At 46.6% G+C, this 121739-nt stretch overlaps 5 protein-coding genes, 1 long non-coding RNA gene and 2 pseudogenes across 23 annotated transcripts; all 8 read right to left on the bottom strand.

The window, feature by feature from the left end:
* Window positions 1-4377: 4377 nt before the first annotated feature.
* LOC130684673 (uncharacterized) lies at window positions 4378-82164 on the bottom strand. The gene is made up of 2 exons (XR_008999064.1): window positions 81994-82164; window positions 4378-4841 (listed from the first exon to the last, which is right to left on the bottom strand). It is a non-coding gene; the product is annotated as an uncharacterized LOC130684673 (long non-coding RNA).
* LOC118923230 (olfactory receptor 13A1-like) lies at window positions 4378-87690 on the bottom strand. Of its 3 annotated transcripts, none has more exons than XM_057506553.1 (5): window positions 87636-87690; window positions 41371-41445; window positions 40863-41051; window positions 36469-38205; window positions 4378-4474 (listed from the first exon to the last, which is right to left on the bottom strand). In XM_057506553.1, the coding sequence occupies exon 4, from the start codon at window positions 38164-38166 to the stop codon at window positions 37237-37239; it is 930 nt and encodes a 309-aa protein (XP_057362536.1). In that variant the 5' UTR covers window positions 38167-38205; window positions 40863-41051; window positions 41371-41445; window positions 87636-87690; the 3' UTR covers window positions 4378-4474; window positions 36469-37236. The 3 variants fall into 3 exon arrangements, with proteins under 3 accessions (XP_057362536.1, XP_057362537.1, XP_057362535.1); XM_057506554.1 differs by lacking the exon at window positions 87636-87690 and adding an exon at window positions 41620-41661; XM_057506552.1 differs by lacking the exons at window positions 40863-41051; window positions 41371-41445; window positions 87636-87690 and adding an exon at window positions 39349-40403 and having other exon boundaries at window positions 36469-38244.
* Window positions 4976-6197, bottom strand: LOC118934296 (olfactory receptor 13A1-like). Its single transcript, XM_036929679.2, has one exon. The coding sequence runs from the start codon at window positions 6162-6164 to the stop codon at window positions 5235-5237; it is 930 nt and encodes a 309-aa protein (XP_036785574.2). The 5' UTR covers window positions 6165-6197; the 3' UTR covers window positions 4976-5234.
* Window positions 14854-15977, bottom strand: LOC130678869 (olfactory receptor 13A1-like; annotated as a pseudogene).
* Window positions 53167-55101, bottom strand: LOC118923229 (olfactory receptor 13A1-like; annotated as a pseudogene).
* On the bottom strand, window positions 82303-87036 carry LOC118934297 (olfactory receptor 13A1-like). Of its 8 annotated transcripts, none has more exons than XM_036929681.2 (2): window positions 86857-87036; window positions 82303-83369 (listed from the first exon to the last, which is right to left on the bottom strand). In XM_036929681.2, the coding sequence occupies exon 2, from the start codon at window positions 83328-83330 to the stop codon at window positions 82401-82403; it is 930 nt and encodes a 309-aa protein (XP_036785576.2). In that variant the 5' UTR covers window positions 83331-83369; window positions 86857-87036; the 3' UTR covers window positions 82303-82400. The 8 variants fall into 8 exon arrangements, with proteins under 8 accessions (XP_036785576.2, XP_057362532.1, XP_057362533.1 ...); XM_057506549.1 differs by lacking the exon at window positions 86857-87036 and adding an exon at window positions 85708-86434 and having other exon boundaries at window positions 82303-83365; XM_057506550.1 differs by lacking the exon at window positions 86857-87036 and adding an exon at window positions 85759-86434 and having other exon boundaries at window positions 82303-83365.
* A 4640-nt stretch (window positions 87691-92330) lies between the features above and the next one.
* LOC118934291 (olfactory receptor 13A1-like) lies at window positions 92331-96070 on the bottom strand. Its single transcript, XM_057505413.1, has 2 exons — window positions 95261-96070; window positions 92331-95178 (listed from the first exon to the last, which is right to left on the bottom strand). The coding sequence occupies exon 2, from the start codon at window positions 93693-93695 to the stop codon at window positions 92847-92849; it is 849 nt and encodes a 282-aa protein (XP_057361396.1). The 5' UTR covers window positions 93696-95178; window positions 95261-96070; the 3' UTR covers window positions 92331-92846.
* Window positions 96071-101673: 5603 nt separating this feature from the next.
* SCART1 (scavenger receptor family member expressed on T cells 1) lies at window positions 101674-117252 on the bottom strand. 9 transcript variants are annotated; one of them, XR_005033422.2, is made up of 17 exons: window positions 116393-116488; window positions 116091-116201; window positions 115127-115358; window positions 113286-113603; window positions 112092-112388; window positions 110885-111193; window positions 110208-110513; window positions 109752-110069; window positions 109366-109680; window positions 107513-107827; window positions 107270-107341; window positions 106882-107196; window positions 106572-106607; window positions 105832-105969; window positions 105134-105324; window positions 104554-104657; window positions 101674-104235 (listed from the first exon to the last, which is right to left on the bottom strand). XR_005033422.2 is itself a non-coding variant. In XM_036929661.2 (17 exons), exons 3-16 carry the CDS (start codon window positions 115191-115193, stop codon window positions 105143-105145), a joined length of 2859 nt encoding a protein of 952 aa, XP_036785556.2. In that variant the 5' UTR covers window positions 115194-115358; window positions 116091-116201; window positions 116393-116488; the 3' UTR covers window positions 104454-104657; window positions 105134-105142. The 9 variants fall into 9 exon arrangements, 8 of the variants coding, with proteins under 8 accessions (XP_036785556.2, XP_036785552.2, XP_057362525.1 ...); XM_036929661.2 differs by lacking the exon at window positions 101674-104235 and having other exon boundaries at window positions 104454-104657; window positions 110885-111008; window positions 111138-111193; XM_036929657.2 differs by lacking the exons at window positions 101674-104235; window positions 116393-116488 and adding an exon at window positions 117181-117252 and having other exon boundaries at window positions 104454-104657.
* Window positions 117253-121739: the final 4487 nt, after the last annotated feature.

The raw sequence follows: 121739 nt of genomic DNA, 5'->3' as shown, positions 1-121739 counted from the left end.
ATAATAGCCCCCACAGGAGATATTCATCTACTATTAACTGGAGCAAAAAAATCCAAACATTCTAATGTGGACTAGTAATAAGTCTTCAATGTCTAGAAAGACAGTCTCTAAGGAGAGGCTTGAATAAAAGAGAAAAGAAATTTCAGTGCAGATAAAGAAAAACCATCCTAGTGGGTTGACATGATACAGAGGACATTATAACCCAACTTTCCAGTATTAATTTAAAAATAAACAACAAAGAATTTGCAACTCTCAAGAAATACCTAAGAGGACAATAAAATAACATAGTAGAAATGTATGAACAGCCTGGGGAGGTGACTGGTAGAGTTTAGAGTTAAATAGAAAAATAAGACAACTTGGCAAATTAAATAAAACTTAATTGACACAAGACAGAAACATAAGAGATAAAAGAGACAAGACAGAACTCAGCGAGAGACACAGAGGAAACAATAAGAAAAGTGAAAACATTAAACACAAATAAATACAGAGATAAAAATGATTAGACGGAAAGACATAGGTCTGGAAGAAAGGCACTGGCTATCTGACAGACAACAGACACATCCCTGGAACTCTCAGAGGAAAAAGTGAAAACAATAAACCAAAATACTTTAAAATGTAATCTAGCACCTCTGCTTATGTTAGGATGAAGTAGCTTGTGGCAGACCAGTATTTATCCCAATGACATCATATAAAATATATGAATTTTACATAGAAAATTCATATAAAATATAAAATACAAGAATGACTTATCTAAGGGCATCCAGTTCCCTCTGAAGCAATGAAGACCAGAGAAGTTAAAATGCCAGGGAAAGGAACTTTGGAGGAATTCACAGCCAAGAACTTTAAAATAATTTTAATAAGTGTATTAAAGAAAATAGAGACACCATGGACAGAATAAATGCATTAAAAAGATGAGGATTTTCATAAGAGAAATAAAATATTTAAAAAATCAAATGGAAATTCCAGAACTGTAAAATACAGTATATCTGAAGTCAATGACTGTACATGAATCTCCTTGCAGATCGGACACAGCAGAGCATAAGATCAGAGAACTAAAGATGAGCAGACAGAAGATACTCCCATGGAACCGAGGAGAGAAAAAATAGAAAATTCATCAAAGAGTGAGGGGGGCATAGTGAACATGTCTGATGCATGTGTGATTGGAATCCCACAGTAAGAGAGGAGCGGGGGAGAGGAGAGAGAAGCCATGACTAAACAGGCAATGAAGAGCTTCTTAAAACAAAGGAAAACATCAGTTCAAGAAATTTCACCTTTCTCTTGAGGGTGAGACTTCTGGAATGGTGGCGTGAGGAGCATTTAATTGGTGAAAATTATAATAACAAACAATTAAGTTATCCGGAAATTGTCTTAAGGTTACAGAGCAAATGGAAAAACATCTATGCAAGAAAATCTGTTGTGTCATGGCAGAAACAGTGAAAGCATGTTGAGTCGTGACCGTCCCCGCTCCCGACCCAGCCCGGTGTGAGGAAGCTCTGCTCTAGGTGAGAACGGTCCAGAGTGTGGGCCCCTCTGCCCTGCCCCCAGTGCACAGTCTGCAGCCATGGCTTCATCTCAGGAGGGAAAGCCTGTGACGTTTCTCGCCATCCTCCAGCTCCATGTTGCACAGTCTATATCAGCAGCAGCTGAGCAGACTGAGAGCAACCCCTACACAGGACGGAAGCTCTAGCCAAGACAGAGCAGGACAGAAATGCTAGTCCCCAGTTCCTTCCAGAGCAGCTCACTCAGAGGGTAGAAGTTCCATGTTGGAAGGAGCAAGCCAAGAAGACTAGGGGCTCCCAACCCCACCAGGGCCCCACTTGAAGAGAAGGAGTGTCCCTTGGGAAGAAGTGGGCTGCTGACCCCACTGAGCCCGCTCCCAGCTCCAGCACAGTGGTGCAGAGACTCTACCCGGGACATAAGAACAGAGAGCTCCACAGCTCTCCCTAAGGGGACTGGTTTAATTTGGAAAAGAGTGTGGTTAAGTTCATACCTAGGGATGTTGTCAAAAACAATGGACATTTTAAGGGTAAGCAATTAACAGCAGCTGTTACATCCATGACACTAGTGGCAGAAAGCAAAATGGTAGATCAGCTAGAAATTTAATAGCCAAACCAGGCAAAAAGACAGTAAGAGCTTTCCTGGGGTTAGAGCAACCCTCAAAGACTGGCAACAGCCCGCCCTTGCAAAGAAGTGAGCACGACTTTAATTGGATTAAGCTGCTGTTGACAAAAACAGTAGAGCATAACAGGTATAGAGTTTCAGCTCAGGAAAATGAAAAAGTTCTAGACACAGAGTGGTGATGGTTGCACAACAATATGAATGTACTCAATGCCACTGAATTGTACCCAAAAATGGTTAAAATAGTAAATTGTACATTATGTTACGTTTCTCTTACCACAGTAAGAAATAGCAATAGAGCAGTCATCCAGCAGTTGGTGGAGGCCGGCAGCTGGGCTTGATGTCAGCAGAGGCAGGCCAGCCAAAAGCTTATGAAAGAGAGTGCGGCTAAAGCCAAACTCACCCTTAGTAGTAAGTGAGACTACGCATACGCCCGAGACCTCTGTCCCCGAGCAGTGACATCACAGGCCATGCACCGTGGGTGACAAAGACCCCAATGAACTGCTGCAGGCAAGTCATCAAACCAGAAAGCAAAACAAAAGCAATGCCAAGCCTCAGGGAAGGGGTCAATATCCAGAGTTGCCACAGTACACAGCTGACCTTCAGCAACATGGGACTGAACCATACAGGTACACTTACACATGGATTTTTTTCAATAACTATATTGGAGAATTTTTTGGAGATTTGCAACAATTCTTAAGAAGTCAAAAATGAACCCCGAGTAGCCTAGAAATACCAAAAAAGATAGGTAGGCCAATAATGCATACAACATATGTAGATTTAGTCTGTGTTATCATTAACCAAAAAATCAACAATGGTCTATTATTGGTTAAGCTTTGGGGAAATCACCACTTATATACAGATTTTTGACTGTGTGGGGTTCCAGCACACCTAACCATCTCATTGTTCAGTGGTCAACTGTATTATCTAAAATGTTGCTTTCAACAAAAAATGTTTGAGACCTGCAAAGAAACAGGAAAATGTGACCCATGCCAAAAAAACAACAACACATGCCAGACACTGACTGTGGGGTCCAGCTGTTTGGCTTAGCAGACAAAGGCTTCATAGCAGCTACATGCGTATTGTTCAAAGAATTACAGAAAAACACCACGTAGGAAGAATTAAAGGCATGACAAGGTCACATTAGATACAGAAGATCAAAGACAAATTATTTTTGAAATAACTAAATGGAACTATTGTAGTTAGAAATACGCTAACTGAAATGTGAAATGCACTAGAAGGACTGAACCATATAAATGAACCAGAGGAGAAACAACTAGTGAACTTGCAGACAGATTGATAGAAATTATGCAATCTGGAGAACAAAGAGAAAAAGAATGACAAAAAATGAACAGAGCCTCAGAGACATATGGAACAGCATTAAACGTATCAGTGTATGCACAATGGGAAACTAGAAGAGGAGAGGAAGAACGGACAGAAGAAAGAGGTCCCAGCCTTCAGCTTTGTGGGCATGTACCTCACAAGGTTCGATGGAAAAGCCTGTTCTAGCCCAGAATGTGGTGCCCACCTGCACCTCAGCCTCACTGGGTGCAGCCCCCTCCAGAACGGCTCTCCTCAGACACCTACATAGACGCCAGGACCAGCAACTCGGACATGACTGGGGCAGGATGGGGGTGTTAAGGCAACACCTGTGTCTGAGCTGCTCTTTGCCACTAGGAGCCTCTCATGGTCTGCTCTTCATGAAGCATTTGACATCCTCAGTAGATCTTGAAATCATGTTTTTTTATGTATATTGTCTATTTGAGTTGTTTAAGGCTGTGGGGTAAATGTATACCCTAGTACTCCATTTTAACTAGAAGCCAGCATGGCTTCTTTTTTAATACAGAAAAAGTGAATGATTGAATGCCTAATAGCAGTATTGTGAGACACTGAGTATACTAGTATATTTTCATCTTGATTCTGTATTTTTTCTTACATTTTTGAGACAGTGAACCTGAGATCTGGCAGAGAATAAGACATGAGCCCCTTGGTCTCTCTGGCTAAATGCCTGGGAAGCTTTTTGGGAGAAACTGACAAGTGATTCTAAAACTCACGTGGCAGTTCCCACTGTAGTGCTGGACTTGCTGGCCAAACCGCGACCATTTGAATATCAGAGACAATCTCAACTTTAGTGTGTTGGGACAAATGCAGTCTATGGAAATTCTTTCATATTCATAATGAGACTCAAGAAACAAAATGTTATATTCGGCAAGCAAAAGATAGTTATAGTATAAAAGGGTGGCAGAAACGAGACACATGTGACTTTTGAAGTAGCTTTATTTCATAGGGATTTAGATATACAAGAGTTTTCCACAGCCAGATGTGCCAGAGAGAGACCCGGAAAGATAACGTGACCCTCACTATGTCTACGTGTCTGCAGTGAGGCCAAGGCGTCCAGACCTGATGGGGGCAGGAGTTGTGCTGACACCACATATCACATGTAACTTGTTACACAGGACAGTCATGGGGCACAAAACCTCCTGCCAGAGCCAGGAAGACAGTGAGCCCCTGGCAAGAAGCAGCCCTAGGAAGAGGCTGGGTGCTTGGGCCTGAGCGTCTTGGGCACTGCCATCAGACCTGGGTCCGAAAAATCAGAGGGTGGGTACCTCAGACTGGCGACACTTCTGGTTGCTAAGGGTAGTTTTCCTTTTCAGGACTACTCAATGAATGAAGCCCTAGATAAATATGAAATAAAAATGGAAAAGATGAAAAGGCAACCACACCTATGACACAAGAATCTTACACCAGGTTCAAGTGTGTGTCATCACTTTGACAATTTGGCCATGTTTTATTGCTTGTGTGGCCTGAGACATTTAAAGAACTTACATTTAAAAGCACCTGTATTTATGCTTTAGTAAACAATGGGATTTGATTAAATGAGTCTAAGAAATATTTTAATGGTGAAGAGAACTGAATGTGCAAATGGTTATTAAATTATTGTGCAAGCATTGCCTCAAGGCTTAGCAAACGTTTAAGGTTAATGAATCACTTTTAAATAAAGTACAAAGAGTGACCACTTTCTACATATGGAGCCCTTTGGACAAACTTGAGTGGGATTTCTCAGGCTGTGGTCCCATTGCTTCTGAAGTTCAGACCTTTTGCATCCTCTTCACGAGTCACTTGGTGAAGAACAGCAAGAGTTTTCTAAGGGATGCTTTGAATTCCTTGTTTCTCAGGGTGTAAATAAGGGGGTTGAGAGTGGGAGTCACAATGGTATACAGAACGGCAACAGCCTTGTCCAGGAGCCCAGCAGACCCCAGGCCCGGGCGGATGTAGGTGTAGAGCACGGTGGAGTAGTACACAGAGACCACCACGAGGTGGGAGGAGCAGGTGGAGAAGGCCCTCCTCTTGCCCTCCGCTGAGCGGATACGCAGGATGCTGGCGATGATGAAGCCGTAAGAAGACATGGTGAGCAGGAAGTTCATCCCGGAGAGGAACATGTCAGCAATGATGGTCATCACATCGTTAATGAAAGTCGGGCTGCAGGAGAGCAGCAGCACCGGTGGGATCTCACAGAAGAAGTGTGCAATTAGCTGGGGGCCGCAGAAGGACAGACGCAGCACCAGGCCTGTGAGCACGAAGGCAGTGAGTGTCCCTGTGGACCACACAAAGACGGCCAGGGTGAGGCAGACCCTCATGCTCATCAGGGCGCCATAATGCAGAGGGCGGCAGATGGCCAGGTAGCGGTCGTAGGCCATGGCGGTGAAGAGAAGCAGCTCTGAGCTCAGCAACCAGGTGAAGAAGAACATCTGGCTGAAGCAGCCCCAGAAGGTGATGGTGCTCTCACCGACCAGGCTCTGCAGGACCTTGGGGAGGATGGACAGGGTGCAGATCATGTCCAGCATGGCCAGGTTGACCAGGAAGAAGTACATGGGGGTGTGGAGGTTGGGGCTGCAGTGGATGGCAGCAATAATCAGCCCATTGCCAGCTAGGGCCACAGCAAACAGGGCCAAGAAGAGGCAGAAGAGGGCAGCCCGGAGCCAGGGGTCGTCGGTGAAGCTCTGCAGGATGAAGAGGGTCACAGCGGTCTGGTTACCAGATGCCATGGGGAACAGCTGATTACGTCTGCTTGGGTTCCCTTCTTCCTTGTAAGGAATGGGTGGATTGTATTTATAACTGAAAAACTAAAAAGAATTGATTACATTTAACGAGCATTCACTCTGGAAAGGAAAACAATGATGTTAGTGTTTTAATTTACAGTAAAATATTCTTGGCTCATTGACTTAAAGAAACAACAACCTCCAGTTTCTCCAAAGTGGCTGCACTGTTTTACATGCCCACCAGCAGCGCACGAGGGCCCCGTATCCTCCACATGCTCGCCGACATGTATGACCTCTTGTCCTTTTGATGACGGCCGTTCTAACAGGCGTGAGGCGGTATCTCCTTGTGGCTTTGATCTCTGAGAAAATGTATTTTCAGGTCTTTTGCCCATTTTTAAATTGGAACATTTGAGGGGTTTTGCTATTGAATTATATGAGTTCATTATATATTTTATATATTATCCCCTTGTCAGATATATGATGGCTAATTACTCTCCCACCCCACAGGCTTCCTTTTCGTTTTGGTGATGGTGTCCGTTCCTGTGCAGAGGCTTCAGTGAAAGGAATCACACCCTGCCCACAAGGCATACAGGGAAGCATCTTAGAACACTGATAATATTGATGTTTCTAATAACCTCCCCCATAAAAAAAACACAAGAATAGGGCAGGAAAGTAAGGAGATGCCATTGAGGGGTTCACACTCCTGAGCCCTGTAAGGTATTTGATTTTAACCCCAGGTTACAGCCTCTGGACCAGAAGGGTCTCTAGGTAAGTCCAGGCTCCAAGGTGAACAGGGCCAGGTCGGGAGCCACAATCTGCCCTACACAAGGGGCAGAGAAAGGCGATGCCCGGCTTGTTTGTGTCAGGAAGATTGTCCTGCAATGGGCACAGCCTGAAGGGGACACTGAGAGAGATGGGACCATGGTGGCAAGACGAACTCAGAGGAGAGTCAGGCCCAGGCCCTAGAAAGACATGGCTAGACGCACTTCCAGGACCAGCAGAGGTTTAGGAGGAATTTCCATCCTAAAGGAAAGAGGTGCTGAGCTCGTTTGCAGACTGGGGTCTCCTTGGACTGTTGGGACACGGAGCTGGCACAGACCCCAGAGCCATACGAGCTCCCTGGGCTCTGCTATCACCATTCTCAACCCCACCAAGGACAAGCCCTTTTCAGGAGCTGGCCCAGGGCATGTAGGCAGACATCCAGACCAGAATGCCAGGCACTGTCCACAGTGCCTCCAGGGCATATGGCCCTGCATGCTGGGAGAGGGTCCCTGGCTAGCTGAGCGCCCTGTCCTGCAGGGCCCAGCCTCAGGGAGCCTCTTCCCAGAATGAATGCATTCAGCACAGGCCACTTAAATAGACAGGTGAGTCCCAGCAGCCTGCCTCGAGGATTGCAGCTGCAGCCAAGCGGGTGTGCACGCCTGGTGGGAAGTCCTCTGACTTAGTAAGAGGGGCCAGGTGGGTGACGCCCACCCTCAGTATGAGAGCAGCGAGGTCCTCACCTGTCACACGGGATGCACAACAGAAGTTGGTGAATGTGAATTCACTCATCACCGGGTGACCATGACAGCAGTGGCCGCGTAGAGAAAGCAGTCACTGGTTGCTTCCTACAGGGTTGCTCCCAGATGCCAGAGAGTGGCAGAACGGTTCACTGCCCTGGGGCAGGGGGCATTTGGAACACACGCATGAGCTCCCAGCAGCCTTCCCACATTCACCCCATCAAGACAGGGACATCCTGGGTCGGTACATGTGGAACAAGAAATGATCCCAAAATAAACAGGCTTCAGAGGCCACTTCAACCTCCTCTGTTGCTCCCTCTCCATAAGAGCTGCGAATAAATAATTGTGCAACTGTAACCTCAGCGTGCCATTCTGCATCTCTCCTCTCTCATCTCAAAGCACAAAGCAAAGTGTGACAGAAGAAACAAGCAGCCAGGTCCAGCCCACACCGGCGCCTCTTCCAGGAATGGCTCCTTCATTCAGTTGTTTTCCACCTGCCAAGCCCGCTGGGGCCGCAGGCCAGTTGCCTCCTGCTCCCACAGAGGCCGTGCAGACTGCCCGCAACAAACAGGCAATTTGTCCCCACACAGATCTCAGCTAGGTTACTGGTCAGAGGCCAAGTCATTTATTTGCAGCCCCTGAACCCCATGTGTGCCCAGATCAGGTTAGCCAAGTAGCAGACAAAAATACTGAGCACTCACTTAAATTTGAATTTTAAGCAAACAGTGAGTTAATTATTAGTGTACGAATGAAGTACTGCATGGGAAATTCTTATAGTGAACGTTATTTATTGATCCAAAATTCAAATTTAACTGGGCACCCATATTTCCTCTGGCAGCCCTAGCCCAGATTCAACCAGGGCCAGAAGCAACCGGAGGAATGCCTAGCTCAGAGGTTCAGTGTGGGGCAGAGACCCGCCCCTGGAGGCCGACTTGAGACCCGTGTCCCGTCCAGAGCCCAGGCTCACACCCAGTGCCCCGGCTACCAGCACCCACCTGCAGGGACCCAGACAGAGTGACCTGGGCCACAGGAGTGCCTCACACCCCCAAAGCAGCAGCCTAGGGTCTAACGGGGGCAGCAGCTGTGAGCAGCAAGAGGGTGCCTCCCGCAAGGTCAGCAGGGATGTGCAGGGTCTGCCTTCCCAGACTCACGTGCCATCCGCAGGGCAGAGATGGATGCAGGCACAGGTGACTCAGTAAGAGGGCCAGAGAGATTGGTCAGGCGCCAGGGCATGGGGGGGTGGGGGGTCAGCCTCCAAGAAGCAGCTGGAAGGTGATCCCTCCCTTACTCTGCTCTGGATTGCGTGGCTGGAATGGGAGTGACTTCTGCAATCTGTCAATGCTGTTTCTGTGCAATCGTGAGAAAGACTTTACACTCACTCTTATCACAAACAAAATACCCATTTTCTAAAAGATTAGGAAAAACAATACAAACATAACGCCCCTACGTGTGCCTCCCTAGGCACTGCAGGCTGGCTTCCTGCAGAGATCCTGGGAAGGAACCTGACACAGAGAGATGGAGCCTGTGGCCCTGTCCCCCATGCCCCGGGCCTGAGCTGCAGACCGTGCTGCACAGAAGGGCCAGGCCTCCCTCTTGCGTGGGGTGCACACACTGTGAGAGCCAAGTGAGCCCCTCTCCGACCTCAGAAGTGCTCGCAGACACTCACCGACGTCCCTCCGACACAGGAGGGTCCCAGGGTCTCAGGGCTCCACAGACTTCGGGAAATGAGTGTCTTCTTTAACAACTGGAAATGTAGAAACAAAGGTTCACCATCATTTTAAAATTAGTTAACATTTCAAAGGCTTTTTTTTAACTACTGAAACATTCCAGGTACATCCCTAAACAGATGGACTTTGACACCCAGACGGCAGTTGCCTGAGTGGTGCCCAAGCATCCAGCCATTAGCAGGGGGCAGAGGCATCCCGGGACTCTCACCACACCATGCAGGCTCCAGCGTGGCCACGGGCTTGCTGCTCAGGGTCCAGAAGTGGCTGCTGGCATCAGTAACCCCAGTTTAAATGGGGACAGCCTGAACTGTATGACATAACTGAAGAAAGCTGCTGCCCCTTGGGAGTCCAGCTCCAAGTCCCTTGGCTGACATGGCGCCAGCACTTGGCTGTGACTGGTTGCCAAAGATAATGTTCCCAAACGTCCTCTGCAAGCAGTTCCTCAGGGCCCTTATCAGAGCAGGGTAGGTGGGCTTCTCTCCACGGCAGCGTGGAAGGCCCAGACTGACTTGTCCAGCGTCTGCACATGCTGGCAGCCAGGCACCCAGGCCTGACCCTTCTCAGCACCCAAGTTCCACTGGAGACGCACCCAGGGGAGGGTTGGGACAATGGCGCTCTTCCTGGTGCAGTTCAGGGGTTAGGGATCCAACTTCCTCCAGCCTCACGTCCTTTCAAAGGAAGGATAGCCATGTTTGGTGGCAAACCCTGAGGGCAAGGGAACAGGCTAGCTGAGGTGTTGTGCCTGGTGAAGGAGCTGAGATTGCTCCTCTCCAGACCCTGCAGGTAGGAGAGCCTGGCCAGGCAGCCCTGGACTCAGGCTTCTGTGCTTTGTGCCAGGACTGCCCGCAGGGCTCTGGGGTCCTGGTGGTAGTAGTCTAGGCTGCCTTTCCCAAGGCTGGACCACAGGGGCCCCAGGAAACTGACACCTCATGTTTTCTAGAGTGGACTTGATGGATCCAGCAAGTTCTGGCCTTGTAATTCCTCCCCCAAGACAAAGATTTCAGGTTGTGCAAATGCTGTTAGCAAAGCAAAACTGTTGGGAGTGGAAACAAAATAGTGAGAGTGGCATCATGGGACTGGGAAGGATCATTTTTAATTTTGAGATGATTTTAGATTTACAGAAGAGGTGAAAAAACAGAGTTACCTTCTGCTACATTCCTGTTTTGCTAAGCTCTTACATTACCTTGTAACATCTGGATGTGTATCAGCATTAGGATACTAACCTCGCTACGAGATTATCTAACTATTTCACAGAACTTATCTGAACCTCACCCCTTTCCTATAAAGGCCCCTTTGCAGTCCAGGGCCCCTCTTCCCATCTGCCATCACGCCTCCTTGGGCTCCCTGCCCTTCCTTTCCTTTCATGAGTTTGAGACATTTAGTGTTAACTTATTTTGCAGAATGATTCTGGCTGGTTTGCCTGATGCCTTCTTGTGCTTGGGTGGAGGTTCTGCATCACTGGGAAGGGCTCCCCAGGCCACGTGCCCTTCTCCCTGCTTTGCGATGGGTCATGACGTCCATGTGTCTCCTCCGATGATCTTGGCCTTGACCACGGCAGCACATTCCCCACTGGGAAGCTAATATTTTAGCTTTGAGATAACGAAAGTCTTGCAGGAGAGACTGGAAGACTGTGCCCACATGCTCTGCATCCTTCAACTGCCTCTCACAAATCTCAACACCACTGGTGGGTCTCACGTGGCCATCACTCTCTAGTGGCGATGTTCTGTTTCCCTCATTCCTCCTGCATGCATCGATTGGAATTCTTCTGTGAGGATGTGTTGCCTCTTCGCCCACTTATTTGTGCCTCTACATCAGCGTGGACTGGCAATGTGTGTTTTATTCTTTGGGATATGATTCAACATGATCATTATTTATTCTTTGCTCAAAACTTTCCTGTGTTCTCAGTCAGAAACTCTTTCAGGCCAGCTTCTCTAACCTTGACTCATCCTTCCCATCTTCCTCTGAGCTTGTGTTCTGGGATACGAGTTGCTCCAGGCTCGTCAGCATTTTCCCTGCCCAGCCCTGGGGTCAGGCACTCCCCAAGGAGCCCTGAGCCTGGATCCTCTCAGTGGGGGTGGGAGACCTGAGACACCCTGTCACTGTGCCACCCCCAGGGCCTCCCCACCTTCACCCTCCTCAGAGAGCATCCACGAACCCGAGTAACTGCTAAGTATTTCGCTGGAAACCTATACTTCATCATCCCCTATTTGGATTCTTAAAATTAATTAGTAGGGAGATAAATATGTTATTCGCTTATAAATGACCAATTAGCTGTGTAAGTGCTAAGATATTTCCTAAGTGGAAAAGTGGAACCTACAGCAGACAATGAATTGCAATTCCTTGAAATATCCAGGATAGAAACTTGGTTTTGCCCATTGTTAGGAATCATAAGCTAGGCTGACGAGTCGCCCAAGCTTCCTTCCTAGGTCACCCAGACATGGTCCCCTTGGCACAGCAGGTGCTTCTGTTAATGCACTGAGAACACACCAGGCCGTGTATGAAAGTTTTAGTCTCGGCTCACATCTTAAACCAAGTGTGATCCCGTGGCCCTGAAGGCTCCTTTTCCCTCACCCCATTGATCCATTGTTGGCTAAGCTGTGATGGGCGCTGTGCCAAATCCTGGGGCCATGTCCTCTGGAGCCCTCAGCCCAGGATAGGAGTGGCCATGCCACCCAGGACTGGCTGCACAGTGTCACTGAAGAGACATCTACGGAATGAATGAAGGACATGAGTGTTTGGGGGGGACTGGCATCTGCACAGCAGTTCATGCACAAGTGTCACACACAGTCATGCTGACGACACCTTGCTTCTGTGGCGTGGAGGCACTTGCGTCTGTGCTTTGATGGGAATGTCGGGTCATGGGCAGCCGCAGGCTGATGGGTGGAAGCCTGCAGACTCTCAGAGAATGGGGAGAGGTGCCATCCCACGAACCTGCTCCTCTCCTTGTCTAAAATGTGGCTGTCAGGGCCCTTCCTGTGCTTTGGAGAAGTGGGGTCCCGGTGATGGCCCACGGCTGTTTTGGGGTGTGGGCCTCCTGGTGTGAATGAGTGCTTCCTCCCTCACGGTGTTGGGCACACTCAGGTGCTGGCACACTTGTGTCCTTGCTGCATGTGCTGGTGATGGAAAAGGCTGAGACCAGGGCAGGAGGGAGGAGGCGTGGGTGCCCAGGGCTGGAGGCCACAGTCAGGACGGGGGCACACGGCCAGGTGTGGAGGCTCCTGTCTGCCTGGGAACAGGTCTCCTCTGTCCTTGCCCCCTTTGCTGTTTTCCTCCCCACTGACCAATGCTGCACATTTTAAAAGTCTAGTACCTAGTTCTCTTTGAAACATCAGGTGAAAGAGGGTGCGTGGAGACTATAGGGAGTGAATCCAAAGGAAGAAGGACCGCAGATCAGAGAAAAGCCATCATGCAGACCAGAGGTGACACTCAGGGGACTCCAGGCGGGCACTTCAACACCACCTGCAAAAGTATATTGTGGGGATTTGGGCCACGTGGCTGCCTGGATGCCTCCAGTCCTCCGATATCTCTTTCTAGTCCTTCTCCTCTGCTTTAGATTCTATCAGTGCTCCGGGGCTCTTGACAAGAGGTGACTCATGTGAGTCTGATGTGTGCCTGGAGGTCTGAGCACGTGTACGTGTTGTGGAGTTAAGGGCTGGTGAGCGGGATCCTCACAACCTTTGGACAAAACGTGGGAGAGGAAAGCTCAGGACACACAGGTCGAGTCTGCCCTGTCTCTGAACGCACAGCCAATGCCATGCTGGCGGCACCTCAGAAAGAGGCAGCTGACTGTGGTTCTTCTACACGGCCACAGGAAGTCCATCTTCAAAATTTCATCAGAACCTGCAAGAACATGCTTAAGCTTCTGTGAACACCATACTGACAATTGACAATTGCTTCTGTGCTCAACTTCCAGCCCATCACAAATGGTTCATTGTGGCAAGAACTGGCAATGTGATGGGTATCTTCTCTTCGAGAGAGTGGTTTGTGTTCTGGGAAGTGGTACACACTCAAGTATTCAGCCACTCTGTGAATGCCTCCATCTGTCCTACCACCTTCCCTTAGCCCACCCACCGTCCACCAGCCCTCCCACATACTTTCCTGTTCCATTCCATTCATTCACCCCTCATCCATCTGTTTACCCACCCACCCACCCATCCATCCATCCCTCCATCCATCCTTCCCTCCATCCAACCATCCATATGGCCATCCATCTACCTACCCATCCATCCATCCACCCATCTGTCCATCCATTTGTCTGTCCATCCCTCCATCCATCCATCTCTCCAACTACCCACCCATCCATCCACCCCTCCATCCATCCATTCATATGTCCATCCCTCCATCCATCCACTCATCTCTCCATCCATCCATCCATCCATCCACTCATCCTTTCGTCAAGTGCCTACAATACACATCGGGGTGAGTTCCTTGCTCCAGGCAACTAAGACTTAACTGTTTTAGCAAGGGATTTTTAATTTGGAATGTCACTATGCCCACCAAATGATGACTTGTAATTATCCACATGGTGAACTGTGAACATAAAGTGAATTCAGAGTCACTGAACTCTGAGTGATCCCAAAAGTGCTGCACACACGCAGACACAGACACACTGATAAGCACTGAGAATTCCCACCATGGAACTGACACTAATTCCTTTTCTGTAAATAACTGGGCAAGACCTCTGGCCAAGGGGGAGTCCTTCCACTCCTGTGTGGCGCTGTTTGTCCCCTGCCCCTCACTGGCCTCGCCTTGCAGCAACTCCTCACAGTGTTTCCTGCAGGACCACAGGGAAAGAGGCCGCGCTCCTCAGCTGCCACATGTGGCATGGCACCTTGCCCAGGTCCCTCTGCTCCATCCACTGCAGAGGGGGCCCCTGCACTGTGAGTGGCTGCCTTGTGTGCTCCATGCTATGGAGCAGGGAGAGGCCAGGGGCTGCTCTGACTTTTGGTGGAAACAATTCCTGCGGAAGGCATCTGTACAGGGCTGCACATCCTGCAGGGCACATTAAAATCCCTGGTGGTCCTTCAGGTCACCACTGCTCTCCTATTGGCAGGAGCATTGGCTGGGCCCCTTCGTAGGGGACACAGCTAGTTCCCTGTGTCACCTGCAACCCACAGGTGCATCTGCCCCCATTTCTAATGCCCAGCCCCTTCTCTGCCCTCCCCTGATGACCACCATGGCCCCTTCATCCTCCATGTTTCTGTTCACCTCAACCTGCATCCATGAACTTGTGGACACGGCCACTGTCTCCCAAGAGCCTCACAGACTGGCAGGGGCATCTGGGAAAGTGTTACAGCAAAGTGCTGTGTGCAGAAGCTTTGATGATGCTGGGGAATCGGGAGCCTGTCCCCACAGTCGGATCATGTTTGTGCCATGTTTTCCTCTTTGACTCAAAGTGCACATCTTATTACCAGTAGTTCCTGCAAACATCCATTTATTTAAGCTCTACACTTGTTAGATATCAAGCAGACTTCCAGGGGCTCTATCTGTATTGGCGTAGATTCAAGAATGTCTAGAGCCTATATTTGTAACAGGAGACACTGCGTGTCAATCTAGTTTGGGTTCCCAATACAGGATGGGACCTAATGAACACATTCTGCTTGTGAGGACTTGGAACTTTCAGCTTCCCTGAGCCAGCCCTTACCTGTAAACAAAATAATTGCAGTTTTTCTGCTAAAAGTGTAAAAACTTTCTTGAGAGCTGCCTCGACATCCTTGTTCCTCAGAGTGTCCATGAGAGGGTTCAGGGTGGGGCTCACAGTGGAATAAAGCACAGCCACCACCTTGCCCATCCCAGGGGAGTATCTGGAGCCGGGGCTCAGGTGGGTGTAGATGATGGTGGAGTAGTACATGCTGACCGCGATGAGGGGGGAGGAGCAGGTGGAAAAGGCTCGCCTCTTCCCCTCGGCTGTACGCATCTTCAGCATGGTGGAGATGATGAAGCCACAGGACACCGTGGTAAGTAGGAAATACAGCACAGCAAAGAAGATGTCAGGCCATAACTGCCGTGATGTCATTCACGTACGTGCAGGAACAGGACAGCAGCAGCAGAAGGGGGATCTCACAGAAGAAGTGATCGATCACGTTGGACCCACAGAAGGTCAACCGTAAAATCAGGCAGGCATTGACTCCAGCACCGAGCATGCTGATGCCCCACACAGCCCCAGCCAGCACCACACACACCCTGGGGCTCATCATGGATCCATAGTGCAGAGGCTGGCAGATGGCCAGGTAGCAGTCATAAGCCACGGTGGTGAAGAGCAGTAATTCTGCTGCTAGAGACCACGTCAGGAAGTACACCTGGGCCACGCAGCCCCAGTAAGAGATGCCTCTCTTCTCTGCCACCAGGATCTCAAGCAGCTTGGGCACTACAGTGCAGGCACAGACGACATCAAAAACAGCCAAGTCGACCAAGAACAAGTACATGAGGGTGTGGAGCCTGGAGGTAAAGGCGATGGCTGCCACAGTGAGGGAATTTCCAGAGAGCGCCATGGTGTAGAGGGAGAGAAAATGGACAAAGAAGAGGACCTGGAGCTGTGGCGCTGCTGAAAAACCACGCAGGATGAATTCTGTCACCAGTGTCTGGTTACTCATGGCTGTGTGCATGATCTTTCAATCAGTTCACAGAGATTGAAGTTTCTTTCTTACTCCATAGTTTGACTAGAAAGAAAGGGTTTGTTAATATTGGTCAGTACAATTGATGCAAGGATTATCATCACCTTATTTTCATTTTCCATTTTCTCTAGGTCCTTATAATCTCTCTGCTTAAACAGCCATCACTCTGGACCCAATAGCCTCTGCTCAGCCCTGGAGGCCATCAGAAGCTACACATATTATTTGTCTTCAATAATGCTCTTCTCTTCATTTTATTCCTCCCAAATGAACATAGCTTTAAGTTTTTCTGCCTATTTCTTTTAAAATCCAAGCAGCATAGACTTCTGTAATGAGGAAGTAAAATACTCACCATCCTCCAAGGGCATGAGCATCTTTTCTGGGATTATGTCCTTTACTTCTTTTGACTCACTGGCTCTTCCCGCAAAGATATTTGGTAGTGATCTCTCCATGTCACTGACAGAATCACCTACCCTCTTTCGCATATGCATGGTCTTCCAACAGAAATGGGCATGAGGTATTCAGTCCTGAAAGCCTCAGTAATTTATTTCTGGCTAGGGACCTGGCTGGAGCCCACCACAGGTTTCCTGTGGTGCTCAGGATCCTGTCTCCATGTGGACCTCAACCTTGTCAGTCCCTCTGCTTGGACATGACTTTGATCCTTTCACCTTGGGTTGGGTGCGGGTCTCTGCTTTGCTGACTCTGCACTTCTCAGCCGTGGTCAAGCACATGCACTGCTCTTTCGGACCCTACAGTTGTTTTTCTCACTCATTTTTCTGACTTTACTCTGGAGAGACTATACTCTGGGAGATAAAATCAGATATCCCTGGGCCAACCAGAAATGTGCATGCATTTCTTAAGGAGGTACTCCTCACCCCTTGATGAGTCCAGTATCTAAGCCATGCCTGGAGTCACCCTCCCGTGAACCTCTCAGGTCCTTTTTCATTAGTTCCCTTCTCTTTTCTTTTATTCCTAGAGTTGAAATCGTGTAAGTGGCATGAACTCCTTTCCTCATATTATGCACCTCTCTTCTTCTCCGCAAAAAATAATACACCATCCTTCACATTGTCGTCTTAACCTCATTTCCTCTGGGAAGTGAGCTCACACAAGTTCAGCGCAGGTGTGCCCCGGTCATGATTCACAGACAAGCGTCACTCCATTTATGCTCTTGTACTTGTGTCTCCCGTTATGTGTCACCGTCAGGTCGCCAGCCAGCAACTGCACCGCAAACCCTACGGAGCATGGAAGCATTCATCACAGAGCCTGAACGCGTTCAGCACCACGGCCAGCGCCACGCCTCACCGCCTGCTATTCAGCACCACGGCCAGTACCCAAAACTCAGCCCCCTGCGCAGGGGCTTTTGTGTCAACGATGCGTCCCCTTGACAGAACGACGCCTGCAGCATCCTGTGTTGTGCTTGGCCCTCTTGCCTCTTCAGCTCCGTCCAGATACCCCTTCAGGGGATTGCTTCGGTGACTGAGCAGGGGTTCTCCTGTGTTGTAGCTGTAACTCCTGTATGTAGATTTAGGGAGCCTGCATCTAGGGGAAGCATTCCTCTTCATATGTTAGGTTTTTCCTCGCCTCCTTCATCTGATCTCTTTATCCGACAGTTAATCTCCATAACTTGGCAGCAGTTAAAATATTTACCCTCTTATATAGGCATATCTCAAGGGCAGAGAAATCTGAGCACATGTTCTAGGGTGGAGAATTGTCTTCTCTGGCCTTTAAGATGTCTGTTTGTCTTCTTTCTGATACCTCCCCAGGCTCCTAACCAGCACTTCTAAAGCAAAGTCTTTGTGGAGCACAGTTCTCAGCAAACAACTTCCCATATATACCTGGAGCTCAGGTGCAATTAAGTCAGAGTAAAGAGTGGAGCAGTGGAAACCATCAACACAATGAAAGGCAATCTACTGAGTGGGACAGGTTATTTGTAAATCATATATCAGGTAAGGGGTTAATATCCAAAATATATAGAGAGCTCACACAACTCAGTAGCAAAAAAAAACACATCTCTTTAAAAATGGGCTAAGGATCTGAATAGACGTTTCCCCAAAGACATATAGGTGGAAAACAGGTATATGAAAAGATGCTCTAAACATCAGGAAATGAAAATCAAACCACAATGACATATCACTTCACACCTGTTAGAATAGCCAATAATAAAAAGGGAGGAAATAAGTGTTGGTGAGAATACAGAGAAAAGGAAAGACTCGTGCACCAATGGTGGGAATTCAAATTGATGCAGTCACTATGGAAAGCAGTATGGAGGTTCCTCAAAATATTACAGATACAACTACCATATAATCCAGGAATTCCACTTTTCAGTGTGGGTATTTATCTGAAGCAAATGAAAACACTTACTCACAAGGTATGTGCACCCCCGTGATCAGCAATAGCCAAAATATGGATACAACCTACATTTGCATTGACAGATACCTGTATAAACAGTCAGCTGCCATATGATCTCATTTACATGTAAAATCTGAAAAGAACACAAGAAAGGAAATCCAAGCTCATAGATGAAGAGAACATATTGCTGGTTGTCAGATGTGGGGGATAGAAAATGGGCAAAATGTGTGAAGGGAGTCAGGAGGTACAGACATCCAGTTATACAATAAATATCACGGGGATATAATATACGGCATGGTGACTATGGTGAATAATACTCTACTGCATATTTGGAAGTTGCTAAAAGAGGAGACCTTTTAAGTCCTCATCACAAGAAACAAATCTGCAACTCTTTTTAGTGATGGATGTTAACCAGGTTTATGGTGGTCATTTTGCCATAAATACAAATATTGAATCATTATGTTGCATACTTGAAACTAATATAATGTTGTATGGTAATTAAACTTCACTAAAATAAATGGAATAGAGGCTGGAAAATTCATAACCCTGTAAGTGACAAGTAGTCCATACTTTGGCTTGGAGGCCTGTGGTTTTTCTGCCCTAACTACAGAGCTCTCCCACAGCAGTGTGAAAATAGCCACAGACTATTCTCAAATGAATGGGTGTAACTCTGTCCCAATCAAATTTTTTTTTTTTACAAAAACATGGGTGACCTGATTTGGGTGGTAGTTTGCAGACTCTTTATGTAGAAGAGGTGCCATACTCAAAATATAGAAAATACAATTCATTGTACAGAATACCCTGTGTGGAACTCAAGGTTTAATCATAGCAAGCCACAAATAACTACTAAGCATATTCGATATCCAAATTCAGTGCTAGGTGCCCTGAAGGCACAGCAACAATGTAAGACCACGTATCCCCAAGAAGCTCAGTGCTTCCCTAGGAAGCCAAGACTTGAACAGAATAAAGTGACAGAAATACTATACATCATACAAAGAAATGTTACAAGGATAGGCTTACATTAAGCGAGGGTCATTTAGGACTCTACTAGGGGAAAAAGTCAGATTATAGAACAGAATCAGGGTAAGCTAACAAAGTCACTACCCAATTTGGTGCTTAGGGGCCAGACGTCAAAGAGTCACTCAAGCTCTTCTCCTGTAGCTGTCGTGGAGGGACCTGTGGATGGTTTCCTGCCTTCCAGGGAGTCCATGCCCATGAACACAGACAGTGCTGCTGTGGGTGCGAGGTGGTGCGCCAGACCTGTGGGCATGTTTGCAGCCTGTTTTATTCTTTTACCCTTGCAGTAAACTTTTGTTTTTATTGAGATATAATTGACACATTATATTAGTTTCAACTGCACATCATGAAGATTCAGTATTTGTATCTATTTGTAAATGATTGCCACAGTAAGTCTAGTTAACACCTCTCACCACATATAAATACAATATTTCTTTCTTGTAATCTGAATTTTTTATCATTAATGTACAATTAATTAAACAACATGATGGTTACTAGATCCCCTGTATTATCAAGTCCTCCCCACATACCCCATTACAGTCTCTTGTGATATGAACTTTTAAGATCTACTCTCTTAGCAACCTCAAATATTCAATACAGTATTATTCACCATAGCCACCTTGCCATACATTACATCCCTGGTCATTTTTTTATAAATTGAAGTTAGGTTTTGACCACTTGCACCCATTTTGTCTGCCCCCATCCACCCCACCCCATCTCTGGCAATCTGATTTCTAAACAACCAATTCAGGAGACTATATATCCATGAGTTATGAAATTGACCCTATTTCTAAGCTCCTTGCATCTTCAGGATGTTTCCTACATCCTAGAAATTAGAGTGAGAAAATGATGAACAGCCAGAGAACACAGGCAAGCCTGAATCTGGTGCCAGAAGACCACGACCTCTCCCTGTGATCCTGGAGAGAGTCATGCTCAGGAACAATGAAAAGGAAACCGAAATAACGTGTATCATTAGATGATGAGAGCTGTACTGTGGGGGGGGCTCTCCTTTTCCTCTCCAGTAAAGCTGAAAAGGAGGCCAGAGCCATTTTCCATCTCCCTGATAGCTTTCTTATTGTGAAATATGTACATTTTAAAATTAAAAGGTCCAATGGAGGTTTAAATTGTACCCCGTGATATTAAGCTTTTGATTGCTGAGACATCCCTTTCAAAGACATCAATCCCAAATAAACACATTTCCAGCTACTCAAGCAGATAAGAGCCAGGCCACACCACCCATGATGACCCCCTTTTGGAAAGCCCCGGGTGACCTAGATAATCCGCTGCTGAAGTGACCTTACATCTCCCATTCTCACACCCTGATCCTGCTCTTCGGTGCGCCAATGAAGAGTGAACCTGGGAGACCCTAGGCCCCCACCCTAGATCCCTTACAGGCAGAGCCCCAAGTCCACACCTTCTTTTTCTGTACTCAAGGCCTTCTTTTGTGGTCCTGGGCATGCCATGCACCCTTCAGGATCTGAGAGTGGTAAACCTAGTTTTTTCAAAGTCGCCTGTGGTTGTGGCTGAGGTGCATCCTGCAATCATAACTGCAAGGGCAGGTCCAGCCCTAGGCGGGGCTCCCATCAGGAAAATGTCCAGGGCTCCCCACAGCATCATGGCTGCAGGTTCACGCCCCAGACATTCCTACCACTGGCATCTCCGTGAGCAGGCTGACAGCCCCTCCCAGCCCGAGTCCTACTGCCTGAGGCTCCAGCATCAGCCACAACCAAGGACCTATTTTCGGGTCTCTCCTCACCATTTTCCTTCCTTTCCTGCACACTGTTCATCTCACCAACATTTAACACAATTGAAAGGAAACCACACCTGCAGCAATGTTACAATGAGCGCGTCATCTCCTCACACACAGCATTCCTGCTGCTCATAGACTTCAGCTGAGAGGCCCAAACGCATAAAACGCTGGGTTGGTGGGAGAGGTAATGTGATTTCCTGGAAAGTGCAATTCAAGTAAAGCAACCTTCTCTGAAACAGGAAAAATAAAGGTGAAGAAGTGAGGGACAGGGTCATTTAAATATGTACACCCTCCAAAGTTCCAAATCAGGGGCAGGGGTGCCAATGCCACTTTCTCAGCCACAGGGCTGGGCTACACAATGAGAGGGGGCACGAAATGCAGGCAGACACACTGAGAGGAGGCCCTCGCTCGCCATGGAGGGCTAGGTGCCCAGGGTGGTCCTCTGTGGGACATCTGAGGACCCTGTGACAGTCAGAACCTGCGCACACAGGCGGAGCAAGTGCCTTTCACAGGAAACGTTCACAGCAGCTCACCTAAGTGCCAAATTTCCCTGTTTGCTTGATTCTGAGCCAGCCTTGGACGTTTGTCTACTCGGTGAGGAAAGAGCACCTGTTAGGACCCAGAGTGACCTTGGACAAGTGCCTGCCCTCTTCAGGCCTGTTTCTCCTAACAGGCACTGCCTGCAGAGGCTTAGGGGCCAGGCTCTCTTTGTTTCTCCAGCCCTCTGGTCCCCTGCGTCCACCATGCAGACACCCAGATCAGCCCTGGGAGGTGGACCCTCCACTGCACTCAGCCTCTAGGGGAGACAGAGGCAATACCTCAAACCCATGCACTGTCAAGTCCAGAGCGACCCCGGGCACTTCGGGGTGTGTGTGACCTTCTCAGTATCCAGAGGAGGAGAGTTGGTAAGACTTTTACCTGGATTTGGAGATCGAGGTGCTGGAAGGCCTATGGCAGTGTCCAGTAGGATCAAGGAAACATGGAATGTGGCTGCAAAGAGCAGCGGGGAACTGCAGGCTCCCGAGACTGGGGTGGTTTGGCCCACGCCAGGAGGACTGGGTGAGTCTCCCTCAGGTGAAAGTCAGACGCTTGACTCAAAGGCAGACTTTGTTTCTCCCATCATGGAAATTTAAGTACAGTTCAGACCAAAAAGCTCAGGCCAAGAACTGACTTATTCATCTGAGGGACAAACAGCAAACAGAAATGCCTTCTCCAGAGTATTTTTTCATATTATTTGATATGGATCATTTTACAAAGAATGGAAAAATTTAAAGCAGTAATCTCATCAAATATAATTCTACATTATTTTATAAACTTGACTATAGCTATAAGAGGCACAAAGAGATGATTGCATATCACAATTTAACTCTGACAATTAATGGAATATTTAATGCAATCCTTTTGAGATAAGAATGGTTCAACATTACCTCTTTGATATTACAAGCAGATATTTCTAAATTTAACTTTTTGTTATCCTTGTTGATTTCTGAGGGGACATTCTTACCTTATCTCAAAGGTGTTGTTCTTAGTAACTCTGTAAGTGGAAAGTTGAGGCGCACTGGTGAAGTTTTATTTACCGCTAATTGTGCAAGTACGAAAGGAAAATTAGCCACCCACTCCAAGACCATAAACTCAACTGCATAATACTGATATCTGCTAACATATAAATAAAGAATAAACACCAGGTCATGAGTGAACGACTATGCATCTATGACTGGTTGAGCAGATCCAATTTTCTTAGGAATCCATAAACAAATTACTGCAAGTCTCACATCATCCCACTGACAATGACACAAACATACAAGTTCAAGAACATAGATCATTGGTTCTTGCCTTTATGGTTGGTCACTGGCTCTTAGGGGGACGAGTATGCCTCACTTTTTAGGCTGCAAAATTAAAGACAGAAAAACAGAGTATGCCAGACAGTTTCCAGAATACGTGAAATAAGACAATCAATGGACTTGTAAAGATGAACAGGGCCTTTAAGGAGGCACTTCACAGATCCATGAAGAGACTGGGAAGTGGCCTCTTTTATCGAGCTTCCTAGTGCAGTGAGAGCTGTCACCACGGAGAGTCATTCATCCCAGGCGACCTGAGGAATGTGTTACCTCAGCGCTGCTCAGTTTCTGATGCTGCCAGGCTCGCACTGACAGCTCTCCTTGGTGACACACTGTCCTTTCCAGATACCTAGCCCATTGACTCTAGGCCACCACATCTCCCAAGCATTCAGAAGCTGGGCAAACCCACCATCCACGATTATGCCCACTTTTTAAATTTAAATAATGTTTTCTTCTTAATTACATATATTTGACTTTTCTTCTATTGCTAAAAATTAGATGGGATGAACTACAGAGGAGTAAAAAGAGCAAAAGTCAATTTGCCCATAACCCTAATACCTATTGACACTGTTTTGCCTGTGTTTTGTTTCATTGTGGTTACAATCTGTTGTGTCTGTTTTTCCAAATGACAGTGGAAGTTGCAGTTCTGATAAGAATATAGGGCATCTTAATGCTAAAAGGTCCCACTTCTCCAGGAACCCATATATATCAACAAAGAAGGGGGCAACAAGCAATGTCTTTAACAAAACTAGGAGACAGAGAAAATCCCAAACCCCAATTTCTGTATAAATTACATACCCATCAGAACTGACAAGAGAATTCACCTGACGTCACAGGTAGAAAAAAATCTCCAACAAAATTCATGCCCAGAAGTAAAGGGCCCTGTCCTGAGTGGAAATTGCAAAGTGCAAATCTGAGGAAAAAAAATAAGCATGAATGGGGTGGTGGAGTGGCAAGGGGGCTGGGGGCATCACTCTTGGTGACAGCAACCGGCTGTAAAATAAATGAGGACAGGGAGCTGGTAGTAGGGGTGCCCACCCCCAATCAGCTACACAGAGGGGCCATGTATTAAAGAAACTGTTCTTCCTATGAGCTCAGAAACTGGGACAATTACCCCTTACCCCTATAATAGCCCCCACAGGAGATATTCATCTGTTATTACCTGCAGCAAAAAAATCCAACCATTGTAATATGGACTAATAATAAGGCTTCAATGTCTAGAAAGATAGTCTCTAAGGAGAGGCCTGAATAAAAGAGAAAAGAAATTTCAGTGCAGATAAAGAAAAACCATCCTAGTGGGTTGACATGATACAGAGGACATTATAACCCAACTTTCCAGTATTAATTTAAAAATAAACAACAAAGAATTTGCAACTCTCAAGAAATACCTAAGAGGACAATAAAATAACATAGTAGAAATGTATGAACAGCCTGGGGAGGTGACTGGTAGAGTTTAGAGTTAAATAGAAAAATAAGACAACTTGGCAAATTAAATAAAACTTAATTGACACAAGACAGAAACATAAGAGATAAAAGAGACAAGACAGAACTCAGCGAGAGACACAGAGGAAACAATAAGAAAAGTGAAAACATTAAACACAAATAAATACAGAGATAAAAATGATTAGATGGAAAGACATAGGTCTGGAAGAAAGGCACTGGCTATCTGACAGACAACAGACACATCCCTGGAACTCTCAGAGGAAAAAGTGAAAACAATAAACCAAAATACTTTAAAATGTAATCTAGCACCTCTGCTTATGTTAGGATGAAGTAGCTTGTGGCAGACCAGTATTTATCCCAATGACATCATATAAAATATATGAATTTTACATAGAAAATTCATATAAAATATAAAATACAAGAATGACTTATCTAAGGGCATCCAGTTCCCTCTGAAGCAATGAAGACCAGAGAAGTTAAAATGCCAGGGAAAGGAACTTTGGAGGAATTCACAGCCAAGAACTTTAAAATAATTTTAATAAGTGTATTAAAGAAAATAGAGACACCATGGACAGAATAAATGCATTAAAAAGATGAGGATTTTCATAAGAGAAATAAAATATTTAAAAAATCAAATGGAAATTCCAGAACTGTAAAATACAGTATATCTGAAGTCAATGACTGTACATGAATCTCCTTGCAGATCGGACACAGCAGAGCATAAGATCAGAGAACTAAAGATGAGCAGACAGAAGATACTCCCATGGAACCGAGGAGAGAAAAAATAGAAAATTCATCAAAGAGTGAGGGGGGCATAGTGAACATGTCTGATGCATGTGTGATTGGAATCCCACAGTAAGAGAGGAGCAGGGGGGGAGGAGAGAGAAGCCATGACTAAACAGGCAATGAAGAGCTTCTTAAAACAAAGGAAAACATCAGTTCAAGAAATTTCACCTTTCTCTTGAGGGTGAGACTTCTGGAATGGTGGCGTGAGGAGCATTTAATTGGTGAAAATTATAGTAACAAACAAGTTATCCGGAAATTGTCTTAAGGTTACAGAGCAAATGGAAAAACATCTATGCAAGAAAATCTGTTGTGTCATGGCAGAAACAGTGAAAGCATGTTGAGTCGTGACCGTCCCCGCTCCCGACCCAGCCCGGTGTGAGGAAGCTCTGCTCTAGGTGAGAACGGTCCAGAGTGTGGGCCCCTCTGCCCTGCCCCCAGCGCACAGTCTGCAGCCATGGCTTCATCTCAGGAGGGAAAGCCTGTGACGTTTCTCGCCATCCTCCAGCTCCATGTTGCACAGTCTCTATATCAGCAGCAGCTGAGCAGACTGAGAGCAACCCCTACACAGGACGGAAGCTCTAGCCAAGACAGAGCAGGACAGAAATGCTAGTCCCCAGTTCCTTCCAGAGCAGCTCACTCAGAGGGTAGAAGTTCCATGTTGGAAGGAGCAAGCCAAGAAGACTAGGGGCTCCCAACCCCACCAGGGCCCCACTTGAAGAGAAGGAGTGTCCCTTGGGAAGAAGTGGGCTGCTGACCCCACTGAGCCCGCTCCCAGCTCCAGCACAGTGGTGCAGAGACTCTACCCGGGACATAAGAACAGAGAGCTCCACAGCTCTCCCTAAGGGGACTGGTTTAATTTGGAAAAGAGTGTGGTTAAGTTCATACCTAGGGATGTTGTCAAAAACAATGGACATTTTAAGGGTAAGCAATTAACAGCAGCTGTTACATCCATGACACTAGTGGCAGAAAGCAAAATGGTAGATCAGCTAGAAATTTAATAGCCAAACCAGACAAAAAGACAGTAAGAGCTTTCCTGGGGTTAGAGCAACCCTCAAAGACTGGCAACAGCCCGCCCTTGCAAAGAAGTGAGCACGACTTTAATTGGATTAAGCTGCTGTTGACAAAAACAGTAGAGCATAACAGGTATAGAGTTTCAGCTCAGGAAAATGAAAAAGTTCTAGACACAGAGTGGTGATGGTTGCACAACAATATGAATGTACTCAATGCCACTGAATTGTACCCAAAAATGGTTAAAATAGTAAATTGTACATTATGTTACGTTTCTCTTACCACAGTAAGAAATAGCAATAGAGCAGTCATCCAGCAGTTGGTGGAGGCCGGCAGCTGGGCTTGATGTCAGCAGAGGCAGGCCAGCCAAAAGCTTATGAAAGAGAGTGCGGCTAAAGCCAAACTCACCCTTAGTAGTAAGTGAGACTACGCATACGCCCGAGACCTCTGTCCCCGAGCAGTGACATCACAGGCCATGCACCGCGGGTGACAAAGACCCCAATGAACTGCTACAGGCAAGTCATCAAACCAGAAAGCAAAACAAAAGCAATGCCAAGCCTCAGGGAAGGGGTCAGTATCCAGAGTTGCCACAGTACACAGCTGACCTTCAGCAACATGGGACTGAACCATACAGGTACACTTACACATGGATTTTTTTCAATAACTATATTGGAGAATTTTTTGGAGATTTGCAACAATTCTTAAGAAGTCAAAAATGAACCCCGAGTAGCCTAGAAATACCAAAAAAGTTAGGTAGGCCACTAATGCATACAGCATATGTAGATTTAGTCTGTGTTATCATTAACTATCAAAAAATCAACAATGGTCTATTATTGGTTAAGTTTTGGGGAAATCACCACTTATATACAGATTTTTGACTGTGTGGGGTTCCAGCACACCTAACCATCTCATTGTTCAATGGTCAACTATATTATCTAAAATGTTGCTTTCAACAAAAAATGTTTGAGACCTGCAAAGAAACAGGAAAATGTGACCCATGCACAGGAACAAAAACAACAACACATGCCAGACACTGACTGTGGGGTCCAACTGTTTGGCTTAGCAGACAAAGGCTTCATAGCAGCTACATGCGTATTGTTCAAAGAATTACAGAAAACCATGTAGGAAGAGTTTAAGAAGGCATCACAAGGTCACATTAGATACAGAAGATCAAAGACAGGAATTATTTTTAAAAGAACTGAATGGAAATATTGTAGTTAGAAATACACTAACTGAAATGTGAAATGTACTAGAAGGACTGAACCACAGAAATGAACTGGAGGAGAAACAACTAGTGAACTTGCAGACAGATTGATAGAAATTATGCAATCTGGAGAACAGAGAGAAAAAGAATGACAAAAAATGAACAGAGCCTCAGAGACATATGGAACAGCATTAAACATATCAATGGAGGGGTGGAGCCAACATGGCGGCGTGAGTAGGACAGTGGGAATCTCCTCCCAAAAACATATATATTTTTGAAAATACAACAAATACAACTAATCCTAAAAGAGAGACCAGAAGACACAGGACAACAGCCTGACTACATCCACACCTGCGAGAACCCAGCGCCTCGCGAAAGGGGTGAGATACAAGCCCCGGCCCCGCGGGAGCCGAGCGCCCCTCCCCCCAGCTCCCGGCGGGAGAAGAGCAGGCAGAGCGGGAGGGAGACGGAGCCCAGGACTGCCGAACACCCAGCCCCCGCCATCCGGGCCAGAGCGCACACACAGTGCGTGCCCAGGGGGCCCTGGATACTGGGGGAACAGGGCAGCAAGACCTCTGAGCGGGTGCCGAAGCTGATGCCCCTGTGACAAAGAAAAGCGGGGGCTTTTTGAAAGTCTTAAAGGGACAGGGACTTAACAGCTGGACGGAAACAGCATAGGTCACAGCCCAGTGGCCGGAAATTACAGGGAAAACTGGCGCACTAACCCCCTGGGCAACATCTCTGAGACCCCTCACGGAGGTAAACAGCCAAACAGCACCCCCGTCCATTACCCCTCCCGGCGCTGCGAAAGCAGAGAAACAGCCTAAGGCAAAACACACCCACAGAAAGGCAGAAAGGAAAATTCTTACACTTCGGCAGGGCAAGACACAAAGACCCAGCCTACACGCAATTACACAACACAAGCCACTAGGGGTCGCAGTTGTCCCAGTAAAGAAAGGCCAGTAGCAAGTGAAAAGTTTGGCCCTCCCAGCTGACAGCCAATAGCACCTGTCAACATGAACAGGCAGAAAAATATGATCCAGACAAGACTAACCCAGACAGCCTCGGCATCTGCTACATCTTCCCCTGAGAAGTAACCTGGGCAGATACATTTAACCAGTCTTCCTGAAAAAGAATTCAAAAAAAAACTCATAACCATGTTGATGGACTTGCAGAGAAATATGCAAGAACTAAGGAAGGAGAATACAGAAATAAAACAAGCTCTGGAAGGACTTCAAAACAGAATGGACGAGATGCAAGAGACCATTAATGGACTAGAAAACAGAGAAGAGGAACGCAGAGAAGCTGATGCAGAGAGAGATAAAAGGATCTCCAGGAATGAAAGAATTTTAAGAGAGCTGAGTGACCAATCAAAAAGGAATAATATATGCATCATCGGAATACCAGAAGAAGAGACAGAAAAAGGGATAGAAAGTGTCTTTGAAGAAATAATTGCCAAAAACTTCCCCAAATTAGGGGAAGAAATGGTCTCTCAGACCACAGAGGTACACAGAACTCCCATGACAAGGGATCCAAGGAGGGCAACACCAAGACACATAATAATTAAAATGGCAAAGATCAAAGACAAGGACAAAGTATTACAGGCAGCCAGAGAGAAAAAAAAGGTTACCTACAAAGGAAAACCCATCAGGCTATCATCAGACTTCTCAACAGAAACCCTACAGGCCAGAAGAGAATGGCATGATATACTTAATGCAATGAAACAGAAGGGCCTTGAACCAAGGATACTGTATCCAGCATGATTATCATTTAAATATGAAGGAGGGATTAAACAATTCCCACATAAGCAAAAGTTGAGGGAATTTGCCTCCCACAAACCAACTCTACAGGGCATCTTACAGGGACTGCTCTAGATGGGAGCACTCCTAGAAAGAGCACAGAACAAAACACCCAACATATGAAGAAGGGAGGAGGAGGAATAAGAAGGGAGAGAAATAAAGAATCATCAGACTGCACTTATAGTAGCAGCTCAACAAGCGAGTTAAGTTAGACAGTAAGATAGTAAAGAAGCTAACCCTGAACCTTTGGTAACCACAAACTTAAAGCCTGCAATGGCAATAAATTCATACCTTTCAATAATCACCCTAAATGTAAATGGACTGAATGCACCAATCAAAAGACACAGAGTAATAGAATGGATAAAAAAGCAAGATCCATCCATATGCTGCTTACAAGAGACTCACCTCAAACCCAAAGACATGCACAGACTTAAAGTCAAGGGATGGAAAAAGATATTTCATGCAAACAACAAAGAGAAGAAAGCAGGTGTTGCAATTCTGGCATCAGACAAAACAGACTTCAAAATAAAGAAAGTAACAAAAGACAAAGAAGGACATTACATAATGATAAAGGGCTCAGTCCATCAAGAGGATATAACCATTATAAATATATATGCACCCAATACAGGAGCACCAACATACCTGAAACAAATATTAACAGAACTAAAGGAGGAAATAGAATGCAATGCATTTATTCTAGGAGACTTCAACACACCACTCACTCCAAAGGACAGATCCACCAGACAGAAAATAAGTAAGGACACAGAGGCACTGAACACACTAGAACAGATGGACCTAACAGACATCTACAGAACTCTACATCCAAAAGCAACAGGATACACATTCTTCTCAAGTGCACATGGAACATACTCCAGAATAGACCACTTACTAGGCCAAAAAAAGAGCCTCAGTAAATTCCAAAAGATTGAAATCCTACCAACCAACTTTTCAGAACACAAAGGCATAAAACTAGAAATAAACTGTACAAAGAAAGCAAAAAGGATCACAAACACATGGAGGCTTAACAACATGCTCCTAAATAATCAATGGATCAATGACCAAATCAAAATGGAGATCCAGCAATATATGGAAACAAACGACAACAACAACACTAAGCCCCAACTTCTGTGGGATGCAGCAAAAGCAGTCTTAAGAGGAAAGTATATAGCAATCCAAGCATATTAAAAAAAGGAAGAACAAGCCCGAATGAATGGTCTAATGTCACAATTATCGAAATTGGAAAAAGAAAAACAAATGAGGCCTAAGGTCAGCAGGAGGAGGGACATAATAAAGATCAGAGAAGAAATATATAAAACTGAGAAGAATAAAACAATAGCAAAAATCAATGAAACCAAGAGCTGGTTCTTCAAGAAAATAAACAAAATAGATAAGCCCCAGCCAGACTTATTAAGAGGAAAAGAGAGTCAACACAAATCAACAGTATCAGAAACGAGAAAGGAAAAATCACGACGGACCCCACTGAAATACAAAGAATTATTAGAGAGTACTATGAAAACCTATATGCTAACAAGCTGGGAAACCTAGGAGAAATGGACAACTTCCTACAAAAATACAACCTTCCAAGATTGACCCAGAAAGAAACAGAAAATCTAAACAGACCAATTACCAGCAACGAAACTGAAGCGGTAATCAAAAAACTACCAAAGAACAAAACCCCCGGGCCAGATGGATTTACCTCGTAATTTTATCAGACATACAGGGAAGACATAATACCCATTCTCCTTAAAGTTTTCCAAGAAATAGAAGAGGAGGGGATACTCCCAAACTCATTCTATGAAGCTAACATCACCCTAATACCAAAACCAGGCAAAGACCCCACCAAAAAAGAAAACTACAGACCAATATCCCTGATGAACATAGATGCAAAAATACTCAACAAAATATTAGCAAACCGAATTCAAAAATACATCAAAAGGATCATACACCATGACCAAGTGGGATTCATCCCAGGGATGCAAGGATGGCACAACATTCGAAAGTCCATCAACATCATCCACCACATCAAAAAAAAAGAAAGACAAAAACCACATGATCATCTCCATAGATGCTGAAAAAGCATTTGACAAAGTTCAACATCCATTCATGATAAAAACTCTCAGCAAAATGGGAATAGAGGGCAAGTACCTCAACATAATAAAGGCCATCTATGATAAACCCACAGCCAACATTATACTGAACAGCGAGAAGCTGAAAGCATTTTCTCTGAGATCGGGAACTAGACAGGGATGCCCACTCTCTCCACTGTTATTTAACATAGTACTGGAGGTCCTAGCCACGGCAATCAGACAAAACAAAAAAATACAAGGAATCCAGATTGGTAAAGAAGAAGTTAAACTGTCACTATTTGCAGATGACATGATACTGTACATAAAAAACCCTAAAGACTCCACCCCAAAACTACTAGAACTGATATCGGAATACAGCAAAGTTGCAGGATACAAAATCAACACACAGAAATCTGAGGCTTTCCTATACACTAACAATGAACCAATAGAAAGGGAAATCAGGAAAACAATTCCATTCACAATTGCAACAAAAAGAATAAAATACCTAGGAATAAATCTAACCAAAGATGTGAATCACCTATACTCTGAAAACTACAAGTAACTCTTAAGAGAAATTAAAAGGGACACTAACAAACGGAAACTCATCCCATGCTCATGGCTAGGAAGAATTAATATCGTCAAAATGGCCATCCTGCCCAAAGCAATATTCAGATTTGATGCAATCCCTATCAAATTAACAGCAACATAATTCAATGAAATGGAACAAATAATTAAAAAGTCAATATGGAACCACCAAAGACCCCAAATAGCCAAAGCAATCCTGAGAAAGAAGAATAAAGTAGAGGGGATCTCACTCCCCAACTTCAAGCTCTATTATAAAGCCATAGTAATCAAGACAATTTGGTACTGTCACAAGAACAGAGCCACAGACCAATGGAACAGACTAGACAATCCAGACATTAGCCCAGACATATATGGTCAATTAATATTTGATAAAGGAGCCATGGACATACAATGGCGAAATGATAGTCTCTTCAACAGGTGGTGCTGGCAAAACTGGACAGCTACATGTAGGAGAATGAAACTGGACCATTGTCTAACCCCATATACAAAAGTAAACTCAAAATGGATCAAAGACCTGAATGTAAGTCACGGAACCATTAAACTCTTGCAAAAAAACATAGGCAAAAACGTCTTAGACATAAACATGAGTGACCTCTTCTTGAACATATCTCCCCGGGCAAGGAAAACAACAGCAAAAATGAACAAGTGGGACTATATTAAGCTGAAAAGCTTCTGTACAGCAAAAGACACCATCAATAGAACAAAAAGGAACCCTACAGTATGGGAGAATATATTTGAAAATGACACATCCGATAAAGGCTTGACGTCCAGAATATATAAAGAGCTCACACGCCTCAACAAACAAAAAACAAATAACCCAATTAAGAAATGGGCAGAGGAACTGAACAGACAGTTCTCCAAAAAAGAAATACAGATGGCCAACAGACACATGAAAAGATGCTCCACATCGCTAATTATCAGAGAAATGCAAATTAAAACTACAATGAGGTATCACCTCACACCAGTAAGGATGGCTGCCATCCAAAAGACAAACAACAACAAATGTTGGCGAGGCTGTGGAGAAAGGGGAACCCTCCTACACTGCTGGTGGGAATGTAAGTTAGTTCAACCATTGTGGAAAGCAGTAAGGAGGTACATCAAAATGCTCAAAACAGACTTACCATTTGACCCAGGAATTGCACTCCTAGGAATTTACCCTAAGAATTCAGCAATCAAGTATGAGAAAGATCAGTGCACCCCTATGTTTATCGCAGCACTATTTACAATAGCCAAGAATTGGAAGCAACCTAAATGCCCATCGATAGATGGATGGATAAAGAAGATGTGGTACATATACACAATGGAATACTACTCAGCCATAAGAAAAGGGCAAATCCTACCATTTGCAGCAACATGGATGGATCTGGAGGGTATTATGCTCAGTGAAACAAGCCAAGCGGAGAAAGATAAATACCAAATGATCTCACTCATCTGTGGAGTATATGAACAAAGGAAAAACTGAAGGAACAAAACAGCAGCAGAATCACAGAACTCAAGAATGGACTAACAGGTACCAAAGGGAAAGGGACTGGGGAGGATGGGTGGGTGGGGAGGGATAAGGGAGGGGGAGAAAAAGGGGGGTATTAAGATTAGCATGCATGGGGGGGTTGGAGAAAGGGGAGGGCTGTACAACACAGAGAAGACAAGTAGTGATTCTACAACATTTTGCTATGCTGATGGACAGTGACTGTAAAGGGGTATATAGGGGGGACCTGGTATAGGGGTGAGCCTAGTAAACAAAGTATTCGTCATATAAGTGTAGATTAATGATAAAAAAAAAAGCAGTTCCTGTGTGGTGACCTCCAATGAGTTCTACACAATGATATAAAGGGCATATGAAAGTGTAGGCAAAGGGTCTGTTTGTGTTTATACAGAGGATCAAAGCCTAATTGGGCTACCCCGAAAGAACTAAGATACAATATGAAAAAGAACTTCCAACATCAGCACTCTCTGGAAGACTCATGCCAGTAGATGATCATCAAAAAACCCCAACAAAGATCCACGCACTGCTACAGCTGTAGATGCACTCATCCCACCAGCTCCTGGACTTGCCATGGGAATGAGGAAGGAGATATCCAAGCTGGCCTGTGCATACAGTAAAACAACAAATTTGACTGGATCTTATACTGTTGGAACTCAACCAAGAATTAGGAGAAGTGCAAATTGTAGCACTCCAAAATCTTACAACTACAGACTATCTACTGTTAAAAGAACATATGGGATGTGAACAGTCCGCAGGAATGGTTTGTTTTTATTGGTCCGAATTCTCTCAGACTGTTCAAGCTCAGTTGGACAATATCCACCATATCATAGATAAGTTTTCACAAATGCCTAAGGTGCCTAACTGGTTTTCTTGGTTTCACTGGAGATGGCTGGTAATTACAGATATGCTTTGGTTATATAACTATACTCCTATTATGCTAATGTGTGTGTGCAATTTAATTAGTAGCCTAAAACCTATAAATGCTGAAGTTACTCTACAAGAAGATATGTCAAAGAAATAATCAATCTTCCCAGGTTTTCTTCCGCCTGCTACTTCTATAGCTTTTCTTCTTCCTTCCTAATTACAACCCTTAAATAGAATTCATGCCACATATCGAATTTACCGAGTATCATAATTCTTCCAAGTGGTAAAGATACCTCAAGACAAATGCTGGGCATAGAAGCCACAGTGCATAAATATGCAAAGAAGTAAAAAGCTAACCTTTTCAAACAATAAGGCTTCTCTCTCACTTACCAACTTTACATTTCCCTGTATGGCCCCGGAAGATGACTGGTTAGCCAGAGACGGGTAAGATTCCTCAAGGGAGGAACAACCTAAGACAGGCACAGTCGCAGGGGGGCCATCAGGTGAGAAATTGGGGATCAACAGAGGTGAGGCTTAGAACCTCACCCCCCCGTTCTGAGAGAAATCTTCTGCATACGTGGATGTTTTATTGCCCTTGTCTAGCTTGGATTAACACATAGTCTACAGGCACACACCTGATCATCTACATTTGCTCTCTTACAACACTAAACTATGTTTTCTACCTTTATCCTGTATCTACCTACCACTTCAGCATTTTATTAAAAATAATAATAATAAAGAGAGAAATGTGGTATCCACATATAAATCAAGTATAAAAATCAAATGAATATTCATATTTGAACTGACTGTTTATAGTTCATAATGCATGAGCAAAACCGAAAGCTTCTGTGATGACTGCCCTTGTACTGTTCACCATGTAACTTATTCATTATGTAAGAATTTGTTCTCCATGTAAGAACTTGTTCATTATGCTTCAGAATATTGGAGACTGATGAAAATTAGGCTTGGGGTGGATTAATGATTGTGCATTGGGCATTGACCACCCCCCATACAGAATTTTATTATTGTTAACAACCATTTGATCAATAAATATGAGAGAGGCCCTCACAAAAAAAAAAAAAATATATATATATATATATACACTTCCAATTGTAAAATAAATAAGTAACTGGGATGTAATGTACAGCATAAGGAATATAGCCAAAATATTGTAACAACTTGGTATGGTGATAGCTGGTACCTAGAATTATCATGTACGTAAATGTTGAATCACTGTGTTGTACACCTGAAACTAATGTAATACTGTGTGTCAACTACCCTTCAATAAAAAATAATTATCTAAAAAAAAAACATATCAATGTATGCACAATGGGAAACTAGAAGAGGAGAGGAAGAACGGACAGAAGAAAGAGGTCCCAGCCTTCAGCTTTGTGGGCATGTACCTCACAAGGTTCGATGGAAAAGCCTGTTCTAGCCCAGAATGTGGTGCCCACCTGCACCTCAGCCTCACTGGGTGCAGCCCCCTCCAGAACGGCTCTCCTCAGACACCTACATAGACGCCAGGACCAGCAACTCGGACATGACTGGGGCAGGATGGGGGTGTTAAGGCAACACCTGTGTCTGAGCTGCTCTTTGCCACTAGGAGCCTCTCATGGTCTGCTCTTCATGAAGCATTTGACATCCTCAGTAGATCTTGAAATCATGGTTTTTTTCATGTATGTTGTCTATTTGTGTTGTTGTTTATGGCTGTGGGATAAATGTATATCCTAGTACTCCATTTTAACTAGAAGCCAGCATGGCTTCTTTTATAACACTGAAAAAGTGAATGATTGAATGCCTAATAGCAGTTTTGTGAGCCACTGAGCACACTAGTATATTTTCGCCTTGATTCTGTATATTTTCTTACATTTTTGAGACAGTGAACCTGAGATCTGGCAGAGAATAAGACATGAACCCCATGGTCTCTCTGGCTAAATGCCTGGGAAGCTTTTTGGGAGAAACTGACAAGTGATTCTAAAACTCATGTGACAGTTCCCACTATAGTGCTGGACTTGCTGGCCAAACCGCGACCATTTGAATATCAGAGAGAATCTCAACTTTAGTGTGTTGGGACAAATGCAGTGAATGGAAATCCTTTCATATTCATAATGAGACTCAAGAAGCAAAACGTTGTATTCTGCAAGCAATAGATAATTATAGTATAAAAGGGTGGCGGAAATGAGACACGTGTGAATTTTGAAGTAGCTTTATTTCATAGGGATTTAGATATACGAGAGTTTTCCACAGCCAGATGTACCAGAGAGAGACCCGGAAAGAAAACGTGACCCTCACTATGTCTACGTGTCTGCAGTGAGGCCAAGGCATCCAGACCTGATGGGGACAGGAGTTGTGCTGACATCACATATCACATGTAGCTTGTCACACAGGACAGTCATGGGGCACAAAACCTCCTGCCAAAGCCAGGAAGACAGTGAGCCCCTGGCAGGAAGCAGCCCTAGGAAGAGGCTGGGTGCTTGGGCCCGAGCATCCTGGGCACTGCCATCAGACCAGGGTCTGAAAAATCAGAGGGCGGGAAGCTCAGACTGGCGACACTTCTGGTTGCTAAGGGTAGTTTTCCTTTTCAGGACTACGCAGTGAATGAAACCCTAGATAAATATGAAATAAAAATGGAAAAGATGAAAAGGCAACCACATGTACAACATCAAGAATTTTACAGCAGGTTCAAGCATGGTGTAGCATGTGTGTCATCACTGTGACAATTTGGCCATGTTTTATTGCTTGTGTGGCCTGAGACATTTAAAGGGACTTACATTGAAATGCACTTGTATTTGTGCTTTAGCAAACAGTGGGATTTGATGAAATGAGTCTAAGAAATATTTTAGTGGTGAAGAGAACTGAATGTGCAAATGGTTATTCTATTACTGTGCAAGGCTTAGCAAACATTTAAGGTTAATGAATCACTTTTAAATAAAGTACAAAGAGTGACCACTTTCTACATATGGAGCCCTTTGGACAAACTTGAGTGGGATTTCTCAGGCTGTGGTCCCATTGCTTCTGAAGTTCAGACCTTTTGCATCCTCTTCACGAGTCACTTGGTGAAGAACAGCAAGAGTTTTCTAAGGGATGCTTTGAATTCCTTGTTTCTCAGGGTGTAAATAAGGGGGTTGAGAGTGGGAGTCACAATGGTATACAGTACGGCAACAGCCTTGTCCAGGAGCCCAGCAGACCCCAGGCCCGGGCGGATGTAGGTGTAGAGCACGGTGGAGTAGTACACAGAGACCACCACGAGGTGGGAGGAGCAGGTGGAGAAGGCCCTCCTCTTGCCCTCTGCTGAGCGGATACGCAGGATGCTGGCGATGATGAAGCCGTAAGAAGACATGGTGAGCAGGAAGTTCATCCCGGAGAGGAACATGTCAGCAATGATGGTCATCACATCGTTAATGAAAGTCGGGCTGCAGGAGAGCAGCAGCACCGGTGGGACCTCACAGAAGAAGTGTGCAATTAGCTGGGGGCCACAGAAGGACAGACGCAGCACCAGGCCTGTGAGCACGAAGGCATTGAGTGACCCTATGGACCACACAAAGATGGCCAGGGTGAGGCAGACCCTCACGCTCATCAGGGCACCATAATGCAGAGGGCGGCAGATGGCCAGGTAGCGGTCGTAGGCCATGGCGGTGAAGAGAAGCAGCTCCGAGCTCAGCGACCAGGTGAAGAAGAACATCTGGCTGAGGCAGCCCCAGAAGGTGATGGTGCTCTCACCGACCAGGCTCTGCAGGACCTTGGGGAGGATGGACAGGGTGCAGATCATGTCCAGCATGGCCAGGTTGACCAGGAAGAAGTACATGGGGGTGTGGAGGTTGGGGCTGCAGCGGATGGCGGCAATAATCAGCCCATTGCCAGCTAGGGCCACGGCAAACAGGGCCAAGAAGAGGCAGAAGAGGGCAGCCCGGAGCCAGGGGTCGTCGGTGAAGCTCTGCAGGATGAAGAGGGTCACAGAGGTCTGGTTCCCAGATGCCATGGGGAACAGCTGATTACGTCTGCTGGGGCCCCCTTCTTCCTTGTAAGGAATGGGTGGATTTTATCTATAACTGAAAAACTAAAAATAATTGATTACATTTAATGAGCCATCACACTCGAAAGGAAAACAATGACGTGAATGTTTTAATTTATAGTAAAATGCTCTTGGCCCATTAACTTAAAGAAACAACAACCTCCAGACTGTTTTCCAAACTGGCTGCACTGCTTTACATGCCGACCAGCAGCGCACGAGGGCCCCGTATCCTCCACATGCTCGCCGACATGTATGACCTCTTGTCCTTTTGATGACGGCCATTCTAACAGGCGTGAGACGGTATCTCCTTCTGGCTTTGATCTGCATTTCCCTGATGACTAGTGATGTGGAGCACTTTGCATTATGGGCACCTGTAGGACTTCTCTGAGAAAATGTATTTTCAGGTCCTTTGCCCATTTTTAAATTGTGGTTTTGCTATTGAGTTGTATGAGTTCTTTATATATTTTGTATATTATCCCCTTGTCAGATATAAGTTTGCCAATTATTCTCCCATCCAACAGGCTGCCTTTTTGTTTTGGTGATGGTGTCCATTGCTGTGCAGAGGCTTCAGTGAAAGGAATCACAGCCTGCCCACAGGCATACAGGGAAGCATCTTAGAACACTGATAATATTGATGTTTCTAATAACCCCCCCAAAAAAACACAAGAAAAGGGCAGGAGGGTAATGAGCTGCCATTGAGGGGTTCATGCTCCTGAGCCCTGTAAGGTACTTGATTTTAACCCCAGGTTACAGGCTCTGGACCAGAAGGGTGTCCAGGTAAGTCCAGGCCCCAACGTGAACACGCACAGGTCCGGGAGCCACCATCTGTCCTACACAAGGGGCAGAGAAAGGCGATGCCCGGCTCGCTTTTGTGTAGGGAAGGTTGTCCTGCAATGGGCACAGCCTGAAGGGGACACTGAGAGAGATGGGACCATGGTGGTAAGATGAACTCAGACAAGAGGCAGGCCCAGATCCCAGAAAGACATGGCCAGACCCACTTCCAGGGCCAGGAGGGGTTTAGGAGGAATTTCCATCCTGAAGGTAAGAGGTGCTGAGCTCGTTTGCAGACTGGGGTCTCCTTGGACTGTTGGGACACGGAGCTGGCACAGACCCCAGAGCCATACGAGCTCCCTGGGGCTCTGCTATCACCATTCTCAACCCCACCAAGGACAAGCCCTTCTCAGGAGCTGGCCCAGGGCATGTAGGCAGACATCCAGACCAGAATGCCAGGCACTGTCCACAGTGCCTCCAGGGCATATGGCCCTGCATGCTGGGAGAGGGTCCCTGGCTAGCTGAGCGCCCTGTCCTGCAGGGCCCAGCCCCAGGGAGCCTCTTCCCAGAATGAATGCATTCAGCACAGGCCACTTAAATAGACAGGTGAGTCCTGGCAGCCTGCCTCGGGGATTGCAGCTGCAGCCAAGCGGGTGTGCACGCCTGGTGGGAAGTCCTCTGACTTAGTAATAGGGGCCAGGTGGGTGACGCCCACCCTCAGTGTGAGAGCAACGAGGTCCTCACCTGTCACACGGGATGCACAACAGAAGTTGGTGAATGTGAATTCACTCATCACTGGGTGACCATGACAGCAGTGGCCGCGTAGAGAAAGCAGTCACTGGTTGCTTCCTACAGGGTTGCTCCCAGATGCCAGAGAGTGGCAGAACGGTTCACTGCCCTGGGGCAGGGGGCATTTGGAACACACGCATGAGCTCCCAGCAGCCTTCCCACATTCACCCCATCAAAACAGGGACATCCTGGGTCGGGGCATGTGGAACAAGAAATGATCCCAAAATAAACAGGCTTCAGACGCCACTTCAACCTCCTCTGTTGCTCCCTCTCCATAAGAGCTGCGAATAAATAACTGTGCAACTGTAACCTCAGCGTGCCATTCTGCATCTCTCCTCTCTCATCTCAAAGCACAAAGCAAAGTGTGACAGAAGAAACAAGCAGCCAGGTCCAGCCCACACCGGCGCCTCTTCCAGGAATGGCTCCTTCATTCAGTTGTTTTCCACCTGCCAAGCCCGCAGGGGCCACAGGCCAGTTGCCTCCTGCTCCCACAGAGGCCGTGCAGACTGCCCGCAACAAACAGGCAATTTGTCCCCACACAGATCTCAGCTAGGTTACTGGTCAGAGGCCGAGTCATTTATTTGCAGCCCCTGAGCCCCATGTGTGCCCAGATCAGGTTAGCCAAGTAGCAGACAAAAATACTGAGCACTCAGTTAAGTTTGAATTTTAAGCAAACAGTGAGTTAATTATTAGTGTACGAATGAAGTACTGCGTGGAAAATTCTTATAGTGAACGTTATTTATTGATCCAAAATTCAAATTTAACTGGGCACCGGTATTTCCTCTGGCAGCCCTAGTGCAGACTCAACCAGGGCCAGAAGCAACCGGAGGAATGCCTAACTCAGAGGTTCAGTGTGGGGCAGAGACCTACCTCTGGAGGCCGACTTGAGACCCGTGTCCCGTTCAGAGCCCAGGCTCACACCCAGTGCCCCAGCTACCAGCACCCACCTGCAGGGACCCAGACAGAGTGCCCTGGGCCATGGGAGTGCCTCACACCCCCAAAGCAGCAGCCTAGGGTCTAACAGGGGCAGCAGCTGTGAGCAGCAAGAGGGTGCCTCCCGCAAGGTCAGCAGGGATGTGCAGGGTCTGCCTTCCCAGACTCACGTGCCGTCTGCAGGGCAGAGGTGGATGCAGGCACAGGTGACTCAGTAAGAGGGCCGGAGAGATTGGTCAGGCGCCAGGGCGTGGGGGTGTCAGCCTCTGAGAAGCAGCTGGAAGGTGATCCCTCCCTTACTCTGCTCTGGATTGCATGACTGGAATGGGAGTGACTTCTGCAATCTGTCAATGCTGTTTCTGTGCAATCATGAGAAAGACTTTACACTCACTCTTGTCACAAACAAAATGCCCACTTTCTAAAAGATTAGAACAAGCAATGTAAACATCATGCCCCTACGTGTGCCTCCCTAGGCACTGTAGGCTGGCTTCCTGCAGAGATCCTGGGGAGGAACCTGACACAGAGAGATGGGGCCTGTGGCCCTGACCCCCACTCCCCAGGCCTGAGCTGCAGACCCTGCTGGATGGAAGGACCAGGCCTCCCTCATGCGTGGGGTGCACACACTGTGAGAGCCAAGTGAGCCCCTCCCTGACCTCAGAAGTGCTCCCAGACACTCACCGACGTCCTTCCGACACAGGAGGGTCCCAGGGTCTCAGGGCTCCCACAGACTCTGGGAAATGTCTGCTTTAACAACTAAAAAGGTAGAAACAAGGTTCACCATCATTTTAAAAGGTTTTTTTTTTAACTACTGAAACATTCCAGGTAGGTCCCTAAACAGATGGACTCTGACACCGAGATGGCAGTTGCCTGACTGGTGAACAAGCATCCAGCCATTAGCAGGGGGCAGAGGCTTCCCGGGACTCTCACCACACCATGCAGGCTCCAGCGTGGCCACGGTCTTCCCGCTCAGGGTCCAGAGGTAGCTGTTGGCATCAGTAACCCCAGTTTAAATGGGGACAGCCTGAACTGTATGACATAACTGAAGGAAGCTGCTGCCCCTTGGGAGTCCAGCTCCAGTCCCTTGGCTGACATGGCGCCAGCACTTGGCTGTGACTGGTTGCCAAAGATAATGTCCCCAAACATCCTCTGCAAGCAGTTCCTTAGGGCCCTCGACGGAGCGCGGTGGGTGGGCATTGCTCCACGGCAGTGCGGAAGGCCCAGACTGACTTGTCCAGCAGTCACACATGCTGGCCAGGCGCCCAGGCCTGACTCTTCTCAGCACCCAAGTTCCACTGGAGACGCACCCAGGGGAGGGGTGGGGCAAGGGCGCTCTTCCTGGTGCAGTTCAGGGGGAAGGGATCCAACTTCCTCCAGCCTCACGTCCTTTCAAAGGAAGGATAGCCATGTTTGGTGGCAAACCCTGAGGGCAAGGGAACAGGCTAGCTGAGGTGTTGTGCCTGGTGAAGGAGCTGAGATTGCTCCTCTCCAGACCCTGCAGGCGGGAGAGCCTGGTCAGGCAGCCCTGGACTCAGGCTTCTGTGCTTTGTGCCAGGACCGCCCGCAGGGCTCTGGGGTCCTGGTGGTAGTAGTCTAGGCTGCCTTTCCCAAGGCCGGACCACAGGGGCCCCAGGAAACAGACATGTCATGTTTTCTAGAGTGGACTTGACGGATCCAGCAAGTTCTGGTCTCGTAGTTCCTCCCCCAAGACAAAGATTTCAGGTTGTGCAAATGCTGTTAGCAAAGCAAAACTGTTGGGAGTGGAAACAAAATAGTGAGAGTGGCATCATGGGTCCAGGAAGGATCTTTTTAAATTTTGGGATGATTTTAGATTTACAGAGGAGGTGAAAAAACAGCACTGCTACCCTTCTGTTAGCTTCCCATTTTCCTAAGCTCTTACATTACCTTGTAACATCTGGATGTGTGTCAGCATTAAGATACTAACCTCGCTACGAGATTATCTAACTACGTCATAGAAGTTATCTGAGCCTCACCCCTTTCCTATAAATGCCCCTTTGCAGTCCAGGGCCCCTCTTCCCATCCGCTGTCACGCCTCCTTGGGCTCCCTGCCCTTCCTTTCCTTTCATGAGTTGGAGACATTTACTGATGACTGATTTTGCAGAATGATTCTGGCTGGTTTGCCTGATGCCTTCTTGTGCTTGGGTGGAGGTTCTGCGTCACTGGGAAGGGCTCCCCAGGCCACGTGCCCTTCTCCCTGCTTTGCTATGGGTCATGACGTCCATGTGTCTCCTCCAAAGATCTTGGCCTTGACCACGGCTGCAGGTTCCCCACCGGGAAGCTAATACTTTAGCTTTGAGACCACGAAAGTGTTGAGGGAGAGACTGGGAGACTGTGCCCACATGCTCTGCATCCTTCAACTGCCTCTCACAAATCTCAGCACCACTGGTGGGTCTCACGTGGCCATCACTCTCTAGTGGCGATGTTCTGTTTCCCTCATTCCTCCTGCATGTATCGATTGGAATTCTTCTGTGAGGAAGTGTTGCCTCTTCGCCCACTTGTTTGTGCTCCTACAACAGTGTCGACTCACAATGTTTGTTTTATTCTTTGGGATATGATTCGACATGGTCATTATTTATTCTTTGCTCAAAACGTTCCTGTGTTCTCAGTCAGAAACTCTTTCAGGCCAGCTTCTCTAACCTTGACTCATCCTTCCCATCTTCCACCGAGCTTGTGTTCCGGGATATGAGTTGCTCCAGGCTCATCGGCATTTCCCTGCCCAGCCCTGGGGTCAGGCACTCCCCAAGGAGCCCTGAGCCTGGATCCTCTCAGTGGGGGTGGGAGACCTGAGACACCCTGTCACTGTGCCACCCCCAGGGCCTCCCCACCTTCACCCTCCTCAGAGAGCATCCATGAACCCGAGTAACTGCTAAGTATTTCGCTGGAAACCTATACTTCATCATCCCCTATTTGGATTCTTAAAATTAATTAGTAGGGAAATAAATATGTTATTCACTTATCAATGACCAATTAGCTGTTCAAGTGCTAAGGTATTTCTGAACTGGAAACGTAGAAGCTACAGCAGACAATGAATTGCAATTCCTTGAAATATCCAAGATAGAAACTTGGTTTTGCCCATTGTTAGGAATCGTAAGCTAGGCTGACGAGTCGCCCGAGTCACCTTCCTAGGTCACCCAGACTTGGTCCCCTTGGCACAGCAGGTGCATCTGTTAACCCGCTGGGAACACACCAGGCTGTGTATGAACGTTTTAGGCTCGGCTCACATCTGAAACCAAGTGTGATCCCGTGGCCCTGAAGGCTCCTTTTCCCTAGCCCCATTGGTCAGTTGTTAGCTAAGCTGCGACAGGCACTGTGCCAAATCCTGGGGCCATGTCCTCTGGAGCCCTCAGCCCAGGATAGGAGTGGCCACGCCACCCAGGACTGACTACACAGTGTCACTGAAGAGACATCTACGGAATGAATGAAGGACATGAGTGTTTGGGGGGGACTGGCATCTGCACAGCAGTTCATGCACTAGTGTCACACACAGTCATGCTGACGACACCTTGCTTCCGTGGCGTGGAGGCCCTTGCGTCTGTGCTTTGATGGGAATGTTGGGCCATGGGCAGCCACAGGCTGATGGATGGAAGCCTGCAGACTCTCAGAGAATGGGGAGAGGTGCCATCCCACGAACCTGCTCCTCTCCTTGTCTAAAATGTGGCTGTCAGGGCCCTTCCTGTGCTTTGGAGAAGTGGGGTCCCGGTGATGGCCCACGGCTGTTTTGGGGTGTGGGCCTCCTGGTGTGAATGAGTGCTTCCTCCCTCACGGTGTTGGGCACACTCAGGTGCTGGCACACTTGTGTCCTTGCTGCATGTGCTGATGATGCAAAAGGCTGAGACCAGGGCAGGAGGGAGGAGGCGTGGGTGCCCAGGGCTGGAGGCCACAGTCAGGACGGGGGCACACGGCCAGGTGTGGAGGCTCCTGTCTGCCCGGGAGCAGGTCTCCTCTGTCCTTGCCCCCTTTGCTGTTTTCCTCCCCACTGACCAATGCTGCACATTTTAAAAGTCTAGTACCTAGTTCTCTTTGAAACGTCAGGTGAATGAGGGTGCGTGGAGACTATAGGGAGTGAATCCAAAGGAAGAAGGACCGCAGATCAGAGAAAAACCATCATGCAGACCAGAGGTGACACTCAGGGGACTCCAGGCTGGCGCTACAACACCACCTGCAAAAGTATATTGTGGGGATTTGGGCCACGTGGCTGCCTGGATGCCTCCATTCCTCCGATATCTCTTTCTAGTCCTTCTCCTCTGCTTTAGATTCTATCAGTGCTCCGGGGCTCTTGACAAGAGGTGATTCATGTGAGTCTGATGTGTGCCTGGAGATCTGAGCATGTGTACGTGTTGTGGAGTTAAGGGCTGGTGAGCAGGATCCCCATGACCTTTGAACAAAACATGGGAGAGGAAAGCTCAGGACTCACAGGGTCAAGAGTGTGCCCTGTCTCTTAAGTCACAGCCAATGCCATGCTGGTGGCACCTCAGAGAGAGGCAGCTGACTGTGGTTATTCTACACGACCACAGGAAGTCCGTCTTCAAAATTTCACCTGAATTACCAACAACATTCTTCAACGAACTGGAACAAATAGTTCAAAAATTCATATGGAAACACCAAATACCCCAAAGAGCCAAAGCAATCCTGAGAAGGAAGAATAAAATTGGGGGGAGATCTCACACTCAAACTTCAGGCTCTACTACAAAGCCATAGTAATCAAGACAATTTGGTACTGGCACAAGAACAGAGCCACAGACCAGTGGAACAGAATAGAGACTCCAAACATTAACCAAACATATATGGCCAATTAATATACGATAAAGGAGCCATGGACATACAATGGGGAAATGACAGTCTCTTCAACAGATGGTGCTGGCAAAACTGGACAGCTACATGTAGGAGAATGAAACTGGACCACTGTCTAACCCCATACACAAAAGTAAATTCGAAATGGATCAAAGACCTGAATGTAAATCATGTATGAAACCATAAAACTCTTAGAAAAAAACATAGGCAAAAATCTCTTGGACATAAACATGAGTGACTTCTTCATGAACATATCTCTCCAGGCAAGGAAAACAAAAGCAAAAATGAACAAGTGGGACTATATCAAGCTGAAAAGCTTCTGAACAGCAAAGGACACCATCAGTAGAACAAAAAGGCATCCTACAGTATGGGAGAATATATTCGTAAATGACAGACCCAATAAAGGGTTGACATCCAAAATATATAAAGAGCTCATGCACCTCAACAAACAAAAAACAAATAATCCAATTAAAAAATGGACAGAGGAGATGAGCAGACAGTTCTCCAATGAAGAAATTCAGATGGCCAACAGGCACATGAAAAGATGCTCCACATCGCTAGTTATCAGAGAAATGCAAATTAAAACCACAGTGAGATATCACCTCACACCAGTAAGGATCGCCACCATCCAAAAGACAAACAACAACAAATGTTGGTGAGGTTGTGGAGAAAGGGGAACCCTCCTACACCCTTCTGGTGGGAATGTAAATCAGTTCAACCATTGTGGAAAACAGTATGGAGGTTGCTCAAAATGCTCAAAATAGACTTACCATTTGATCCAGGAATTCCACTTCTAGGAATTTACCCTAAGAATGCAGCACTCCAGTTTGAAAAAGACAGATGCACCCCTATGTTTATCACTGCACTATTTACAATAGCCAAGAAATGGAAGCAACCTAAGTGTCCATCAGTAGATGAATGGATAAAGAAGATGTGGTACATGTACACAATGGAATATTATTCAGCCATAAGAAGAAAACAAATCCTACCATTTGCAACAACATGGATGGAGCTAGAGGTTATTATGCTCAGTGAAATAAGCCAACCGGAGAAAGACAAGTACCAAATTATCTCACTCATATGTGGAGTATAAGAACAAAGCAAAAACTGAAGGAGCAAAACAGCAGCAGATTCACAGAACCCAAGAATGGACTAACAGGTACCAAAGGGAAAGGGACTGGGGAGAATGGGAGGGAAGAGAGGGATAAGGGTGGGGATGAAGGAAGGGGGTATTATGATTAGCATGTATAATGTGGGGGGGAGAATGGGGAGGGCTGTGCAATACAGAGAAGACAAGTAGTGATTCTACAACATCTTACTATGCTGATGGACAGTGACTATAATGGGGCTTGTGGGGGGGACTTGGTGAAGGGGGGACCCTAGTAAACATAATGTTCTTCATGTAATTGTAGATTAATGATAACAAAAAAAATTTCATCAGAACCTGCAAGAAAATGCTTAAGCTTCTGTGAACACCATACTGACAATTGACAATTGCTTCTGTGCTCAACTTCCAGCCCATGACATATGGTTCATTGTGGCAAGACCTGGCAATGTGATGGGCATCTTCTCTTTGAGAGAGTGGTTTGTGTTCTGGGAAGAGGTACACACTCAAGTTTTCAGTCACTCTGTGAATGCCTCCATCTGTCCTACCACCTTCTCTTAGCCCACCCACCATCCACCAGCCCTCCCACATACTTTCCTCTTCCATTCCCTTCATTCACCCCTCATCCATCTATTTACCCATCCACCCACAACTTTAAGGAGGGTGGATGTTAGGTCTTCTTTGAATGTTTGATAAAATTAAGTGGTGAAGCCATCTAGTCCAGGTGTTTTGTTATTAAGTAAATTTTTTATTACAAATTCAATTTCATTGTTGGCAATTGGTCTGTTCAGATTTTCTGTTTCTTCCTGGGTCAGTCTTGGAAGGTTGTATTTTTCTAGAAATTGTCCGTTTCTTCTAGGTTATCCAGTTTGTTAGCATATAGTTTTTCATAGTATTCTCTAATAATTCTTTGTATTTCTGTGGGGTCTGTAGTGATTTCTCCTTTCTCATTTCTGATTCTGTATATGTGTGTAGACTCTTTTGTTCTTGATAAGTCTGGCTAGGGGTCTATCTTTTTTGTTTATTTTCTGGAAGAACCAGCTCCTGATTTCATTGATTCTTTCTATTGTTTTATTCTTCCCTATTTTATTTATTTCTGCTTTGATCTTTATTATGTTCCTCCTTCTACTGACTTTGAGCTTCATTTGTTCTTCCTTTTCTATTTTCATTAATTATGAATTTAGACTGTTCATTTGCGATTGTTCTTCTTTCCTGAGGTAGGCCTGTATTGTAATATGCTTCCCTCTTAGCACAGCCTTTGTTCATCCCACAGATTTTGCACTATTGAATTATTGTTGTCATTTGTCTCCATATATTGCTTGATCTCTGTTTTTATTTGGCCATTGATGCATTGATTATTTAGGAGCATGTTGTTAAACCTCAATGTGTTTGTGGGCTTTTTTGTTTTCTTTGTGTAATTTATTTCTAGTTTCATACCTTTGTGGTCTGAGAAGCTGGTTGGTACAATTTCAATCTTTCTGAATTTAATGAGGCTCTTCTTGTGGCCTAGTTATGATCTATTCTTGAAAATATTCCATGTGCTCTTGGGAAGAATTTGTATCCTGTTGCTTTTGGATAGAGTGTTCTGTAGAAGTCCATTAGGTCCATCCGTTCTAATACATTGTTCAGTGCCTCTGTCTCTTTGCTTATTTTCTGTCTGGTTGATCTGTCCTTTGGAGTGAGTGGTGTGTTGAACTCTCCTAAAATGAATGCATTGCATTCTATTTCCCCATTTAATTCTGTTAGTATTTGTTTCACATATGTAGGTACTCCTATGTTGGGTGCATAGATATTTATAATGGTTATATCCTCTTGTTGGACTGACCTCTTTATCATTAAGTAATGTCTTTCTTTGTCTCTTGTTACTTTCTTTGTTTTGAAGTCTATTTTTTCTGATACAATACTGTGACTCCTGCTTTTTTCTCCCTATTATTTGCATTTAACATATTTTTCCACCCCTTCACTTTTAGTCTGTGTAGGTCTTTGGGTTGGAAGTGAGTCTCTTACAGACAGCATATAGATGGGTCTTGTTTTTAATCCATTTAGCAACTCTATGTCTTTTGATTAGTGCATTCAGATTAGTTGTATTTGATGTATTTACATTTAGGGTGATTATCAATAGATAAGGTAATTATTGCCATTGCAGGCTTTAGATTCATGGTTACCAAAGGTTCATGGGCAGCTTCTTTACTATCTAGCAGTCTAACTTAAGTCGTTTATCACACTGTTTCAAACACAATCTAAAGGTTCTTTTTTTTTCCTCCCTTCTTTTTCTTCCTCCTCCATTCTTTATATATTAGGTGTCTCTGTACTCTTTGTGTATCCTTTGACTGACTTTATGGGTAGTTGATTTAATTTTGCATTTGCTCAGTGACTAATTGGTCTACTTCCTTTACTGTAGTTTTATTTTCTCTGGTGACACCTCTTTAGCCTTAGGAGTGCTTCCATCTATAGCAGTCCCTCCAAAATACACAGTAGAGACAGTTCATGGGAGGTAAATTCTCTCAACTTTTGCTTATCTGGAAATTGTTTAATCCCTCCTTCAAATTTAAATGATAATCTTGCTGGGTAGAGTATTCTTGGTTCGAGGCCCTTCTGTTTCATTGCATTTAATATATCATGCCACTCCCTTCTGGCCTGTAAGGTTTCTACTGAGAAGTCTGATGATAGCCTGATGGGTTTTCCTTTGTATATGATCTTTTTTTTCTCTCTGGCTGCTTTGAATACTCTGTCTTTATCCTTGATCTTTGCCATTTTAATTATCATGTGTCTTGGTGTTGTCCTCCTTGGGTCCCTTGTGTTGGGAGATCTCTGAACTTCCATGGCCTGAGAGACTATTTGCTTCCCCAGATTGGGGAATTTTTCAGCAATTACCTCCTCAAAGATACTTTCTATCCCTTTTTCTCTCTTCTTCTTCTTCTTCTAGTGCCCCTATAATGCAAATATTGTTCCATTTGGATTGATCACACAGTTCTCTCAATATTCTTTCATTCCTAGAAATCCTTTTTTCTCTCTGTGCCTCAGCTTCTTTGTATTCCTTTTCTCTAATTTCTATTTCATTTACTGTCTCCTCTACCTCATCTAATCAGCTTTTAAATCCCTCCATTGTATGTTTCATTTCAGATACTGTATTTTTCAAAGTCTGTTTCTCTTTCTTGACGTCCTCCCTGAGTTCTTGAATATTTTTCTGTGCTCTATGAGCATGTTTATGATTTTTATTTTGAAATCTTTATCAGGAAGATTGGTGATTTCAGTTTCACATAGCCCTCTTTCTGGTGTTTGAGGGATTTTGGTTTGTACCAGGTTCTTTTGCCATTTCATATTCCTAATGATTACTATGGAATAATAACTTTGTGTCAGCTGTGCCCTCTAGTGCCCAGAAGCTCTACTTTCTGGAGCTTCTCAGCCTCTGGAGTGATGGAGAGGGTCACAGGCATGGCAGTGCCAGTGCCTGCCAGGAGGAAATAGCTCTTTCCTGCTTCCCTGTTGTAGTACCTGCCTCACTGCCAGGGCCAGTGGGCCAAATGTGCAGGGAGGAGCCTCTATGCTACACCCTTATAGCTGCTGTAGGCATGGCTGCCCTCTGACTGGCCTGATGCAATGGGCGGGACAGCAGGTTTGCAAACCAGTGCCAGCGGGGAGGAAGAAGTATCAGGCTGTGTATTGCCATGTGGGGCCTCAGTGCTGCATTGCCAGCCAAGGGGTATGGAGTGCGTGAAGCTCCTGAAAGTTCCCAACCTGCTGTGATGAGTGTGTTGGGACTCTTTTGTCCACCTGTCCCAAGCAGCAAGCTCTGTATAATCCTTGCCTCTTTAGCATCCCTCCCAACTGTTGGGAAGTCTTTCAAAGTGCCCACCTTTCTTTTCTCCCAGAGCTTCTGGTTGTGGGTACCTGTTCTCCACAAGCAACTGGAATCATAGTCTCTCCAAGTATTCTGCCTGTCTTTGCTTTCCAATCCCTCTAATCTCCAGAGCACCATGTAAACTGGGTTTTCACTCCCTGAGTAGATCTCCAGGGGTGGGTATTTAGCAGTCCGGGGCTTCTATTCCCTCCCCATTCAGTTTCTCTTCTTCCTGCCAGTGATCTGGGATGGGGGTAGGGCTTGGGTCCTGTGGGATCATGGCTTTGTTACTTCACTCTTTTCTGTGAGGTCTTCTCTTTTTCCCATATGTAAGTCATCTGTTGCAATCTTCTTTCCAGTTGCTCCTTCAGAATTAGGTGTAGTTTATGTATTTTCATGGTATGTGGTTTTGGGAGGAGGTTTCTGCCTCACTTTTCGAGCCGCCATCTTGTTTAAATCCATTTCTACTCTTTTTATGTAACATTTTGCAGTGATACAAATGTAGGTATACTCTTTACTTGCCATTCAAGAGGGCACTAAATTAGATGTTTTCATAGTTTTATGTGGCAAAATCAGTTACAATTTGGAAATATTACCAAGTACCTACAAAATTGGGCAATAAATTCTAAATGGCTGAAGTGGCCCAGAAAGACCAATTTACTTTTGATGCTGCTGACTCACAAAACTAGTGCTATGTAACATTTTTCATCGAGTTCAAGTATCTTTTGGAGTCAGGCAAGATAAGAATGATAAAAACTCAGATGGCTGAATGAATGGTTGGAAACATTTCCATGATTAGTATCTTGATAGAATTTAAAAGAAATCTTTCCCTGTACTATTGTTTTCAGCTTTCAAGGATTGTGTTACCATCTGAAGCAGCTGTGGTTCTATACAACCTTGCCATGGCTTAACCACGTGCCAACCCTACATCCAGGATGGTCACAGCAGGACACATGCTGCATGGTATCACTCCCACACAATGAGAATTTAACTTCCACAGAGCCATTGGGAACTGCCTGTGGAAATACTACAATGTGAGATGTGTTTGCAGTGCCATCTGTCTACACCAGAAAGAGTAGGGTGATCTGGGGGAGCACTCTGGTTCCCTAAGCAGCTGACCTCACACAATTACTAAAAGGGTGCTTGAAAAACTCAGAATATGATAGACAACTTTTCCTTAAACAAACAAGATATGTGCATTCTATACTGTTGAATGAAAATCTAAATTATCTGCTAAACAGAGGAATTTTGTGGAGGGAGGCCTATAGCTTTCCCTGTGTTGAGGGAGAACTCACATCCGACCCCATGGAGGGTACACAGGGGGAGATGCAGACAGTCTTGCTTTTACCCTGGAGCAGGGGTGCTCACATTACAGCTGGAGCCTGTAAAATGCAGACTCTGATTCGTCAGGCTTTGGTGAGCATTCCAGGTGATTCCTTTGTTATTTTTAGTACTTTTAATCATGGGAAAGGTCAAGATGCTGACATCTTGCCATATTCACATTTATTTCTGAGTAAGAAATTTAAAAATACAGATGCAACTCAAGTCCTCCTTTAATTTCTTTCCCTCCTTGCATTCCTGACATAACCACTATCCTGAAGACTGAGTGCCTTGTTTCCATATGTGTTTGTATACATTTATTTTGATAAAATAATATAGCCTATTTTTTCAATGCTTTTATAAATATGACATGCTTACACCTATGCACATCAATTTTTGGTTGGCTTTTTTTTACTGACATCTGCTTTTGCTGTATGTCCACATTGATATGACACTTGCAACATGATATTCCATTTGTGATGTATGTCCTATTAGTATGTATGGATTCAGGATGATATGTCACGTGTGATGAATCCATGGTTCGCTTATCCATTTCCCACTCTCTGGCACGTAAGTGGTTTCCACCTTTGCTACTCCACAAAGAGATGCAAGAAACAACTTGGAAACTGTGTCCTTGTGTACATATACAAGGAAAGCTAGCAATGAAACTGTTGAACAGTAAAGTATGTATATCTTCACCCTGCACAGATATGCAAAACAGCATAGTACAGTGGATTGTTTTCCAATGCCTGTTATGTTCCAAGTCCTGTTCTCTTGCTGAGAACATATTGGTGACAGAAATAGCAGCCCCTCCCCTCATGAAACACAGAGATATTAATCAAATAATCAACTGCATGATTAGCTCTGAAGGCAATAAGAAGACTCTAGGAGAACAGGTGATGGAGGGACCCAACTCAGTCTGGTAAATGAAGATTCAGGATGTAACATGCAGCAAGGATGTAAAATAAGTGTCAGTCATCCAGGTAAAGCACATTCCATACAGAAGGAGTAATGTCTACACAAGACTCAAAGAGGGTGTAGTCTTGGGTCATGCAGTTCCTAGTGTATCTCTGGACCAGGGATTCCATGGCAGTCTGAATGGGAAGGGACATGTCTTCATCAGGGTTCTTCAGAGAGACAGAACCAACAGGAGATATACATACATGTAGACTTGTGATGGCTGATATATATATATGTATACATACACACATATATAATGCACATATATGTACACAATATGTATAATTATATGTATACTATATGTATATATACTATTGTATAATTCTGTATTTTACAATATCATGTGCATATACATCTATACATAGATATGGAGATTTATTATCAGAATTGGCTCATGTGATCATGGAGGCCAAGAAGACCCATAACTTGCCTTCTGCAAGCTGAAGGCCCAGAGGAGCTGATGGTGTGATTCAGTCAAAGTCTGAAGGTGTGATAATTGGGGACAGTGGTGTAAGTACTAGTCTGAAGCTGAACGTCAAAGAGAATGAATTCACCCTTCTTTCCCCTTTTGCTCTATTCAGGCCATCAACAATTTGGGGGATGCCCACTCCCACAGGAGAGGACAACCTCCTTTACCTAGTTTACCTATTCAAATGCTACTCTTCTCCAGAGACACCTTCACCGACATACCCAGAAATAATGTTCTACCAGTTGTCTGGGCATCCCTTAGACCAGTCAAGTTGATACATAAAGTTAACCATCACAGGAGAAACTTATTCTGCATTTCGGGGCCATGATCCATTTAGCCTGGGCAGAAATTTGGGTAGCTCTACAGGGGCACTTTTGATGGAATTGAACTGACAGCTTCCCAATGGAGGTTTATACGATGTAGGTAGAGACTCTAGGTTGGTGGGAAGTCCAAGCTGTATGAGATGTAATGAATCTGTTCCTTGTTACTATGTGTTTATTTCTAGGAACCCCAAACTCTCAGTAAAAGGAGGTTGAACTCCACATCAAATATAGATGCTATGGTGAGTCAATGAAGGAATGTTTTCACAACAGGGGGCATTGAAAATGTCAGCAGCAACCCCATAGAAATAAGATATTAATAACAAGTGGGACACATCTCACAAGGATCATGTGAGAAAGCAACAAAGAACACAAACTTTAGAGACTGCCAATTGACACTTTTTCCACCATGAGCATCAAGACTTTTTTGAGAGCTGCCTTGACATCCTTGTTCCTCAGAATGTAGATGAGAGGGTTCAGTGTGGGCCTCACAGTGGAATAAAGCACAGCCACCACCTTGCCCGTCCCAGAAGAGTATCTGGAGCCGGGGTTCAGGTAGGTGTAGATGATGGTGGAGTAGTACATGCTGACCGCGATGAGGTGGGAGGAGCAGGTGGAAAAGGCTCGCCTCTTCCCCTTGGCTGTACGCATCTTCAGCATGGTGGAGATGACGAAGCCACAGGACACCATGGTAAGTAGGAAATTCAGCACAGCAAAGAAGATGTCAGCCATAATTCACATGATGTCATTCACATACATGGAGGAACAGGACAGCAGTAGCAGAGGGGGGATCTCACAGAAGAAGTGATCGATCATGTTGGACCCACAGAAGGTCAACCGTAAAATCAGGCAGGCATTGACTCCAGCACCGAGCACGCTGATGCCCCACACAGCCCCAGCCAGCACCACACACACCCTGGGGCTCATCATGGATCCATAGTGCAGAGGCTGGCAGATGGCCAGGTAGCGGTCATAAGCCATGGTGGTGAAGAGCAGTAATTCTGCTGCTAGAGACCACGTCAGGAAGTACACCTGGGCCACGCAGCCCCAGTAAGAGATGCCTCTCTTCTCTGCCACCAGGATCTCAAGCAGCTTGGGCACCACAGTGCAGGCACAGACAACATCAAAAACAGCCAAGTCGACCAAGAACAAGTACATGAGGGTGTGGAGCCTGGAGGTAAAGGCGATGGCTGCCACAGTGAGGGAATTTCCAGAGAGTGCCATGGTATAGAGGGAGGGAAAGGGGACAAAGAAGAGCACCCAGAGCTGTGGCACTGCTGAGAAACCACACAGGATGAATTATATCACCAGTGTCTGGTTACTCATGGCTGTGTGCATGATCTTTCAATCAGTTCACAGAGATTGAAGTTTCTTTCTTACTCCATAGTTTGACTAGAAAGAAAGGGTTTATTACTATTGGTCAGTACAAGTGCAAGGATTATCATAACCTTATTTTCATTTTCCATTTTCTCTAGGTCCTTATAATCTCTCTGCTTAAACAGCCATCACTCTGGACCCAATAGCCTCTGCTCACCCTGGAGGCCATCAGAAGTCACACATATTATTTGTCTTCAATAATGCTCTTCTCTTCATTTTATTCCTCCCAAATGAACATAGCTTTAAGTTTTTCTGCCTATTTCTTTTAAAATCCAAGCAGCATAGACTTCTGTAATGAGGAAGTAAAATACTCACCATCCCCCAAGGGCATGAGCATCTTTTCTGGGATTATGTCCTTTACTTCTTCTGACTCACTGGCTTTTCCCCCAAGGATATTTGGTAGTGATCTCTCCATGTCACTGACAGAGTCAGCTACCCTCTTTCGCATATGCATGGTCTTCCATCAGAAATGGGCATGAGGTTTTCAGTCCTGAAAGCCTCAGTAATTTATTTCTGGCTAGCTGCCTGGCTGGAGCCCACCACAGGTCCCCTGCAGTGCCCAGGAGCCTGCCTCCATGTGGACCTCAACCTCATCAGTCCCTCTACTCAAACATGACCTTGATCTTTCACGTTGGTGAGGTCGGGGGTAGGGAGAGGGGGGAGTTCTATGATTTGCTGACTCCGCACTTCTCGGCCGTGGCCAAGCACATGCACCACTCTCTCTGACTCGTTTTTCTCACAAACTTTTCTGACTTTACTCTGGAGAGACTATACTCTGGGAGATAAATTCAGATAGACCTCAGCCAAACAGAAATTTGAATGAATTTCATAAGGAGGTACTCCCCACCCCCTGATGGGTCCAGTATCTAAGCCAGGCCTGGAGTCACCCTCCCGTGAACCTCTCAGGTCCTTTTTCATTAGTTCCCTTCTCTTTTCTTTTATTCCTAGAGTTGAAATCCTGTGGCATGAACTCCTTTCCTAATATCATGCACCTCTCTTCTCCGCAAAAAATAATACACCATCCTTCACATTGTCGTTTTAACCTCATTTCCTCTGGGAAGCGAGCTCACACAAGTGCAGCGCTGGTGCGCCCCGGTCATGATTTACAGACAAACGTCACTCCATTTATGTTCTTGTACTTGTGTCTCCCGTTATGTGTCACCGCCAGGTCAAACTGCACCGCAAACCCTACGGAGCATGGAAGCATTCATCACAGCGCCTGAACGCGTTCAGCACCACGGCCAGCGCCACGCCTCACCGCCTGCTATTCAGCACCACGGCCAGTACCCAAAACTCAGCCCCCTGCGCAGGGGCTTTTGTGTCAACGATGCGTCCCCTTAACAGAAAGACGCCTGCAGAATCCTGTGTTGAGCTTGGCCCTCTTGCCTCTTCAGCTCCGTCCAGATACCCCTTCAGGGGATTGCTTCGGTGACTGAGCAGGGGTTCTCCTGTGTTGTAGCTGTAACTCCTGTATGTAGATTTAGGGAGCCTGCATCTAGGGGAAGCATTCCTCTTCATATGTTAGGTTTTTCCTCGCCTCCTTCATCTGATCTCTTTATCCGACAGTTAATCTCCATAACTTGGTAGCAGTTAAAATATTTACCCTCTTATATAGGCATATCTCAAGGGCAGAGAAATCTGAGCACATGTTCTAGGGTGGAGAATTGTCTTCTCTGGCCTTTAAGATGTCTGTTTGTCTTCTTTCTGATACCTCCCCAGGCCCATAACCACCACTTCTAAAGCAAAGTCTTTGTGGAGCACAGTTCTCAGCAAACAACTTCCCGCATATACCTTGAGCTCAGGTGCAGTTAAGTCAGAGTAAAGAGTGGAGCAGTGGAAACCATCAACACAATGAAAGGCAATCTACTGAGTGGGACAGGTTATTTATAAATCATATATCAGGTAGGGGGTTAATATTCAAAATATATAGAGAGCTCACACAACTCAGTAGCAAAAAAAAAAACCATCTCTTTAAAAATGGGCTAAGGATCTGAATAGACGTTTCCCCAAAGACATATAGGTGGAAAACAGGTATATAAAAAGATGCTCTAAACATCAGGAAATGAAAATCAAACCACAATGACATATCACTTCACACCTGTTAGAATAGCCAATAATAAAAAGGGAGGAAATAAGTGTTGGTGAGAATACAGAGAAAAGGAAAGACTCGTGCACCAATGGTGGGAATTCAAATTGATGCAGTCACTATGGAAAGCAGTATGGAGGTTCCTCAAAATATTACAGATACAACTACCATATAATCCAGGAATTCCACTTTTCAGTGTGGGTATTTATCTGAAGCAAATGAAAACACTTACTCACAAGGTATGTGCACCCCCGTGATCAGCAATAGCCAAAATATGGATACAACCTACATTTGCATTGACAGATACCTGTATAAAGAAACAGTCAGCTGCCATGTGATCTCATTTACATGTAAAATCTGAAAAGAACACAAGAAAGGAAATCCAAGCTCATAGATGAAGAGAACATATTGCTGGTTGTCAGATGTGGGGGATAGAAAATGGGCAAAATGTGTGAAGGGAGTCAGGAGGAACAGACATCCAGTTATACAATAAATATCACGGGGATATAATATACGGCATGGTGACTATGGTGAATAATACTCTACTGCATATTTGGAAGTTGCTAAAAGAGGAGACCTTTTAAGTCCTCATCACAAGAAACAAATCTGCAACTCTTTTTAGTGATGGATGTTAACCAGGTTTATGGTGGTCATTTTGCCATAAATACAAATATTGAATCATTATGTTGCATACTTGAAACTAATATAATGTTGTATGGTAATTAAACTTCACTAAAATAAATGGAATAGAGGCTGGAAAATTCATAACCCTGTAAGTGACAAGTAGTCCATACTTTGGCTTGGAGGCCTGTGGTTTTTCTGCCCTAACTACAGAGCTCTCCCACAGCAGTGTGAAAATAGCCACAGACTATTCTCAAATGAATGGGTGTAACTCTGTCCCAATCAAATTTTTTTTTTTTACAAAAACATGGGTGACCTGATTTGGGTGGTAGTTTGCAGACTCTTTATGTAGAAGAGGTGCCATACTCAAAATATAGAAAATACAATTCATTGTACAGAATACCCTGTGTGGAACTCAAGGTTTAATCATAGCAAGCCACAAATAACTACTAAGCATATTCGATATCCAAATTCAGTGCTAGGTGCCCTGAAGGCACAGCAACAATGTAAGACCACGTATCCCCAAGAAGCTCAGTGCTTCCCTAGGAAGCCAAGACTTGAACAGAATAAAGTGACAGAAATACTATACATCATACAAAGAAATGTTACAAGGATAGGCTTACATTAAGCGAGGGTCATTTAGGACTCTACTAGGGGAAAAAGTCAGATTATAGAACAGAATCAGGGTAAGCTAACAAAGTCACTACCCAATTTGGTGCTTAAGGGCCAGACGTCAAAGAGTCACTCAAGCTCTTCTCCTGTAGCTGTCGTGGAGGGACCTGTGGATGGTTTCCTGCCTTCCAGGGAGTCCATGCCCATGAACACAGACAGTGCTGCTGTGGGTGCGAGGTGGTGCGCCAGACCTGTGGGCATGTTTGCAGCCTGTTTTATTCTTTTACCCTTGCAGTAAACTTTTGTTTTTATTGAGATATAATTGACACATTATATTAGTTTCAACTGCACATCATGAAGATTCAGTATTTGTATCTATTTGTAAATGATTGCCACAGTAAGTCTAGTTAACACCTCTCACCACATATAAATACAATATTTCTTTCTTGTAATCTGAATTTTTTATCATTAATGTACAATTAATTAAACAACATGATGGTTACTAGATCCCCTGTATTATCAAGTCCTCCCCACATACCCCATTACAGTCTCTTGTGATATGAACTTTTAAGATCTACTCTCTTAGCAACCTCAAATATTCAATACAGTATTATTCACCATAGCCACCTTGCCATACATTACATCCCTGGTCATTTTTTTATAAATTGAAGTTAGGTTTTGACCACTTGCACCCATTTTGTCTGCCCCCATCCACCCCACCCCATCTCTGGCAATCTGATTTCTAAACAACCAATTCAGGAGACTATATATCCATGAGTTATGAAATTGACCCTATTTCTAAGCTCCTTGCATCTTCAGGACGTTTCCTACATCCTAGAAATTAGAGTGAGAAAATGATGAACAGCCAGAGAACACAGGCAAGCCTGAATCTGGTGCCAGAAGACCACCACCTCTCCCTGTGATCCTGGAGAGAGTCATGCTCAGGAACAATGAAAAGGAAACCGAAATAACGTGTATCGTTAGATGATGAGAGCTGTACTGTGGGGGGGGGGCTCTCCTTTTCCTCTCCAGTAAAGCTGAAAAGGAGGCCAGATTTTCCATCTCCCTGATAGCTTTCTTATTGTGAAATATGTACATTTTAAAATTAAAAGGTCCAATGGAGGTTTAAATTGTACCCCGTGATATTAAGCTTTTGATTGCTGAGACATCCCTTTCAAAGACATCAATCCCAAATAAACACATTTCCAGCTACTCAAGCAGATAAGAGCCAGGCCACACCACCCATGATGACCCCCTTTTGGAAAGCCCCGGGTGACCTAGATAATCCGCTGCTGAAGTGACCTTACATCTCCCATTCTCACACCCTGATCCTGCTCTTCGGTGCGCCAATGAAGAGTGAACCTGGGAGACCCTAGGCCCCCACCCTAGATCCCTTACAGGCAGAGCCCCAAGTCCACACCTTCTTTTTCTGTACTCAAGGCCTTCTTTTGTGGTCCTGGGCATGCCATGCACCCTTCAGGATCTGAGAGTGGTAAACCTAGTTTTTTCAAAGTCGCCTGTGGTTGTGGCTGAGGTGCATCCTGCAATCATAACTGCAAGGGCAGGTCCAGCCCTAGGCGGGGCTCCCATCAGGAAAATGTCCAGGGCTCCCCACAGCATCATGGCTGCAGGTTCACGCCCCAGACATTCCTACCACTGGCGTCTCCGTGAGCAGGCTGACAGCCCCTCCCAGCCCGAGTCCTACTGCCTGGGGCTCCAGCATTAGCCACACCCAAGAACCTATTTTCGGGTCTCTCCTCACCGTTTTCCTTCCTTTCCTGCACACTGTTCATCTCACCAACATTTAACACAATTGAAAGGAAACCACACCTGCAGCAATGTTACAATGAGCGCGTCATCTCCTCACACACAGCATTCCTGCTGCTCATAGACTTCAGCTGAGAGGCCCAAACGCATAAAACGCTGGGTTGGTGGGAGAGGTAATGTGATTTCCTGGAAAGTGCAATTCAAGTAAAGCAACCTTCTCTGAAACAGGAAAAATAAAGGTGAAGAAGTGAGGGACAGGGTCATTTAAATATGTACACCCTCCAAAGTTCCAAATCAGGGGCAGGGGTGCCAATGCCACTTTCTCAGCCACAGGGCTGGGCTACACAATGAGAGGGGGCACGAAATGCAGGCAGACACACTGAGAGGAGGCCCTCGCTCGCCATGGAGGGCTAGGTGCCCAGGGTGGTCCTCTGTGGGACATCTGAGGACCCTGTGACAGTCAGAACCTGCGCACACAGGCGGAGCAAGTGCCTTTCACAGGAAACGTTCACAGCAGCTCACCTAAGTGCCAAATTTCCCTGTTTGCTTGATTCTGAGCCAGCCTTGGACGTTTGTCTACTCGGTGAGGAAAGAGCACCTGTTAGGACCCAGAGTGACCTTAGACAAGTGCCTGCCCTCTTCAGGCCTGTTTCTCCTAACAGGCACTGCCTGCAGAGGCTTAGGGGCCAGGCTCTCTTTGTTTCTCCAGCCCTCTGGTCCCCTGCGTCCACCATGCAGACACCCAGATCAGCCCTGGGAGGTGGACCCTCCACTGCACTCAGCCTCTAGGGGAGACAGAGGCAATACCTCAAACCCATGCACTGTCAAGTCCAGAGCGACCCCCGGCAGTTTGGGGTGTGTGTGCCCTTCTCAGTGTCCAGAGGAGGAAAGTTGGTAAGACTTTTACCTGGATTTGGAGATCGAGGTGCTGGAAGGCCTATGGCAGTGTCCAGTAGGATCAAGGAAACATGGAATGTGGCTGCAAAGAGCAGTGGGGAACTGCAGGCTCCCGAGACTGGGGTGGTTTCGCCCACGCCAGGAGGACTGGGTGAGTCTTGCTCAGGTGAAAGTCAGACGCTTGACTCAAAGGCAGACTTTGTTTCTCCCAGCATGGAAATTTAAGTACAGTTGAGACCTAAAAGCTCAGGCAAGAACTGACTTCTTCATCTGAGGGACAAACAGCAAACAGAAATGCCTTCTCCAGAGTATTTTTTCATATTATTTGATATGGATCATTTTACAAAGAATGGAGAAAGTTTAAAGCAGTAATCTCATCAAATATAATTCTACATTATTTTATAAACTTGACTATAGCTATAAGAGGCACAAAGAGATGATTGCATATCACAATTTAACTCTGACAATTAATGGAATATTTAATGCAATCCTTTTGAGATAAGAATGGTTCAACATTACCTCTTTGATATTACAAGCAGATATTTCTAAATTTAACTTTTTGTTATCCTTGTTGATTTCTGAGGGGACATTCTTACCTTATCTCAAAGGTGTTGTTCTTAGTAACTCTGTAAGTGGAAAGTTGAGGCGCACTGGTGAAGTTTTATTTACCGCTAATTGTGCAAGTACGAAAGGAAAATTAGCCACCCACTCCAAGACCATAAACTCAACTGCATAATACTGATATCTGCTAAGATATAAACAAAGAATAAACACCAGGTCATGAGTGAACGACTATGCATCTATGACTGGTTGAGTGGATCCAATTTTCTTAGGAATCCATAAACAAATTACTACAATTCTCACATCATCCCACTGACAATGACACAAACATACAAGTTCAAGAACATAGATCATCGGTTCTTGCCTTTGTGGTTGGTCAGTGGCTCTTAGGGTGATGAGTATGCCTCACTTTGAGGCTGCAAAATTAAAGACAGAAAAACAGAGTATGCCAGACAGTTTCCAGAATACGTGAAATAGGACAATCAATGGACTTGTAAAGATGAACAGGGCCTTTAAGGAGGCGCTTCACAGATCCATGAACAGACTGGGAAGTGGCCTCTTTTATCGAGCTTCCTAGTGCAGTGAGAGCTGTCACCACGGAGAGTCATTCATCCTAGGCGACCTGAGGATGTGCTTCCTCAGCGCTGCTCAGTTTCTGATGCTGCGAGGCTCGCACTGACAGCTCTCCTTGGTGCCACACTGTCCTTTCCAGATGCCTAAACCGTTGACTCTAAGCCACCACATCTCCCAAGCATTCAGAAACTGGGCAAACCCACCATCCACGATTATGCCCACTTTTTAAATTTAAATAATGTTTTCTTCTTACTTACATAAGTTTGACTTTTCTTCTATTGCTAAAAATTAGATGGCATGAACTACAGAGGAGTAAAAAGAGCAAAAGTTAATTTGCCCATAAGCCTAATACCTAGTATGTTATTGACACTGTTTTGTCTGTGTTTTGTTTCATTGAGGTTACAAACTGTTGTGTCTGTTTTTCTAAATGACAGTGGAAGTTGCAGTTCTGATAGAAATACAGGGCATCTTAATGCTAAAAGCTCCCTCTTCACCTGGAAACCATATACATCAATAAAGAAGGGGGGTAACAAGCTATGTTTTTAGCAAAACTAGGAGACAGAGAAAATCCCAAACCCCAATTTCTGTATAAATTACATACCCATCAGAACTGACAAGAGAATCCAACTGATGTCACAGGTAGAGAAAAACTTCCAAGAAAATTCATGCCCAGAAGTAAAGGGCCCTGTCCTGAGTGGAAATTGCAAAGTGCAAATCTGACGGAAAAAAAATAAGCATGAATGGGGTGGTAGAGTGGAAAGGGGGCTGGGGGCATCACTCTTGGTGACAGCAACTGGCCATAAAATAAATGAGGACAGGGAGCTGGTAGTAGGGGTGCCCACCCCCAATCAGCTACACAGAGGGGCCATGTATTAAAGAAACTGTTCTTCCTATGAGCTCAGAAACTGGGACAATTACCCCTTACCCCTATAATAGCCCCCACAGGAGATATTCATCTGCTATTACCTGCAGAAAAATATCCAAACATTCTAATATGGACTTATAATAAGTCTTCAATGTCTAGAAAGACAGTCTCTAAGGAGAGGCCTGAATAAAAGAGAAAAGAAATTTCACTGCAGATAAAGAAAAGCCATCCTAATGGTTTGACATGATACAGAGGACATTATAACCCAACTTTCCAATATTAATTTAAAAATAAACAACAAAGAATTTGCAACTCTCAAGAAATACCTAAAAGTACAATAAAATAACATGGCAGAGATGTATGAACAACCTGGGGAGGTAACTGGTAGAGTTTAGAAATAAACAGAAAAAATAAGACAACTTGGCAAATTAAATAAAACTTAATTGACACAAGACAGAAACACAAGAGATAAAAGAGACAAGACAGAACTCAGCAAGAGACACAGAGGACACAATAAGAAAAGTGAAAACATTAAACACAAATAAATACAGAGATAAAAATGATTAGATGGAAAGACATAGGTCTGGAAGAAAGGCACTGGCTATCTGACAGACAACAGACACATCCCTGGAACTCTCAGAGGAAAAAGTGAAAACAATAAACCAAAATACTTTAAAATGTAGTCTAGCACCTCTGCTTATGTTAGGATGAAGTAGCTTGTGGCAGACCAGTATTTATCCCAATGACATCATATAAAATATATGAATTTTACATAGAAAATTCATATAAAATATAAAATACAAGAATGACTTATCTAAGGGCATCCAGTTCCCTCTGAAGCAATGAAGACCAGAGAAGTTAAAATTCCAGGGAAAAGAACTTTGGAGAAATTAACAGCCAAGAACTTTAAAATAATTTTAATAAGTATATTAAAGAAAATAGAGACACCATGGACAGAATAAATGCATTAAAAAGATGAGGATTTTCACAAGGGAAATAAAATATTTAAAAATTCAAATGGAAATTCTAGAACTGTAAAATATAGTATATCTGGGAGAGGGGCGGAAGATGGCGGCGTGAGTAGAGCAGCGGAAATCTCCTCCCAAAACAACATATATCTATGAAAATATAACAAAGACAACCCTTCCTAGAATAAAGACCAGAGGACACAGGACAACATCCAGACCACATCCGCACCTGAGAGAACCCAGCGCCTCGCGAAGGGGGTAAGATACAAGCCCCGGCCCCGCGGGAGCCGAGCGCCCCTCCCCCCAGCTCCCGGCGGGAGAAGAGCAGGCAGAGCGGGAGGGAGACGGAGCCCAGGACTGCCGAGCACCCAGCCCCAGCCATCCGGGCCAGAGTGCAGGGCCCTCGATACTGGGAAAACAGGGCAGCAAGAACAGTGAGCAGGCACTGGAGGCTGGGCGACAGAGGACATAAGAAAAGCGCGTGACCATTTTTTTTTTTTTTTTGCTTTTTTGCTGCTTTGTTTTGGCGAGCGCTTTTTGGAAGTCTTAAAGGGACAGGGACCCCAATACTAGGGAAACAGGGCAGAAAGACCGGTGAGCAGAGGCCTGAGGCTGGCACCGGAGAATAAAGAAAAACGAACGACCACCTTTTTTTTTTAATTAAAAAAAATTTTTTTTTTTAATTAAAAAAATTTTTTTTCTTGTTTTTTTTTGTGGTCGTTGTTTTGTTTTGGCGGGTGCTTTTTGGAAGTCTTAAAGGGGCAGGGCGGGTCACTTAATCCAGAGGTAGGGAATCCGGGATCTCTGGGCACCCTAACCCCTGGGCTGCAGGGAGCAGGGAGGCCCCTTACGGAGATAAATAGCCTCCCAGCAGCTCCTGCTCCAACGCGACTCCACCACTTTGGAGTAGCTGCCCCAGCCAGGCCACGCCCACAGCAACAGCGGAGATTAACTCCATAGCAGCCGGGCAGGAAGCAGAAACCCTGTCTGCGCGCAGCTGCGCAGCACAAGCCACTAGAGGTCACTGTTCTCCCAGGAGAGGAGGGCCACAAACCAACAAGAAAGGAAGTCCTTCCAGCCGTCACTCGTCCCAGTTCTGCAGACTATTCCTATCACCATGAAAAGGCAAAGCTACAGGCCGACAAAGATCACAGAGACAACACCAGAGAAGGAGACAGACCTAACCAGTCTTCCTGACAAAGAATTCAAAATAAGAATCATAAACATGCTGACAGAGATGCAGAGAAATACGCAAGAGAAATGGGATGAAGTCCGGAAGGCGATCACAGATGCCAGAAAGGAGATCGCAGAAATGAAACAAACTCTGGAAGGGTTTATAAGCAGAATGGATAGAATGCAAGAGGCCATTGATGGAATTGAAATCAGAGAACAGGAACGCATAGAAGCTGACATAGAGAGAGACAAAAGGATCTCCAGGAATGAAACAATATTAAGAGAACTGTGTGACCAATCTAAAAGGAACAATATCCGTATTATAGGGGTCCCAGAAGAAGAAGAGAGAGGCAAAGAGATGGAAAGTATCTTAGAAGAAATAATTGCTGAAAACTTCCCCACACTGGGGGAGGAAGTAATCAAACAGACCACGGAAATACACAGAACCCCCAACAGAAAGGATCCAAGAAGGGCAACACCAAGACACATAATAATTAAAATGGCAAAGATCAAGGACAAGGAAAGAGTGTTAAAGGCAGCTAGAGAGAAAAAGGTCACCTATAAAGGGAAACCCATCAGGCTAACGTTAGATTTCTCAACAGAAACCCTACAGGCCAGAAGAGAATGGCATGATATATTTAATACAATGAAACAGAAGGGCCTTGAACCAAGGATACTGTATCCAGCACGACTATCATTCAAATATGACGGTGGGATTAAACAATTCCCAGACAAACAAAAGCTGAGGGAATTTGCTTCCCACAAACCACCTCTACAGAACATCTTACAGGGACTGCTCTAGATGGGAGCACTCCTAGAAGGAGCACAGCACAAAACACCCAACATATGAAGAATCGAGGAGGAGGAACAAGAAGGGAGAGAAGAAAAGACTCTCCAGACAGTGTATATAACAGCTCAATAAGCGAGCTAAGTTAGGCAGTAAGATACTAAAGAGGCTAACCTTGAGCCTTTGGTAACCACGAATTTAAAGCCTGCAATGGCAATAAGTACATATCTTTCAATAGTCACCCTAAATGTTAATGGGTTGAATGCACCAATCAGAAGACACAGAGTAACAGAATGGATAAAAAAGCAAGACCCATCTATATGTTGCTTACAAGAAACTCACCTCAAACCCAAAGACATGTACAGACTAAAAGTCAAGGGATGGAAAAACATATTTCAAGCAAACAACAGTGAGAAGAAAGCAGGGGTTGCAGTACTAATATCAGACAAAATAGACTTCAAAACAAAGAAAGTAACAAGAGATAGAGAAGGACACTACATAATGATAAAGGGCTCAGTCAAACAAGAGGATATAACCATTCTAAATATATATGCACCCAACACAGGAGCACCAGCATATGTGAAACAAATACTAACAGAACTAAAGGGGGATGTAGACTGCAATGCATTCATTCTAGGAGACTTCAACACACCACTCACCACAAAGGATAGATCCACTGGGCAGAAAATAAGTAAGGACACGGAAGCACTGAACAACACAGTAGAGCAGATGGACCTAATAGACATCTATAGAACTCTACATCCAAAAGCAGTGGGATATACATTCTTCTCAAGTGCACATGGAACATTCTCCAGAATAGACCACATACTAGGCCACAAAAAGAGCCTCAGAAAATTCCAAAAGATTGAAATCCTACCAACCAACTTTTCAGACCACAAAGGCATAAAACTAGAAATAAACTGTACAAAGAAAGCAAAGAGGCTCACAAACACATGGAGGCTTAACAACACGCTCCTAAATAATCAATGGATCAATGACCAAATCAAAATGGAGATCCAGCAATATATGGAAACAAATGACAACAACAACACTAAGCCCCAACTTCTGTGGGACACAGCAAAAGCAGTCTTAAGAGGAAAGTATATAGCAATCCAAGCATATTTAAAAAAGGAAGAGCAATCCCAAATGAATGGTCTAATGTCACAATTATCAAAATTGGAAAAAGAAGAACAGATGAGGCCTAAGGTCAGCAGAAGGAGGGACATAATAAAGATCAGAGAAGAAATAAATAAAATTGAGAAGAATAAAACAATAGCAAAAATCAATGAAACCAAGAGCTGGTTCTTTGAGAAAATAAACAAAATAGATAAGCCTCTAGCCAGACTTATTAAGAAGAAAAGAGAGTCAACACAAATCAACAGTATCAGAAATGAGATAGGAAAAATCACGACGGACCCCACGGAAATGCAAAGAATTATTGGAGAATACTATGAAAACCTATATGCTAACAAGCTGGGAAACCTAGGAGAAATGGACAACTTCCTAGAAAAATATAACCTTCCAAGATTGACCCAGGAAGAAACAGAAAATCTAAACAGACCAATTACCAGCAACGAAATTGAAGAGGTAATCAAAAAACTACCAAAGAACAAAACCCCCGGGCCAGATGGATTTACCTCGGAATTTTATCAGACATACAGGGAAGACATAATACCCATTCTCTTTAAAGTTTTCCAAAAAATAGAGGAGGAGGGGATACTCCCAAACTCATTCTATGAAGCTAACATCACCCTAATACCAAAACCAGGCAAAGACCCCACCAAAAAAGAAAACTACAGACCAATATCCCTGATGAACGTAGATGCAAAAATACTCAACAAAATATTAGCAAACCGAATTCAAAAATACATCAAAAGGATCATACACTATGACCAAGTGGGATTCATTCCAGGGATGCAAGGATGGTACAACATTCGAAAGTCCATCAACATCATCCACCACATCAACAAAAAGAAAGACAAAAACCACATGATTATCTCCATAGATGCTGAAAAAGCATTTGACAAAGTTCAACATCCATTCATGTTAAAAACTCTCAGCAAAATGGGAATAGAGGGCAAGTACCTCAACATAATAAAGGCCATCTATGATAAACCCACAGCCAACATTATATTGAACAGCGAGAAGCTGAAAGCATTTCCTCTGAGATCAGGAACTAGACAGGGATGCCCACTCTCTCCACTGTTATTTAACATAGTACTGGAGGTCCTAGCCACGGCAATCAGACAAAATAAAGAAATACAAGGAATCCAGATTGGTAAAGAAGAAGTTAAACTGTCACTATTTGCAGATGACATGATACTGTACATAAAAAACCCTAAAGACTCCACCCCAAAACTACTAGAACTGATATCGGAATACAGCAAAGTTGCAGGATACAAAATCAACACACAGAAATCTGTGGCTTTCCTATATACTAACAATGAACCAACAGAAAGAGAAATCAGGAAAACAACTCCATTCACAATTGCATCAAAAAAAATAAAATACCTAGGAATAAACCTAACCAAAGAAGTGAAAGACTTATACTCTGAAAACTACAAGTCACTCTTAAGAGAAATTAAAGGGGACACTAACAGATGGAAACTCATCCCATGCTCGTGGCTAGGAAGAATTAATATCATCAAAATGGCCATCCTGCCCAAAGCAATATACAGATTTGATGCAATCCCTATCAAACTACCAGCAACATTCTTCAATGAACTGGAACAAATAATTCAAAAATTCATATGGAAACACCAAAGACCCCGAATAGCCAAAGCAATCCTGAGAAAGAAGAATAAAGTAGGGGGGATCTCACTCCCCAACTTCAAGCTCTACTATAAAGCCATAGTAATCAAGACAATTTGGTACTGGCACAAGAGCAGAGCCACAGACCAATGGAACAGACTAGAGAATCCAGACATTAACCCAGACATATATGGTCAATTAATATTTGATAAAGGAGCCATGGACATACAATGGCGAAATGACAGTCTCTTCAACAGGTGGTGCTGGCAAAACTGGACAGCTACATGTAGGAGAATGAAACTGGACCATTGTCTAACCCCATATACAAAAGTAAACTCAAAATGGATCAAAGACCTGAATGTAAGTCACGGAACCATTAAACTCTTGGAAGAAAACATAGGCACAAACCTCTTAGACATAAACATGAGTGACCTCTTCTTGAACATATCTCCCCGGGCAAGGAAAACAACAGCAAAAATGAGTAAGTGGGACTATATTAAGCTGAAAAGCTTCTGTACAGCAAAAGACACCATCAATAGAACAAGAAGGATCCCTACAGTATGGGAGAATATATTTGAAAATGACACATCCGATAAAGGCTTGACGTCCAGAATATATAAGGAGCCCTCACACCTCAACAAACAAAAAACAAATAACCCAATTAAGAAATGGGCAGAGGAACTGAACAGACAGTTCTCCAAAAAAGAAATACAGATGGCCAACAGACATATGAAAAGATGCTCCACATCGCTAATTACCAGAGAAATGCAAATTAAAACTACAATGAGGTATCACCTCACACCAGTAAGGATGGCTGCCATCCAAAAGACAAACAACAACAAATGTTGGCGAGGCTGTGGAGAAAGGGGAACCCTCCTACACTGCTGGTGGGAATGTAAGTTAGTTCAACCATTGTGGAAAGCAGTATGGAGGTACATCAAAATGCTCAAAACAGACTTACCATTTGACCCAGGAATTCCACTCCTAGGAATTTACCCTAAGAACGCAGCAATCAAGTTTGAGAAAGACAGATGCACCCCTATGTTTATTGCAGCACTATTTACAATAGCCAAGAATTGGAAGCAACCTAAATGTCCATCAATTGATGAATGGATAAAGAAGATGTGGTACATATACACAATGGAATACTACTCAGCTATAAGAAAAGGGCAAATCCAATCATTTGCAGCAACATGGATGGAGCTGGAGGGTATTATGCTCAGTGAAACAAGCCAAGCGGAGAAAGAGAAATACCAAATGATTTCACTTATCTGTGGAATATAAGAACAAAGGAAAAACTGAAGGAACAAAACAGCAGCAGAATCACAGAACTCAAGAATGGACTAACAGGTACCAAAGGGAAAGGGACTGGGGAGGATGGGTGGGTAGGGAGGGATAAGGGGGGGGAGAAGGGGGGTATTAAGATTAACATGCATGGGGGGGTAGGAGAAAAGGGAGGGCTGTACAACACAGAGAAGGCAAGTAGTGATTCTACAACATTTTGCTATGCTGATGGACAGTGACTGTAAAGGGGTTTATAGGGGAGACCTGGTATAGGGGAGAGCCTAGTAAACATAATATTCGTCATGTAAGTGTAGATTAGTGATAGCAAAAAAAAAAAAAAAAGGGCAGTTCCTGTGTGGTAACCTCCAACGAGTTCTACACAAGGGTATAAAGGGCATATAAAAGTGTAGGCAAAGGGTCTGTTTGTGTTTATACAGAGGATCAAAGCCTAATTGGGCTACCCCGAAAATGAACTAAGATACGATATGAAAAAGAACTTCCAACATCTGCACTCTCTGGAAGACTCATGCCAGAAAATGATCATCAAAAAACCCCAACAAAGATCCACGCACTGCTACAGCTGTAGATGCACTCATCCCACCAGTTCCTGGACTTGCCATGGGAATGAGGAAGGAGATATCTAAGCTGGCCTGTGCATACAGTAAAACAACAAAATTGGACTGGATCTATACTGTTGGAACTCAACCAAGAATTTGGAGAAGTGCAAATTGTAGCACTCCAAAGTCTTACAACTACAAACTATTTACTGTTAAAAGAACATATGGCATGTGAACAGTCCCCAGGAATGGGTTGTTTTAATTTGTCTGATTTCTCTCAGACTGTTCAAGTTCAGTTGGACAATATCCACCATATCATAGATAAGTTTTCACAAATGCCTAAGGTGCCTAACTGGTTTTCTTGGTTTCACTGGAGATGGCTGGTAATTACAGGTATGCTTTGGTTATGTAACTATACTCCTATTATGTTAATGTGTGTGCGCAATTTAAGTAGTAGCTTAAAACCTATACATGCTGAAGTTACTCTACAAGAAGATATATCAAAGAAATAATCAATCTTCCCATGTTTTCTTCCGCCTGCTACTTCTATAGCTTTTCTTCTTCCTTCCTAATTACAACCCTTAAATAGAATTCGTGCCTCATATCAAATTTACCGAGTATCATAATTCTTCCAAGTGGTAAAGATACCTCAAGACAAATGCTGGGCATAGAAGCCACAGGGCATAAATATGCAAAGAAGTAAAAAGCTAACTTTTTCAAACAATAAGGCTTCTCTCTCACTTACCAACTTCACATTTCCCTGTATGGCCCCGGAAGATGACTGGTTAGCCAGAGACGGGTAAGATTCCTCAAGGGAGGAACAACCTAAGACAGGCACAGTCGCAGGGGGGCCATCAGGTGAGAAATTGGGGATCAACAGAGGTGAGGCTTAGAACCTCACCCCCCCGTTCTGAGAGAAATCTTCTACATACGTGGATGTTTTATTGCCCTGGTCTAGCTTGGATTAACACATAGTCTACAGGCACACACCTGATCATCTATATGTGCTCTCTTACAACACTAAACTCTGTTTTCTACCTTTATCTTGTATCTACCTACCACTTCAGCATTTTATTAAAAATAATAATAATAAAGAGAGAAATGTGGTATCCACATATAAATCAAGTATAAAAACCAAATGAGTATTCATATTTGAACTGACTGTTTATAGTTCATAATGCATGAGCAAAACCGAAAGTTTCTGTGATGACTGCCCTTGTACTGTTCACTATGTAACTTATTCATTATGTAAGAATTTGTTCTACATGTAAGAACTTGTTTGTTATGCCTCAGAAGATTGGAGACTGACAAAAATTAGGCTTGGGGTGGAATAATGATTGTGCATTGAGCATTGACTCCCCTATACAGAATTTTATTGTCGTTAACAACCATTTGATCAATAAATATGAGAGATGCCCTCACAAAAAAAAAAAAAAAAAAAAAGAAGGACAGACTTCCAATGGTAAAATAAATTAGTAACCGGGATGTAATGTATAGCATAAGGAATATAGTCAAGATATTGTAACAGCCTGGTAGGGTGATAGCTGGAACCTAGAATTATGTATATAAATGTTCTACCACTGTGTTGTACACTTGAAACTCATATAATGTAATACTGTGTGTCAACTACCCTTCAATAAAAAATAATTATTAAAAAAAATATATATATATAGTATATCTGAAATAAATGACACATTGAGGAGGAGAAAAAATAGAAAATTCATCAAAGAGTGAGGGGGGCATAGTGAACATGTCTGATGCATGTGTGATTGGAATCCCACAGTAAGAGAGGAGCGGGGGAGAGGAGAGAGAAGCCATGACTAAACAGGCAATGAAGAGCTTCTTAAAACAAAGGAAAACATCAGTTCAAGAAATTTCTCTTTGAGGATTTCAAGCTTTCTCTTGAGGGTGTGACTTCTGGAATGGTGGCGTGAGGAGCATTTAATTGGTGAAAATTATAATAACAAACATTAAGTTATCTGGAAATTGTCTTAAGGGTACAGAGCAAATGGAAAAACATCTATGCAAGAAAATCTGTTGTGTCATGGCAGAAACAGTGAAAGCATGTTGAGTCGTGACCGTCCCCGCTCCCGACCCAGCCCGGTGTGAGGAAGCTCTGCTCTAGGTGAGAACGGTCCAGAGTGTGGGCCCCTCTGCCCTGCCCCCAGCGCACAGTCTGCAGCCATGGCTTCATCTCAGGAGGGAAAGCCTGTGACGTTTCTCGCCATCCTCCAGCTCCATGTTGCACAGTCTCTATATCAGCAGCAGCTGAGCAGACTGAGAGCAACCCCTACACAGGACGGAAGCTCTAGCCAAGACAGAGCAGGACAGAAATGCTAGTCCCCAGTTCCTTCCAGAGCAGCTCACTCAGAGGGTAGAAGTTCCATGTTGGAAGGAGCAAGCCAAGAAGACTAGGGGCTCCCAACCCCACCAGGGCCCCACTTGAAGAGAAGGAGTGTCCCTTGGGAAGAAGTGGGCTGCTGACCCCACTGAGCCCGCTCCCAGCTCCAGCACAGTGGTGCAGAGACTCTACCCGGGACATAAGAACAGAGAGCTCCACAGCTCTCCCTAAGGGGACTGGTTTAATTTGGAAAAGAGTGTGGTTAAGTTCATACCTAGGGATGTTGTCAAAAACAATGGACATTTTAAGGGTAAGCAATTAACAGCAGCTGTTACATCCATGACACTAGTGGCAGAAAGCAAAATGGTAGATCAGCTAGAAATTTAATAGCCAAACCAGGCAAAAAGACAGTAAGAGCTTTCCTGGGGTTAGAGCAACCCTCAAAGACTGGCAACAGCCCTCCCTTGCAAAGAAATGAGCAGGACTTTAATTGGATTAAGCTGCTGTTGACAAAAACAGTAGAGCATAACAGGTATAGAGTTTCAGCTTAGGAAAATGAAAAAGTTCTAGACACAGAGTGGTGATGGTTGCACAACAATATGAATGTACTCAATGCCACTGAATTGTACCCAAAAATGGTTAAAATAGTAAATTGTACATTATGTTACGTTTCTCTTACCACAGTAAGAAATAGCAATAGAGCAGTCATCCAGCAGTTGGTGGAGGCCGGCAGCTGGGCTTGATGTCAGCAGAGGCAGGCCAGCCAAAAGCTTATGAAAGAGAGTGCGGCTAAAGCCAAACTCACCCTTAGTAGTAAGTGAGACTACGCATACGCCCGAGACCTCTGTCCCCGAGCAGTGACATCACAGGCCATGCACCGTGGGTGACAAAGACCCCAATGAACTGCTGCAGGCAAGTCATCAAACCAGAAAGCAAAACAAAAGCAATGCCAAGCCTCAGGGAAGGGGTCAGTATCCAGAGTTGCCACAGTACACAGCTGACCTTCAGCAACATGGGACTGAACCATACAGGTACACTTACACATGGATTTTTTTCAATAACTATATTGGAGAATTTTTTGGAGATTTGCAACAATTCTTAAGAAGTCAAAAATGAACCCCGAGTAGCCTAGAAATACCAAAAAAGATAGGTAGGCCAATAATGCATACAACATATGTAGATTTAGTCTGTGTTATCATTAACCAAAAAATCAACAATGTTCTATTATTGGTTAAGCTTTGGGGAAATCACCACTTATATACAGATTTTTGACTGTGTGGGGTTCCAGCACACCTAACCATCTCATTGTTCAGTGGTCAACTGTATTATCTAAAATGTTGCTTTCAACAAAAAATGTTTGAGACCTGCAAAGAAACAGGAAAATGTGACCCATGCCAAAAAAACAACAACACATGCCAGACACTGACTGTGGGGTCCAGCTGTTTGGCTTAGCAGACAAAGGCTTCATAGCAGCTACATGCGTATTGTTCAAAGAATTACAGAAAACCACCACGTAGGAAGAATTAAAGGCATGACAAGGTCACATTAGATACAGAAGATCAAAGACAAATTATTTTTGAAAGAACTAAATGGAACTATTGTAGTTAGAAATACGCTAACTGAAATGTGAAATGCACTAGAAGGACTGAACCATATAAATGAACCAGAGGAGAAACAACTAGTGAACTTGCAGACAGATTGATAGAAATTATGCAATCTGGAGAACAAAGAGAAAAAGAATGACAAAAAATGAACAGAGCCTCAGAGACATATGGAACAGCATTAAACGTATCAGTGTATGCACAATGGGAAACTAGAAGAGGAGAGGAAGAACGGACAGAAGAAAGAGGTCCCAGCCTTCAGCTTTGTGGGCATGTACCTCACAAGGTTCGATGGAAAAGCCTGTTCTAGCCCAGAATGTGGTGCCCACCTGCACCTCAGCCTCACTGGGTGCAGCCCCCTCCAGAACGGCTCTCCTCAGACACCTACATAGACGCCAGGACCAGCAACTCAGACATGACTGGGGCAGGATGGGGGTGTTAAGGCAACACCTGTGTCTGAGCTGCTCTTTGCCACTAGGAGCCTCTCACGGTCTGCTCTTCATGAAGCATTTGACATCCTCAATAGATCTTGAAATCATGTTTTTTTATGTATGTTGTCTATTTGTGTTGTTGTTTAAGGCTGTGGAGTAAATCTATTTCCTAGTACTCCATTTTAACTAGAAGCCAGCATGGCTTCTTTTTTAATAACGGAAAAGTGAATGATTGAATGCCTAATAGCAGTTTTGTGAGGCACTGAGCACACTAGTATATTTTCGTCTTGATTCTGTATTTTTCTTACCTTTTTGAGACAGGGAACCTGAGATCTAGCAGAGAGTAAGACATGAGCCCCTTGGTCTCTCTGGCTAAATGCCTGGGAAGCTTTTTGGGAGAAACTGACAAATGATTCTAAAACACGTGACAGTTCCCACTATAGTGCTGGATTTGCTGGCCAAACCATGACCATTTGAATATCAGAAAGATTCTCAACTTTAGTGTGTTGGGACAAATGCAGTCTATGGAAATCCTTTCATATTCATAATGAGACTCAAGAAGCAAAACGTATTCGGCAAGCAAAAGATAATTATAGTCAAAGATGGCAGCGTGAGAGGAGAGACAGGGGCTTCCTCCTAAAACTGGATACAATTATAAAATTTAATTGGCGCAACTAATCCTGAGAGAGTAACAGGAAAGAGGACGCGTCAGACTGCACACACCTGGGGAAAAGAGCAGACCTCAGCCAGCGGGGTGACGTACCAGAGCTGTGGCTCCCGGGACCCGAGCCCCGCCCCCACCCCAGCTCCCCGGTGGGAGGAAGAGAAACGGAGCAGGGAGGGAGTGGAAGGCCTGGGACTGCTGAGTACCTGGCTACGGAGTCCTGCGCTGGGAACACAGACCTACATTTCATGGTGCTTTCACGAGACTCGCATGACTACTGGGTTGGAAAGTTAATACAGGCAGAGTTCCTGGGGAGACGGGGATTCCGGCTGCTTGTGGAAAGCAGGGATCCATATCCAGCTGCTCTGGGACAAAAACTTATACCTGTGTGCCCGGCCCACTGGCTCAGGCAGTGGAGACAGGCACAGCAGCCGGGAAGCGGGGAACAGCTCTTTCTTCCCCACAGGCACCAGTACCGCTCCCCTGCCCCCCCCCCGACATTGCTTCAGGGGCTGAGCAGCTCCAGAGTAGAGCTTCTGGACACTAGAGGGCGCCATATACAAACATGAAACACCAAAGGAACCCTGTACAGAGTAGAATTATTAATACAACTCCCAAGAAAGATTTAAATGATATGGACCTCGTGACTCTTCCTGAAAGGGAGTTCAAAATAAAAATCATCAACATGCTAATGGAGGTAGGGAAAGACATCCAAGCACTCAGGAATGAATTCAGGTTGGAGATCCAATCGTTTAAGAGCACAATGGAGGGTATTAAAAGCAGGTTGGATATGGTGGAGGAGACATAAATGAAATAGAAACTAGAGAAGAGGAATACAAAGAATCTGAGGCACAGAGAGAAAGAAGGATCTCTAAAAATGAAAGAATATTGAGAGAACTGTGTGACCAATCCAAGCAAAACAATATTCGCATTATAGGGATACCAGAAGAAGAAGAGAGAGAAAAAGGGATAGAAAGTGTCTTTGAGGAGGTAGTTGCTGAAAACTTCCCCAATCTGGGGAAGGAGATAGTCTCTCAGGCCATGGAGATCCACAGATCCCCCTGCACAAGGGACCCAAGGAAGACAACACCAAGACACATAGTAATTAAAATGGGAAAGATCAAGGTTAAGGACAGACTGTTAAAAGCAGCCAGAGGCAGAAATAAGATCACATACAAAGGAAAGCCCACCAGGCTAATATCAGACTTTTCAGCAGAAACCTTACAGGCCAGAAGAGAATGGCAGGATGTATTTAATGCCATGAAGCAGAAGGGCCTGGAACCAAGATTACATTATCTGGCAAGATTATCATTTAAATTTGAAGGAGGGATTAAACAATTTCCAGATAAGCAAAAGCTGAGAGAGTTTACCTCCCACAAACCATCTCTGCCGTCTATTCTGGAGGGACTGCTATAGATGGAAGTGTTCCTAGGGTTGGACAGCTGTCACCAGAGGTAGTAAAATCATGGTAGGGAGGGTGGAGCAGCTGATTGCGAGGCAAATACAAAATTAAATTGACTATCCCCAAAGTCAATCAAGGGATAGACAAAAAGTACAGAATTTGACACCTAATATATAAAGAATGAAGGAGGAAGAAAACAGAGGAAAAATAGAAAAGAACCTTTAGATTGTGTTTGTAACAGCATCCTAAGTGAGTTAAGTTAGACTCTTAGATAGTAAGGAATGTAACCTGGAACCATTGGTAACCGTGAATCTAAAGCCTGAAATGGCAATAAGTACATACCTATTGATAATCACCCTAAATGTTAATGGACTGAATACACCAATCAAAAGACACAGAGTCACTGAATGGATAAAAAACAAGACCCATCTATATGCTGCTTACAAGAGACTCACCTCAAACCCAAAGACATGCACAGACTAAAAGTCAAAGGATGGAAAAAGATATTTCATGTAAACAATAGGGAGTAAAAAGCAGGTGTTGCAGTACTAGTAGACTAAATAGACTTCAAAACAAAGAAAGTAACAAGAGATAAAGAAGGACATTACATAATGATAAAGAGCTCAGTCCAACAAGAGGATATAACCATTCTAAATATATATGCACCCAACACAGGAGCACCAGCATATGTGAAACAAATACTAACAGAACTAAAGGAGGAAATAGACTGCAATGCATTCATTCTAGGAGACTTCAACACACCACTCACTCCAAAGGACAGATCCACCAGACAGAAAATAAATAAGGACACAGAGGCACTGAACCACACTAGAACAGATGGACCTAATAGACATCTATAGAACTCTACACCCAAAAGCAACAGGATACACATTCTTCTCAAGTGAACATGGAACATTCTCCAGAGTAGACCACATAGTAGGCCACAGAAAGTGCCTCAATAAATTCAAAAAGATTGAAATTCTACCAACCAACTTTTCATACCACAAAGGTATAAAACTAGAAATAAATTGTACAAAGAAAGCAAAAAGGCTCACAAACACATGGAGGCATAACAACACACTTCTAAATAGTCAATGGATCAACGACCAAATTAAAATGGAGATCCAGCAATATATGGAAACAAATGACAACAACAACACAAAGCCCCAACTTCTGTGGGACGCAGTGAAAGCAGTCTTAAGAGGAAAGTATATAGCAATCCAAGCGTATTTAAAAAAGGAAGAACAATCCCAAATGAATAGTCTAACATCACAATTATCAAAATTGGAAAAAGAAGAACAAATGAGGCCTAAATTCAGCAGAATGAAGGACATAATAAAGATCAGAGAAGAAATAAACAAAATTGAGAAGAATAAAACAATAGAAAAAATCAATGAAACCAAGACCTGGTTCTTTGAGAAAATAAACAAAATAGATAAGCCTCTAGCCAGACCTATTAAGAGAAAAAGAGAATAACACACATCAACAGAATCAGAAACGAGAAAGGAAACATCACGATGGACACAACAGAAATACAAAGAATTATTAGAGACTACTATGAAAAGCTATATGCTAAGAAGCTGGAAAACCTAGAAGAAATGGACAACTTCCTAGAAAAATACAACCTTCCAAGACTGAACAAGGAATAAATACAAAATCTAAACAAACCAATTACCAGCAAAGAAATTGAAGTGGTAACCAAAAAACTACCCAAGAAAAAAAACCCCGGGCCAGATGAATTTACCTCGGAATTTCATCAGACATACAGAGAAGATATAATACCCATTCCCCTTAAATTTTTCCAAAAAATAGAAGATGAGGGAATACTCCCAAACTCATTCTATGAAGCCAACATCTCCTTAATTCCAAAACCAGGCAAAGACCCCACCAAAAAAGAAAATTACAGACCAATATCCCTGATGAGCATAGATGCAAAAATACTCAACAAAATATTAGCAAACTGAATTTAAAAATATATCAAAAGGATCATACACCATGACCAAGTGGGATTCATCCCAGGGATGCAAGGATGGCACAACATTCGAAAGTCCATCAACATCATCCACCACATAAACAAAAAGAAAGACAAAAACCACATGATCATCTCCATAGATGCTGAAAAAGCATTTGACAAAGTTCAACATCCATTCATGATAAAAACTCTCAGCAAAATGGGTATAGAGGGCAAATACCTCAACATAATAAAGGCCATATATGATAAACACACAACCAACATCATACTGAACAGTGAGAAGCTGAAAGCTTTTCCTCTAAGATCAGGAACTAGACAGGGATGCCCACTCTCTCCACTGTTATTTAACAAAGTACTGGAGGTCCTAGCCATGGCAATCAGACAAAACAAAAAAATACAAGGAATCCAGATTGGTAAAGAAGAAGTTAAACTGTCACTATTTGCAGATGACATGATACTGTACATAAAAAACCCTAAAGACTCCACTCCAAAACTACTAGAACTGATATCAGAATACAGCAAAGTTGCAGGATACAAAATTAACACACAGAAATCTGTGGCTTTCCTATACACTAACAATGAACCAATAGAAAGAGAAATCAGGAAAACAATTACATTCACAATTGCACCAAAAAGAATAAAATACCTAGGAATAAACCTAACCAAAGAAGTGAAAGACCTATACCCTGAACACTATAAGACACTCTTAAGAGAAATTAAAGGGGACACTAACAGATGGAAACTCATCCCATGCTCGTGGCTAGGAAGAATTAATATCGTCAAAATGGCCATCCTGCCCAAAGCAATATACAGATTTCATGCAATCCCTATCAAACTAACAGCAACATTCTTCAATGAACTGGAACAAATAATTCAAAAATTCATATGGAAACACCAAAGACCCCGAATAGCCAAAGCAATCCTGAGAAAGAAGAATAAAGTAGGGGGGATCTCACTCCCCAACTTCAAGCTCTACTATAAAGCCATAGTAATCAAGACAATTTGGTACTGGCACAAGAGCAGAGCCACAGACCAATGGAACAGACTAGAGAATCCAGACATTAACCCAGACATATATGGTCAATTAATATTTGATAAAGGAGCCATGGACATACAATGGCGAAATGACAGTCTCTTCAACAGGTGGTGCTGGCAAAACTGGACAGCTACATGTAGGAGAATGAAACTGGATCACTGTCTAACCCTATACACAAGAGTAAATTCGAAATGGATCAAAGACCTGAATGTAAGTCATGAAACCATAAAACTCTTAGAAAAAAACATAGGCAAAAATCTCTTGGACATAAACATTAGCAACTTCTTCATGAACGTATCTCCCTGGGCAAGGAAAACAAAAGGAAAATGAACAAGTGGGACTATATCAAGCTGAAAAACTTCTGTACAGCAAAGGACACCATCAATAGAACAAAAAGGTACCCTACAGTATGGGAGAATATATTCATAAATGACAGATCCGATAAAGGCTTGACATCCAAAATATATAAAGAGCTCACGCACCTCAACAAACAAAAAGCAAATAATCCAATTAAAAATGGGCAGATGAGTTGAACAGACAGTTCTCCAAAGAAGAAATTCAGATGGCCAGCAGACACATGAAAAGATGCTCCACATCGCTAATTATCAGAGAACTGCAAATTAAAACCACAATGAGGTATCACCTCACACCAGTAAGGATGGCTGCCATCCAATAGACAAACAACAACAAATGTTGGCGAGGTTGTGGAGAAAGGGGAACCCTCCTCCACTGCTGGTGGGAATGGAAATTAGTTCAACCATTGTGGAAAGCAATATGGAGGTTCCTCAAAATGCTCAAAATAGACTTACCATTTGACCCAGGAATTCCACGTCTAGGAATTTACCCTAAGAATGCAGCACTCCAGTTTGAAAAAGACAGATGCACCCCTATGTTTATTGCAGCACTACTTACAATAGCCAAGAAATGGAAGCAGCCTAAGTGTCCATCAGTAGATGAATGGATAAAGAAGGTGTGGTACATATATACAATGGAATATTACTCAGCCATAAGAAGAAAACAAATCCTACCATTTGCAACAACATGGATGGAGCTAGAGGTTATTATGCTCAGTGAAATAAGCCAAGCGGACAAAGACAAATACCAAATGATTTCACTCATCGGTGGAGTATAAGAACAAAAGAAAAACTGAAGGAACAAAACAGCAGCAGAATCACAGAACCCAAGAATGGACTAACAGTTACCAAAGGGAAAGAGACTGGGGAGGATGGGAGGGAAGGGAGGGATAAGGGCGGGGATGAAGGAAGGGGGTATTATGATAGCATGTATAATGTGGGGGGTGGGGGAAAGGGGAGGGCTGTGCAATACAGAGAAGACAAGTAGTGATTCTACAACATTTTAAAATGCTGATGGACAGTGACTGCAATGGGGCTTGTGGGGGGGACTTGGGGTAGGGGAAAACCTAGTAAACATAATGTTCTTCATGTAAAAAAAACAATATAGGTAGGTCACAAGAGCAGTACACCACGGACAACAAGTAGTTATTCTATAACATCTTACTAAGCTGATGGATAGTGACTGCAATGGGGTGGGTGTGGGGGACTTGATAATATGGGTGAATGTTGTAACCACAATGTTGCTCATGTGATACCTTCATAAAATTGTATATCAATGATACCTTAATAAATAAAATCAAAAAAAGATAATTATAGTATAAAAGGGTAGCTGAAACGAGACATGTGTGACTTTATTTCATAGGGATTTAGATTTACAAGAGTTTTCCACAGCCAGATGTACCAGAGAGAGACCCGGAAAGATAACATGACCCTCACTATGTCTACGTGTCTGCAGTGAGGCCAAGGCATCCAGACCTGATGGGGGCAGGAGTTGTGCTGACATCACATATCACATGTAGCTTGTCACACAGGACAGTCATGGGGCACAAAACCTCCTGCCAGAGCCAGGAAGACAGTGAGCCCCTGGCAGGAAGCAGCCCTAGGAAGAGGCTGGGTGCTTGGGCCAGAGCGTCCTGGGCACTGCCATCAGACCAGGGTCCAAAAAATCAGAGGGTGGGTACCTCAGACTGGCGACACTTCTAGTTGCTAAGGGTAGTTTTCCTTTTCAGGACTACTCAATGAATGAAGCCCCTGATAAATATGAAATAAAATGGAAAAGATGAAAAGGCAACCATACCTATGACACCAAGAATCTTACAGCAGGTTCAAGTATGGTGTAGCATGTGTGTCATCACTGTGACAATTTGCCCATGTTTTATTGCTTGTGTGGCCTGAGACATTTAAACAGACATACATTTAAATGCACCTGTATTTGTGCTTTAGCAAACAGTGGGATTTGATGAAATGAGTCTAAAAAGTATTTTAATGGTGAAGAGAACTGAATGTGCAAATGGTTATTCTATTACTGTGCAAGCATTGCTTCAAGGCTCAGCAAACATTTGAGGTTCATGAATCACTCTTAAGTAAAGTACAAAGAGTGACTACTTTCTATATACGGAGCCCTTTGGACAAAGATAAGGGGAATTTCTCAGGCTGTGGTCCCATTGCTTCTGAAGTTCAGACCTTTTGCATCCTCTTCACGAGTCACTTGGTGAAGAACAGCAAGAGTTTTCTAAGGGATGCTTTGAATTCCTTGTTTCTCAGGGTGTAAATAAGGGGGTTGAGAGTGGGAGTCACAATGGTATACAGAACGGCAACAGCCTTGTCCAGGAGCCCAGCAGACCCCAGGCCCGGGCGGATGTAGGTGTAGAGCACGGTGGAGTAGTACACAGAGACCACCACGAGGTGGGAGGAGCAGGTGGAGAAGGCCCTCCGCTTGCCCTCTGCTGAGCGGATACGCAGGATGCTGGCAATGATGAAGCCATAGGAAGTCATGGTGAGCAGGAAGTTCATCCCAGAGAAGAACATGTCAGCGACCATGGTCGTCACATTGTTAATGAAAGTTGGGCTGCAGGAGAGCAGCAGCACCGGTGGGATCTCACAGAAAAAGTGTGCAATTAGCTGGGGGCCGCAGAAGGACAGACGCAGCACCAGGCCTGTGAGCACGAAGGCAGTGAGTGTCCCTGTGGACCACACAAAGACGGCCAGGGTGAGGCAGACCCTCACGCTCATCAGGGCGCCATAATGCAGAGGGCGGCAGATGGCCAGGTAGCGGTCGTAGGCCATGGCGGTGAAGAGAAGCAGCTCCGAGCTCAGCGACCAGGTGAAGAAGAACATCTGGCTGAGGCAGCCCCAGAAGGTGATGGTGCTCTCACCGACCAGGCTCTGCAGGACCTTGGGGAGGATGGACAGGGTGCAGATCATGTCCAGCATGGCCAGGTTGACCAGGAAGAAGTACATGGGGGTGTGGAGGTTGGGGCTGCAGCGGATGGCGGCAATAATCAGCCCATTGCCAGCTAGGGCCACGGCAAACAGGGCCAAGAAGAGGCAGAAGAGGGCAGCCCGGAGCCAGGGGTCGTCGGTGAAGCTCTGCAGGATGAAGAGGGTCACAGAGGTCTGGTTCCCAGATGCCATGGGGAACAGCTGATTACGTCTGCTGGGGCCCCCTTCTTCCTTGTAAAGAATGGGTGGATTTTATTTATAACTGAAAAACTAAAAATAATTGATTACATTTAATGAGCCATCACACTGGAAAGGAAAACAATGACATGAATGTTTCAATTTATAGTAATAAGCTCTGGCTCGTTAACTTAAAGAAACAACCTCCAGTTTCTCCAAAGTGGCTGCACTGCTTTACATGCCGACCAGCAGCGCACGAGGGCCCCGTATCCTCCACATGCTCGCCGACATGTATGACCTCTTGTCCTTTTGATGACGGCCGTTCTAACAGGCGTGAGACGGTATCTCCTTCTGGCTTTGATCTGCATTTCCCTGATGACTAGTGATGTGGAGCACTTTGCATTATGGGCACCTGTAGGACTTCTCTGAGAAAATGTATTTTCAGGTCCTTTGCCCATTTTTAAATTGTGGTTTTGCTATTGAGTTGTATGAGTTCTTTATATATTTTGTATATTATCCCCTTGTCAGATATAAGTTTGCCAATTATTCTCCCATCCAACAGGCTGCCTTTTTGTTTTGGTGATGGTGTCCATTGCTGTGCAGAGGCTTCAGTGAAAGGAATCACACCTTGCCCACAAGGCATACAGGGAAGCATTTTAGAACACTGATAATATTGATGTTTCTAAAAACCCCACAACAGAAAACACAAGAAAAGGGCAGAGGCTACCATCCAAAAGACAAACAACAACAAATGTTGGCGAGGTTGTGGAGAAAGGGGAACCCTCCTGCACTGCTGGTGGGAATGGAAATTAGTTCAACCATTGTGGAAAGCAATATGGAGGTTCCTCAAAATGCTCAAAACAGACTTACCATTTGACCCAGGAATTCCACGTCTAGGAATTTACCCTAAGAATGCAGCACTCCAGTTTGAAAAAGACAGATGCACCCCTATGTTTATCGCAGCACTATTTACAATAGCCAAGATATGGAAGCAACCTAAGTGTCCATCAGTAGATGAATGGATAAAGAAGATGTGGTACATGTACACAATGGAATATTATTCAGCCATAAGAAGAAAACAAATCCTACCATTTGCAACAACACGGATGGAGCTAGAGGTTATTATGCTCTGTGAAATAAGCCAACCGGAGAAAGACAAATACCAAATTATCTCACTCATATGTGGAGTATAAGAACAAAGGAAAAACTAAAGGAACAAAACAGAAGCAGAATCACAGAACCCAAGAATGGACTAACAGGTACCAAAGGGAAAGAGACTGGGGAGGATGGGTGGGTAGGGAGGGAGAAGGGGGGGAGAAGGGGGGTATTAAGATTAGCATGTATAATGTGGGGGTGGGGGGATAGGGATGGCTGTGCAACACAGAGAAGACAAGTAGTGATTCTACAACATCTTACTATGCTGATGGACAGTGACTATAATGGGGTTTGTGAGGGGGACTTGATGTAGGGGAGAGCCTAGTAAACATAATGTTCTTCATGTAATTGTAGATTAATGATAACAAAATAAAATTTAAAAAAAGAAAAGGGCAGGAAGGTAAGGAGACGCCATCGAGGGGTTCACACTCCTGAGCCCTGTAAGATATTTTATTTTAACCTCAGGTTACAGCCTCTGGACCAGCAGGGTCTCCAGGTAAGTCCAGACCCCAAGGTGAACAGGCCCAGGTCGGGAGCCTCCACCCACCCTACACAAGGGGCATAGAAAGGCGATGCCCGGCTCATTTGTGTCGGGAAGATTGTCCTGCAATGGGCACAGCCTGAAGGGGACACTGAGAGAGATGGGACCATGGTGGCAAGATGAACTCAGAGGAGAGGCAGGCACTGGACCTAGAAAGACATGGCTAGACCCACTTCCAGGGCCAGCAGGGGTTTAGGAGGAATTTCCATCCTGAAGGTAAGAGGTGCTGAGCTCGTTTGCAGACTGGGGTCTCCTTGGACTGTTGGGACACGGAGCTGGCACAGACCCCAGAGCCATACGAGCTCCCTGGGGCTCTGCTATCACCATTCTCAACCCCACCAAGGACAAGCCCTTCTCAGGAGCTGGCCCAGGGCATGTAGGCAGACATCCAGACCAGAATGCCAGGCACTGTCCACAGTGCCTCCAGGGCATATGGCCCTGCATGCTGGGAGAGGGTCCCTGGCTAGCTGAGCTCCCTGTCCTGAGCTCCCAGGGCCCAGCTTCAGGGAGCCTCTTCCCAGAATGAATGCATTCAGCACAGGCCACTTAAATAGACAGGTGAGTCCCGGCAGCCTGCCTCGGGGATTGCAGCTGCAGCCAAGCGGGTGTGCACGCCTGGTGGGAAGTCCTCTGACTTAGTAAGAGAGGCCAGGTGGGTGATGCCCACCCTCACTATGAGAGCAACGAGGTCCTCACCTGTCACACGGGGGATGCACAACAGAAGTTGGTGAATGTGAATTCACTCACCACCAGGTGACCATGACAGCAGTGGCCGCGTAGAGAAAGCAGTCACTGGTTGCTTCCTACAGGGTTGCTCCCAGATGCCAGAGAGTGGCAGAACGGTTCACTGCCCTGGGGCAGGGGGCATTTGGAACACACGCATGAGCTCCCAGCAGCCTTCCCACATTCACCCCATCAAAACGGGGACATCCTGGGTCGGGGCATGTGGAAGAAGAAACACCCCCAAAATAAACAGACTTCAGACACCACTTCAACCTCCTCTGTTGCTCCCTCTCCATAAGAGCTGCGAATAAATAATTGTGCAACTGTAACCTCAGCGTGCCATTCTGCATCTCTCCTCTCTCATCTCAAAGCACAAAGCAAAGTGTGACAGCAGAAACAAGCAGCCAGGTCCAGCCCACACCGGCGCCTCTTCCAGGAATGGCTCCTTCATTCAGTTGTTTTCCACCTGCCAAGCCCGCTGGGGCCGCAGGCCAGTTGCCTCCTGCTCCCACAGAGGCCGTGCAGACTGCCCGCAACAAACAGGCAATTTGTCCCCACACAGATCTCAGCTAGGTTACTGGTCAGAGGCCGAGTCATTTATTTGCAGCCCCTGAGCCCCATGTGTGCCCAGATCGGGGAAGCCAAGTAGCAGCAAAAATACTGAGCACTCTGTTAAATCTGAATTTTAAGCAAACAGTGAGTTAATTATTAGTGTATGACTGAAGTACTGCGTGGGAAATTCTTATAGTGAATGTTACTTATTGATCCAAAATTCAAATTTAACTGGGCACCGGTATTTCCTCTGGCAGCCGTAGTCCAGACTCAACCAGGGCCAGAAGCAACTGGAGGAATGCCTAGCTCAGAGGTTCAGTGTGGGGCAGAGACCCACCCCTGGAGGCCGACTTGAGACCCGTGTCCCGTCCAGAGTCCAGGCTCACACCCAGTGCCCTGGCTGCCAGCACCCACCTACAGGGACCCAGACAGGGTGTCCTGGGGCACGGAATCGCCTCACACCCCCAAAGCAGCAGCCTAGGGTCTAACGGGGGCAGCAGCTGTGAGCAGCAAGAGGGTGCCTCCCGCAAGGTCAGCAGGGATGTGCAGGGTCTGCCTTCCCAGACTCACGTGCCATCTGCAGGGCAGAGGCGGATGCAGGCACAGGTGACTCAGTAAGAGGGCCAGAGAGATTGGTCAGGCGCCAGGGCGTGGGGGTGTCAGCCTCTGAGAAGCAGCTGGAAGGTGATCCCTCCCTTACTCTGCTCCGGATTGTGTTGCTGGAATGGGAATGACTTCTGCAATCTGTCACTGCCGTTTCTGTGCAATCGTGAGAAAGACTTTACACTCACTCTTGTCACAAACAAAATGCCCACTTTCTAAAAGATTAGAACAAGCAATGTAAACATCATGCCCCTACGTGTGCCTCCCTAGGCACTGTAGGCTGGCTTCCTGCAGAGATCCTGGGGAGGAACCTGACACAGAGAGATGGGGCCTGTGGCCCTGTCCCCCACTCTCCAGGCCTGAGCTGCAGACCCTGCTGGATGGAAGGACCAGGCCTCCCTCATGCGTGGGGTGCACACACTGTGAGAGCCAAGTGAGCCCCTCCCCGACCTCAGAAGTGCTCCCAGACACTCATCGATGTCCGTCCGACACAGGAGGGTCCCAGGGTCTCAGGGCTCCCACAGACGCCGGGAAATGAGTGTCTTCTTTAACAACTGGAAAGGTAGAAACAAAGGTTCACCATCATTTTAAAAGTGGTTAACATTTTTAAAGGCTTTTTTTTAACTTCTGAAACATTCCAGGTAGGTCCCTAAACAAACGGACCCTAACACCCAGATGGCAGTTGCCTGAGTGGTGCCCAAGCATCCAGCCATTAGCAGGGGGCAGAGGCATCCCGGGACTCTCACCACACCATGCAGGCTCCAGCGTGGCCACGGGCTTGCTGCTCAGGGTCCAGAAGTGGCTGCTGGCATCAGTAACCCCAGTTTAAATGGGGACAGCCTGAACTGTATGACATAACTGAAGAAAGCTGCTGCCCCTTGGGAGTCCAGCTCCAAGTCCCTTGGCTGACATGGCGCCAGCACTTGGCTGTGACTGGTTGCCAAAGATAATGTCCCCAAACGTCCTCTGCAAGCAGTTCCTTAGGGCCCTTGTTGGAGCGAGGTGGGTGGGCTTCTCTCCATGGCAGCATGAAAAGCCTAGACTGACTTGTCCAGTGGCCGCACGTGCTGGCAGCCAGGCGCCTGGGCCTGACCCTTCTCAGCACACAGGTTCCACTGGAGATGCGCCCAGTGCAGGATTGGGGCAAGGGTGCTCTTCCTGGTGCAGTTCAGGGGGAAGGGATCCAACTTCCTCCAGCCTCACATCCTTTCAAAGGAAGGATAGCCATGTTTGGTGGCAAACCCTGAGGGCAAGGGAACAGGCTAGCTGAGGTGTTGTGCCTGGTGAAGGAGCTGAGATTGCTCCTCTCCAGACCCTGCAGGCGGGAGAGCCTGGCCAGGCAGCCCTGGACTCAGGCTTCTGTGCTTTGTGCCAGGACCGCCCGCAGGGCTCTGGGGTCCTGGTGGTAGTAGTCTAGGCTGCCTTTCCCAAGGCCGGACCACAGGGGCCCCAGGAAACAGACATGTCATGTTTTCTAGAGTGGACTTGACGGATCCAGCAAGTTCTGGTCTCGTAGTTCCTCCCCCAAGACAAAGATTTCAGGTTGTGCAAATGCTGTTAGCAAAGCAAAACTGTTGGGAGTGGAAACAAAATAGTGACAGAGGATCATTTTTAATTTTGAGATGATTTTAGATTTACAGAAGAGGTGAAACAACAGCACTGCTACCCTTCTGTTAGCTTCCCGTTTTGCTAAGCTCTTACATTACCCTGTAACATCTGGATGTGTGTCAGCATTAGGATACTAACCTCGCTGCAACATTATCTAACTACGTCACAGAACTTATCTGAACCTCACCCCTTTCCTATAAACGCACCTTTGCAGTCCAGGGCCCCTCTTGCCATCCGCTGTCACGCCTCCTTGGGCTCCCTGCCCTTCCTTTCCTTTCATGAGTTTGAGACATTTACTGATGACTGAGTTTGCAGAATGATTCTGGCTGGTTTGCCTGATGCCTTCTTGTGCTTGGGTGGAGGTTCTGCGTCACTGGGAAGGGCTCCCCAGGCCACGTGCCCTTCTCCGTGCTTTGCGATGGGTCATGACATCCATGTGTCTCCTCTGATGATCTTGGCCTTGACCACGGCTGCAGGTTCCCCACAGGGAAGCTAATACTTTAGCTTTGAGACCACGAAAGTGTTATGGGAGAGACTGAGAGACTGTGCCCACATGCTCTGCATCCTTCAACTGCCTCTCACAAATCTCAGCACCACTGGTGGGTCTCACGTGGCCATCACTCTCTAGTGGCGATGTTCTGTTTCCCTCATTCCTCCTGCATGCATCGATTGGAATTCTTCTGTGAGGAAGTGTTACCTCTTCGCCCACTTATTTGTCCTCCTACAACAGTGTGGACTCACAATGTTTGTTTTATTCTTTGGGATATGATTCAACACGATCATTATTTATTCTTTGCTCGAAATATTCCTGTTTTCACAGTCAGAAACTCTTTCAGGCCAGCTTCTCTAACCTTGACTCATCCTTCCCTTCTTCCTCCAAGCTTGTGTTCCGGGATACAAGTTGCTCCAGGCTCATCGGCATTTCCCTGCCCAGCCCTGGGGTCAGGCACTCCCCAAGGAGCCCTGAGCCTGGATCCTCTCAGTGGGGGTGGGAGACCTGAGACACCCTGTCACTGTGCCACCCCCAGGGCCTCCCCACCTTCACCCTCCTCAGAGAGCATCCACGAACCCGAGTAACTGCTAAGTATTTCGCTGGAAACCTATACTTCATCATCCCCTATTGGGATTCTTAAAATTAATTAGTAGGGAGATAAATATGTTATTCACTTATCAATGACCAATTCGCTGTTCAAGTGCTAAGGTATTTCTGAACTGGAAACGTAGAAGCTACAGCAGACAATGAATTCCTTGAAATACCCAAGATAGAAACTTGGCTCTGCCCATTGTTAGGAATCATAAGCTAGGCTGACGAGTCACCCAAGCCTCCTTCCTAGGTCACCCAGACTTGGTCCCCTTGGCACAGCAGGTGCTTCTGTTAACCCGCTGGGAACGCATCAGACTGTGTATGAACGTTTTAGGCTCGGCTCACATCTGAAACCAAGTGTGAGCCCGTGGCCCTGAAGGCTCCTTTTCCCTAGCCCCATTGGTCAGTTGTTAGCTAAGCTGCGACAGGCACTGTGCCAAATCCTGGGGCCATGTCCCCTGGAGCCCTCAGCCCAGGACAGGAGTGGCCACACAGTGTCACTGAAGAGACGTCTACGGAATGAATGAAGGACATGAGTGTTTGGGGGGGACTGGCATCTGCACAGCAGTTCATGCACTAGTGTCACACACAGTCATGCTGACAACACCTTGCTTCCGTGGCGTGGAGGCCCTTGCGTCTGTGCTTTGATGGGAATGTCGGGCCATGGGCAGCCACAGGCTGATGGGTGGAAGCCTGCAGACTCTCAGAGAACGGGGAGAGGTGCCATCCCACGAACCTGCTCCTCTCCTTGTCTAAAATGTGGCTGTCAGGGCCCTTCCTGTGCTTTGGAGAAGTGGGGTCCCGGTGATGGCCCATGGCTGTTTCGGGGTGTGGGCCTCCTGGTGTGAATGAGTGCTTCCTCCCTCACGGTGTTGGGCACACTCAGGTGCTGGCACACTTGTGTCCTTGCTGCATGTGCTGGTGATGGAAAAGGCTGAGACCAGGGTGGGAGGGAGGAGGCGTGGGTGCCCAGGGCTGGAGGCCACAGTCAGGACGGGGGCACACGGCCAGGTGTGGAGGCTCCTGTCTGCCTGGGAACAGGTCTCCTCTGTCCTTGCCCCCTTTGCTGTTTTCCTCCCCACTGACCAATGCTGCACATTTTAAAAGTCTAGTACCTAGTTCTCTTTGAAACATCAGGTGAACGAGGGTGCGTGGAGACTATTGGGAGTGAATCCAAAGGAGGAAGGACTGCAGATCAGAGAAAAGCCATCATGCAGACCAGAGGTGACACTCAGGGGCCTCCAGGCTGGCGCTACAACACCACCTGCAAAAGTATATTGTGGGGATTCGGGCCACGTGGCTGCCTGGATGCCTCCAGTCCTCCGATATCTCTTTCTAGGCCTTCTCCTCTGCTTTAGATTCTATCAGTGCTCCGGGGCTCTTGACAAGAGGTGACTCATGTGAGTCTGATGTGTGCCTGGAAGTCTGAGCACGTGTACGTGTTGTGGAGTTAAGGGCTGTTGAGCAGGATCCCCATGACCTTTGAACAAAACATGGGAGAGGAAAGCTCAGGACACACAGGTCAAGAGTCTGCCCTGTCTCTGAACGCACAGCCAATGCCATGCTGGCGGCACCTCAGAAAGAGGCAGCTGACTGTGGTTCTTCTACACGGCCACAGGAAGTCCATCTTCAAAATTTCATCAGAACCTGCAAGAACATGCTTAAGCTTCTGCGAACACCATACTGACAATTGACAATTGCTTCTGTGCTCAACTTCCAGCCCATCACAAATGGTTCATTGTGGCAAGACCTGGCAATGTGATGGGCATCTTCTCTTTGACAGAGTGGTTTGTGTTCTGGGAAGAGGTACACACTCAAGTTTTCAGCCACTCTGTGAATGCCTCCATCTGTCCTACCACCTTCTCTTATCCCACCCACCATCCACCAGCCCTCCCACATACTTTCCTGTTCCATTCCATTCATTCACCCCTCATCCATCTGTTTACCCACCCACCCACCCATCCATCCATCCATCCCTCCATCCATCCACCCATCCATCCATCCATCCATATACCCATCCATATGGGTCTACAATACACATCGGGGTGGATTCCTTGCTCCAGTCAACTTAAAGTTAACTATTTCAGCAAGGGATTTTTAATTTGGAATGTCACTATGCCCACCAAATGATGACTTGTAATTATCCACATGATGAACTGTGAACATAAAGTGAATTCAGAGTCATTGAACTCTGAGTGATCCCAAATGTGCTGCACACATGCACACACAGACACACTGAAAAGCACTGCGAATTCCCACCATGGAACTGACACTAATTTCTTTTCTGTAAATAACTGGGCAAGACCTCTGGCCAAGGGGGAGTCCTTCCACTCCCGTGTGGCGCTGTTTGTCCCCTGCCCCTCACTGGCCTCCCCTTGCAGCAACTCCTCACGTGTTTCCTGCAGGACCACAGGGAAAGAGGCCGCGCTCCTCAGCTGCCACATGTGGCCTGGCACCTTGCCCAGGTCCCTCTGCTCCATCCACTGCAGAGGGGGCCCCTGCACTGTGAGTGGCTGCCTTGTGTGCTCCATGCTATGGAGCAGGGAGAGGACAGAGTCTGCTCTGACTTTCGGTGGAAACAGTTCCTGCAGAAGGCATCTGTACAGGGCTGCACATCCTGCAGGGCACGTTAAAATCCCTGGTTGTCCTTTAGGTCACCACTGCTCTCCTCTGGGCAGGAGCATTGGCTGGGCCCCTTGGTAGGGGACACAACTAGTTCCCTGTGTCACCTGCAACCCACAGGTGCATCTGCCCCCATTTCTAATGCCCAGCCCCTTCTCTGCCCTCCCCTGATGACCACCATGGCCCCTTCATCCTCCATGTTTCCTTTCACCTCAACCTGCATCCCTGAACTTCTGGACACGGCCACTGTCTCCCAAGAGCCTCACAGACTGGCAGGGGCATCTGGGAAAGTGTTACAGCAAAGTGCTGTGTGCAGAGGCTTTGATGGTGCTGGGGATTTGGGAGACTGTCCCCACAGTCGGATCATGTTTGTGCCATGTTTTCCTCTTTGACTCAAAGTGCACATCTTATTACCAGTAGTTCCTGCAAACATCCATTTATTTAAGCTCTACGCTTGTTAGATATCAAGCAGACTTCCAGGGGCTCTATCTGTATTGGCGTAGATTCAAGAATGTCTAGAGCCCATATTTGTAACAGGAGACACTGCGTGTCAATCTAGTTTGGGTTCCCAATACAGGATGGGACCTAATGAACACACTCTGCTTGTGAGGACTTGGAACTTTCAGCTGCCCTGAGCCAGCCCTTACCTGTAAACAAAATAATTACAGTTTTCTGCTAAAAGTGTAAAAACTTTCTTGAGAGCTGCCTCGACATCCTTGTTCCTCAGAGTGTCCATGAGAGGGTTCAGGGTGGGGCTCACAGTGGAATAAAGCACAGCCACCACCTTGCCCGTCCCGGGGGAGTAGCTAGAGCCGGGGCTCAGGTGGGTGTAGATGATGGTGGAGTAGTACATGCTGACCGCGATGAGGGGGGAGGAGCAGGTGGAAAAGGCTCGCCTCTTCCCCTTGGCTGTACGCATCTTCAGGATGGTGGAGATGATGAAGCCACAGGACACCGTGGTAAGTAGGAAATACAGCACAGCAAAGAAGATGTCAGCCATAACTGCCGTGATGTCATTCACGTACGTGCAGGAACAGGACAGCAGCAGCAGAAGGGGGATCTCACAGAAGAAGTGATCGATCACGTTGGACCCACAGAAGGTCAACCGTAAAATCAGGCAGGCATTGACTCCAGCACCGAGCACGCTGATGCCCCACACAGCCCCAGCCAGCACCACACACACCCTGGGGCTCATCATGGATCCATAGTGCAGAGGCTGGCAGATGGCCAGGTAGCGGTCATAAGCCATGGTGGTGAAGAGCAGTAATTCTGCTGCTAGAGACCACGTCAGGAAGTACACCTGGGCCACACAGCCCCAGTAAGAGATGCCTCTCTTCTCTGCCACCAGGATCTCAAGCAGCTTGGGCACCACGGTGCAGGCACAGATGACATCAAAAACAGCCAAATTGATCAAGAACAAGTACATGGGGGTGTGGAGCCTGGAGGTAAAGGCAATGGCTGCCACAATGAGGGAATTTCCAGAGAGTGCCATGGTGTAGAGGGAGAGAAAGAGGATGAAGAAGAGCACCCGGAGCTGTGGCGCTGCTGAGAAACCGTGCAGAGTGAACTCTGTCACTGCATCTGGTCACTCATGGCCATTGACTAGTCTATTCAGGGTCTCTCTTTCTCAGCAGCTGATCTGCAAAAGAGTTTGAGGTTAATGGTCTGTATAGGTAGGTCAGGATGCTTTCATATGTCAGAATCTCCCAGAATTTAAATAGTTTCTTACTTCATTAGACTCAGATGTCACCAGCTCACAGGCTCCCCTCAGAGAAGTAGGCAGGAGCGCTCACAGCCTCTCCATCCTGCTGCCTGGCCCAGGGCCACGTCCCCATGGACACCCTGAGATTCATCACAGCGTGGTGTCCACCTCACCCCTCCTCACATGGGGTAATAGTCTCCAAAAGGTTTATCTATCAGTTGATGGATATTTGGTTATTTTCACTTTTTGGCTACTATGGCTAATGTTGCCATGAACATTTGTGTACAAGTTTTTGTGTGAATGTGCACTTTAATGCTCTTGGGTATGTACCCAGGAGTGGAACTGTTGGGTCAACTGGTGACTCTACATTTACCTTTGCAGAACTTCCACACTGTCTTCCAAAGTGCCTGCACCATTTTGTGGTGTATGAGGGTTCTGATTCCTTTATTTCTTAGTTAACACTTGTTACTGTGCATCATTTTTGTTACAGCAATTCTAGTGGGTGTGAAGTGGTATCTCATTGTGGTTTTGAGTTGAATTTCCTTGATGGCTAATAATATTGAGCAAATTTTCATGTGCTTTTTGGCCAATTGTGTAATTCCTTTGATGAAGTGCCTATTCAGATTATTTGACCATTTTGTAATTGGGTTATCTTTTCATAGATGAGTTGTAAGAGTCATTTATATTTTCTGGGTACTAGGCCTTTTTCAGAAATATGATTTTCAAATATTTCCCCCCATTCTGTGGGTTCTTGTTTCACTTTCTTGATATTGTCCTTTGATGCATAAAAGGTTTTAATATTGATAAAGTCCAATTTACCTATTATTTTACATTGATTGCTTATGCTTTAGGTGTTAAATCTGAGAAATCTTCAAGTAATTCACAGTCATGAAGATTTACCCCTGTGTTTCCTTCTGAGAGTTTTGTTTTAGCGCTCAAGCAGTCTTGTTGCATTTTGAGTTAACTTCTGTATGTGGTGTGTGCTAGGAGCCCAACTTTATTCTTTTGCACAGGGATATCCAATTGTCTCGCCACCATTTGTTGGAGAGGTTATTCATTCCCTATAGAATGGTCTTGGCACTCATGTTGAAAATCAATTGGCCACAGATATTTGAGTTTATTTCTAGACTCAATTCAATTCTATATATCTGTCCTTACAGTTTTTGGAATCAAGACGTGTGAATCGTCCATCTTTGTTCTTTCTTTTCAGGATTGTTAGCCTACTCTGGGTCCCTGCATTTCTGTATAAATTTGAAGATTAGCTGGCCAATTTCTGCAAAGAAAAGCACAATCATTTGGAATTTTTATAAGGATTGAGTTGAATCTGTAAGCCACACAATTTAAGTATGAGGTACCTGTGAGATATCCAAGTGGAGAAGCTGGCCTCTGTGGAAGTAGTCACAGCGCAGGACTTTGCAGGTGACCAATGTGATCAGCCATAAGCCTTGGACCCAGCCCTGAGCCTGCAATGGAGGGGCTGCGGCCCCCACGTGGTGAGCACTTGGGTGGCGGCCCCTGTGGCCGAACAGTGACGTTCTGCAGCTGTCACCAAAAACTTCGGACCCGGCCTCATGGCTTGCTCTCACAGCCACTTCCCTGCTCCTGCTGTTTAAAGGCCCACCGGGGCCACGGTTCGAAGTCTCTCTCCCAAACTGGCAGATTGATGACATCGGTTATCACAGAAACACTCTAGAAAATAAGGAGCAATTAAGCACAAAGTAAGCATAAGTAAGGAGATAAAAAAAAATCCATGTGGCAATAAATAAAATAGAAAGCAGACAGTAAAAATCAACAAAGCCAAAAACTGGTTTATGAAAAAGACTAAAATTGATAGACCTCTAGCCAGACTGATTAGGAGAAAAAAATCAAAGACACAGTTTACCTGCCTCAAGAACGGAAGGCAGGGCACCCACTACACATTGTACAGATAGCAAAGGGGTATCAAATAGGGCATATAATGAATTATTTTGTGCCAATAAGCTATAAAACATACACAAAATGGACAAATTCCTTGAAAGATACAAACTAACAAAGCTCATGCAAAAAGAAATAGATCACATGAATAGTCTTACATCTATTAAAAATTTTAATCTGTAGTTAAAAACTTTCCCACAAAGGAAAGCCCAGGGCTGGTTAGCTTCACTGGCAAAGTCTACCAAAAATGTAAGAAAGAAGTAAAACCAATTCTACACAAACTCTTTTATAAAATTAAATAGGACCCCAACAAAGATCCATGCACTGCTACAGCTGTAGATGCACTCATCCCACCAGCTCCTGGACTTGCCATGGGAATGAGGAAGGAGATATCTAAGCTGGCCTGTGCATACAGTAAAACAACAAATTTGACTGGATCTATACTGTTGGAACTCAACCAAGAATTAGGAGAAGTGCAAATTGTAGCGCTCCAAAATCTTACAACTACAGACTATTTACTGTTAAAAGAACATAAGGGATGTGAACATTCCCCAGGAATGGGTTGTTTTAATTTGTCTGATTTCTCTCAGACTGTCAAGTTCAGTTGGACAATATCCACCATATCATAGATAAGTTTTCACAAATGCCTAAGGTGCCTAACTGGTTTTCTTGGCTTCACTGGAGATGGCTGGTAATTACAGATATGCTTTGGTTATGTAACTATACTCCTATTATGTTAATGTGTGTGCACAATTTAAGTAGTAGCTTAAAACCTATACATGCTGAAGTTACTCTACAAGAAGATATGTCAAAGAAATAATCAATCTTCCCATGTTTTCTTCTGCCTGCTACTTCTATAGCTTTTCTTCTTCCTTCCTAATTACAACCCTTAAATAGAATTCGTGCCTCATATCAAATTTACCGAGTATCATAATTCTTCCAAGTGGTAAAGATACCTCAAGACAAATGCTGGGCATAGAAGCTACAGGGCAAAAATATGCAAAGAAGTAAAAAGCTAACCATTTCAAACAATAAGGCTTCTCTCTCACTTACCAACTTTACATTTCCCTGTATGGCCCCGGAAGATGACTGGTTAGCCAGAGACGGGTAAGATTCCTCAAGGGAGGAACAACCTAAGACAGGCACAGTTGCAGGGGGGCCATCAGGTGAGAAATTGGGGATCAACAGAGGTGAGGCTTAGAACCTCACCCCCCCTGTTCTGAGAGAAATCTTCTGCATACGTGGATGTTTTATTGCCCTGGTCTAGCTTGGATTAACACATAGTCTACAGGCACACACCTCATCATCTACATTTGCTCTCTTACAACACTAAACTATGTTTTCTACCTTTGTCCTGTATCTACCTACCACTTCAGCATTTTATTAAAAATAATAATAATAAAGAGAGAAATGTGGTATCCACATATAAATCAAGTATAAAAACCAAATGAGTATTCATATTTGAACTGTTTATAGTTCATAATGCATGAGCAAAACCGAAAGTTTCTGTGATGACTCCCCTTGTACTGTTCACTATGTAACTTATTCATTATGTAAGAATTTGTTCTCCATGTAAGAACTTGTTTGTTATGCCTCAGAAGATTGGAGACTGACGAGAATTAGGCTTGGGGTGGATTAATGATTGTGCATTGAGCATTGACTCCCCTATACAGAATTTTATTGTCGTTAACAACCATTTGATCAATAAATATGAGAGATGCCCTCACAAAAAAAAAAAAAAAAGGACAGACTTCCAATGGTAAAATAAATAAGTAACCAGGATGTAATCTATAGCATAAGGAATATAGTCAAGATATTGTAACAGCTTGGTAGGGTGATAGCTGGAACCTAGAATTATGTATATAAATGTTTTATCACTGTGTTGTACACTTGCAACTAATGTAATGTAATACTGTGCGTCAACTACCCTTCAATAAAAAATAATTATCTTAAAAAAAAAATTAAATAGGAAAGAATACTTGTTTAATGGATACAATTCATTCTGTGAGGCCAGTGTCACCTTGTTTTAAAACCAGAGAAAGACAACAAGAAAACTGAATACCAATGTCTCCCATACTTTTGGGTACAAACCTTCTAAATAAAATTTCCTAAAAAATTTTCCAAACAAAATAATTATACAGAGTGAACAAAAGCCAGACTCCCCACCCATCACCCAAAAAGATATATACTGTGTAATTCCATTTACATAAACTTCAAACAGTGCAAACTAATCTACAGTGACAAAGAGCTGAGTGATCACTGGTGGGGGTGGGACACAGGGAGGGACAAGAGAGACATGCCAAGGGACAGAAACACCTTTGGGGAGGGAGGGAAAGAGGTCCCCTGACCCTCACAGTGGTCTCATGGGCGTATACATGCATCAGGACTTAGGGCAACATTTTCCGTATGTGCAGTTTATTGTATATTAATTCTACTCGGTAAAGCTGTTAGAAGTGAAACAGAACTACAACATCTCAAAGCTCTTGGTATGCAACTAAAGCTATGTAAAATGAAAAGTTTTCACTTTAAATGTATCCATTAAAAAAGAGAAATGCTGAAAATCAATGGTCTAAATACCCAAATCAAAAAGCTAGAAAGAAATTATAAAAATGAGAGAAGAAATAAATAAAATAGAGAATGGATGTTGAGTTGGAAAAATTAAGAAAGCCAAATGCACACACTCCACCTGCCCTTGGAAACGCTCTCAAACAAGCCTCTGGCCACACTGGCCAAGAGCAGACGCAGACGTCATGGATGCCAGAAAGGTGCATGAAGATGCCATCAACAGTTTCATGCCAATAACTTCAAAATTTAGGTAAAACTGTCAATTCATTAAACAATGGACATAACAAGCCAGATCTAAGAAGAAATAGAAACCCGAATACTCAATTATCTATAGTTTTAAAAACTGGATCTTGAGTAAAACTTTCCCACAAAGGAAATTCCAGACCCAGATGGCTTCACTGTCCTGTTCTTCTAAACGTTTAAGGAAGAAATAAACCCAACACTACACAAACTCTTGGAAATATTTTTTTTAATGGGGAATAAGTTCTGGCTTTTATGAGACCTGAATAATCCTCATTGAAAAGAATGAAACAGAAACATCTGCAAAAAAGGAAAATTACACATCAAACTCTCCCCTAAATATTGATCCAATGTATTACCAGTTGATTCCTATAGATACATAAAGAATAATGCATCATGACAAAATCGAGTTTGTTTGACTCGAGGTTGGTTAACATTTGAAAATCAATCGCCATGTTAACCAAAAAGGGGGAAAAAACACATATCATCTTAATAGACACAGAAAAAGCATTGAGAAAAGCCAACACTTTTCATGATAAGCAAAACCATTAGAAAATTAGGACTAGTCTGTATTTTCCTCAATCCAATAGATGGTAACTACAAAAAAGAACATCAAATATTATATTTAATAGTGACACAAAATGTGGGGCACTTTCACTGTGAGGTCAAAGTGACAAGGGGTCCACTAGGTCCCCTCCATGCAAAACTGGACTGAGGGTCCTGGCTGTGAAACAAGGCACAAAAAAGAGATTATAGGCATAAGATCAGGAAAGGAGAGGCTAAATTTGACACTATTCACAGAGGACATGGTTACACATGTAAGAAATGTACAAGATACTTCAGATTCCATTAAGAAGCGTTTACAAGAAGAGAAGGAGGGCAGATGCCTGCTTCCCATAAGGAGAGCTCTCCAGTCTGTGGTGAGGTAGCAGACGCTGCTTATACAGTAACTGAAAATGGTACCATTTATGTCTTTTTAAAAACAGAAACACGAAACCAAACTGGATTTCTATACGAATTTGTGTCTGTTGGGGATGCACAGTCAACCTGGAGGGGCACAACCATCCACTGTGAGGCTCTCCAGAGGGAACCGGGTGGGGCAGGAATGGAGAGCAAGGCCCCTGGGGGGCGAGGAGCCCAGGACAGGGCATCCGTGTCACCCTCAAAGTTCCCCAGGGCCCTCACCTCACTGGCCAGTCAGTGGCTTCAGAAGTGATGGGGGAGGCACGTGCTGGTCCCTTCTGGGCAGAGTACCCAGAATCAGCTGGTGTGTGCTGCACGGGGCATAAGGTTTCTGCTCTAAGGGGCAGTCCCCCTTGGTGAAACAGTGACTATTGTGGCCCCAAAACAGGGTCCCGAGCAGTCACACCAAGTGACTTGTGGGGCACAGGAAGCAACGTGCTCAGGGAAAGCTACAGCCCACTGGGAGGCTGCCCTAACCATCACTATGATCATCTCTGCCCTGCAAACAGAAGCAGGTGCAGCACCTGGGAGCACGGACAGTGCCCACGGAGACAGGCGCCGGAGCGCTGCACGTAACCCAAGGTAGTCCCTCCCCCGGAGTGAACATGCACAGGGCGTAAAAACAAGAGATGCCCCTAAAACATTAAAGGAAATCACAACCACACAGCTTATCTCACGAGAACACAATGAGGAAAACCCTCCCACCACCCCTTGGGGCCCTCCCCGGCCAGGGAAGGGACAGAAGGTGAGTCTCAGGCCCAGCGCGCTCATGGGAACAGTGTGCGCCCGTGTCCCCCTTGTGTCCCTGCAGCTCCGCCAGGCATCCCCTGGGGAAGCCTCCGTGCCCCGGCCACACAGGCCCAGACCTGGCCCGAAGGCAGCCCCCGTCAGGGCACCCTCAGCCCTGCCACAGCCCAGCCGGCGGCACACAGCATCCACGTCCACCAGGTCCCAGGAATCATCGCACATGGAGCCCCGGGAGCCAGCATGCCAGGGCTCCACATGTGCCTGCACAGCACCCCTCTGCAGGTGAGAGGGACAGGTGAGCAGGCACAGGGCAGCTCAGGGAGGTAGACGGAGGAGACAGAACACAACCTGGGCAGGCCTGAGTATCCAAACAGTTGAGGGTCTCCCCAGAGTCCTGCCTTTGCTGTGTAGGAATATTAGGCCCATTTGATATTTGCAAGCTAAGCAGCTGCAAATTCTGTGAAATATTTTTCTTTTCCTTTTTCTTTCTTTCCCATCACAAGGAATTTCTGCTTCCAAAGGAAAAGAACTCTCCACATTTTGCCAAGAGACCAGGCCCAGGTTGAGGGATCCCAGGCCTCTCCAAGTGGGGCATTTCCCTCCAGGAGGCCCATGGAGCCCAGTGGTCCTGCTCTCGCCACTGGGGTCTGGGTGCAGTTCCTGAACTGAAGTAGCCCCTCAGGGGCAGCACAGGCTTCTTGCAGGCCTCTGAGCAGGTGACCTGCATGCCCTGCCCTCCCGTCCCACAGGAAGGAAGCGGGACAAGCAGGACCTCTTGGCCTGGCACAGCTCTGGGGGGGCCTGAGATGAGCATTGGGAATTCTGCGGACCCACAGGCTGGGAGGACCCTTATGTCCCCAGCATCTCCCTGGGGTGCTGGCTTCCACTCAGATCACAGCCCCTCAGCCCTGCACTCGAGGGCCCAGGACCCCAGAGGAGGGGGGGACGGGCAGCTGCCTCCCACCAGAGGCCTCCTGACAGGGACAACAGGGATGAAGCACACACCCTCTGGGCCAGGAAGACAGCCTGAGCTCCTGGGGGAGGCCAGCCGGGAGCCTTCACTCCACAAGGCCGTGTGGTCACCACTGGGCCAACGCTTGACCACTGAGCCAAGCAGCCAGGCCGACCTGGAAAGAGCAGACCTGGGTGTGTCGCCCTCAGGTGGGAAATGACACATGCTCCTCGCCTGGCCTTGGGAGGGGCCCCTCCACTGCCTTGTCATCACAACGTGCTGCGGGCTGTAGGGTCACAGCCCTGAGGGCTGCCTCAGGCACCAACTCTCCTCACGAGGTGGGGCATGGGTGGGAGAGGACTGGGAAGGCACCCTCCAGGACCCACCCCTCCTGCACACTCACACGCACAACCCCAAGAGTGCTCCCAGGGCCAGGCCTCTCCACCCGGACCAGGCCCTGCGCCCAGAGCAAGGGTGGCTGTGTCTGCTGGGGCCAACACGGGGCCCATGGTGCACAGCTGAAGCCCAGCTGCCTGCAATTGCACATTTGTAGGGCACAGTCCCTTCACCCCAGCAGAGCCTGGGGCTCCGCTCAGCCTTCAGGGCAAGAACACAGGCAGATCCTTCAAGGCAAAGATGTGCTGGAGGACCTCTTGTCCAGAATTTTCAGAAACTGGAAATCTAATCTTTACCTTCTATCCCAATTTGTTACCTTAATTTCAGTTTTCCCATTTGCTCACACTTTATTTTGATGGTGTCAATGACATTAAAGTAAAATGTTAACAAAAATGAATGCCTAAGACCCATTTTCCATGAACTCTCCACAGCATTATGATCTCAGCCTTTCACCCCCGCGTGTATGGGTGGCTCCTGCAAAGGGTGGAGACAGCCCATCACCCTGGGGGTTGTGACACTCAGGGAATGTCTGTCGTTTGCTCCCCTCACAAAGGTCCTTGGAGCAGAGCCCTGTGAGTCACCTGGAGGGAGGGTCCAGGAAGCCACAGCTGCAGAGAGGACAGCACTGTCCCTGGTCCCTTTGCTGCTGCAGCCACCGCAGAGACAGACAAGCGTGCTCACCTTCATACCAGGGGCCACTCCAACTCCCAGGGAGCCCCTCCCTCCCCAGCAGTACAGGGTCTGTCGCCTGTGGGGCACAGCAGGAGCTGGCCACTGGGCCTGAGCCCGGAGGAGCCAGCAGCATGCAGCGAGGCCTGGGCCTGGCTTCCTGCAGAGCACCTGCCTGCACAGACCCATGTATGAGACTCACAGAGAAGCAATGGCCTTGCAGCCAGGAACCAGGGCTTGGTGGAAAATAGCTTTCTTGGCCTCACACAAAAAACATTTGAACAAGGAAGATCGCTCCAAGCTCCAGCATGCTGTGAACTGACAGCAGCATGATCAGAACCCTTGAAAGTGGGCATGACCTGAGGTCAGCATCATAAAGCATGCACACCTCTCTGTGAGGGCCGCAGTCTTGAGAAGCAGCCACACATGCAACAGGCAAGGAATAAGCAAGTGATGGAAGGCGATGTGAAGGGATACTAGCCACTGAGGGTGAAGACATGGCAGGCCAGTAGGTTAGCTGCATGCTCTGGGTGAAGACGCAGGGAATGGGGTGTGCATGATCCAGTGCATTATCGTAATCGTGTCGTATCTACATCTGTGCAAAGAACACTTCTCAGTGGATATGAACCACAATGTTGAGATGTTCATTTCTGACAGATTGTTTTCCATTTCCTTTCTTGGTTCTATGGGTTTTTAAACTTACAGTAATAAATGTGTATTAGGTCAACAAGATTACTTACCAGAACAAGATTAACAAACATTACTTTCCGAGATATGTGCCAGAAAACCAGTCTGAGAAGGCAGCTCCAGTTCTCAGGCCAGTGGAGGAGGTGGGGAGAGTCTGGATGAGGAATTCCCAGAGAAGGTGGGGGGACCCTCCCTGCGCCAGCTCCTGCACCTCCTGGACGGCAGCCTCACTGTGCACTGAGCCGCACTCCCAGCTCAGGCCTCGGGGGCCTGCAGGTGGCAGGTCACCAGCGCTCTTCACTTGCACGGTGCCTGATTGGGGCCCCCAAAGGGACTGAGGGGATTGGGAGCCTCAGGGAAGAACCCACACCACAGCCTGTGGTGCTTTGGGCTGCATCCCTCCCCTGAGTCCCCATCCTCTCTGACTGCTGGCCAGATGTCCTCACCCTGCTCCCCGGTGTCTTCTGGGCTCCCTGTCCCATGCTCAGACCCCCCACCCCGTTTCCTTCCAGCTTGTTTCTCTCCCTCACAACCCCAGGGATGCTCTGCCTCTGAACACCTTCCTCCATACCCAGCCCCAGCAATGTCAGGGTGCACCAGTAAGCCAGGCTGGCCAACTCTTGAGGAAAGAGAGAGGTCTGTGTGTGTGCACAGGGGTGCAAGGTGAGCTCAGACATGGGGGAAGCCCTTCCTTCCCCCTCAAGACTCCGTCAAGAGCCGCTCCAGGAAGACCTCCAGACCCTGGCGCCTGACGATTCTCACCCCCCCTTCACCCCAGAAGCCCTGTCAGCCTCTCTGGGTGCTGCCCCAGCTCCCGCATCAGGGCTCCCTATCCAAAAGGAGCTTCAAGACCATCTTTGCCAGCACAGCAGTCCCTGACACCACAAGTAGGGCCTCTCTTAGCGCCCAGGTGGGTGGGCACAGAGAAGGGCTGAGGGGGAGGCAGTGCTCGGAGAGACCCCAAGTGCCCAGAGCCAGACCCTGAGGGGAACACTGAGGGGTAGGCGGTAAGGGCCGGCATTGCCGAACAGACTACAGGTGGAGGAGCCACAGGAGGATCAGACCTGGTCTCTCCCAGGCTGCTGGGATGGGAAAGCAGGAGTCCAGAAAGATCTAGATACTTGGGGTGTCGTCACAAAGGGCTGGGGTCATCGGAGCAGGACAGCTGTGAGTGTCAGGGAGCCAGGTCACAGGCAGCTGCAGATGGAAGGAGGGGTGGCCGGGGGCTGATTCACCGAGGAGCCCTGCCCCACACCCCCAGGAGAACCGTGTGGGCAGGAGGCTGTGGATGAGGACAACTGAGGACTGAGCTCACGTCAGGCCAGGGGAGGCAGGGACAGGGCCGCTGCAGAGGGGGCCTGGGCTGTGCTGGGAGTCTGAGGAATGTTTCTGAGATGAATTAATGGGTGGATGGATGAGTTCAGAGGGTCTTTAATAGCATCTCTTTTAGAAATGAGGAAAAGGAAAGGCCCGGGGCGCTGGGTTCTTCCTTCCCCCCACCCCCCGCAGGCTCACTGAGGGCCTGTGGTCAGCTCGTGGCCATCGTGTCCTGGGGCAGGGGCCACTGTGGTCTTCTTCCCCAGCCTGACCTGTGGGGCCCAGGCTGACAGGAGTCCCACCTGCATTTAAGAAGAAAGACACAGACTGGGACCCTTAGCAGTCCCTCAGAACCCTGGTTTGTCTCTGCTCCTCAAAGCCCAAGGCTCAGACAAGGACCCAACAGTGTGAGAGGGGGTGACAGCTTCTGCTCACACGTGGTTCTTCCAACTTGCCTGCTCAGACCCCCTGCCTGCAGACAAGGTGCTTAGAAGGACTCTCTGTGTGCGGCCACAAAGAGAAAACCGAATAAAAATCTGGGCACCTCCCTGGAGTCTATGTCTACCCCTGAGAAGACTGCAGCCCAACAAGCAGCTTTGAAGGGACGGCCGAGCATGCCAGTGCCCACACCAGTGACGGGAGTGAGGGGTGAAGGGCAGGCACATGCAGAGAGGTTGCTCTGGGGTCTTTAAATGTAGGTGCTGGCCAGGGCAGAGCCCTGGGTGTAGGCACCAAACAGCAGAAAGAGTGCACCCAGGCCGGGTGCAGAGGTGCACACCCATGGGATTCAGGGGCTCCCGGCCGGCGGCCCCCACCCGGGGCTGTGCTCAGGCTCCGCAGCATCATCATAGCCGTCCTCCAGCTCCAGGCCCGGGGCCACCCAGGGCCCCTCGTCTTTCTCCCCCATGGCAACAGCTCCGATGTCCTCATAAACACCCTCAGAGGGCAGATTTCCCAGCATTCCAGAACCTGCAAAGGCCACACCAGAACTTTCTAGAAGAGAAACGCCCCGAGTCTAAGCCAACCCGCTGCCCCGCAGGGTCTTGCGTTTGTGCTGAGACCCTCCGGGTCCTTGGCTGCTGGCTGCAGCTCCTGACCCAGAGCAGCTGCCCCACATGTGGCCCCATGTCAGGGGTCCTGGTTGGTCCAGCCCTGAGCACACCCCAGAGAACCCCCAGCTGCTCAGACAACATGAGGATCCAGGAGCCCCTGCAGCCCGGCTCCCACACCAGGGAGTCCAGGACTGCAAGTCTTCTGCCCTCAGGAGCAGGCCAGGGCCCAGAGTCCCATCCCCAACAACTCAGGTCTACAGAGAGTCACTAAGAAGTCACCATGGGGAAGGGTCCAGGTGGGACCTGGCCACAGCAGTGACCAGGACACAGGGGGCCTGTGATGGGCTGGCTCTCATCTCAGCACATGCTCCCGGCCCCCCTTCCCCAGGGCCCTGCGTTGACCTCACCAGCCACGCCCACCTACCCCTGCAGGGTCTTCTGCCTCGGCACCACTGTGCCCAGAGGACCAGGGACACAATGACCAGGAGGGCACTGAGGACAAGGCAGAAGGTCACAGGCAGGGTCATGGTCTTGAGGGCAGGTGCAGGGGCCAGCGGAGGGCCTGTGGGGACAGTGGAAGAGGGCTCTTCCCTGTGTGCCCGGGGTATTGTGGCCTTGGCCCCGGACCACCCGAGCCTCTGGGGAAGGGGAAGGGCACCCAGATGAGAAATGGGCCTTGTGCTGCTCCTGCCCCAGAGGCGGCCCTGCGGTCACAGGGCTGAGGGGCACGAAGGGAGTCACAGGAGGGAGGGGTCAGGGAGGAGGGCAAGGAGGGCAGGTCTTATAGTCCTGACTGCCCATGGCCTTCAGCTGTGCTTTGGACACAGAGCCAGTACCCACAGCCACAGCGTACAGGGCACAGACCCCACAGCTGCAAGAGGAAGACCCCAGAGAAGTGTCTGGGCAGGGCCTGGGTCTGCTGTCCCTCCCCATGGCTCTCCACCCAGGCTGGCACAGGGGAGAGGCAGTGGTTTTCCTCAGAGAAGGGGGTGTCTCCACCAAAGTCCAGGTCTTCCTGACCCCTGCCTGAAGCAGAAGTAGGGGCGACCGAGGCACCCACAGGAGGAGCCAGGGGCCCCTCCACACAGAGCACCTTGTAGGGCCCCTCTGGGCTAGGGCCAGGCAGGTGTGTGTGGGCTGAAGCTTCAAGAAGAGCACACCTACCTGATGCTGGCAGCTGGACCGCGGTCCCCATGTCACCTACGGGAGAAATGGGCAGTACCTGAGGGCGAGGGAGGGGAGGCACCACAGCCCTGAGCAGCACAGAACCTCACCCAGACCCTTGGAGCAGACCCACAGCCCCGCTCGGCCTGGGGAATAGCCACGGAGGCAGCCTGTGCCCCGGCCCAGAGGGGCCCAGAGGGACCCAGAGGGACCCAGCATGGGAGGCTGCCCCAGGGCCGTGGTCTGCAGCACGCCAAAGGAACCCCCCAGCACCCCGTTCCCCTGTGGGTGACCAGCCCAGCGCACTCACGGGAACAGCGCACGCCTGCGTCCTCCTTGTGTCCACAGTCTCCATGCCCCCACGGCTCCGCCGGACAGTCCCACAGAGACGCCTCATTGCCCCGGCACCCCACCTCATCCAGCCACACAGGCCCAGAGCCCGGCCCAAAGGTGGCCCCCACCAGGGCACCCTCAGCCCTGCCACAGCCCAGCTGGCGACATACAACCTCCGCGTCTGCCAGGTCCCAGGAATCATCGCACACGGTGCCCCAGGAGCCGGCATGCCAGAGCTCCACGCGGCCAGAGCAGCCGCCCTCGCCCCCGCGAACACGCAGTGCGCCCTCCTCTGAAAAAGGACTGCGGTCACTGGAGGGCGGGGCTAGGATGGGGACTGGATGGGGAGACTGGCAGAGGGGTACCTGGGCAGCTGTGAGTGGATGAACAGTTGAGGGTCTCCGCAGAGTCCTGCGTCGCTTTCTCTGACAACCCTACTGGATTAAACAGTGGCCATCCCAGTATAAATGCCTTGAAAAGCTTCAGAATGAAGTGGCAGAGCCCAAGTGACCCTCAAATCCCGAGCTATGGGTCACTGGCAGCCCCTGCAGGTGACTTATCAGGACAGAAGCCACCTCCAGGCCCCCCACAGACCACCAGGGCCCCACCTGCACAGGTGACCCAGACCTCCTCTCCATGGGCACAGGAGTGCGGGTGCCATGGGGCTGAGGGGCACTGCCACAGTGTGGAGTTCCGCAGCCTGCGGCACTCAATCTTGTCCACCCAGAAGGTGCCTGATCCAGTGTGGAAGGGCCTGTTCTCCAGCCAGCCCTGCTCCCCACAGCCCAGCTGCTTGCAGATGATCGACAGGGAGGTGTCCTTCAGAGCATTACTGCACACGGCACCCCACGTTCCATTGTAGAACACATCTAGCCACCCAGCACAGCCATGGGTGCCACCTCGCAGCCTCAGGGCCACTGACCCTGGAAGACAAGCACAGTCAGGACAGAGGACATATCTTAAGAAGGAAGTCAAAACGACAGGGGGTCCCAGCACCAAAATCAATGCCACTCAAGAGCACCTGACCCAGCGAGGCCCTGGCACCGACCTCACACTGAGCATGCGTCCCCAAGACAATCTCCCTCCGCAGTGACGCAGGTAGCAGTTAACCACGGGTAACCAGATGTAATCCCCAGTTAAACTCTTAGCAGGCATCATTGTCCAGAAATTGCTCAAAATACAGAATAATCTGTTTGTACAAGATGATCAATTTAGCAGTGAGTATAAAAACTTTTAAATAAAAATTACATCTGACAGGATCATAACTAATTAAAACAGCTTATAAGAAGCTCTGGAAGAAAAGACACGTGATAGATTATGAAAGTGGCCACTGCCACAGATCTCCTGCCAGATTCCATTCCCCCAGTAATAAGTCCATTTCCCACCCCCTGAATCTGGGCTGGCCTCAGAACTGGCCAACCAATGGGTGGGATGAGAGTGACCAGTGCCTGCTCTATGCCAGGACCTCAAGAGGGCCTCGCCCACTTCTGGAACCCTGCTGTCAAGCGGAATCCTAACGAAAGCCCAGCGTCCTGTTCCCTGCCTCTGCCAACAGCCAGGCCCCCAGCGGCAGAGTCCTATCAGCCAGCTGGTGACTGAGAGCCTGCAGGTCAGAGGAAGGAAGGATTTCCAGGATGACACAGTGGCAAGTTGGAAGGGACATCCAAGAATGTAAGATTAGGTTGACAGAAAAGCAAATTAGCAATGTGGACAGCACCTAGGGGAACTCTCCAGAATGCATGAGAGAAGAGTGGAGCCCCTGCCCCACCAAATAATGAATAAAAATGATGAAGAAGACCCAAAATGATGAGCCTATGTATTACTTAAAAAGAAATATGATTGAAATAGATGCAATCATCCAAGACATAGTTGCAGAAAACTTTTCTAAAGCGAAAAAGGGGACCAAAATCAATGAGAAAGTCCACACCTGGGTGCCCAGCCCTGCCCTGGAGGTCTGTGGGGAGATGCCTGGGGAACAGTACCACCCAGACCCATTCACAGGCTCTCACCCTCAATAAATGACAAAATTCTGTCACTCAAGAATGATCACACCCAGATAAGCTCTGATATGGATGCCTCTGATATGAGCAAAAAAGGAAAACTTCATACACCACCTTAAAAACACATGGAGAAAATCATCCAGTGCGCTGAACACAGGTCAGAATTAGGGATGTGGCACAGGGACCCTCAGGCACAGACGTGAGATGAGCGTGCGGGCAGGGGGGAGGCTGGGCGCGCTGGTCCAGGCCCGCCGGCAGCATCCGAGCAGACCCGGGGCCCCGCCCGCCCGCAGGCCCTTGCCAGGCGGCATCAGTAACAGGACGCTGACACAATGCACTGCAGAGTTCTCCACACCGAGAAGGGGGCAGTGGGCGGGGGCATTCGCGGGCCGGTGGGCAAGTGTGCACCGCGTCAGGCAGGAACTGCAGGATCCACGAGCGGCTTGGCAACCAGGACCCACCTGAGCAGACGGCGCCAGCGTCCTCCTTGTGTCCGCAGTCGTGCCGGCCCCAGCCCCGCGACGGGCACTGCCACAGCGCAGACTCGTGGCCCCCGCAGCCCGACTCATCCAGCCAGATGCGCCCGGCGCCGGCCCCGAAGCGCGCGGCCCCCGGGGCACTGAGCGCACGGCCGCAGCCCAGCTGCCCGCAGACCACGTGGGCGTCGCGCAGGTCCCAGCCGTCGTCGCACACAGTGCCCCATGCACCGCCGTGGAGCACCTCCACGCGCCCTGCACAGCGGCCCAGGCCCCCAGCCAGCCGCACCCGCCTGCTCCCTGCGGAAGGACAGAGACTAGTGGGCACCCGGCCCGCGGGGAGCACGGGCAGCGCCGGGGCCCTCACTCACCGGAGCAAACGACGCCGGCGTCCCGCGAGGCCCCCGAAGACACCAGCAGGGACGCGGACACGTTGCACTGAGTCAGGCGGCTCTCGGTGCCCAGGCAGCGCGCGTGGCCCAGGCCCACTGGAACGGCCGCGCGCCCGGGCGCAGGCGCATCATAGGCCCGCTCGGCTCCTCCACAGCCCAGCTGCCGGCACACGACGTCCGCGCCACTCAGGCCCCATGCGTCGTCCAGGACGCGGCCCCACACCCCGTCCAGGGAGACCTCCACGCGGCCATCACAGCGGCTCTGTCCGTCCCTCAGCCGCAGGGCATGCTGGAGACCTGGGGAGGGGCAGCGCAGGAGGGCCGGCAGGGGTCGGGGGTCGGGCTCCAGCCTGCGGAGGAGAGCGGACCACCACCTCCCGGCAGAGCTCTGCCGCCCGCCCAGCCTCCCTCCGTCCAGCGCTCTCGCCGACCCACCTGAGCAAACCACGGTGGCCGAGTTTCCTGGGGCACAGGCCGGGGCCCCCAGGGTGCTCACTGGGCAGTTCCACAGGTAGGGCTCTGTCCCCACGCAGTGAAACACATCGGGCCAGATGGGAGCGAGTCCGCCCCCAAAATGGCCTCCTCGGGGTGTGGCCACCGCGTTGCCACAGTTGAGCTGGTGGCAGAGGACGGTGGCATCTGCTAAGTCCCATTGGGCAGCACAGAGAGGTGCCCAGGACCCCTGAACCTGGAGCTCCACGCGCCCCTCACAGCTGCCGCTGCCGTTGACCAGCTGGAACTCTGGGAAGGGAGTGGGTGTCAGCGTCCTTGACCTGCAGACCCAGCTTGTGGTGGTTTCTTTTGTGCCCAGTGTGGTGGCTACAGTCATGCCCTTTCTCTCACCAGCCCCACGCCCACCTCAGCCTCAGCATCCAGCTCACACATCTGCAGGGGAGCCCAGGCCCCTGGTGCAGCCCCGGCACATCCCTCTGGGACCAGAGCTCCTGCCTCCCTCTCCCGGCCGTCCTCGGTCCGTAGAAGAAACACTTCCTCAAAAGGGATCACATACACCCTCCTGGCCAGAGGCACCGTTATGAGCTGGGCTTAGTGCCCCGCGGAAGCCACAGAGGGAGGCTGGTGGGGAAGGAGACAGGCCAGAGCCTCGGCCTCACCTGAGCACCTGAGCCCAGCGTCCTGGCCATGTCCGCATTGGTGCCCAGGTCTCCGGGGACAGTGGAACAGCAGGGACTCATTGCCGGCACAGCGGAAGGCCTCTGTCCACACCAGCCCAGAGCCCTGGCCAAAGTGGGCACCCCCAGGTGTGGACACGGCCGAGCCACACTGCAGCTCCCCGCACACCACGTGAGCTGTGGCCTCGTCCAGGTCGGTGTCACAGACGGTGCCCCAGGTCAGGCCTCTCCTCACCTCCAGACGCCCAGCACAGGGGTGCTCACCGCCCACCAGCCGGGCTTCTGTGTGTCCTGGAGGAAGACATACTCTCTCAGTTAGGGAGACGTGTTCTCAGGGGAACAGCTCAGCCGTAAGCCTCTGCGCTGGACAGTAAGAGGCTCTGCCAGGCAGTGAGTCTGCCAAGCCCTGGACAAGAAGTGGTAGCCAGAGACCTACATGGGCTATACCCAGAACAGAGCAGGGCTCCCCGGTCACTTCCCTAAGGTCAGAGGTCAGGGTCACCTCCTGCAGTGCCCACGCGTGTCACACAGCCTCTGCCTGCCCAGGGTGGTGGCATCTGAGCCCTGTATAGTCTTTGCAGTGAGATCCTCAGGCCACAGAGCACCGCCCCTTTGTGGGCACTGAGGAGAACGGGCTGACACCCTCATTTTAGCCTGCCCCATTCCCAGACCACAGCCAGGATCTGTGAGCGCCAGTTCACTCTCACAGCTCTGAGGCTGGGCTGGGAGGGAGTGGCTCGCTACCCACCCTTGAGCTCATCAGATATGCGATCATTGCAGCTGAAACAGCGCAGATGCCATAGCAATAGCCGGAAGCTCCCATCAGCCTGGGGTTCTGATGTGCCCACAGACTGTGCACACCGGGAGCCCCCTGGTGCTGCCCCACTGGGAGCCATCTGAGAGTTCTTCTGTGCTCCTAACCTCTCAGTCTCTGTCCAAAGCAACCATGAGCTAAAGAATGTCAGAATTTGCAGGAAGAGCTCATTCCTCTCTTCCTTTCCTCACCCTGCCCAGCCTGCCATTATCTCCTCTAAGACAGCAGGGTGACCCTGACAAGAGCCAGCTATGAGAGCTGGGGCCACAGCCTCCGGCCACCCCACAGCGTCTGCACCCAGAGCCTCAGGCAGGGCAGGGGCCCTGGAGCCGGCAAGGCCGGCCCCACCCGAGCACACTGCCCCAGCAGCCCCACCTGCACACACCACCTCAGCATCCTGCAGGAAGTCACAGCCACTGCGGAGGTTGTTGTTGAGCCTGCAGTTTCGGATGGTGGGCTCCGAGCCCCTGCAGGTCATGTACTTCCTGACGACGCCCACATCTTGGCGGGGAGCCTGGAGCGCAGGACCACACCCCAGCTCCTGGCAGAACACAGTGGCCTCCTCCTTGTGCAGGCCACAGAGGCGGTCCACCCCATTCACATTCCTGATCTCAGGGAGTCCTGAGCAGGGGCTGTGTCCCTTCACCAGCCGGATCTCCCGAAAAGTACCATCTGTGAAGCAAGGTCCACACTAGAGAAGGCACAGACTTTGGCCTGCCCCGATGACCAGCTTCCATCTGGGCAAAGCAGTCCCCAGCAGGCCCTCTGCCCTCAGCCTCAGAGCCTGCCAGGGGTTGCAGCCTGAGACCAGCTCTGTTCCTTCTTCAAGGGGGTCAATGCAATGCTGAGCAGGGACCCTTTCTGAGTGGGGAGCCTTCCTGACGAGGCAGTCCCAAAGTCCCCTCATCCAGAAGGCCCCCCACTAAGAAGGGCCCATGCCTGGTTTAATGCTCTGCTATCAGTCTCTTGAAATTCTAAATTTTTCTCCCAGACCCCTGCATTTTTGCTTTTCAGTGGCCCCCAAACCACGTAGTGGGTCAGCTTCAGAGACAGCATGCCGTAAGCGTCCTACGCTCTAGGTCCCACAAGCATCCAGAGACAGCTGAAGGCCCTCAAGACAGACTTCAAGAGGGAAAACACTTGCCTCCCCATCATTTTCTTAAGAAATCATGGTTGGATTCCTCGGTGGGCCCCTCAGGCCCCCTTCCCATGTCTAGAAGATAAAGCAGCCCCTGCCTCCCACCCTGCTCTCTGCTTCACGCCGCCCCACACTCCACACTCTTGTCTCACTGCTTCACCCGTTCGCCCTGTCTCTCCCTGGGAGGGACAAGCTCCAGCCGCAGAATCTGGGCTGGCTGACGCACAGCTGCACGCAGCACTAGCACGCGCCTTGCAAACAGCAGGAGGAAAACTCAGGTCACCTAACACAGGAGGGGTTGTGAGGTGGGAGGGTGGGACAGGCCCAGGGCCCAGCGAGGAGCCGGCAAGGAGACCCCAGACCACTGTCCCTCACTCTGCAGGCCGCCTCCTCTTCCCCTCCCATCCCCCTCCCCCTGCCCTCAGACTTACTGGCACACAGAGCGACCACCACCCACTCGTAGGGGCACTCGCTCTGCCCCCATGCCCCGAGGCTGCACTCCCAGAGGGAGGGCTCGTGGCCCCTGCAGGACACGTTGTGGAGCCAGGGCTGCACCTTCTCTCCGGGCAGTGGCACGTACTTGGGGGCACCCACGGCACGCCCGCAGCCCAGCTGCCTGCAGACCACTGACGCCTCAGCCAGCGTCCACTCCTTGTTGCACACGTGCCCCCACGAGCCCTTGTGTCGGACCAGCACCACTCCATCGCACGGACTGTGTCTGTATGCCAGCCTCAGGTCGCCCTGTCCACCTGCAGACAGACAGGTCAGCCCTGGGGGTCAGGGGGGAGGAAAGCCAGCTACGTGGCGACATTTTCCCTGGTCCGCCTCCAAGGCCTCACTGTGAGTCCTCGGCAGGAAGCCAGCCCCCACCCCACAGAGCCAGTCCAGACAGGTGACAGAGGGGGGTCGCACAGAGATCTGCCCGATGGCCCGCGTGTGCCCTGCTCCTCTCCCGGGCCCTCTGCAGCTCCCATGTCAGGGGTGGCCTCACCCGTTGTCCTCTTCCACCTGGAGCTAGCTCTTCCCGCCACTCCACCCCGGCCTTCCAAGTGTGATTTCCTCACATCTGCCGGGGCGCCCAACGCTCTACCTTGCTCACCGCGGCCCCCCACCTGGGGGTACTCTGCCCTCCCAACTCCACCCTCCAGCCCCCACTCCTCAGGCCCCACCTTCCCCCGACTCCTGACTGCCCCTCTGCCTCCCAGGCCTCAGCCTCTCCTTGGCCTCCCCACCACACCAGACTCATCCCCTCACCAGCTCCTCCTAGGCCTCTGCACCGGGTGTTCCTGCCCAGAGCCTGGTGAATCCCACCTCATCACAGCCCCAGGACCCTCCATCCTTGGGACCCCTGGATCAGCCTGCCCAGTGACGGTTTCTTCCATCAGCTTCCAAGCACCACATGCTGCTACCCTCTCCTGCCTCCCTGTCTTGGAACACTTACACACCTGCACACTTACACACCTGCACACACACACACACATGCACACTCCACAAGTGCATACCCAGGCATGCACACTCATGCATGTGCATGCCCACACGTGCACTCACGTGTGTGTACACTCCCACACATGCTTGCACAAATTCTCACACCCTTACACATTCTCAGTCACACTCGCCGAGTCATGAGTCCCATGCTACTGTATGTAGCTCCCCAGGGCAGTCTCCAACTTGTACCCTCTCCCTGCTGTTCCTTCCAGCAGGATCCCCACCCTCTCCATCTTCCTGCGCGTGACTTGCCTCTTGGCTTCTGGGCCCAGCAGACCCCACCACCCTGTGACCCTCTGGCGCAGCATCCACCCGGCCTGTGGCTGCCCTCCATGTTGCAGACTAAGGCCCCTGCTCACCCTCACTGCCAGGTGCAGCCAGTGGTCCCACTTCCCCACAGGCCGCCCAGGGGACAGGGGGTGGAGCAGCCCCTCTGCAGGACTCATCAGCTCCTGCTGTCCATCTGGGTCATTGGGACAAGATACCAGCCATGGCCCCCATGCCATCCAGGTTCTGACCCAGCCCCACACCCTGGGCTTTGAGCAGTGGGTCTGGGGGTTTCACCCTGGAATTAAACCTACTCAATCAGTATTGGGATAAGAATGTCCAGCAGTCCGCACTTCGGAGCCCACGTGCCTTCCTGCCCCAGGACATCCCACCAACCTCTGGGCTAAACAAGACCCAGGCAGACAGCAGTCAGAGTAAGAGATCCTCATACCCCAGGCCTCAGCATCTACAGGGCCTCTGCTTCCAGAAGCTTCCATGGGTGAAGAAAGGAGAAACTTACCAGTGTGTACTGCCCTGAGAGTGAGAAGAAGGGGCCCGAATCCTGAGGCCCAGAAAGCTGCCCTCATGGCCCTGCAGCCCCCAGGTCTTCAGCCAGCTCCTGCGTCAGCTGGAGCAGTGGCAGAGATCAAGGTCCAGAATCAAGTATACAGAAGTAGGCGCCGCCATCGGCCTGCCAGGACCAATGGGTGGGTGAGGGCCTTTCGAGAGCGTATCAGGCTCTGTCTCTTGGTCTGTGAGCAAGCAGAGCAGCCAATGACCTCGGCAGACCTTGGCTTTGCCAGGCACGAGCAGGGGGCCCAGGCTGTGGGTTTCCTCCCACACTGACAACTGCTGACAGGGCAGCTTCACTCAGAACTCAACAGCAGGCAGATGGTCCGATCTGTCCACAGCCACAACAGCAGCAGAGCCCGGTGTGCCTCTGTCCTGGGCCCAGGCCCAGTGGCTTCAGCTCCCCATCACGGATGGTGACGCAGTGACACCAGGCATTCTGGGGCCCAGCAGCAACTGGGCTGGAGCCCCACGGGACCAGAAGAATGAGACAGACCAGGATAGTTCTGTGAGGACTCTGAAAACTAAACTGTCATTGGAACTAACACCACCAAAGGCCAGTGCCTACACCCCAGGCCTGAACAGGGTGACCACCTCCTGAAATAGAAGATTAAAAAGAATCAAGAATCTCCTGACATCTTAACCAAAATGTCCACCCTACAACTGAAAATCACTCATCATATGAAAAAATCAGGAAAAACACAGTTTGATGATAAAACACGACTGGTGCCAATACCAAGATAAATTAGATGTTGGATTTATCTGACAAGAATTTTGAAACAGCCATAATAAAAATGCTTCCACAATAAATTACAAATTCTTTTGAAACAAATTAAAAATAGAAAACCTCAATAAAGAAATAGAAGTTACAGGAATGAACCAATGACAACGAGGTGGAAAATTGAAACACTCACATTTTACTGATAAGATTGGAAATTGGTTAATCACTTTGGGAAACAGTTTGGCAGTTCTTCAAAATGTTAAACATGGAGGTACTCTGGGATACAGCAAGTCTACTCCTAAGTCTGTATCAAAGAGAAATGACAACTTACTCCACATAAAAACCTGTACATAAATGTTCATAGCAGCATTCAGAATGCACAAACAAAAAAGAATAGAAACAACCTAAATATCCATTAATTGAATAGATAATAAAATGTGATATAGTCCATACCATGGAATATTATTCAGCCATTAAAAGGAATGAAGTACTGACCCACACGACAACATCATGAGCCCTGGAAACAGGATGCTGAATGAAAGAAGTCAGACACAGAAGACCACATGTGTGATCCCATTTGTATGAAATGGCCTGAACAGGCAAATCCACAGACAGTGAATCCGCGGCTGCGAGGAGCTAGAAGGAGGAGGAAACGGAAATGACTGTGAATGGACACAGGGCTTCACTCGAGGGTGATGAAATGTTCTGGAATCAGCTGGTGGTGATGGTTGCGTGATTCTGAATACACTAAAAACCACTGGATTGCACATTTTAAAAAAGTGTTTGTGATTTATTATATCTCAATAAAGCTGTTATTTTTTAAAAGAACTAAATGGAAATTATAAAACTAAAGATACAATAACTGAAATTTTTTTAAATCTCAATGAACTCAGTAGTAGAATAGAAACGACAAAGGATAGCATCAGTGAACCTGAAGACAAATAGAGTTTACTAAATGTAAACAGCAGGGAGGAAACAGACACAAAAATTAATAGAGCCTCAGAGATCTCTGGGACAATAACAAAGGTCTAATCTTTCTATCCCTGAAGATCTGGGAAGGATGGCAGAGAGCATGGGACCAAAAAGAATATGAAGAAACAATGGCTGAAAACTTCCCAAATTTGGTAAAAGACATAAACTTACAGATTCAGGAAGCTAAGCAAACACTAAATATGGTAAACCCAAAGAAATCCACACCAAAACACATTACAGTTAAAATTTTGAAAACTAAAGATGAAGAAAACCATTCAAAAAACAGCCAGAGAAAATGGTGCATTACTTACAGAGGATTGACAGTAAATTTCTCATCAGAGATGGAGGCAGTAGGCTGTGTAGCACAGCAGTTTTTAAGTGCTGAAAGAAAAAGTGTGTCAAGCCTGAGTCCTAGATCTCTGAAACTATCTTATAGAAATTAAAGGGAAATAAAGATGTCCCCAAATGAAGGAAAACTAAGAGAACTTGTTGCTAGCAGACACACCCTTAAATAATGGCTAAATAAAATCCTCCAAACAGAAAGAAATAATAACTGAAAGATAGGACTTCCAGAGAGGAAAGAACCATGAAACAGGAAAAGTAGAGGTGAACATAACAGATAACCCCTTAGTTTTTGAGTTTCTTTAATCATATTTTATGTCTGGAGTGAAATTACAACACTACCTGAAGTGGTACTCAATGTATACAGAGGAAATTCTTAGGACAATTATATTTTTTAAGTGGGAGGGCAAAGAATCTAAATGTAAGTAAGGCTCCTGTATCACTTGAAGTGGTAAAATGTCAATACCAAACATGTAAGTTACATATACTATCATATGTAAGTTACACAGTATCTAGAGCAACCAATAAGAAAATTATATGAAATTTAAAAAACATTATAAACCCATCAAAGTGGAACTCTACAAAATGTTCATATAACCCACAGGGAGATAAGAAAAAAAGAAACATAGGCATAAGAAATGGTGGGATAGAAAAAAGAAAGAAAAATGGCAGACTTATGCCCTAACATATCAGTGAGATCTTAAACATAAATGGGTGTAAATACACAAATTAGAAGACAGATATTGAATCTTTAAAATTATCTAAATATATACTGTTCCAAGAACAATATTTTTTTTATTTTGTTACCATTAATCTACAATTACATGAAGAACATTATGTTTACTAGGCTCCCCCCTTCACCAAGTCCCCCATACACCCCCCATCACAGTCACTGTCCATAAGTGTAGCAAGATGCTGTAGAATCACTACTTGTCTTCTCTGTGCCAAGAACAATATTTTTCATGTAAACATTAATCAAAAAAAGCAGGGGAGGTTACATTAATATCAGAGGAAGATTTCAGATGGAAGAAAACTACTAGGGAAAAGGGGGGACATTATATAGTGATAAAAGAGCTAATCCACCAAAAAGAGCAATCCTGAATGTGTACACACCAAACCACAGAGCTTCAAAATGTATGAAGCAAAAATGGGTCAAGCTGAAAGTAGACAAATTCACAATTCTAGCTGGAGACTTTGACACCCCCACTCACGGCAACTGTAAAACTACTAGACAGAAAATCAGCAAGGTCTAGAAGGACTGAATGACACCATCAACCAGCAGGATCTGACACCTGCAGAACACCCCACAAAACAGGAGCAGAGCAAACATTCATTTCATGCACACATGGAGCATTCACCAAAACCAACTATACCCTCAGTCATGAAACAAACCCTAGCAAATTTTAAAGAATTTAGAACAGAGTATGTTTTCTGACCATAATGGAACCAAACAAGAAATTAATGACAAAAAGACAATGGAAAAATCTACGAGCACTTAGAAATTCAACACACTTATAAATAATCCAGGGGTCAAAGATAGAATCTCAAAGGGGATTTTGAAACACAAAGAACTGAATGAAGATGAAAACAGCCTATCAAGAAGATGTGGTGCATATACACAATGGAGTATTACTCAGCCATAAGAAGAAAACAAATCCTACTATTTGCAACGACATGGATGGAGCTAGAGGGTATTATGCTCAGTGACCTAAGCCAGGCGGAGAAAGACAAGTACCAAATGATTTCACTCATCTGTGGAGTATAAGAACAAAGAAAAACTGAAGGAACAAAACAGCAGCAGACTCACAGAACCCAAGAATGGACTAACAGTTACCAAAGGGAAAGGGACTGGGGAGGATGGGTGGGAAGGGAGGGATAAGGGGAAAATGGGGCATTACAATTAGCACACATAACATAGGGGTGGAGGGGGGGCACGGGGAAGGCAGTAGAGCACCAAGAAGACAAGTAGTGACTCTATAGCATCTTACTACACTGATGGACAGTGACTGTAATGGGGTATGTGGGGGGACTTGATAATGGGGGGAGTCTAGTAACCACAATGTTGCTCATGTGATTGTATATTAATGATACCAAAATTTTAAAAAATTAAAAAAGAAAAGAAAACAGCCTATCAAAATTTGTGGGCTACAGCTAAGGTAATTCTAAGGATTTTTATATTTCTAAATAGTTACATTAGAGGAAAGATCTCAAATCAATAAATTCCTATCTCAAACATCCAAGGGGAAAAAAAGAACTAAATAAAGCCAAAATATGGATAAGGAAGGAAACAAAGATAAGACGTAAATCAGTGACACTGAAAACATTAAAACAATAGAGAAAATTAGTGAAACAAAAAGCTAGTGCTCTGGAAAAAAACAATGAAATTAATAAGATTGGAAAGATTAAAAAAGAGAAGACACAAATCAGTATCAGGAATAACAAAGGTGATATCACAATAGATCCTGCAGCCACTTTCTAGTGGATGTCAGGGAAACTATGAACAACTTTAATAAACTCATAAACATGACAAGTTAGAAAAGATGAGCCAATTCCTTGAAAACCACAAACTACTAAACTCAGCCAAGATGAAACTGATAACCTGAATAGTCCTACAACTGTTAGAGAAATGAAATGTTTGTAACCAAAATGCTCCTGAATCCAAGCTTCTCACTGTTGGAGTGAATATGTACAGATCAGCAAGGGGAGGAGGCCCGAATGCCCCACACGGTGGTGGATCGGACGGGGCAACATCAGCAAGATCTCACACTGAGCCTGTGCAGTACAGATGGCTACATACAGAAATATTTATAGGTATGTGTATATATATATATATTGTATGCATATGTTTATATAGATATAAATCATTCTATATTGTATGGATATGTACATAGATATGTAGATGCACACATATATTTCTTTGCTCTGCCAACTGAGAGTGCTGGGAAGCAGTGACATCCCAGTGCCCAGATACTGGTTTCTGATATCATACTCCAGTAAAAGGAACCAGGGCTCCTTGGAGAAACGACTGATTCTAAGCCTGGAGTGGGAAATATAGAAGATGAGCCTGGAGCTACAGTGCCAGAAATAAAGAAGTGATCAAAAACAAACGATGCACAAAAAATGTTGATGATGAAGTATGCCAGAGGCACACAGGGGCTAACTGAAGCACTCCTAAAGGCAAAAGCTGGAGCAATGTGAGCAACCAAAATTAATTGACTGATTAATTAATTAAGACATTGGATTATAACCTGAAGTATAAAATAAATATCCATGAGTCATACTAATATAAATAGATGTGAGAGAAGAGACAAATCTCCCATGCAGAAGAATTCCAAATAGATTGTGTAGACACTCTGCTTTCAAGGAAAGAAAACATAGCTTCCCTCTCCTTCAGTGTGAGCCACACATAGTCCTTCCAAAGAGTAAAATACAGACAGGGAGAAAACAGTAACTTTACAGTGGAGAAACATGATAAACACGACCTCAGCCAGGTGCTCAAGGTCAGCATCAACAGCCATAGTCATATTAATTGCATGTAGCCTTGGTATAATGTGATGAACTGTGATCGCCCTCACAAAACCCCTTCACCACAATCTAATGAGAAAAAGATCAAAGAAATTCCAGTACAGGGGCATCCTACACCTGACCAGTATTCTTCAGAACTGTAAGGTCATCAAAAACAAGGGACGTATAAGAAACGGTCACAGCCAAGAGGAGTCAAGGAGACGTGATGAATAATCATAATGTGGTGTCCTAAACAGTGTTCTCTGGCAGAAGAAGGGCATTAGGTAAAAACTAAGGAAATTGAATAAACTGTGGACTTCAGTTTACAATAATGTATCAATATTGTTTCATTAATTGCAGCAAATGTACCATACTAATGTGAAAGATTCATCATAACAAAACTGGGTGTGGAGTATATGGTAACCTATTATATAATTTTCTCTATTTTTGTGTAAAACTAAAACTGTTCTAAAATGAAGTCTAAATACTTTTGAGAAAGAAATCTCTAAACCAAAATTGTTTTACTAGAGACTTTTACTAACATTTAGAGATACACTAATTTTACACAATCTCTTCCAGAAAATATAAGAAGATGGAATACTCCCCACCTTAATTTATACGACCAGGATTACCCTGATATTCAAAGCAATGACAGCATAGAGGAAGAAAACCATAGAACAACATCACTAATGAATGTAGATGTAAAACCCTCAACAAAACTTTGTCAAAAATAATCTGATATGTAAAAAGAATAATATACTACAACTAAGTGGAATTTATCACAGGCATGCAAGTCTGGTTCAATACTTGAAGAGCAATCATCGCGGACCACTACATCAATATGCAAAAGAAGACAAAGTATATGATCATCTCACATGAAGCAGAAAAAGCACTTGACAAGATTCACACCCCATTCATGATAAACAAAAATCTCTCAGAAAACTAAAAATAGAAGATAACTTCTCAACCTAATTAGGAACATCTACCCAAGGAAAAAAAAACAGAAATGAAAATTGTCTCCATT

The sequence above is a fragment of the Manis pentadactyla genome, chromosome 8, assembly GCF_030020395.1.
Source record: "Manis pentadactyla isolate mManPen7 chromosome 8, mManPen7.hap1, whole genome shotgun sequence".
Lineage (NCBI taxonomy): Eukaryota > Metazoa > Chordata > Mammalia > Pholidota > Manidae > Manis > Manis pentadactyla.
This window is presented reverse-complemented; position numbering and strand designations above follow the sequence as displayed.

What these genes read in the sequence shown, in the direction of transcription:
- LOC118934291 (XM_057505413.1), bottom strand. Translation starts at nt 93,695, where the DNA reads ATGGCACTCTCTGGAAATTCCCTCATTGTGGCAGCCATTGCCTTTACC.
- LOC118934296 (XM_036929679.2), bottom strand. Translation starts at nt 6,164, where the DNA reads ATGGCATCTGGTAACCAGACCGCTGTGACCCTCTTCATCCTGCAGAGC.
- LOC118923230 (XM_057506553.1), bottom strand. Translation starts at nt 38,166, where the DNA reads ATGGCATCTGGGAACCAGACCTCTGTGACCCTCTTCATCCTGCAGAGC.
- LOC118934297 (XM_036929681.2), bottom strand. Translation starts at nt 83,330, where the DNA reads ATGGCATCTGGGAACCAGACCTCTGTGACCCTCTTCATCCTGCAGAGC.
- SCART1 (XM_036929657.2), bottom strand. Translation starts at nt 115,193, where the DNA reads ATGAGGGCAGCTTTCTGGGCCTCAGGATTCGGGCCCCTTCTTCTCACT. An exon ending in TGCTGAGGTGGTGTGTGCAG is followed by an intron (nt 111,194 to 112,091) that starts GTGGGGCTGCTG and finishes GTCTTCCTCCAG; the next exon opens with GACACACAGAAGCCCGGCTG. An exon ending in CGCAGGCGTGCGCTGTTCCC is followed by an intron (nt 106,608 to 106,881) that starts GTGAGTGCGCTG and finishes TTTCTCCCGTAG; the next exon opens with GTGACATGGGGACCGCGGTC.